This window comes from Ammospiza caudacuta, chromosome 4 (assembly GCF_027887145.1).
Source record: "Ammospiza caudacuta isolate bAmmCau1 chromosome 4, bAmmCau1.pri, whole genome shotgun sequence".
Classification (NCBI taxonomy): Eukaryota; Metazoa; Chordata; class Aves; order Passeriformes; family Passerellidae; genus Ammospiza; species Ammospiza caudacuta.
The window spans coordinates 9478762-9622940 of NC_080596.1; the positions used below are offsets into that span (position 1 = coordinate 9478762).

Below are 144179 nucleotides of genomic sequence, written 5' to 3' on the forward strand. Positions count from 1 at the left end.
CAAGTTAGCTAAATTCCACTTTCTATACTGTATTAACATTGGTCCTCCTCAGTTCATCTGACCCAAAATGACCTCATAAATTGAACTGAGCACATATTTAATGAAAGTGACAAAAGAAAGTGACAAAGACAACAAGCAGCTGCTTTTGTTCGCATTAGTTAACTGGGTGAAACATTGGTGAGGATCTAAAGCCACAGTTGTGTAATGGGAAGAACATATGTCCCTTGGGAAAACAACTGGGTCCCTGAACTGGGTTCTGATGGAGGTAATCAGATAGAAGTTAAAAGTATGTATCATTCAGATATGCAAAATACTATGAAGAGGACCCAATCATCTGATATATTAAATACTGACTAGAGCACAGGATATTAATCATAACATATGGAGGTGGGAAGAGAAGGGAGTGCATGCAGTGGACTGGTAAGAACCTGCTGCCACTGAACTCAAATGGCAAAATCCCATCCCTCTAGCTTCAGTGGCTGGCCAAGGTGTTATATAGCCAAGTGGCAGATGAGTGAATCACTCACAACCTGAATTAGCCCAAATTCTGGAGAACTGACTGGCAGTTCATTAGATTTATTACCAGACAGCTCACTCTTGGCTATAACAGCACTTGCTGGAGCAGTTTGCTTTGGGCTCTAAGCTGCATGAACTCCACATTGCTACAGTGCTACTCTAATGGCTCTCTGAATGGTTTCTACAAAAACAACCATTTCTATTTTGTCAGTACATGTCCTTACTGTTGTACAGTGTTATCCTGCTCAGCCACTAAACCTGGGCTGCTAAGTAGGACCAGCCTAGGCCACATTTTAGGAACAGAATGTTCTGGGTGAAGCAGCTCCAAGGCTCTGATGAGCTGGTCAGCTCACAACTTCTCACAGTGGTCTGGGTAGCCCCATTGAGAGCAGCAAGTTCACAAAGGATCTATAAACCACCACTTTTGGTGTAATTGAGAGGATTGGGGTGAAACACTCCTTACTATCTGCCAGAGTAAAAGAAAAGAAGGAAGAAGGCCTAGCAATACACAGACAAACTGAGGGAAGGCTAGGCTAACCATTCCAAAATTTATATACATCAAATTTCCTTCTCTGTTTGGTTCTTTCAATGTCTTTTAGGAAGTGATACCCTATACTGCATAACAGCTATAAGTAAATGTTGAGCAGTGTTCCTTTTCTTGTTTACTTTTAGCTCTCTCCAAAGGTTCCCTTTTCTCTGTTAATTATACCCATCAGCCCTGTCAACAGCTTCATGGTTCTCTTATTTAAGTCTACTAAGTTAACTCCCCTGCACCTGCCCCCCAACAGTTATTTGCTACTGAAAACTTCTGGTTCAGCTCTAGCAGTCTTACCCAAAACCCCAGAAATTTAGTCTTTCAGCAAAGTTACACACCTGAACCACAGTAGGGGTAACATGAGATCCCATGTCTGATTTGTGCCTCTGGAGAAAGCAAGCAAGGGGTGCATTTGAGATGTGGCCTGTGTAATTACAGGAGTCACCACACTGTTCAGAGCCTTGCAGGGTTGTTGCTGTTTCCATCTAAATCTGATGAAATATGTGATGAATTGAGGCCAGTTCATCATCCACAAAAAATGACTGAGATGATAGAAAGTACTTCTCATGAATGCTGCAACCTGGGGATTCAGCAGCGCCATTGAACTCTGCATGCTGCTAGCTGCAGTTCAAATGGTTGGCTTTGCACATATACTTCGGCTATTTAGAATGTTTTTTAAAAAATAGTTTCTATTGCCAACTTCATTAGGGCTTCATATACATTTTCAGAATGATGACACCATCTTAAAAATACAACTTTTTTTTTTTTTTAACATATTATCTTCCTGTGATAGTGGTGGATTCAAGCTATAGGAGACAATGGCAATGCCAACAGCAAATATTGGCTAAACACTGACAACCTCTAGGAGACTGGAGTGTGCTAAGATGATCATTGGCCACTACGTAAAGCAAATCAGTTTTTTATTTAGAACTTCTGGATTATCTGGATGAGAAAGAAATAATGGATTGACCAGAAATAGATTTGGCAATGAAGACGGGCAGTTGAAAGCTTTAAAAGGAAGTGTCTCTCAGTAGCTATTTTAGACTTTCCCTTATCTTTTCCTGCTTTAGCCTCAAACCTGCTACATCAAAGGGAATGAAAAGAGCCTATCCTGATTTCAATACATACGTCAGAAACAGAAGACAAATAATGTAAGAAACTTTCATGAATTTTTCCAATCCAGGCATATCAATTAAAGTAAAGATTGATTATTTTAAAAATCTCTGCTTGTCTTAGATGTTTATCTATCATTAGTTACAGGATTAAAAAATACTGAGGGCAAAGATTTCTGACTGTGGAAAGAGAACTGTATATCTGTATTTCCAGAGCAAACCTAGCAGAGAAGAGACTCAGCTTCTAAATTGCATCTGCATATCAGGAAACTTACATGCACCCCACCTGACTGAGGTGAAACAGCCTGGTTAAGTGTACAGCTGGAAAGCCTTTCCCTCAGAGCACCTGCCTAGCCACCAGAGACACAGCTACAACCATTTCACACAGCTCCCCTCAGCTCAAGAGCAGGCATTTGCTCCTTTGGGTTCAGGTGTGATCACCTGCTCTTCATCTCTGGGCTGGCATTGTCCAGGCACTGCAGTAATGTGATGGCAATAGTGGAAACCAGTGTTATTCAGGAAATAGGCAGCACTCCATCACTGCAAACCACTGAGCCTGTATTATCTGCCTGATTTCCTTGGTGGTTGGAATGGAATTTTTTGGCTCTTCAAGTGGAAATCCTGTGCTAAAAAGCAGTACATTTATCTAGAGTGTCCTGTGAAGATAATTTTACCAAAGTGTGGGCTTACAGCCTGGCACTACTGTGGGTGTCAGTAGAATTGACATTTAAGTTACAGTATTAGGCTCTAAAAAAGGCAAATTTATGCTTTAAACGTAATTGAGAAGAGGATTTTATTGTAAAACCTAGATCTTTGTGGAAGCTGCTTAAGATTTCACAGGGAAAGCTGAGCCTGAGTGCTTGAATACATGTCCTTTTAAAATAAATCCACCAGGTAAGTCTCCTTAAGTTTTGGAACTTATCCACCTCGTCAGATTTCCTGGTACTTGTTCATACAGGTTTTGCCCTATGAGCACACCTTTGATTAGCTATGACATGGCACCTTTCCTTTCAAATGAATCTTATTTTGAAACTTCTTTGTACTTAAAATCCATCTAGACTTCCTCCTTCAAGGGCTTTGGGACACAATTCTTGCCTCACTTGTCCTATTAATTCAGTGCCTTTTCTTCCATTAAAAAAATAATATTGGGTCTTAAATGTTCAGGAATATCCCCATAAAATAAGGAAAACACGTTTTACTAGGAAATGCTGAGTCATTCTCAACTCCCAGTTTATACCGGGAAGAGAATGGGGGAGTGCATTTTTAGAATTGCATCACAGAGCATGAGTGGCAATCCAAAAAAAGGAAATTACTCTCTCTTCATACATATTTATGTGTAACATGTAGGAAATGTCATTTCTCAAGAAAGCAGAGAAAATCCTGAGCTCTCTTTTGCACTCTCAGCACTCATTTTAAATAGTGTCTCTGTGCTCCAACCCAGAGATGTGGCACAAAATGTAACATCTGAACCTACTCCCTTCATGGTAAAAGGGAGTAGGGTCATTTCATTTCGTTCCAGTCAACAGGTGGCTTATGATTTTACTCTATTCCTTTTGAGCATATTTATGCTCTAGGTTACAATTCCTTGCTTCAACACAAAAAAACCAAAACAAAAAAAAGTAGCAACAGTCATATTCCTTCGTTCCTTTATATGGTTGGGGAGTTTTAAATCCTTCTTTTAAATTATGATTTTTCTTTGTCTCATTCATGAAGCCCCATGTCATGTGTCCTTAGCATAACAAAACTCCCCAGAGGTATGCAGCTGACTTTCTGTGCAAACACGCATTCGGTGAGCTATGCTGGATGCTCATCTGAGACACCCTTAGCAAACCAGACGTTTAGGATTCAGCATAAAGATATTTTAACTTGTTTTACATAGCATTTAAGTGTGGCACTAGCTGACTTATTCAGCCTTGGTTAAATGTGTCCGAGAGACTTGATTACTATGCTGCAAACCTGGATTCTGGTATTAAAAATCATATTATTGATGGCTGGCACTGTTCAACAGAAGTCAAGTTACCCGTGAGCCTGCTCTGTCAGAAACTGTAAATCTACACAAAAATGGTGCTGTGCATCCTGTACCCCCTGCCCAGTGACGTTGTCAGGCATCGGGCGGTAAGAATTGGTAAATTTCCTTTAATGAAGTGCCTGTGAAAGTGCCAGGCACTGCATCAGGTGGGTTAAATTCACTCTATGCAGAGTCTCTCCCTCCCCTTCCAAACTTTATTTTTAGAGGTCAAGCAAACTCTGGCAGCCACCGGGTCGGGCCCGTCTCCACAGAGGTGCAGCGAATGCCGCCGTGGGCCAAGGGACGTGGGCAAGGACGGGATTATCCCTGCGGCGGCGGTGCCTGCCCTGGGATGAAAGGACCCGCGTGTTTACGCGGTTTCCCCGGGCGGGAGGGCCTGTCCCAGGCTCAGGGATTCCGTGGCCAGCGGCTGGCTTGGCGGCAGGAGCTGCCCGGCTCCTTCTCCGCCGCGGCCGCGCCTCCTCCAGCCCCGGCTGCCGCCGCTGCCGCCCGGCCCCGCCCGCGCGGCCCTCGGCGCTGCCGGAGCGTCAGCGGGAATTTCCAGCCAGGAAGTGCGGCGGGCCGGGGGCAGGGGCGGAGGCTGCGCAGGCCGGTGGCGGGCGGGTGCCCTCGCCGGTGGGGCGGGCGGGAGGGAAGGAGGGGGAAAGTCCGCGCGGAGCCGGGAGGCGGGCGGCACGCTGTGTTACATGGCGCGGCGCTGAGGGACCGCCGGCGGCACAGCGCGACGAGGAGGAGGCGCCGCCAGCTCTGCCCCGGTGAGCCCCAGGCGGCCCCTGGCCCGCCGCTCGCTGCCTTCTTTCTCCCCTGTCTCCGCGTCCTCACCGCCTGGCTGCGCTCCCTCTGTCCCGCACAAGCGGGGCGGGAGCCGGCATTTCGCTGGGCTGGGCACCCCCGGAGCTCCGGTGTGCCGCGGGAGGCTGTGCCCGCTCCAGCCCCGCGCCTGTGCCCTCGGCGCCGGCAGGGATTGCCGCGGCTGTCGCCTGCAGCCAGCCCGGGGAGCGGGCGGGATGCCGGCTGTGCTGCTGCTGTGTTACCGGGGTCTTCCTGGCCAGGGAAAGGGTGTCCCTGACAGCAAAGTGAACGAAATTTGCAAGCCCAGCCTGTGGCGCTCGCACAGCGGGTGCTCGTAGGCAAAGGAGGTGCTGCTTTTGTCGCTTTTGGTTTCGAAGGTGACACACGTACGTGCTGAGCCCGGGACGCGGCCGGGGCCGGCAGTGCGGGTGGTCACCACGAAAACGCGGGCTGGTACCGGCAGCTCCGGGTGACCTGGCCTTGGCTGCGGCCCGAGAGTGCCGCAGAGTGTGTTAAAAGGTACGAAATAGTGAGGGTTTAAAGGTAATTTAGTTGCAGGTGGTGAAACCGAAAAGTTCTCGTCGCGACGGGGAGTATTATTGCACTGATTTCTCGGTTACATTTGACCTTGAAACCCAAGAATATCGAACTTCTCATCTTCACATTTTTTTTTTTCATATATTGGTGCTTTCTGCTTTGATGGTAACTTTGGTGAAGGAGCGCTATTGACTTATTTTCCGTGAATGTGAATCGGAGTATTGTTTCTGTGACATGAGGTATGTGCTCTTGGGCCATTATCATCATGTGTGTACTGCTGCGTATTTTCAAAATAAGTAAATCTCAGTGCCTGTGAGCATTTGGGGAACAAGACTTTGGATGCAAGGGATCATCTGCTGCATTTCAACTTCCTGTCTTAAAATGCACAAAATCTTTGCTTAAGAATAACGTTTTAAAGGAAATACAGATTATTGTTATAATGATTTTTTTAAAGGGTTTTAAAGTGCTGATTACATTTGGCATGCTTTGTGCTTCAGAAGTCCTCTTTTCACTTACTCTGTTCACAGAGAAAAGTGGATGAATTCTTTACTCTATCGCCTTGTGCCTTAAGTGCTGCAGGGTGCTGCCACCAGCGCTGTCAAGCTCACGGAACAGGGTTGAAAATAGAGCACTTCGATTTTATTGACCTCTGGAGTCTCTCTGCTATGTACTGTGCGGTATCAACTTTTGAAGTAGTATTTCAGTCAAAGCATTTCTGTTCTTTCATGAAAGAAAGTAGCTGCCCGTTCTAGGAAAGCGTTAACCAAGACGTCATTCTAAGACAGCATCCTGTCTGCAATGTTTTGTAATCTACAGAAATTACTACAGTTTATAAGAAAATGAAAGAGAAAAAAGTAGCCTGCAACTATCCAGAAACAGATGCTCTGTTCCGTAATTTTCCCTGGCCCGAGGATTTAGCTAACAGTTACGCTGAAATACTGTTGTCAGGATGTGCCACAGTGCGGAGATTTCAGGGAATCTCAGGGCTGAAATCTGTGCAAGATATGTTAAAGAACTTAATTTGAAATACGAAACAGAAGGGAAAAAGCTTTTTTTCATTCCATCCTTTGTCCCCTTTATAAAGAAAGAAATGTCAGTCAGTGGCAGAGTCATCAGTTTCTTGTGCAAGATATGAATACATTTTGAGTTAAGATTATAAAACAGAACAGCTTTATATCACTTTGCATTGTGTTGTATGCTTTTAAAAAGCAGTGTTGTAACAGATTAACTTCCTATCTGTATTCACTTTGTTCTGGCAACACCTTGGTAATGTTTTTGTAGTATTTATTTTTAAATCAGAAGAGTTTGCTGGATATAAGTGCTGGGACAGAGAAAAGGAGTAAGAGGGAGAGAGAGTGGTGTTTCATTTATGTGCACATTTGAAGATATCCTGCTTCATTTGTTGAAAAATAGCAGTTCTGGTTGTTTCTCTGTTACTGTGTATTTTACTTTTGAAAATTAATTTAAATAATAAATGTAAGTTTATTTAAAATTTTACTTCCAAAAATTCAATGATAAATTCAATTTACTTTTTCTTTGAGGTGGCATTATGTGACTTCAATAATAGATACTTACAAATAAATATTATTGACATAAATTTATTAATTAATAGATTTTTGAGTTTCCTTTTCATTGCTGCCTTTTCCAAAACCTTCCCATGCCACTTTCTCAATGAACACGTGCAAACTCCAGAAATATGTTCAGTTAGCAATTCATATTATTGTGCATATTTCTGACTCTGGAAGGGCAGGAACTAAGTTTGAAGGCCTGTGAGTCTTTACTATAGAAGGTGCTTGTAACGCAAAGTAGATGTTCATTTTTGAAGTTGCAAAGATACAGTGAAAGACAATATATCTTTTACTGACTTACAGTTGGCTTTTTGATATAGCTAGTGCTGAGAAAATTCACCTGAGAAAATTCAGAGATGTTGGTTAATTCTCCCGTGTTTTCATAGATTGCTTCAAACTGTGCTTGCTAAAATACTTTCACCTTTCAGTGTTGTGTGTGTTTGCCAACTCTAAGTTCAAAAGTGTCAGTCATAAAGAAAGTTGTTACTTGTTTATGTAAGCAACTAATGAAAACTCTACAGATAGTTAAAAATCCTTTCTTTCAACATACTGATAGCTTTCTTTTGGTTCTCTGACAAAATAACACAGCTATTATAAAACAAAGAGAAGATAATGTTTCAGGCAGGTAATGAAAACAGCAATTCCAGGGTTTGGTCACTTTTAGCTCTGACAGGTATTTTAGAAGTGGAAGTTGTAATTTGATGTCCTTTAAATAAGCTGTGAACCTTTTATGAAGTTCTGTGTTGATAAGATCGTAATTATGGTTGTCATTAACTGTGCCCTTAGGTCAGTCAGGCACTAAGTTTGCATCTAACTTTGAGCATAGAAATAATTCGGTGAATCTTCTTCAGTGCTTTCATTTGAACATGTATTTTGATGAAGCACCGTTGACAGTTTCAAAAGTAAGGCCTTAAAAGTTGTTTCAAGTTATTATGGTCTCAAGGTAAAATCCTTTGTTTAGCACTTAGGTGGAGCTGACAGATCATGTGCAGGGAGGAAGCTTCTGCTCCAAGCATTATTTCCCCCTTTCAACTCCTGTGTTCTTCTGAAAAGCAGGGGCAGGTAGATACACTTTTTTCCCCCTTCATTTAAAATACTCAACTGAAATACTCCCGTGTTTCATTGTGTCCTCCAAGCAAACTGTCAGCAGATCAAGAGCAAAGTAGGACTGAGTTGTGTGGTTTGGGTTTGTTTGGTTTTTTTTTTTTTTTTTTTTGCTTGGGTTTGGCTTTATTTTTTTGTTTCTTCTAGAGGTCGTGTTTCCATCCGCTTAGACTCGGGCAGATTTTAGCATGCAAATAAAGTATAAACAAAGGAAGCAGGTGGGTTTTTGGTCTTATTAGTTTAATCCAAGTGAGTTTTGTTGTGTCATTGGTTACTGTACAACACTGGGACTGCAGGAGTTTTGCAGTTTCTTTGGAAAAAGCAAAAAACTAAACATTAGTTACCCACTCTGCATCTGTAATTTGTAAGCCGGGTATGACTGTGATTGTGCTGGACTCAGCTCTACCTGTTTGGTTCCCCTTACTGGTGCTGTTTAAGCAGTTGATTCTGACACATTACGATTGCAGTGGCTGTTCAGAACCAAAAGGACACTGAGAATCCCTTAGTTCACCTTTGTGATTGCAGTGGAAACAGCCCTGGCTATTTTCTGCTTATTAAGCGAGGGACTGTGTCTTCAGTGGGAGCCCAGAGCCCGTGTGACTGTACCTGGTGAGACAGCAAACCTTGTGTGAGATGAACTTCTGCAGCTGGGGATTACGTGTGCTTGGCTTCTCAGAAACACTGTTCTTCCCGTGCCCCCTCTGCCCCTGCCAGAAGGGCAAAAAAAAATATAGGGACAGGTTTGCAGCCGAATATTAATGATTCATTACACTTCAGGCTTATTAAATGGGTGTGTATGGCTTCTTAAGTTAAAATTTGACTTTGATGAACAGCTTTTAGAGGAGCTAGAGGTATTTGCAAAGAACATTCAGTGATTGATTTTAATCTGGGGGAAAAAGTAACAGCATTTTAACATCATATTCAGGAGTTCAAGTAACATTAGCACCCCACATGGCTAAAGTACAATGTAGTTACTACAGCTGTTTTTCTGTGTTGAACCCTCAGCATTTTTACATCTACTTAGCATTATACATGTACCAGAATATGTTTGCCATATATATGAATACTGTTTATCCCTTTGGTTTAAGTTGCTTTGAATGTGTTTTAACAAAAACATTCTAACTTTATTCCAACAATATAATGGAAAAACAGTTTGTATGTTTATGGCATTTTAGTATTTCCTCTTGACATATTAATTCACTACTTTGATACTTGGGAAAGGAATAAAACAAAAATTCTGTTTGCAAACATAGCTAATAGAATATCTTTTAGGTAGTACAGTTACTCTTTGACAAGGAATTTTTCTTACACTGTGATTTTTTTTTTCTTCAGATTTAGTTGATACATGCTATAATAAATTTGGTTCTAGGTTTCATAAAATAATTATGCACCCAACAATTCTGATTTAGAGCACCACACTTGTGAAATCTCAAGTACTTGTGATTTATTTAATTTCCAAAATATTCTGTACTTTTTATACTGTTTTCAAGTAAGGCATCTGCTCATGACTGGAAATACTTGAAAATTTTAACTTCAGCAATTAAAAAAATTCTAAAATACATAAACCCAACTGCCAGGTCCCACCCAACAGGAAATAATAAGCAGGCTTAATTAGTCACAAGAGGAGGCAATTTGGGTTGTTATATTAGAAAAACAAACAGTGTCATTTAGGGTTATGTAGTGTTATTGCAGCTGCAACAGTGTGTGGATGACAAAAACTCTGCAGAGGAAATTAGAATCTTTGATCAAAATGTCTCTCTGAACAAACATTGCACTTGTATATGAGAAATTGCACTCAAATCTTTGTTGAGAGATTACACATCTTTGAAGTACCAGAAGGAATGTGAAAAATACAACTTCCTTGTGCCACTTTTGTGAAAATTGAGTGTTGTTTCCTTAAAACAGCTCCCTACACCCCCCAGGTATTGAAGTCCTAGCTGGGAGAAGAAATAGTAGTAAACATTTTGACATTTGAAGGCAAATTTCAAATCTATTTCATTACTGACTTTAATCCGTTCAAAATAACATAATAGATGTGGCTTTGTCAACATGAGCAAGTTAACAACAATTTCTTGTGTTTTTGAATGTATTTTTCTTTAATGTTTGTCCTGAAAACATCTATGCCAATATTGTGGGTGAAAGTATGCATGATGTTCCCTTAATATTTGGGTTCTGTTTGCTTTGTATAATACAGAATATATTAGCTCTTTCTCATCTCTTACTTTGACTTCAGAGTTTTGTGCTCTGGAGCTGAATAACTGGGTTCCAAGGGAAAGGAAGTGCTGGTTGAAGTGCAGAGGTGGCCAGAAGCGAGGTGAAAAGGCTGTGCAGGGAAAGGGGTGGCAGCATCCTGGCTTCGAGGGGACTGCAGTGGTGAAAGGTTGAAAGTGAACAGCGTGGATCCTGTCTCTGCTTTGTCAGAGCAGATCCTGCTCTGGCCTCCAGCCAAAATCATCTCAGCAGCTCTTGTCCTGCTGCCAGCCCTGACCCAGCAACCCAGAGAGTCTATTGCACAATACCCTTTCCCAGCATCTCTGTTTGGGAAATGCAAATCTCTGAAACAATTGTTCCTATACAGATACAGATTATGTTTTGCAAAGGATGGAAGACTGAGGCTCAAGGATGGATAGTTGCTGCCTAAAGATAAGGAAGCAACAGCAGGTTAAACTCATTGTCCTGTCTGTACAATACAGCACTTACTGTTTCTACCTCAGTACTTCACAGTTGGTACAGGAATTCTGAAAACTTGGTGCTGTTCCTAAAAATACAGTTCTCTATAATGAGATCATCCACCACACTTCATAGCCCTGATGTAGTAAAAATATACTTACAATATATGAAAGAGACACATCTTTGCTTCATTTTCATCCTTATTCCTCTCTATTTTTAGTAAGCAAAATAAACAGGCTAAGAGCATAACCACACTGAATTTAATTAATTTCATTCAGTGTCCTGTTAAAGAAGTTTATTTTTAACAGGTGAATTCCAGTGAAAGCCAGGCTAAAGAGAAAAAGCACACTGCTAGAAAACTTTCTGGAAAAATGGTTCTTTCAGTTTATCAAGCCGGTTGAGGTGTAGTAGTTGAGTTTCCTATTGTGAGGCTTGCATTCTGAATCCCAGCCTTGAAAGGTGAGGACAGGATGATGTAAAACATGTAATGAACTAAGAGATGGTTTAAATAAATTTCCTTGTGGAAGAACATCCATCACACTAATTTCAGTTCTCAAGTGCAATGAAGTGGGTGATAAAGATCATGTTTGTCTGTAGAAAGGGAGAAGTCACATTCCAAGTTTTTAGGGATTGGACTGGATGCTGGTGTCAAAAAGAAGAAGGGTTCACCTCATGCTTAAAATTCAGGCTGAAAGTTGAAGAGAAGTAAAGGGAAGGATCTGTACCCTTGAAAAATCAGGGGGGCTGAAAACAGTTGAATAGGGAAATTTGGTTTTTAAAAGGTAAACAGACACAGTGAATGTGGGAGAATAACAGGGAAGAGCTCTGAAATCAAATGATTGAGATAAGAGAAATGAGAATTCTTGTTCGTGGATTACAGCATTCCTACATTAATGATGTTGTTTTCATTCTAAATGGCTGCTCCTTTTGAAGCTTTAGAACAAATACTTAGAATACAATAAATCATGTTCTTCCAGCTGTGCCACTTGTACCTTGTATCATTTGGTTATTAAGGAGGAGCAGTGGTGCAAAGTACCTGCCATTAGGTTTGCTTGGTTGTTTGGTGCAACAGAGTCATCTCCTGTATGTGTATACATGACTTCCTAGGTTTTTTCTCTTTTTCTTTCTATTTAAACCGTTTTCACAATGGCAGTTGACCTGCTGTGAAGGGGAAGGAATATGTATGCACATGCACACACATTCCACACTTATTCTCAGAAGGTGTAATTGTGTGGGTTTGGGCAAGTTTAGCTGGATTTTATGTTTTCCTGTTGCACTAGGAGCTAAATGAAGTTTCTTCACTGACCTTTGAATTTTCACACTTATAAATACTGTGAATTGAAATGTCTAGCTTCCTGTGCCCCATTATCTGAAAAACTTTAGACAACCTCCAGGGTGGAGACTGCTGTGGTTAATTGTGGTCTGCAGGTGTTGGGGTATTTTTTATTGTAGATTCTAGTTTGCAGTACAATTTGTAGGAATTGGAGGAATATGCAGGAAGCAGGCATCTATAATAACATGAACTTCCACAAAGCAGCTTTGTTCCAGTCATCTTCAAATGAGAGAGGTGGCAATCTCTTACCCATAATACAGCTCATGTAATGAGAGAATGAGCAAAGCTGCTCGAGGTAGATGCTAATCTTACCACCTGATGCAAATGGGAAAGGTGCTTAGAAACCGGAGCAATAAGGGAAGAGGCCAATTAGAGGTCACACAGGTAGTGCTAGGATCTATTTTTCTGTGTCTTTTTGGGGTTTTGATCATGTGACTTTGTGGATTTGCATCAATTTTCATGTAAGAGGAAGTGTATGGATTTGTGAACTTAATAAGTCCTAAGGACACAAGTGGTTATTTGAAGGTAGAGCTCCCAGAACACTTTTGCTATCTGTTTGGCTTTGGAGAGGACAAAACATAGTGAAACTGTCATTTAGAATGTTTTCAGTGTTTCATAGTGTTTTCACTCATGTGGAAGGGTTATTTTAAACAGCTGGGTTAATCTTTGTCTAAGCCCTGATAAGGCAATTAAGCGTGAGTTTACATACACAAAGGTGTATGTTTGCACATCTAAATTATAATCTGTTCATAATAAACTGGCTTAACATTCAGGCCAGAGAAATGTCTGTAACCCCTCCCTCAATCAGTGGAGCTGATCTGAACGTGAAAGATCTCAAGTTAAGAGGCATCTGCACTTATGATGTGAGAGGGGTTGTGTTTAGTACCTGGTTAGGCATTCATTAGTACCTACCTACTACAGCTCACTGGGTGCTATGTCAGTAGTTACCTTGCTGCTTCCAAGGGTCATGTTCATGGAATAATGAAGTAGTTTGGGTTGGAAGGGACCTCAAAGATCATCTAGTCCCAACCCCCCCAAATTCCCTGGGTGGAGACACCTTCTGCTACCATAAATTTTCCAAATTGCTCCAAGCCCCATCCAACCTGACACTTCTGGGCATAGGGCAGCCACAGCTTGTCTGGGCCACCCTCACAGTGGAGGATTTCTTCCTTATATCCAATCTAATCCCACCCTCTGTCAGTTTAAAGTCATTCCCCCTCATCCTGTCCTTGTGAAAAGTCCCTCTCCAGCTTTCCTGGAGGCCCTCCTCAAGTACTGGAAGGTGCTTTAAGGTTTCCCTGAAGCCTTTTCTTCTCCAGGCTGAACAGCCCAGCTCTCCCAGCCTGTCTGCAGGAGAGGTGCTCCAGCACTCTGAGCATCTTCATGGCCTCCTCTGGACTTACTCCAGTAGGTCCCTGTGTTCCTGGTGCTGAATAGCCAAGAGCTGAACATAGCACTGCAGGGGGAACATCTTTAAAGGCTGTTGTTTTGGTGTCACTATGTTCACTGCATCAGCCAAAAAGCCAGAAATTACTGTTTTTAAAAGGTGAAACTGAAGGACTGATTCAGATGGATGTAGGGTTTTTTTTTCCTAAATGAGTTCTAATTTTTACATCAAAATACTCTAAGTGAAAAGTTTTCAGAAGTAATGCCTCTGCGCTGTTTTTCCACTTTTGGAAAGTCATGTATTGTAGAAGTGTAGGTGTGACCAGAAGTGTGGCAGGTGTGAGGACACTGCCCCCAGAGTTCTGCTGGAGGGAGAGAGGTGCAGCCTGAGGAGCTAGAATAGGGCAAAGAAAATAGAGCCTACTATTATATTTATCCTGTGGCTTGCAGAAGAAACTGTGAGATGCTTTGTTTGAAAGTTTGAAAGTTTGGCAAAGTATATAGTGAACAGGCAAGTGGGCAGATGCCATTCATGTTAGCTCCTCAGAATATTTTATTTTTCTGAACAAGCATGTTTACCATGTCATCTGGTAACTTCAAGATTTTGGAACACAATTTTGCATATATGACTGATGAAATTTTAAGTATTTAAATATGGGACATCACAAAACAAGATTTTTAGGACTAATTTTTATTCTATTTATGCCAAAGAAATTTGGCATTTGCACTCAGTTACCTAATCAGGGTGTAACAAGAGGGTGGGTATTTTCTGACACTTTGTAAGAAAAAGCTGGCTGTTGAGATCTTCAGAATGTTTTCTGTAATAGCTACACCTTTCAATAAGAAGTGTTTTACAAAATATCTTACAAGTTATTTCAGTGATTTAAGTAACTTGTCAGTTGGTGATAATGTTATTTATATTTTTCTATGGAACAGAAGGCAAATAAAAACATCTTAGTAAATTTCGTTGTATCCTGAAGGGTTTATCACACTTTGTATGTTGATTTTTTCCATAAAGTTGAATAATAACAATGGCGAAAGGTTGATGAAAATAATGCTTTGTGGAATGTGCCTATGAGCTAATGCGATTGACTGGTGTTTTTTTATCTTGCTGAAATCTTGTTGTATTAGGTGATGAAGTACAGCATGGGTGACATTGGCTGCTTGTTATATCTGTTATTAATTTTTGACTGAAATATTATGATCAGTTATTTGATATTTGAAGAAAAACTATGAATAAATATTGCCCTGTAAATATTTCTAAAATCGATTTACAGTCAGGTGGGTACTTTATTTTCTAGTCTGAAAAGCAGTTGTACCCACATAAACATCTTTTTCATTGAAGTCATCTGTGCATTAAGTGTCTCCTAGTTCTCCATTTTATTTTTATTTACATTTTCTACTTTGTGGGGTGACTTGTCTTTGGAGATTGTTAACAAGCAGAGTTGAGCCTCCGTCAAGGTGAAGTACCCAAGTATTCCAATTTTCCTTTTGACAATTGCCTTTCTAGTTCCTGTAGGTGGTACATGGTGACTCAGTTTTTCTTTGATGACTTACTGATCTCTTGCACCTCTCTTTGGTAGTGCAGTAGTTTTCACAGTTCTCTTTGCTGGAAAACATGGCTCGTGTTCACTGTGGTGGAATATGAGGGCCAGTGACCTGTTTCTGTCTTCTGTTAGTTATTAACCTTATTTAGTGCCTGTTGAATGCAGACATGACTCTCTTGAAATAGCCCTACTGTTATTTTCAGATACTCCCTTGGAGAGCCTTATTTAGTGAGCTCAGCATAGGTGAAATTGTAAATTCTTTTAGTAACATCTACATGAAAGGAAGTAACACTAATAGTAATATCCTCTAACAGACCTAATAAATTCCTCAGAAAATTCACAGGTCCTGCTACTGGCCCACTACTGGTCCCAGTAAAACAAACCAAGCTAAACTTTTCCAGTGTACAGAATTCACATGTAGACCTGTGAGAAAGTTGTGATGGATGCTGTGCATTGTCATTGTCAGCACAGAGTTATTGTGTGCGCTAAGCACTTGTGAAACCCTGGAAATAAAGGTGTCCAAAATTAGTCAATAATAGAATCCTGGTTTTATTTTTTTTTTTATACTATATGTTCTTTCTTGGGCATCTTTATTTGCATTTAGTAATACTTCATAAGAAAACTGTTAGAGTTCATTCATGAATGCTCATAATGTTAATTTTATTGTGTACAAATGAAGAGTTCTGCTATTTCTATGGTAATGATGTTGCCTAAAGTCTAATGGCAGAATAGTCAGAGCAAAGACAGAACCAGTTCCTGATATTAAGAAATTTTGACTTCTGGACTTTGACTGTAATTTTTAATTTCTTGGCAATAGGCATGGAATATCCTAGCTGTAGCCTATCTTGTCCTTACATTGCCTCTTCCAAATAATGAGGAATTTTAGAAGTATTTTAGAAATCATTAATTTTATGAGTAAAATAAAAAGTGTCAGAGATTGGACATTCAACTCTGAATGCTTTCCAGGCTTCTCTATTGCTCTACATTGGGAAAAAAAAATGGGAGTTCTAATCATGTTTTTTGTGTTTCAGGACTTAAAATGGCAGCAGAAGATTCCTATATTATGGGAGTAAATGATCCCCAAGTAAGTGAATTTTTGTGTTTTCAGTATCCCTGTATCCTCTCCTAGCTGTCTGTTTAGGCCTTCTCTCCTATTGTCTTGTCATTTCCTTGACTTTATGTGGACATGGAAAATCATTCTGCATTGGCAGAAATCAGGGCTTTTTTCCCTAAGGTGGTTTTTATGTGACCTGTAAAGTGCCTTCACTAGTTAAAATGGCTGAAATGCAAAGGAAATCTAGGCCTGCTGAATTGAGCAATTGAAAAAAAAAAACTTATTTTTATGCCCTGCATGCCTGTGACACTTGCTCTGGAATTTCTTCTGTGGTCGACATTGGAGTATTTCTGAAAATAAAATCCCTTATGTCCTAAAAGGCCCTTTTGTTTAAATTTTTGTGATGTTGGCATTGACAGTGATCACTAAAATGTTCCTTCACTCACACAGATCCACAGGCCTAGCTCTTCAGGAGCTCTTCCTGATCTTCTTAGATCATTCCATAAATTACTTGAACTGTGAGGAAGGTGTGTGGGTGAAAAGTTTAAGTGAAGAACAGGTCATTTCTATTCACCTTAATTTTCAAAAAGCAACTGTTTTCTCCTTTATGCTTGCTTCACTTTGGAAAAAGATAGATTTATACCTGACAACAATTACAGTAAGTTAAGACATATCAGAGTTAAAAAAAAACCAACAAAAACACACTTGCATTAGAGCTTGTCAATATATTTACATAATGACTGTAGTCTGGTGGGGTTTAATCAGAGAAATGGAAATGAAAACTCACAGGTTCTTAGCAAGGCCTTGGGCAAGATTTTCGGAATTTACTGCATAAGCTCTTTAGGATTTATAGTTGTTAGTGCAGGTAAGCAAAATGGGTGCTTAGAAACTGTGCTGAGGTTGGTGTGGTCTCGTGATTCTTGTGAAACTTGGGTCAGTGCTGTCAGCTCTGCTTGCAGTGCTGTTGCCAGCAAAAATAAAATTGCTATAAAATATTTGTGTAATTCAGCAAGGTGTTTGCAGTCTCAATATTTGCAAAGAACTTTAAAATGCTTTGCTGAAAGATGTTTTATGCAACTGTGTATATATGTAATAATGAAGAGTATTTTCTTTCAATATAGATGTTTGCAGTGGATCAGTTCATGGGAATGAATGCTTTATTTAACAGTACCAATTACATCACTGCAGACTTACCACTACGAACAGGTAGGAACCCTTAATATTTGATGGTGCCATTGTCGTGCTGATTCTCCCTGTTTGTTTTCTTTTGAGGAGTTCTTTTCAGAGCCTTTTTTGTTTACCAACTTGTGTGTCATACTAGTAGATTGCAAGTTGTCAATTAGTTTTTTTATAACGTCTTTTTGCATCTTTCTTCCCCTCGCGAAACTTTCAGCAGTGAGAGAAATCGGATTTTCTTATGGCTTGTACAGACACTGAAAGTTTCAGCAGTTTCCCAGGTGAAACCAGGACAGTGACCAAAAAGCTTTGAGTGACCCAATTTTATAAATTTATTTGTTGAGGCTTTTTTCTGAATTTGAACCTTCAACAAGTTGCATGTTGCTATTGCCAATTTGCAGACTGCACCATGTGCTTCTTTTCCTTTTGAATGCTGTTGCATTAGTTGTAGAAGTTCTTAAGGTGCTTGTTTTTCAATAATAAAATGCAGAGAATATTAACTTCCTGTACCATTCAAATGTGTTTTTCCCTCACAGTGACTTCTCTGTTTCCTGTGAAGTGGCAGTGTGGTATTAGAAGCACCTGACAATTTCCTGAACAATAACACTAGTTTGAAAGCTCAGACCAATTTTGCAAAAACCACTGAAAATAAGCAAATAGTATTCTGCAAAGGTCTGATAAAGCAGCTCTTACAGTATGCTTCCAGAACAGTAAGAACAATTGCAAGTTTTTTATAGCTCAGTTAGTATCAGCTGCTTGATCAGCCTTGGTCTGGTTTTGCTTATTAAAGTTCTTTATGAATATTACTTCTTGCATGAATTTGGAAAACTCTTTTCTCCTGCTTAGTCTATTAGAACAATTGATACAAAAGGAAGAAGGAAATAAATTTTAATTTAAAATTAGGAATTTTTTCTCAAAATACAGCTCTAGTATAGCCGTTCAAGTCTTTTACCATCATAACTTTCTCTTATCTGTTTGACTGTTGTATTAGGATGTAGCTGGTGCCTCATGTATTGCAAATTACTCTCTTTGGTTGAAAGTGCAAACCATTTCTGATTGCAGTGTTTGATACACTTCACAGCAGTGAAGGTGTTAAGGGGAGAATGATACAAGCATTTAACGTTTTCCTTCACAGATAAAATTCCATCCTAAAGTAACAATAAAGGCTGCTTATAGAATAAAAATTAAACCAGGCTAACTGTTTTAGTGTTTTCTTAAAAGAGTAGTAGAAAGAAAGGATCAAAAGATAATTTTGTTTCAAGAGAAAATGTTCTCATGAGCAAAGCTCGTGACAAATAGGGAAAAACATCCAGCAAATGAATGTTGCAATCATTTGTTTACAGTGTATTTTTATTAAGGCAGATAAGATTATTCAGTAAGGTTCATCTGTGTTGTATTAAAGGGCTTGTGCATTATAGACCAAGGGATTTTTTCTCCCAGCTTCTTTTGAACAAATAAGGTTGTTGAAATTTCCCTGTAATGAGCTCTTTTACCTGTACCTTTTGAGCTTACTCTGTATTCTTCATGGCAGACTCATTCCATACAAATTATCAGATATATAAAGCTAATTTTCAGATAACTATAATCTAAAGTAGAAAACAGCTGTTTTCAAAAACATGTCAGGGAGTCAAGGATTCACTGAGTTCTGCAGCCACAGAAAACTCTTACTGGGCTAAGTATGGCTTTGTCCTTAATTTGAAAAATTGCTTAAAAAAAGCTTTTTTATTTATAAGTTCAACTGCTCTTGTCTACTGCTGCAGTATAGGTGGCAAGTTCCTTGTGCACAAAATGGGATTCAGTAACAGATCATGGATTTCATGTTACCGCAAACAAAAAGTTAATGAAAAAAAATTCAGAAAGGGTTGATCATTTCAGCTGCTTCTCATGATGCTACAGTTGGTTTGTTTGTTTCTTGAACAGTATCCCAATAATGTTTATTTCCTCCCCTTCTTGAAAATATGCTGTATTGTTACTGTGGACTGGCCCTTCAGTTAAAAGATAATATAATAATTTTTATAGTCTACTTTAGTGGTTTTCAGGCAGGGACTAGTGATTTCTTTCTACTCAGCAAAGTCAGTTTAAAAAGTCATGTGGGGTTTTCCAGAAGTACTTCCAATTGAGATATGGAGAGAGTGAAATAAAAGGATTTTTCTCAAGGACAGATGGATGATTAAGGCAGGAAGAAGAAAAAGGCAGGAATTGTTCCTCATGATCTGGCTATGGTGCCTATATCTTTCAGTCTGTGCATCCATAAAGGCCAATGTCAGACCCATTACATGGGAGACAGGTTTAATGTGTAACCGTGGATTGCTGTGTCATGCCAGCGGGGCTGAATCAACAAGCAGCTGGGGAATTTGGGGACTTTCTGGTGATAGATGTTCTGCTGCCACATTAATGTTTACAGTAATAGTAGGAAACCTTTGAGATGGTGGGGCACTGATTTTCTCAACATCATTGTCAATGCTCGAGTGTCTTTGCTTCTTTTCCTCTCTCGTATGTCTGTTTTGAATAAAAATTAGGGTTTTTTGTTACTTTGGCTCTAAAGTTGCAGTAATTATGTGGATCAAGTTTTACCAGCAGAAAAGGCAGTACCTCGTGAAACCAACCTCTTCTTTGGCTTGCTGGGAGATATCCTGCCTTTGATTGGGTAGGTTAGGCACTGATCCTTAGTGGCATTGGGGATGGAGGGAGCATTAAGCACAGCATGTATTCACATAGACTAAAAGCAGATGCACAGCAGTGGCACGTCCACTGTGTAGTGGAGAAACAGAGATGCCTTTGGATAGGAAGGAGAGGAAATGGGCATTGAAGAGGAAATGGGCAGAGCTCATTTCTGAGCTAAGGGGTTTGTAATTTTGGATGTTCTGTACTCCCTCGTGATGATCCAAGGCCATCTACAGCCATGTAACATGCCCCAGTTAGAGGTGGGTTTGGGAATTGTGTAGTTGTTCTGGCTTTGAGAGGCTCTGGTCTAACTAGCTCTTGGCATTAAGGTGGTGTGTTTTTAAAACTTTGAAGTTGAAGCAGAGTCATTAGGAGCTGAGCAGTATTGCCTGGAGGCTGCTAAAATTAATTTTCTGCTGTTTCTTTAACCTCCTTTGTCCAACTCTCTGTGACACTTGCTGTGAAAAATGAGGTTTTAGAGGGAAAAAGAAGGCACTTATATTTTTCTTTCATATTTTTTTAAAGAGAGATAATGTTAGAGGTTCAAGGAAACTAGACCACCACCAAAAATGAGATGAGTGTTCATTTTCCCTGTTCCACAGTAGTGGCCGTAGTCCTCAGGAGCTTGGGCAGACTTCCATACAGTTTCTGGTGTTTTTCTAGAACCCCTGTGGTCGTGTTTGGAAGAGTGAACCAAGGGAAGATGTTAAACAAAGTTTCATGTGCCATTTGCTTTAAACATCATGCTTTGAACACTGAAGAGTTGGGATTCAAGAGAGTATACCTGTGCAAGGGAATCCCTCAGGGGTAGGACATGTAAATGCTACAAGAGGCCTTCAGGAAGGATAAGGCACTAGGTCTCCAGTCTGAGCTTTTAGCAGCAAGGTACCACTGCCAGGATGGACACAAGAGAGTTTATGTGGGACTTAACAATCCATACCTACAGGCTATGAGCATATCCATTCACATCCACAGAGAAAACAGCAATTACAAGGGTGAGATGCCTGTTCTGGTGGCCCACCAGCAGAGAGGATGTGAGGGATGATGCTTGTTCACAGGTTGTTGCAGGTTACATTGAATGGTTTTAGGTACTCAGAAAGCTGTTAGACACAGGATCCCACTAGTCTAAGAGAGTTGCCAGGCCTGCAGAGATATCCCACCAACCTCAGAGACCTCTTTTTCCTTGAGTTTGCTATGGTGGGAAGAAGGAATCAAGGGAGAGCCTAGGATGGGTGCTCCTTTGGAAGTGTGTGTGTAGGGTGAGGCCTGTCAAGAGGAAGAAAGAATGCAAGTGGTGGGAGTGTCAAGGGGCAGGAGGGCCTCTGACTCAGGCAGGAAGGAAAATGAAGAAACTTGGCAGTTGAGAAGACGTGGGGAAGTGGGACTGTGACTCAGAGTGGAGTGGGATGCGAATCGCTCTGTGGCAAGCGAGGCAAGAAGACAGAAAAAGCAGCCCTGAAGCCTGGCCAGGATGTGGCAAAACCCCTCCAGGCTGGAGGACTGCATGTTGTGGTTCTTGGCCTCCCAGCTGCAGCAGTGCCAGGCAAAGCACCAGGGACACTCCTGTCAAAACCTGGCTCTTGGCAGCCGTGAGAGCCCTGCCTGTGTTAGCGCCAGCTCCATGATCGTGTCCTTCAGCCTCTCTGTAGGGCAAAAGTAGAACACAAGCTGTGCATTAAGTAATGTTCCTTCTTGTGGCTGTTCAGCATTTAAAAGGGGGTTGCTCCTTAAACAAGAACTTAAAGCAAGCACGTTCCAGGCTGGAGCAAAGGATCACCACAAATCTCATCATTTTTAGTTCCCCTTACAAGGTGTTCATCCTCAGGTTCCTGCTCTTTATCTGCTGAGACAAAGACAGGTCTACTGATAGAAACAAAATATTAAAAACTGCTGTATGCAAAACACTAAATGTGTTTTCTTTTCCCCGTGGGAAAGGATGACAGAAGAAGGAATCACACATAGCCAATGTTAGGCTGTGTAATGTGCCTCTGGAAAGTATTCAGAGTTCAGTGAAAACAGCTATATGAGACCTTTCACTAATAAAATCCTTTTTATAATCAAAACAATATGCCATTTATGCATGGATCTTTTCTTGAACATTGCTGGTTTTTTTTTAAGTAGCATTTCAGATATTATGAGGTGCTTTGCATTAGAATGCCTTCTCTGTACTGTTATTTGTGTCTGGTTCAGATGCTATACCAGAGAATTACTTAGCCACTGTTAACAAAAAAAGGAAAATCTTTAGTCATGGAACCCAAAAGTTAAAATAAGACCTCACAGAACTGTTTTAAGTACATTGCTATGTTATTTGTATAATGTGGCTTAATGATAACAGACATCTAATTTGGCTTTGTACATTTACACTGCATCTTTTTTGCACTTTTCTAGTGCTGGTATATAAAACATGATTTTTTTATCAGCATATTTGTATGCTTTTTAAAACCATTTTTTCCAAGAGGTCAGAATAACCACAGTCCTAAGTTTTCAATTTTCCTGAGTTTTCACAAGGAAAACCATTTCAGTGGTATGAAGCATTTTTCTTTAGTTTTCCGATGTGCCAAGATAGTGTATATGCCTCTCTTAGGAGTTTAAATTTCCTTATTCTGAGGAAAAGCTGTCACTTGGGTGTGATGTGTCCTGGGGGACTTCTGCAGCCATTTAGCCATTGGATAAAGACACTTCTTTTCTGGCTAATGTTTGAGAGAAAGCAATAGTATTTTGTGCTAACCCAACAGGTATGTCTTGAAAATAAGTTCGTAAGAGGAGAAGAGCCAAAGAACAATTACTTGGCAGATCATGTCCTGGAGGCTTGGTTGAAAGTTGAACTACACACTGTTGTATTTTAGGTGCATTATTTCTGCCAATGCCCGGAAAATACATGGCTTTTGGATTGTTAAAATATAACTTTACGGATGCCTAAAGCATGAAGAGAGTTAGAGGGCTGTGAAAAGAGGTTTTAAATTTAAGTGCTGATACATTGCTTAAACCTAACTCAGCTCATCTTGACTCTATCTGTTACAGACAAAAATTGAAACACAAGGCCAAAGCTAAATATTACTCTGCATCTTTTAAAGTCCCTGAAGTCCAAACTGTTTTTCCTGCTTTGTAATGCAGGATTATGTGTATGTGGTCTTGAGGCAATTGTTTTTCATGACTTCAGGAAGCACCGTTTACTTTTTCAAAGAAAAGTACAATTGATGCACTTGAGAATGAATTTATCTTTAAATGTGCATTTGTTGTGACTGCTAATATTTGCAATATAACTTTGACATGAAGTTAGTTCAGTTGCTGAGTCAGCTAACTGCGGTAGCAGAATACTAATTTAATCTATTGTGTATTTTTTCAAACTTTCATGTTGAGAGAAGCTTGTTCAGTAAAGATCTGTGATTGACTCCTTGGCATTAATACCTTTAACAGAGTAGAACTGATAATACAGAAATCCAACAGGAATATGGCTGGAAAAATATTACTTAGTTATTCCCAGTGAAGCTGTCATTTGGGGTCTGCTTTGAAAACAGATATTTTAGCATTGAAATACAAATCATTTTGACTGCTTAGCAAGAGAGAGGAAAGTAATCATAGCTCTTGGAACTGTTGTTTTCAGACTCATCAGTGGCTTGCATTTTAAGAGGGGTTTCACAGCCATCCACGCAGAGAACTTTCCTTCTTGATGTAAATAATCTAAATTATCAGAGTTGATCATTGATCAGGTGATGAGTGCTTAACTCTGGTGGCACTGAATTCTCATTGGATTTAGGGCCTACTCAAAAGCTATATAAACTGGTGAATTTTGCATGAGGTTTATAGTATGAAGTTAACCTCTGTATGAGAATGAAAGTTGTTTAATGAAGCCTTCTTTAAAAGACATAAATAGAATTTTAGTAGGACAGTGTTTTTAGAGGCCCAGCAGAACACTCTATTTAAAAGTGTATCTGAAATTATTAAAAGAATGTAAATTGTTTAGTCTTCTCAATTCCAGGATTTTTTTTAAAGCAGTTCTGACTGTTTGGGGCATGTTGAGACAGCTTGAATTCCTCCTGTATTCCCATGCCTCAGAGCTTCCCATTGGCTGTCTCCTGACTTTCAAAAGCCCCTATTGTGTAGGAAGCCCTAGGGCCAAAAGCTGGTGAGTGTAGTCTCTAGAGCCCCAGGGGTTTAAATACAGAAGTTAACCTTAGCTCAAGAAGCCAGGCTGCTGTCAGTGGCAAGGGAACGATCCTGTTCTTATTCACCATTGCAAGTTTTAACTGAGTGATCAGTTGTCCATTTAGGCTCTCTGAGTAAAATTAACTTTTTTTACTTAATCTTCCTCTTCTTATACTACTGATCTTTAGTTGGGAGTAACAGACTGACACACAATTAAATAATTTATTGAAATTTAAGTTCTGAAGAGACTTAGACGTTTTCAAAATTTTTATCTCAAGTAATTCAAGGACAGTATCTTACCCCTACAACCTATATATTCATTATAGCAATGGAAATATAATTTCTATTAATACTTTTCTTTCTTTCTTTTATTTTAGCAGATGGACCGTATCTTCAAATCATAGAACAGCCAAAACAGGTAAGAACAAGACTACATTTTGAAAATGTCCAAGGTAGCTATATTACTACATTCAGCTTTGAATAAACTTATGACTTAAGTAAAAGAGAGCACAGAAAAGTCTGAGCTCTCAGAACAAATGTGGCACTTGAAATGAGGAGTTTTAACTCTTACTTTTGTAGTTAAAGCATTTCCTGTTTTGTTCTGTGTTCTTTATCTCTTTCTGGAAGTGTCATAATACAAAAAACCAATCCTAAGTGTTTTAAAAATATGCCTTGCTAAGTATAGATTCTTCATCTTAGAAGTGGCTGTTTCAGTACCCCACTATTTGGAAACATAAACTAGTGGATCAAACACAGAAGATTTTTAGGATTTGTTTCATAGTTTTTGAAATACAAGAAGTTAAAAATAAAAACATTTAATTCCCAAGTTACAGGAACTTCTGACTTGTGTTTTGTTGTTGTAAAGAAATGCAGTTGTCCTTTGAGATTATTTTTGTTATGGTTGTCTGTTTTGAATAATCAAAGAAAAATGAAGATAAGTACTCCAATGAAACTTTTTTTTCTGTTAGGTAGCAAACAGTGACCTGTGCTCCTCTAACTGCAGAGAAATCATTTCAATGGACTGGTTAGTTTTCATGCAACTGATGTGCAAATAATTGCTGGGTAAAGATTGCCCTGAAGTGTGCCTGGGTATAGTTCCCCTTTGGCTGGTGGCACCAGCAATTGCAAGGATTCCTCCTGAAGCTGTTATAGTATGGAGGTGCCTTTTCTGTCTGTCCCAGTGAATTCACCAAAATCCTCCCTTATAGAGCCGTTCAGTAAACAGGGGAATACAGTGGCTAAAAGCTGTCCCATCCTCCTCTTGGTCTTCTGCAGAAGCATATTGCAATCCATTCTTCCTGGCAGGAGGCAGTGGAGAACACTGGTTTCAATCACACACCAAAGACATTTTTGTGCTGGAGCATCCCTCCAGGATATAGGGCTCTTCATCACAGCACTGAGTGGAACAGCAGTGTACTGTGAACTCTTGGAAGAATATGCTGCATCTTCCTCATTGTTTTGAGTTCATCCCAAATCAGGCCATGCCTGCAGCGCACAGTCCATAAGGAGAAGCCTTTGTTCCCACGTGTGACTTGTCAGCAAGGGGCTCCTCTCGTGGGGCACCCATGTGGGAAGCTGGGCAGGGGCTTATAGCAGGGTGGTGAGGGTGATCCATCAGCAGAGTGATGGGTCCTGACTGCAGAGGGTGATCTGCCTTTCACAGAGGTTGCTTTGCCTTTTGATCAACTTCATCAACACACAGAACTCTGGGTCACTCAGTTCACCGTAGAAAGACAATTGGTTAGGTCTGAATAAAAGTCATAAAAGTTTACGTTTGCTTGGTAAACAAGTTCTTAGATTTAGTGAGATAGGTACTGAAGCTTCTGCTTATGGAGTAATTTTAAGGCATGTTGTTCACTTTCAGCTAATACAGACTTTGAATTCAGAGTGGTCTACTACTAGAAAGAAGCTGAATGGTTCTTGGAAAAGGCTACAACATTAACTGGTGCTATTTGGACACTGGGACCCCTATATAAGATGGAAATTTTGCCAGAACTTGTAGGCTTGGAGAGTAGATCTGAAAGCAAAATTGAGGACCACATGAAATATATTGTTAAGTAGAGTTAGTTACCAGACACCTTCACTTAAGAGTTGCATCTTTCATGGTTTATTGATTGCCATGTAAAATAAAGGGAATATTCAACAATGGAGTTGATGGAGAGCTGTGTTCTTGACTGGTTTTCAATATCCTGCAGTTCTCTAAAGTATATTCAGATATCTATTTATAGACATCTGTAGCTGAGATGAAAAACAGCCAGAGTCCCCTGAAGCTTTCGTGCTGTTTCTCGATTTCACTCAGAGATACGGCTTTCATATGTTTTTCCCAGAAGGAGGAAGTGTTTCTGTTTCATCCCTGTACTTTCATTTATGGTACTTGGGCTTCCTTATTATTTGTTTCGATTTTGTCTACTTAGCAGCAGTCTTGGGAGAGAGTATCTGCTCTTGCATTCTCTACATGTGAATTTTTATCCTATTTTAAGAGTATAAATAGTTCTCTGTTTCAAAATATCTTCACTTAACCAAAAGAAAAATATGAGTTTGCTGCTGAGCGTTAAAGTGAAAATAGAAGAGGTTCTCTAGGGCTGCAGTTCAGCGATGCTTTGTTAACCAGCATTTCATGAATTAACAATTGTAACTTTTCCATTTGGGCAAGCCTTGTTTGTGGGTGTGTTCATCTCTGTGTGTGCTGTTTCTCTTTTGGCTCTGTTTCTGTACAGCTTTCAAGTTTCTTTTCCTTCGTTCCACAGAGGGGATTTCGTTTCCGATACGTGTGTGAAGGGCCTTCGCACGGTGGACTTCCTGGTGCTTCTAGTGAAAAGAACAAAAAATCATACCCTCAGGTCAAAGTAAGGACATAAAACATTAATGCTGCAAAGTCAATGCCAGTGTCATCATATGTATGTGTATAGAGCCTTATTGCATAGCAACATACATTTGTATGAAGTTGCTCAAGACAGACTACATTTCAGTCCCGACGTTCACATTTGATTTTGAAAATAAAGTTGCCCTAAGATGTGTGGGTTTGTTTTGGCATTGTTTTTATCTGCCAGCAGTTGAACAGTAAGTTATCTGCACCTACTACCTCACTGCCATTGTGCAGACTAATGGAGCTCTTCCTTAAGGTACAGTTTTAGCAAGGCTTGAGCTGCTCCGTTGCTCCATTTCCATTGCAAAGCATGAGTCTGTTTAGTTATTCCATTTCACTCTAGGATGCTATATACCAAGTTTTCCTTTTTTTCCTGTTCATGTTACTCCTTATTCAATATCTCTAGAGTACTCCTTTCTTAGGAACTTAATTCCTTTAAAGTAACGTAGAACCTCTGATTTTAATAGGAACAATGTTATGTTCAGGTGTTCACTGAACTTTTTTGTGGGTTTGTTTTTTTCCCTCTGGAAAAGAAAAATTAAAATATGTTAATCAAAGAAATGTTCTATGGAGGCTTAGTATGAAGATTAGAAAAGTGATTAATCATTCTGGGACTGGAGGATTGTATTTGCCTATGTTTCTTGCAGGCAAATTTTTTTCCTGTGGAAGTGTGGAAAACCTACACTTGTGTCTTTTCAGTATTTTTAACTTAAAAGCAAGCCTTGGTCTTCTTAGTACATTACATATTTGAACTGATGCACTACAAATTCTCATGAGGAGCAGGGTTAATGTATTCTAATCCTGGTGTTATTTCTTAATATATTCTAATCCTGGTGCTCTCTTATGCCTTTATGGGGAAAGAAGGGGAGGGAAGAGTGGTAAGCAATAAACCTCTGCCTTGGTGTGTGCCACTCCTGGTTGTTCTCCTCAGTGTGTGTGTGTAGTTTGTCTGCAGTTCGTGGGAAAGGCTGGAGTTTGGAACAGTTGCATCTCCTAATGAACCAGTGTAAGCATAACATCATGGAAAATAATCAGCACTGGCTGAGGTAGCCTAGGCTGATAGTTTTGTGAATTGAGAAGAAGCTGGGAAAGCTGATTTCATATAGCCTTGCAAAACTCTTAGGAAAAATTACTAGCCCAGGCAAATGATCTACTTGCTTTTTTCTTTCCTATTTTGACAGTAATGATGAACCAATGAATGTAATTTCACTGGAATGTTCAGATATAAAATAATTTACTTCAGTTGAGCCAGATCTTTGGATTCTGATCCAATCTGCAATGATAATAATACAAGTGATACTTTATAAACGTCTGGTAGGTCACACAATAGCATGACAAGGAGTTAAATGGGAAATGGAATTTCTCCTTGAGTAAACTAGAAAGCAGAATGTTCTTTGGCTTTCCATCAAACCTTCTAATTTCATTGATCATCACTTTTTAATTTCATCTATAGCTTACACACACACACAGATCCCTTCCCTTCCTTCCCATCCCACTGTGTGCATCTGGGTTTTTTTCCCCAGTACAAATCCCCACATGGCAACACCTGCTGGGAGAGGCTGGCAAGGGAACACAAGTAAATTCCTCAAGGCCATGGCTTGTTAGTGCCTGTTCTTGATTCAAGTGGTGCCAGGAAAGACAGAAGTGTTTCACACCTTTTCCTGTAAGTCTTTTCTGTGTTTTGTCAGAATGTACTTACTTTGTCTTAAATGAGCAGAGCACAATTGAAAATTGCAATTTTTTTGTTGCATTTGGGTTTTTTTATTTTGGTTTGGTTTTATAAATTTTATTTTTATTTTTTGGTGGTTTTTTTTTACTCTCATGCCAATGTTTTCACTATAAAACCGACAGTAGTTGATCACAGTGCACTATAAAACCGACAGTAGTTGATCACAGTGCAGTGAAAGGACAGTAGCATGAGCTTTGGCTGTACTGTAAAAAAAGGAGGTTTTGTGACAGATCTTTAAACCTTGGCCTTGGTGTGGTCAGTGCAGATCACATTGGGATCTACTTTGTGAGAGTTTGGCCAACTCTCTCAAAATTACTAGTACCTACCATGGATGTCCTGAAAATAGACATCCTCTGTGGGCAAAAAACCATTGCAGTCTCCCTGCTCTGTTTTCATAGGATCATGGATTGGAGGCCAAAATGAAAACACATTTATGGGATGTGACCTCTTGCATAATGTGGACTGTTCAATTTCACCCTTTTTTTTTTCCTCCCTGCACTGTCACTAACTCGTAACTAAGCTGGAACACATCAAGACATATCTCTCACATAAAGGCTGGAGTTTTGAAGACTTTGCTATGTCTCTAAGCAAGGTGTTTTGGTATTTAATTGCATGTTTAACCTCTCCCTGTACAGTATATTAGTAGATGGTGTAGGTCAGGAGTTAATGTAGCAGTTCTGCAATGCCAGTCTTTACACTTGAAACAAATTTGCACTGGTCAGCAAGGTGGAATTGGAGTAAAACCTCTTGTTTAATGGAACAGTCCTGACTAATGGAGTCTAGATAACAGTAGATTCCATAATATCAAAATCTAGATCCCATAATATCAAAACTGGGATTCATTTATCTTAATGATTTGTGGACTTACGTTCCTTTGCTTAGCCCTGTCTTTGCTAAGAGTAATCCTAATATGTAGAAAACATCTTGCATATTCAGAGGATTCTATATAACTTTGTGTGTTATTATGGAGAGCAGACAAGTTGTAGATAATAAAGATGTTACAATGAAGTTATGTTTCATGATTGCAACTTAAAATTCTTCATTTAAATTTCATTTTCACTCACTTAGTGTAAGTAACACAGCACTGGAAAATTCTACTGTCTAGAACGGTTGAAACCAAAGCTTATTCATGAACTGCTTATTAATCATTACTATTTTATCCAGAGGAAAAAGCAATCAGTAGTATAAAAAGAAAGGATAAGGCAGCAAAGTCTAATATTATCACCAGCATACTTAACTATCTAAAGTATTTTTATTTATAATTTGCTTGGGTTTCATATATTTGAAAAAATGTCAGAAAACTCATGCAGAAAATTTCCACTGTCCTTCCACGTTCATCATGTGTGCCCTGATCTTGCATGCTGCTGTTAGTGTGGCCAGATCCATGATTTACACTGAAGTGCTTGTTCCACTTTTAGGTGTGACAAGAACTTGCTGAAAACAGCAGAGTGAGGGAAATGTCCTGAATTTTCATCTCCTCGGGGGCAAATCTACGTGGGTGGCTGCAGTCTGTAGTTCAGTGTTCTTTGTGAGCTGGATGTAAATGAGCTCCAGCCCGGAGTTCAGAGGTGTGCCTGAGCTAAAGAGCACCATCTCTCTGCACTAGTTTGGGCACAGAGCACTTTGGCTTGTGAACTGGAGCTGCACACCAGTTAGGCAGCCCTGGACCCAGGCACACCAACAGAACTGCCCAGCCAGTCTGTCCTGGGGCTATTCAAAATTATACCTCAGTCTGGAGATAAGAGTTCTTGAAATCTGGGATTTCAGCACATTTACTTCGAGTTCAGGAGGAGAATTTATGGAAAACTACTTTGCTGATGAGCCTTGGTGATAAAAGGAGCATATTTATTTGCTTTTGCCCCTGTCCCCAGTAGGAATTAAATGTAAAGTGATATATACTGCTGATTACAAGTCCAAAAAATCACCCAACAACTGAAATAAGGAAAAAACATGAGACGAGAATAAGCAGACTCTTTGGTATAAATCTTTACCCCTCTTAAAAAGCTACTGAATCAAATTCAGTGAGATTTGAGCTTTTTACTGGTAAGGCTGATTTAGCTAAATATGAGGCACTGAATCACTTTAGGAGCTCCGTATTTTTGCCATTAGAGTGACCTCAGAGTTAGAGGATCAGATCTTCAGCTCCCATTGGTTTAAATTACTCTACATGGCTTTTTCTTAAGCCTTTTAAATAAGTACTCAGCTGCCTACATGATTTGTACCACATCTGAATATTTTGTGTTTAATTAGCAACTGAAAAAAGAGAGATACTGCTCTGTAAAAACAAGCTGTTCATAAAGAGTGAGTGATTCCTCATCTTTGGAACACTTCTTGTACAAGGCTACGTGCCTAGGACAGCAGTAGTGACACTCTGAGGGACAGGCAGGGCTGGAGCTGCAGTTATTCAACAAAGGGATTGGAAGGAGAAATAGGTGCTTTTGTAATGCTGGTGTTGTAGGTTTAATGTGGCTTTTTCCATCATTTGCTCCTGTTGTTGACCAATTAGTTTCATTTCTTGCTTGTAAAAGTAACTGGAAAAAAACATCTTTGAAGTATGAAAATGTTCTTATAAAGTTGTAAAGTCTTGGAACCTATAAAAATTGGCTGGGATCTGGATTGACGGAGGACATGAAATAACTGAAAAAAACTTTCTACTCTTGTTTTGAAACTGACTCAATTTCAAGTTCACAGGATCCTTTTAATCTTTCAGACAAATCTCTCAAACAGAAAGAGCTGATAAATGTAAGCCTGCAGCCTTTTAACTTTATCAGATCAATTGAATGCTGCTTCAGATACAGGATGTAATCAAGTATTACAGCTATACTCTACCCAGGAACTCCTCCTTTTATTTTTTCCCCTCACCTTTAGTTTTAAGTTCAATAGCTGTTTTCTGGATCACAGCTCTGATTTTGAGCCATACAGCATCCACATGCTATCTCCCCCTCATGCTGAGTCTGTTTTTGTGTCAAAACCATAATCCCTCTTCAGCATTGTAACATACCTTCTACCTTTTCAGGCCTTTGACAGTGTTTCATAAGTGCAAACCTGGTAGTTACTTTTATACCTTAGTGCCAGAATTGATTTAAAATTATTCTGAAATTGTGGCATGATTCAAGGACATTGAAAAGTTATTTCAGACTTAATTTATGGTACATAAGGATATTTAACCACTCAGACTATTTTCCTGGGCACCAAGTTTACCCCAAGTGACTCAAAATCAAGCAGGAAAGTCTGTCTATAAGAAATAAAGTTAGGAGATGTTCAGAGACATTATGTCCCCTTTGCAGCATTGGACATCAGACTGGATGACAAAAATAGTCCTTTCTTGCCTTATGACCTACATAAGGTATTACGTTTTAGGAGCCCTTTTGTTTTTCCCCTGGGAGGGAGAGACTGCAAAGATCATGCTGAGCTGAGTAACAGGGCAGATTGCAATCTGGTTACCACTGCAGTTCTGTGCTGAGCTTTCAGGGGCTGGAAAGTCCTTGTGTGCAGCAGTCCTGCCTCCAGTTTCACTGTGGTTTCTACAGCTGATGGAGGATTGTCTTGAACTTTTCTGATGTGACACCAGAGCATCGATGTTATTCATAGTGAATATAGCACTGCAGATGTGCTGGGAGCTTTGTAGTAGGGAAAGACTTATTGAGTGAGAAGTAAAATGAAAAGAATTATTTTAAAGCTACCTTTTTGAACAGTTAATTGTAGCAGTGGTGGTGACATACTGTAACACTGAATGCCGTGGTTTTTATTTTCAGATGACTTTGTGAAAGGTACATAAATATTTTCTCCCTGCTGGTAAATGACAGAAATAGTCCAGCAGTGATTGTCCTGCATCTCTGTACTGTTTCAGTCCAGATTTCAGTGTGGAAACAGGAGGGAAGCATCAGCCCTCTGTCTTGTATTTTAGAAACTGCCACTTGTAAAATGCACATTACTGCAGCATTATACAGTTAACTAGCAGGAGTGGGTAATGAGAGGGCTTTTGCACACCTGCTCCTCCTGGAACTACTTTTTCATAGCTGGGATTTTTTTTTTTGCTTTCAGCAGTGAATAGGAAGGCAGGGAGGGCACGCACTGTACATATGCAAAGTGTTTCAGCTGTGATGGAATGGGTTCAAGAGAGGGGTTAACTGGAGTGAAGGAAGCTAGCAGGACTCAGTAATGTGGTGAAATCGAGGCAATCCCTCGCTAGCAGCATTTTATCAACAATATAACCTTAAATATTCAGTTCATCACTGATTCATCACTTTAATGTTTATCGTGATCCTTTAATGCCTTGGTTGATTAGATCTATATGCTGCTATAATACAAAGAACTTGGCCTAAGGCAAATTAGAAGAAAAATTAGAGGAGGAGGGGGAAAAGCCCAACATTGATAAAAGGGTTAATTAAGTGAATTGGAAGGGAAGGTAATGTTTGCTTTTTAAAAAGTGGGGTAATTTTATGTTCAGCATAATTTGAAAGTGGTGCATAACCCACAACAGCCTTGGAGTATTACTGCCTTGGAGTGAGGAAAGAAAATAAAGTTCTAAATAATATATGTAAAGCAAATAACTTACCAGTATGGTATGTTATTAGTAATTTTAGATGTGTTTTTGAGGCATTGTTTTTTATTAAAAGCTCTTTAAAATGTATGGTGATTAGAAACTGTGCAAAGGGGAAAAAAAAGCTTTGTAGGCTTTCAGAGTTGGGTATATGAAAGAAAGCACACAGTTTATCATAGTTCTAGTCCAGCAAAATCCTAGGTGGGAATTTATTGCATATCCTTGTGTACACTTAAGGGAGATATTTACTGGACTGAGTAATACGTCTTGATGAAGTACATGAGCTAACAAAATGCCTGTTAATATAGAATTTATTCAGTGTAAAATCTACCTGAGGAGTCCAATATTGTAATGCGGCCAAAATGTTTTCTAACAATCATAATGTTTAAAAGTAATTTTCAAAGTCTTTCTGAATTGGGCAAAACAGTGCAGGGTTTTTAGTTTAATTTTCTATATGCTTCTGAATGGGTAACAATATTTATTGTGAATTCAATGTACTGATTGAAACTTAAGGAGAGCAGTGTGGACTAAATGGCCAGAATGTAAAAGTGAGATTCATGTTTTAAGAAACAGATGAGTCTTTCCTTTAACTTTTTTGGTCAGTACTTCTGCCATTTGCATATCAAGTTCAATTGGAAAAGAAAGTGATGATCTGGTACAGTTAGTTTGCCATTTGTATTTCATGAGGAAATGCATACACATTTCTCCCATGTAAACTTGATTGTACTTAACTGACAGAAAATGCTCACCTGGAATCATCACTTGTTTCATTTAAAAAAAACAGTAAGCAAACCATCCCACTTTCTTCATATTTAATTACAGATCTGCAATTATGTTGGACCTGCAAAAGTAATTGTCCAGTTAGTAACTAACGGGAAATATGTCCACTTGCACGCTCACAGCCTGGTGGGTAAATTCTGTGAAGATGGAGTGTGCACGGTTCTCGCAGGACCCAAGGACATGGTTGTGGGGTAAGTCTGGGAGCTCCTCTGCAAACCTCAGCTCTGGGGGAGCATCAGGACTCTAAAAAGCATTACAGAAATACTCCTAAGAGGCAGCTCTGGGGAGCACTCGTCTCCATGCTCTGATCTCTGTTTTTTTTTATATCATAAAAAAGAAAATTCAATGGGGTTTTTGTTCACCTTTGTAGAATTTTCCCTAAGCAAGCTAAATTTATTTAAGTAAATAATTTTTTACTTAGAATTTTTATAGTTTTTATCTCTTAGTGTGCAGTCTAAATTTGTGTTGTATGTCCATTCTTTAAAATGCAAGGAAGTTTGATCAGAGAAGAGACTAAAATTAGTGTCATTTTGTCACCTCTTTGATCAATATTTTACTTCTATTGAAACCTGTCAATAGAAATGTGATGGAAAGCATTAAGAAAATAGGATTAGTAAATTTGAAATTAATGCAGGATGGGTATAAACATGAAAATACTGCATAAGTCAAAATTGTAAAGTTTAAAGCAGAAAGATTATAGTGAAATTGCAGTTGGCCTGTTCTTGTTTAATTTGAAAGAATAATTGTTTATATCAGTAAATGGAGCTGAAGCTCCCAACCGTGTTTTGAGGCTTAGATCAGGTTTCATGCTGGCTGTGAGTTTTAGTTCTGTGATCTCAAGAATGTCTTTGTTGGTGAAGATGATGAAGTTTAAAAAGCTGAGAAGGTTGGGAGAGAGAGATTCTTTTAAACTGTAACTTTTGATGTCCAAGCCCAGTGCACTGACTTTACCGTGCACAACAATTTAAATAGCTTTATTTCAAATGCTCCTTTTCATCTTGAAAAGTTTGGCTCATTTTCTAACCTGTCTTGTTTTTCATCAGATGTTTAGAACCAGCTTTCCTGTCCTCACTTGACCCCCATGAAAATTGAGTTATTGTCTTGTTTTCATACTTGCAAATCTAATTGATTTTTCAATATGCCAGCAGATTTTTACAAAAGCACACCTTGTATTTTGGATATTTTTATTCAAATAGATACCCAAACTATCTTGCAGAATGACCAGAGCCTTCCTTAAAACATTTTATTTGTAAAATACCGCACTGTTTTCAGCTTCTTAGCTTGCTCTCCAAACCATTTTCAACAGATGGAGCATACTCTGAGCAGTTGCTCTGCTTAACAGACACACAGAATGACATATTAATGTCATTGCCAAGACACAGCAAACAAAGTGTGACTACCAGATTTTCCAACATTTTGTAAGTTGCTTTCCCAGTGGAAGTCTGAAACCTGACAGATTACTGTTTATGCCATAGGAAAGTGCACCCCCATGATCGCTGTCATAGAATGGTGCGCATTTTACATGTTTTGTCATCTCGACTGAATTTTTCTGGATGGAAAATTCTCCCTCAAACACTAATAGGGTCTAAGTAAACCTGTAGAGTCCTTCTGTAGACTTGGGTTGTGTAATTGCCTCTGGTAAGAGAAAGGCTGCCTATAAGTCTGGCCTAAAGCATTCCCCAATCAAAATTTGGCAGGTTTGCAAATCTTGGAATACTTCATGTCACGAAGAAGAAAGTGTTTGAAACTCTGGAAACACGCATGATAGATGCTTGCAAGAAGGGATACAACCCAGGACTCCTGGTGCATCCAGAACTCAGCTATCTTCAGGCAGAAGGCTGTGAAGACAGGCAGCTAACTGGTATGTGACAATGATGGCCTGGTTTTAATTGGTGTTTTATTAAAAACAGGCTGAGCTTCTGAAAACACAGATTCCTAGCTGGAAAAAGACCTTGTGTAGGACAACAGCCAATGTCTATGTGCTTTTAAGAGGTGGTGCATTGTTGCTGTGTTTTAGGGAATCTGAAAGGAGTCTGCTGTCAATGCATGCATGAGAATGGAGAAACTTCCTTCCACAGCTGCCTGTATCAACCTCTGCACCTGTATTCCATTGCTATTCTGTTGAAGAAGCTCTTAAATAGAGTAATTTTGCATTATTGTAGCAAGACATGATATCCTTAATTAACTTAGGGACCTCCTTTTGAGAGCACTGTTTCATTCCGCTGCATTTCACCCATATTGCTGTAAAACCTGTGGTCTGCATTGCTTTCAGGCACTGCATAGAGGGGCCAGCTGTCTTTCCATCACTCTTAACACCAGGAATTCAGGTGTCCTTAGGGGTGGCCTCCTCCCTTTTCACAACCTTTATAAACTGAGAGCAGAAAGTAGTAATTTTCTGGCTTTTAATTATATAACTTAAGTAAGATCTGAAGCACAAACTGCCAGATGAACGCAGTACAATTTGAATAGCTGCTCCACGCTACTTAGAAAGGGAAAACCCAATGGATGCTAAACGTAAAGGAAGACATTTCCTCCCTATCCATGCCTTTGGAGGTTTGTTTCTTCTCTCTGTTTTGTTAAGGATGCCCTACCCTTTGTGTTAATTCCTCTGTCTGTGAATTCCAGAACGGGAGAGAGAAATCATCCGCCAGGCAGCCATCCAGCAGACCAAGGAGATGGATCTCAGCGTGGTGCGGCTCATGTTCACGGCCTTCCTTCCCGACAGCAACGGCAGCTTCACGCGCAAGCTGGATCCCGTCATATCCGATGCAATATATGACAGCAGTAAGTATATTTGGCTTTAATCACTTCTTTAATCAGGGGCAGGCTCTTGTACACACAGAAATGACAGGTAGATATTGCTGTACATAGACTCATCCAGCCCTGCCTGCCTGGTATTTGATGAAAAACAAGTAAGTAGCCCATGGATAATTAGCCCCATGTCTGTCGATGTACATACAGTGTCATGCTGGTTTTAATAGACAGTGATGCAAGCTATAGAGGAAGATTTTATTTTGCTGTTAGCATGTTTAATCCTGCCACTTTTATTATGAGGATTTTGTAAGTTCTTTTTATATCCATAAGAAGGGCTTGAATTTTACAGAGTTTTCAGTTGCTTTCTGTGACAAAGTGTTATTACACGAGATGTGAGGAAAAAAATCACTTTGCTTCTATCTTTGTTGAGAATTTGACACCTTTCAGTTTTGCAGACCATCTGCTTGTCCATATTTTAAAAGGTAGTGCAACCATTTCCTTTAGATCTGTCAGTATTTTTAGAGCATTCCTCTATTTGTCTTTTTTCTAAGAGAATTTTTTCACTTCATGTTTTCCCCTATGCTGTTAAATTATAGTGACTCATCTTACTTGAACCCTTTCTGCTGCCTGAATTTTCCTTCCTGAGGCTGTGGCATCCCATGTTCTTGATAGTAATTCTGTAATGACTCAGGAAAAGTACCTTTTTTTTCCTTTATGCATCAGTCATGTCTATATTATTGCTTTTTAAGGACAAAGTCTAGATCAAAATGTACTAAATGCAACTCTTCTGCTATAGTCTGTGCCTTGCTGTTAATCGGGCAATGTAGGTCAAAAATCTTGTCCTAAACTAAGGAGATAAACAAAGGTGACATTTTGTATGCATGTTTCTGCTGTTGTAAGTTGCCACACAGATGTCAGTTACTAGTTTCTGATCTCCCAAGGTGAATTCTTGATTGCTAATTTCAGAAGATCTTTCTTGGGTTTTGTTTGGGGTTTTTTTTGATACTTCATTGGCACCATTCAAGTCTTCACAGAACAGACATAACCTGTGGTAGCATAACTTGCCTGTCACAACTGCTTTCACTTATCAGATGACATTTCTGTCTTGAGGACCAATAGTTGTTTGTAGATGCCTCTACTAGGATCTGTGGAGGTGGGCTTTTTTATCACTGTCCAGTACACTGGCCAAAAACTGGCATGCTTTCGAGTAAGCCACAGTGTCAAGCAAAGCACTGTAGATAGCAAGAAGCAGCTCTCAGGAGTGTCACTCTGTCAGAAAGCAGGGAGGAAAAAGTTGCATTCTCTTGTACGGCCCTGCTGTCAGAAAATGAGTACTACTGCAGGGTGCTGGATGCAGGTCACTGCTGGGTTACCTTGCTAGTGCAGTAATTGTGCTGCAGTGGCTGGAACCTTATTTTGTAGTTCACAGTTCAGTCAAAGCTTAGGAGATACGAGATTGTCTTTCATATGGAAAGCCCTTGATTTATTCATATTTAAAAAAACACAGACAAATTCAGGTAGGTTGTATTGGAAGCTTGTCTTTCTATTGCATTTCTGTGTGTTGTGCTTGGTTGTGTTTTTTGAAGTCTAAATCTGTTACAAAAGTAAGCAGGTTTTTTTCATCTTCCCTTTCAATAGAAGCTCCCAATGCCTCCAACCTAAAAATTGTAAGAATGGACAGAACAGCAGGGTGTGTGACAGGAGGGGAAGAGATTTACCTGCTCTGTGACAAAGTTCAGAAAGGTAAGAGTCATGAGTATTGTGAGGCACACCAGGGTGCGCATCTGGAGCACAAGCCTCCTGTGCTCTCTTCAGTGTTGTCCCACTCCAATAGTGCAGCGGGATTTGTAAGCACTCAGCCTTTCTGGAAGTCAACGCAGCAGTCCAGAGATTTAATAAATCAAAAAAGTCTATTGCAAAGCAAATTCAGTTTTTCTTGATGATCATCTCTGTTCTTCTCAAGTTTCTGCCCTTGCATGTGTTCTGGAATTTTGAGGGGTGGTGGGTGCTGGGTGATGTTCAACTCCATTAACTCACACCTGCTCTGAATTATTCTAAAGGTCCTGATTTATTATTAAGTTCCTGATTGTGAAGAGTGAGTATTCTCATGGATGGGAACTGTATGTGTTCAGTACTGCTACTAATAACTTCATTTTTATGTACACACTTATGGTAGAGGTTACTCAGTGTAAACAGATACTTCTGACAGGTTCATTTTCAGTCTCTGCTCATGTGAGACTGTGAGAATTCAGCAGTATGGATTAGGACACTTTGGTTTTTATTGGAAGATAATGGTTAAACGTGGTTTGTTATATTTGGGCTAAGTAAAAAAGAAAAAAATATGGGAGTGAGGGAGATCCTTTGTATTTTTCAGCTAGAAGTAGTACTTGGGACACCCTGGTGTAGATTACATGGTAGAGTGGGTGCCTTCTTCTCATCTACTTGGAAACAGTCCCTGCTCATGTTGTTAAAACCACTTTGACATTTTGCATTGGTGCAAGCTGTCGTTTTCCATCTCTCTTTCTTCTAAATGCCCTTCTAACCATTTAGGGAAGAGGGAAAGCTTTGGGGGCTTTTAGGGACTTTGAAAGAACTCTTTTCCTTTAATAGTGCATCTACCCTCTGCCATCGGGAGGACTGAGATAAAACGCAACTCTTACGCACAAAATAAATAAATAAATGTCTGACTCAGTGGAAGCCCTGAGGTGGGGTTTCCCCTCAGCCAGACTGGGGTTTCCCCTGACCTCACTGCCTTCAGAAACCTCCTGCCTGAAGGAACTTGAGCATGCAGGACAGCGGGACTGGAAGTGGTGGTTCACAGACTTGAGACTAGCAGGTGGGGCACCTGCAGGGGAAGCAGTCTGTCTGCTGCAGAAGCCTGTCCTGCATCAGTCACCCTAAGAGACAATAGGCTTTTTCTAGCTTTTTCTCATGGGAGTGCTGTGGAAGGAATTTACTGGTGAGATGCTTTTCCTAAAAACATAAATAAATAAATAGAAAGAGAATGAAAGAAGAGTTGTTCAGAGGAGCAGAAGCCAAATGCCGTGTTTCTGGCCTGTGCTGTTGGAGGGTGAAGGATCCCTGCTGCCCCGCTGCTGGCTCACACCTCCCCAGTCTCTGAGCTGCAGCTCCACCGTGGCACTCTGCCAGCAGCAAGCGGAACTTGAACTGTGGCACTTCAGGTTTTGCTACAGTTTTTTGAACTGAAACTGTTGGAGGAGAGAGGGTGGTTTCTACATTTCATGCTTCAAGTTCTCCCCTCCTTGCATGTTTGTTCCAAATAAGGCTCCTCTGGAATGTTTTATAACCCTAGAATAGGAAGATGATGTGAACCTAGTTCTCTTTTTACAGCTCAGTAAATAGCAACTAGAGTGAAGTCATTAGGATTAGGCTGATGTAAATTTGATGTTAAAAATGTGTTTTTTCTGCTGTTTTCATAAAACAGATAAAGATAATTGATGTATTGTGTAGTATTTTCATCCAAGAAGTAAGCATTTTGATACTTATCTGAAATAACCATAGCCAAAGGTTAAACAAATGCACAAACATCCCAGAGTGTTACTTTCATTCTTTGCAGATGATATTCAGATACGTTTCTATGAAGAGGATGAGAATGGTGGTATGTGGGAAGGCTTTGGAGATTTCTCTCCTACAGATGTACATAGACAGGTAAGTAACAGAGCATTTGTCCTTTGTTAATGATTCTCCTACCTCTGTAAGCTAGGATTATATTATAGTTTGTAAATTATGTAAAAGCATCTGTATCCCATACTGACCTCCTCTTTGAGTCATTGCTTTCTAACAAAAAGACATCTGTTAGATGACTGAGACTACAGTGCAAGGATATTAGGAGAAAGGCCCATTGCTTTAACATGCACCCCCTGTAAAATGGGATAAGACATATAAACAGCTCTGAGAACTCCTGTGAACACGCTGAGAAAGCCACAGAAGAGATGCTAAAGGATGAGGGGACAAACAGTGTAGTACTGACATACGGGATGTGGCAGCACTTAGCATGGCAGTTCTGTCTTTCCCAAAAGGCTTTAGGAGTCAATCTCAGAAGTGAAACTGAAACCTAAAATGGAATTTTATTGTTGTAACAGCCCTTTGCTCTGAGCTTTTGCCTCCTGAGCCCTAAACCAACGCCTTCAAAATAGTGCAAATGCAAAAGCCAAGTTGTCAAAAGCCATGCTGTGTGACAGATATGCTTGTCTTTGTTTCCTTCACAGTTTGCTATTGTGTTCAAAACACCCAAATACCGAGATGTCAATATCACAAAGCCAGCATCTGTATTTGTACAACTGCGTAGGAAATCTGATCTAGAAACAAGCGAACCAAAGCCTTTTCTCTACTATCCAGAAATCAAAGGTAACTCATTAAACCCGTTCTACAGATTGGGAATGGAAACTGTAGGGTCCCTAGGAATGCTTTTAATAAGATGGAACTGGTTGGGTGAGGAATTTTTGGTTTTAGCTGTTATTTTTAGAAAATGTATTTGCCTCCTTGTTTTGGACAGAGTCAATATGCAGTGTGGTAGGTTTATAATGTGTTTTGTAGGTGGTGGTGTAGGACTGGTAGGCAGTAAATCCGTGCATATTTTCCGAGTGAGGCTTGTTCCTTGCAGATTCCCTGTATGCACTCATGCCTGTCCATACAGTAGATGGCACTCTTCCTCTGAGTTTCTGCCAAATAATACCTGAAGAGATTTTACTGTCAGTACTCTCAGATGAAACCTGAAACCACAACCTGTTTGGTGTCTGGTGGAAAAGGCACATATTTTGTAGTTCTCACCCTTTGCCATCATGCCAATGTCACTGATGTTTCTGTATTGTCCAGTTGCCTGTACTAGTTTAGTAAGCCCTAGACATTTCTTGTGCAAGCAGGGAAAATGCTATTTCAATCTCTTGTTTAAAATTTTAGTTGCTTAGAAGAAGTAGAAGAATTGGTATTGGATCTGCTTCCTAAATTAGTAGTTAAAAGAAGTTTAATCAGTAGATCTGTGCTCTTTGAAGTCTGTATTTCAAGTGTTTGATGGGAATGACAATGGCAGTCAAGCTTTTAAATACCAATAATGTTGATTATATGGAAATGCCTTGAGGCCCAAGTCATAATTGGTGTTTCATTGTATTAAGATTATCTTCCTGCTTAGGAATTTACCTGCCTGCAGGTTACACTACTGAATTCTAACCTTGAATGTTTTCTGTGCCTAAAGTAGAGCTGTGTTGAAATAAATTCCCTGTCAGAGTGTCTAAAATAAATGTGCATTAGTGGTGAGAGACTCAGGACAGCTGAAGCAGGCATGGTGGTGATCCAAGTGAGTCTACTTCACAACTCACAGAATAAAGTAGCACAAAGCATGAATTCACAAAAGCTTCCAGAGTTGCCAGAGGATTTCTTCTTGGTAATGATTTCAGGAACCTCTTGCACAAGTGTTAAGGGAAGTGAAGTGTTCAGCTGCAGAGCAAAATTGCCAGACTTGAAGCAAACCTCTTTTATGTGCCTCTTAATTGAGTAAAATTAATTCAACATTGTGTGCATTTTCAGATCCCCTATACAGCCTCATCAAGAAATTACCATTTAGGAACCATTTATATAACCCTTGTTGCAAATGTTCCCACAAACTTAGACCCATGTATGTTGATTTTTTTGTGTTTCTCTGACTAGATTGCTCTCTAGGGTTTTCTCTTCCCGTCAGTGTGAGTATGCCTGATGTGTGCATGCATACATACTTACACATCATGTGTACCTGGAAACAATGCACGTGGCTTTGTCAGTGTACTGGCTCGTGTTCAGCTGTCTCATCTGATGCACTGACTGGTGTCATGCATTTCATGCCATAACTGTGCATGAAATTTCTTTTTGTCATATGGCTGTTGAAAACTACTAGATGGTTTAATGAGCAAATGATATTTTGTTCTTTTCTCAACATTTCTACTGGATTTTAACCCATGTAATGTTTGCATCCCTATTTTTATAGCTCTTGTCATGACATTTTCACTTTCCCCAGTCACTGGGATAGTCCTTTTAAACTTTGTGGTTTGTTTTCCAGAGGTACTAAGTCTTATTTTGTATTTACACTATAAAATAAGTTTAGGCTTTTCTTTTCTCCTGCTGCTCAGCATGGTTTGACAGTAATATGTCCCTGCCTGAAAATAAGTTGTCTTTGTCTTTGTTACGGTATTTTAAGTAAATTATTTCAAGCAAGCAGAGTTTTCACCATTTCTTGCCATCCCTTAAACAAAAGTTGAAAAGGCACTGCAGGTACTCTGCACTGTTGAAACTCAAAAGTGCCTTGTGATCCTCTGATAAGGCTCCATTTCTGAAGCAGATTTGCTTGGAAGAAGAGCCTGTGCTTATATTCCCCAAAGGCAAATTTTCTTCAACAAATTTGGTGTTTGGAGCACTTGCTGATTCATGACTTGGCTTAGACACTGAAGAATTTTGGGGCCACTGATCTCCAGGGCTCTCAGTACATGAGACACTTTTGAAGGAAGCTCTGAGCCTCTCAAGACATCCCCATATGTGTCCCCCGAGTCTGAGCACAAGGCAGTGACGTGGCTGAAGAGACCAAGCCAGGCCCAAGCTGTGCTGCTGGTCTGACTGTGGACTTGGCACTGGCTTGTTCTCAGAAGAATTCTCTCTGCTCCAGTATGTACAAAGATTTTGTGCTGTTTGGAGCTTGAGGAAGGTTGACTCTTCTACCACACTCTGCATTGTCCTTAGTCCTAGTAACTGTAGTGATGCTTTCTGTATGCACACCCTGTCTGTGCTGTGCCTGCCACCAGCAGGACTGACTCCCTGTTCTCTCTGTTCCTTCCATCCCAGATAAAGAAGAAGTGCAAAGGAAACGGCAGAAGCTCATGCCCAACTTCTCCGATGGCTATGGTGGGGGCAGTGGCACTGGAGGTGGTGGCATGTATGGAGGGGCAGGTGGTGGTGCTGGCTCTGGTAAGGCAGCAGTTTTGGGCAAAGAGGGAAAAGGGCTCTCCTTTGAGAGCAGGACAGATGTTTATGCTGATTTTTAAGATGTAAAGAGGATTTTGTCTCCTAGGCGTATTAGACCTGACTCTGTTGCGTTTATTGTCTTCACTGTTACTCAGTTCAGTCAAGCATCTCCTTATTCCAAACACTTCATCATCCTGTTTGCCTTCCCACTTTGGGAGCTTTGTGGCGTCCTAGGGCCTTGGAGGTGCTGAAATTCATGAGACAGCTCAGTTCACTATCATTGTGGGTGTCTAAACTTAAACAGGTTTTGAACTGTTTCTTGGACCTCAATTGGAATTCGGCAAATTAATTCAGTGCAAAGAACTGTTAAAAAATTGGAGATGCTCTTTAGTAAATTTTCTACTGTGCTTTATCTGTTGAAGTCAGAGTATATCTCATATGCAGGATTGTGAGAGCATTGCTTTAGTTCTTGCAGCTGAGCATTAAAAATTTATAGGTCAGCAAATGTCACCTGAACCACAACCCTTTTTTTAGAGCAGGGAATAGAGCAGCATTTTTCAAATTGCTACATGTGTTGCTGGCAGCACATGTGTAGCATAACACCAGAATACAAATATGTTGTAATCACAAAGATTCAAAAGCACAGAGGCAGCTTGTGATGTCTCCGTTGCGTTTCAGAGGAAAGACATAGCAATACTACATTTGTGTGGTGTTGTAGATGTTGGGGTAGACAGTGACACTAGCAAACCACCTAGAATTTCTTTAGATTTTTGAAGGGGTAGGGGAAAGCTCATCTTTAGCCTGGAAAATTAAAATTTGCATGGAATAAAGCAGAAAGTACAAAGAAAACAAAAATTCAGTTCTTTAGGTTCATTGTTCTTTTTGATGGATGTAATCATTTTTAGGATGTAATTCTATTGATTCTTAATCTTTCTACATTCTCTAGGGTTCAGTTTTCCTTCATATGGATACTCTGCTTTTGGAGGGATGCATTTCCCTGGCGCAACAAAGTCCAATGCTGGCATGAAACATGGTAACAGCATAAATGCCTTTTTTCCAACAGTTGAATTGAGTTTGACCTGTATTTTTTTCTACAGTATGATCCAAAGTGTCAGGCAGGTCTAGCAAAGTGTGCTGGAGAGGGCCTCTTCTCAAACCTCTGACAGCAGAGGGGTTTGTGTAGCTCATACTGCCCTGCTTCTCTTTTTTCCTCTCCAAGTGTAGTTTCTTTTTACTGTGCAGTTCTGAGAAGCAGTGACCAAAACCCCTCCACGTGCTTCTGTATTCGGTGTATTGTTTCAAGCAGCAGCCCTCTTGCTTGCTTGAATGTGCTAATTACAAATGACCCAAGGACTAGACCACAGAAAATGTATCTTCCTGTGTTGCCACAGTCTGGTATTACTGTGTATCCCAGAGAAATAGATAGAAAAGATTAAGTTAATAATAAGGATACTCTTGGCTTCCTAAAATAGGAAGGTAATTTCAGATGTATATGTTGATTACTCTGTAGATACTTCCAGAGTCTCGGGTATGAATTTGCTGTTAGAAAAAAAAATATGTCTGAATAATTCCACTGGATTTTGTGTGAGTACTTCAGTACTCACAGTCTTGTACCATGAAAAGAGAGGTAAATCTGTTGTAATATATAAAAGTTTATTTCTAAAGTAGAGGCTGTCAAAGACTTAACATCACTTTAGAGCAGTCACATCACTGTGTCTGTCCATGTGTATTGGCATCTGGAATATCATTATTCATGAGTTTAGTGGTAAGTTTTAGATTGAAGTAAAGATTGAAGTAAAGTGAAGATTGAAGTAAATTTTTGTATTCATTTTTAAGGGTTTGGTTTTGTCTAGTTGAGTTTTACCATTTTTATTAAAAAAAGCAATGGTACTGAACATTAATTATTCTACTTTTTGTTAGAAGGTCTATCAAATTGCACAGCTGAACAAGACAGAAAGAGCTGTGATAAACAAAATGACCAATGGGGCATGAAATGTGATGTGAAGATGGAAGCTGTGGAGAGCACTGAGTGCAGAACATCTGCTGTTCATGAGAAAAAGGAGGATTCTGGTTTTTCCTGTAAGACTGAAGTGAGCGAAGCAGATTGCAGGTGGCAGGGTAAGTGAGCAAATAAATCTGTTTAGGGTAAATCAAACTGAAGTACTGCAAAGCAAGCATTAAAGGTTTGGAAACTCCAAAAATGTCTGTTCTCAGAACATGAAAATTCCCCAAGATCTAAGGTCCATCCCTATACCTAGTTCTGTAGATAACCTTCCACCTTTCTATTGCCACTGGACACTTAAGCTTCTGCTGGTCATGCAAGGAGATGAGACAGCTTTGCCTGCTGGACATGTTAACACTGCCTTTGAATAAACTTGTGTGAGGAAGGAAGCTGCAAGCAGTGAAGGCACAGGGAACATAACTCAGCAGTTGATATTTGGCTTTTGATATTTGAGAGACTTTAGTGGATGAGTTAATGGATGTTAGCGACTTGCAGTAGGTCTTCCCTGCAACACTGTTGAACTGTGTGCAAAGTAGCATTATTGGTTTGAATTTAAAATGTAAAAGTACCTGTTTACATTTGGCAAGTACACAGTGAAATAACTGCAGTAGCAAAGTGTTATACATCAAACTAATGCCTAAAAATTTTTGCTTTTTATGTATTTTTCATATATTTTTAGCTTTGTAGACCATTAATATGTGGTTTTACAGTTCCTGGTGTTTTTCCTACCCTTTCTCTTAGATTTTAGAGGAATAAGCTAACCTTCTAACACACTTCTGAAATACTGATTAGTCTTATTTTCAAGTAGAGGGCCTACAGAAAGAACATTTTGTTTTCCAATCAGAATCTTAGAAGACATAAAAGAAGTGGGGTAAAGAAGCCCTGGACCAACTCCACTGGTGCAGTACCTGGGGGAAAAACTTCCTAAGCAACTGCTCTCCTAATTGGACAATGTTTGTTAGATAGGATAATTTGTTAAACTTACAAAAACTGTAGAAATCTGTTCCTGGGTGTGCCCATAGCCCATAACTATGCACACACCTGGAAGCTTCTAATAAAGAACTGCTTTTTTATCTTACCATTTTAATATTGTTGTAAGGGGGTTTGTCTTTTTATTTCAGGCAACAAAATGAAAGGAGGAGGAAGGGAAGGGTAGTCATCAGAACTGGTTTAGCTGCAGAGTTCTAAAATATATAAAGACTGCAAATCACCCTTTCCCAGACAGCAAGATGTGCATTTCCTGGATTGTTTTGTTGTTTTTTTTTTTTTTTTTGGAACAGTTGATGGACATTTTTGAAGGATTTGAGTAATCATGCTTAGCATTAAAAAAAAATAGTAGTTGGACTAGAGAGACATGGTATTGGTAAGAATTCAGCACAAAGGAATTTCTTGGTTCTGGTTTTTACCAAGTGCAATATGATCTAGACCACTTTTGTTATTCCCTGGATCAGGGAGGGAGCACATTACCTTGTGTGTGTCAGCCCTGACTGACACTTGCTATTAACAGCACTAGAAACTTGTGCCTTGAGAATCCAAAGTGGCACAGGAGATGGGCTGTAGTTGTAAACACCTCCAAGGTGGAGCTTCTTGTGGTCTGAGAACAGATGGTGCTGAAGCAACCTGCTGTTTGTAGTTTTGGTTGTGATAAGTCCCGTGATTGGTTCAGAGAACAAAATCTTGTGCTGATAAGAAGTAGCAGCAATGTACATTTAGCTGTCATGAGGGAGGGATCTGAATTGTTTACTTGTTTTCCAAACAATTGAGATTGTAGGCAGGAAGCTGACCTTTTTTTAAATCCATTGTAATGGAATGAAAGGAGGTAATTTCTAGCTCCAGATTATACAAAGAATTGGTGCAGAAGAACAGGCTCCATAAAATAGCTACTGCAGGCTAGATTATTTGGTTATTAGACTAAAAGATACATATAATATTTTGAAGGCTATCTTTCCTGTGTGTTTAATATGGAAAACCAGGGAATTTGAACATGCAGTTCTTTGATCTTTGAAAATACGTATAACGAGAAAAGACTGAACTGCTTAACGCCCTTTAACCTGAATATGTATCCTGAATATAATACATTTAGTGTTAAGAAGTAAATAGCAAATATAAATCCATCAGCCCAGGCAAATAGTGCAGGAGCCACAGGGATGTACTGGCCAGAAAAATAAGCACCATGGACAGCTGAGTAAGTCTTTCCCTTACAGCAGTGATGTGTTCCTGTTTATCAGGGACACGCTTCTGACCTGGTTAAATGCCTGGTTTTGTGTAGCTGGAAATCCTGGCTATTGTCTCCCCATGTGTGCTTTAAATGACACACAGTCTGTTGTACTTGTTTGCATTTTGTAATTCCCAGCCTTATAAGGTTTTATGGAAAAATGAAACTGTTTAAAATATCGGCTGGTTTCAGATGATACTGTCTCTCAGAATGACGCTGTAGTTTCAGAGCTCATCTGTTTCATTTTCACTAGTTTCTTGCTGATACAGAACCACAGAAGTATTGACAGAGCAGCTAGAGTTGCTTTTATCCGCAAATTAGTTTCTTTTCTCCCATTTCTCCCTTTTGCCTCCCCACCATGACAACTTCTCTTTTTGAAATCTCAGTGGGGGCTGTCCATTTTATAATTCTAAAATCAAAAAACAAGTACTAACCATTGCAAAAAGTGAAATGTCTTAAACAGAAGAACACACTCTCTGTGTTACTGCTGTGCAGGCTAGACTGCATGATTTGAGTTGGAGAAGGAGTGCAAAGCCCTGCATTTATTCCATAGCTTTTCTCTGAGCTTCTCTGCATTGTTTGATGGGTCACTTAGGCTTCCCGTGCCTCAGCTTCCTCAAGGAAAAATGACTCAGACCTGCAAGTTCCAGATCCAATTTCTGCTCCTTTTGTCTCATTTCACATAACTGTATATTGGTGCTGTTAATTCAGTGCCAGTCAAACCAGAGGGAGCTTCCAGATTTGACTGTTCTCAGGGTTCCTGCTGCCTGAAAGTTCAGCATGCACCTAGTTTTGCTTCCCAGGCATTTGTTCTCTCTGTCCTTACCTCTCAGAAGTAATTAGCAACCATCTCGGTGAAGCAGTGAATAATGCTTGGTGCTGTATTTCTGTGACAGCACAAGTGCCTGTCAAAAGTAGGTGGTGTTCCAAGGAAAAGAAGTGAGCTGATGAAGAGGAAACTTTGTGTTGCAGATGCCCTGTTCCTGGAGAAGGCCCTGCAGCTTGCCAGGCGCCACTGCAACGCTCTCTTCGATTACGCCGTAACCGGAGACGTGAAGATGCTGCTGGCGGCTCAGCGCCATCTCACCGCTGTCCAGGATGACAACGGGGACAAGTGAGTTGACCCCACTGCACTTGCTGGGTTGAAACCAATGGGTTTGGGGGCAGAATGGTGCAGTCAATTTGTTCTGTCCCTCATGGGTGCCCATCACTGATGACGCCACTTCTCCTTTCTGCTCTTTGGGAGAGGTACAGCTGTGATTTAGACGCTTTTGTTTCATTTGCAAAGAAGTCATGTACACCATAAATGTCATTGATCAGTACCTATCAGAAAATAATCTGGTCATTGAGGGTATGTTGAGCATGCTGTGAGTTTGAGTTTCTTTGCCCTTTTTTACTTAAAATCTTGACTGAGCATGAATTGCTGTGCTTGCAGTGTATGGGGATCCTCAGCTTGGTGCTGAAGGAGAGGGCCCTGCTTTTTATTCCACGCAAGTCCCTAAGTCTTCATAGGATGCTTCAAGTAAGAGATGCACCAGGAGAAACAATAGCTGGAGGGTCCATGCTGCATTTCTCCTACTGACATCAAGTTCTTTCCAGAGGACATTATTTTGCTCTTGCTTATGTCTGTACTGTACTGTTGTCTTCCAAGGGATTGCACAGATGCTTGTGGCAGACTCAGCTGCTAATATTTGCAGATAAGTCTTTTAATAATGTGAACTGGACTGGAAATTCGCTTTGTTACTTAACAGCCGTGAAGGTTCTGTGGAACTCAGAGTGAAGCACTGTGAGGAACTAATGATCGGTAGTTATTTAAAATGAAATTCAGCAAAAGGGCTCTGAACAAATGCAAAGATAATCTCTTGCATAAGCAAGTGACACTATCACATCCTTACTTTTCAGCTGGCAGGCCCTGTGCAATCACCTACATGTCCTTAAATTGTAGTGTTTTGAACAGTAGAAGCCAGATAAGGCTCAAGGTGTCTAGCTAGAAGGAAAATTTCAAGTGACTGAGACCTGTATCCCACTGTTCAATTACTCTGAGAAAGGCTACCACTTTCACTCCATTTTCAGTGAAAATAGGCTTCAGATTACAGAGAGAGGACTGCACAATCAGAGAGGGCTACTTTACAAGCTTTGCTTTCCAACTGGAAACCTAATGTCTGCTTTGAGATAAGCAGGAATATGAAGGAGGTGGGACCTAGCAACAAAATCTACAAGTGCTATGGACAGTACAGCTTCTGTGTTTAAGAAAAAAAAGGGGGGACTTAGAGGAGTATTGAGCAAGTAGGCCCTGCATTTAAATACCAAAAAGGTGCTCCTCCAATTTGGACTTGCAGGGCATTTTAACTAAGTTAAAATACTTTTTAGAATTATAATAAATAGTTGTTTTCTTGCTGAATCAAGAAATACCTGCAAGTATGTGAGGCTCAAGTTCACATTGCCTTTCTCCTGAGATGGATTTATTCTGTGAGCATAATACATATCTGTATTACTTCACAACTTTTTGATAAAGCAAAGCTTTGGTGATTGTCTTCCAGCTCTCTTGGGGGAGAAGAAAAAGGTCAAAATTAATTAATAAATTGCCCTGGTTTGCACTTTAATAATTAAAATTATATGGCAACTAGAAAGTTTTTGATTAAGCCTTTCAGAAAACTTGGCTGTCAACAATTTATGGCCTTGAGACAGAACCCAGAAATCTGTGATTAGTGTATATTTACAGTGGACACTCAGTAACACTGGCTGTGACTGCATTTATACCAGTACCATTGCTCTGTAGATATCTGATGGCTCTGCAGTGGTGCTCAAATGCATCTTTTCATGCAGGAATATTTAAGAAATGGAACTGACCTTTTATGGTCTAGTCAGCAGCATCACATATAATGGTAGGGTAAAATTAAAATATTTGCTGCTGAAATGAGAACAAAAGTAGAAGAACAAATGTGTTTGGAGATTTGGAAATAAAATATCAGCATGATACAGAGCAGGATGAAAAGCATCTGTCAGAGCAGAGGAACAGCACTTTTCCAGTAATGGTGAGACTGTTTGTAGATCACAGGGGAGCTGAAGGAGGGAAGGTGCCATGATACTTCCAGCAGCAGTATATAGAATCAGCAAAAAATGCCCTTTAAGGATGAGTTTGGTTTGTAAATTTCTTTTCCTGTTTTAAAGGAAAAATTTAAATTTCTTTTCCTATTTTAAAAAATATCTTCTGGTTTTCACTGCTCTCTGTCTCAATTTCTGGATGACTCCTTGCCCTGAATGGCATGGAACTTCTTTTTTATTTTTCTGACAAAAGTGTAAATCTGAGACTGTTCAGGTGTTTCTGCAGTGGCATAACAGACACACCACATGTCCTGTGCTGATATTTTGTGTCAGCAGCAACTTGCTCAAAGATGAGTCTAGAAGGTGTGCCAGTGAAGGGCTTGGCAGGGTATGTTCCAAAACAAAGGGCATGATTTTCAAATGAAGTCCTAAGGTAGCAAGGCAAATGGCCAGGAGTCATGGATTCATAACCTGCTTTTTCCTGGTGCCATGTAGCTTGTCCAGCCCTCACTGGTTGTGAGGGACCTGCCTTTGGAGAAGAGCACAGGAAGGGCCATTGCATTAACCCAGTAGAAGTAAAGTGACTTGCTGTGCAGTCACTCATGTCTCAAAACAGGTGCTTATTTGGCATGATGCCTCTGGCCACTGTTGCAAATCCTGTGGTTGTTAGTCACTGGGCCTGAGTCCTTAGTCATTTTTCTGTTTGAAAACGAAATAAAGAAAAACCCACAGATCTGGGGAAATCCGTAAGGGAAAATCTGCTTTGGTAGCAGAAAGGCTTGTGGAAATTCTGCAGGAAGGTTTTCACAGTAAAAAGTGTTTATCTGCTGCATAATTCAAAATATGAAAAAAACAGTAAACCAGCAGAGAATCTGAGGATTTCTGAAATAATTCTTTTGTGCCACACATTTTGTATATTAGCCTAGTAGTTAAGAAATGCTGAGGGCCAGCAAAAGCCATCCTGAGTTTGCTTTGGTGATCGAGGGGTAAAACAGTTACCTCCTGACCTTTTTGTTTGTGTTGGGATTCATTTTAGGTCTTGATACGTAGTGTTGGAATCATTATCTCTAATAGTCAAGTGTTTATATCAGAATGCATTCAGATCTACAGCAAAGCCTTGAAACTTTTGTAATAAGTTTGAAAACAGTGTAAATTTGTTAATCTGTTTTTTGTTTTTGTTTCAGTGTCCTTCATTTAGCAATTATCCACCTTCACACTGAGCTGGTGAAAAACCTCTTGGAAGTGATGCCCCGTTTGAATTACAATGACATCATTAACATGAGAAATGACCTCTATCAGGTGAGCAGTTGTGGGGGTATAAGTGTTGCTGATTGTTTAGCCAGTAAAAAAGAAACTGCACAACTTGCTGTCGGTGGGAAGAGATCAGACTGATGCAAACAAGTTTAGAAAGAAGAATATACTGGAAGGTTGAGGAGGAAAGAGAGCATGTTGTCACTGGTTGAGTCCATAATTCTCTTGATGGTAACAGAAATGTCTCCATGGGCTAACTGTGGAACAGGCCAAAAAGAGTAAATTCTTCAGTTCATGGCTTTACTATCTGGCTTCTCTGTCACTAAACCAGAGGCGTGGATTACAGTGTGCCAGCTCTGGACTCCTCTGACCTTTCTGACACTGCTTAATTTGGGATCATGAGTCAGTTCCTGCATCATCAGTTATCTGTAGGCACATGTGGAAGCCATAATAACCTCTGCCATTCCTACAGCCCAGATTGTATTTGTGCCCATCACATGAGCACCAAGATTTCCCTTTCATTACTGCAGTAACTGAGAAAAGCCCATCCTCTTGTCTTTAACCTAGGAGGAAAAGAACTGGCAGGCACAGTTCTGTCTCCTCAGCTATAGTCTGGCCCGTTTGCATTGTAATTCAAGTTCTGAAAAGAGCTGTGGGAACTTGCCTGGAAAAGAATCTCTTATAAAGAGATTGTGCATGCCATTGAGCAGCACTCTGACACTTGTGTCATTTGCTTCGCTGTGAACAGTAAAGGCAGGTTTTAATTCCGTATAGGTAGTCCCAGGAGGTTTATTTTGACTTGGTTTCCTTCACATTTTTATGTTCTTACAAAGTAAGTTTGAAATGTGGAGGCTGCTGAAAGTAAGCAGAAGATTCTGAATTGAATTCTGTGTCCTGTGCTTAACAGAAACAGGAAGCAAAGCTGGGCTCTACACCATAAATAAATCCCTGACCTGATCCCTGATAAATACAGAACCTCTGCAGCTCTCCCTTCCTTCAACTCAAACTCAAACTCAAGCCATTGACAGAAGAGAATGTAGGCTTGGGCTAGAATTTCCCTTCTCTGCAGATATTCTGAAAGTGACATATACCTTACAGATGCAGTAATTAATTGCAAATGTGTTGACAGATGTATTGACAAACACAAGCTTATTGTGCAGAGCTGGAATTAGTCTTTATTTTTGAAGTCCTCTGTCAAGGTAATCTAGATATGGAATCTTACTCAATTTTTAAATTATTTTAATATTGGAATTACCATTTTCCAGACCTCATTAGAATGCTTACTGTTTAAATACATGCATATGTATGTTCAGTGTGATGCTGCTCAGAACTGACAAGAATGCAGTATGCAACCAACCTCTGGAAGGTCCCAAAACCTCTCAGCCTGAGCACTGCTCAGTGCTGCAGGTGCACAGAAATGGGGAATGTGCAAATGGGATCAGCTAGTTCAACACACATGGCATAAATGCACAATTGTTCTGCAGTTTGACAAGTGCACAGAACCTGCAGGATGTTCTTCTATTCTGTGCAGCCATAAGGAACTCCTATGCCCATGGCTGCAAATCTCTGATTCAGGAGCAAAATGAAAGCATGGTTCATTACTAAAGGATTTGAGTAGGGCCTGGAAAGCACGTGTGCTCCCACTGTGGCATGAACTTGGTGATGGGGCAGCCATAGAAGCAGGCTTGCAGTGTGTGGGGGGGCACAGGGATGATCTCATTTCCCAGGTGCCTTGCACTGCAATGCTCAAATAGCCAGGTCAGTGCCCTGGCTTATAGAGCAGGCAGCATCTTTGTTCCTCCCGAAGTCCAGCGGCTGGCATTGGCATGGCAGCTTTTATTTCCAGTACGTAGAAACCCTATTTGTAGTATTCAGTAGAAAAGAAGCTACACCACTCCAAAGCCAACTAAAATCTTGCATATGTGTACAATCTTCTCACACTGGGAGCTTTTATGGGTTTCAGAGATTTCTGTACAAGTGATATAGCTTTGTTTATCTTCTTATGGCTTCCTTCTGTCACTTGCAGACCCCCCTGCACCTGGCAGTAATCACAAAGCAGGCAAAGGTGGTGGAAGACTTGCTGAAGGCTGGAGCAGATGTCAGCCTTCTGGATCGCCATGGCAATTCTGTCTTACATTTAGCTGCTACTGAAGGAGATGACAAGATTTTGAGTCTGCTCCTCAGGCACGAGAAGGTATCTCCCATGGTCAATCTCCCCAATGCTGAAGGTATGGAAAGATAACGGCTTATGTTATACCCTTCCCTACTAGACAAACACACCACAATTCCTGCCAACACTGTGCTGCTACATAGGTAGATACAGACCCTGAAAATAACATCTTTCCCCATTTTGCATATGCTGCCCTTGGGTTTAATATGCCTGCAGGCACAGATGAGAGAACACAGGCGAGTCAGTTTTCTGGTTATACAGAACAGGAAGATTGGTAATGGTCACATGACACAGCATGGATTTGATTTTTGTCCCTGTACATTCTCTTCAATATCACAGAACCTCAAGCACTTGTGTTCCATCTTGTTCCTTATGCCACCCTTGGTTTTTTTAAAAAATCCCCCCGGAAAAAAATGTTTCCTCCTGCCCAGTGAATGAAATCCCCTTAGAAATAGTTTCTGCACTAGTATTGAGTTTCATATCTGGAACTTTGTGACCATCCAGAATTAGAGCCTGTAAAATAACCACAAAGAGACAGTTCTCCCATTTTTCAGTGTGCAGGGGACTTCAATCCAGTACTCCTGATCTAATAGATTGTAAAATGTCTGACCTAAAATTGTTGTCATGAATTCAAAAAACTGTGTTCAGTTCTTCAGGAAGAGAGGTTTTTTTGGTTGGGTGTTGGTTGGGTTTTTAAAAAAAGGCTTTATTATTATCTTTCTGGTGCAGGTATTCTTGAGGTGTCAGGTCACTGTGACCTTACAGGAGGATGATACTAAAATATACCAGTTACTCTCCAAACCATTTTCTAGAAGAGATGTTCAGTGGCAGACGGGGCCAATGTGGGGTACCTACTTGTTTGACACCAAGATGCAGATTTTCTTTTTAAGGCTATTCTCTTGAGGCAAAAAGATGCTCTAGGTGAGCTCTGTAGTTCCTGCCTTCTGTTCCACCTTGTAATCTGATTTTTTTTTCCTTCCATGGTTTTGACTCTCCAAGTTCCAATTTATGCACAAAGAACGTATTTATTAACACCATCAACTTCATCCTGAGCCTCCACCTGGAGTACTTCCTTAGGGTCTGGGGTCCCCAACATAAATAAGGACATGGGCTTGTTGGAGCAGGGCCAGAGGAGGGCATGAAGATGTTCACAGGTCTGTAACACCTCTCCTCTGCAGACAGGCTGGGAGAGCTGAGAATGGAGAAGAAAGGCTCCAAGGAGACCTTACAGCACCTTCCAGTACCTAAAAGCTGGAGAGAGGTGTTTTATGAGGATGCGTAGGGATGGCACAAGGGAAAGTGGCCGTAAGATGACAGAGGGTGGGTTTAGATTAGATCTAAGACAGAAATGCCTCACTGTGAGGATGGAACTGTGAGGATGGTGAGACACTAGAACAGGTTGCCCAGAGAAGTTGTGGATGCCTCATGCCTGAAAGTAGGTTCAAGGCCGGGATGGGTCTTTGAGCAGCTTGGTCTGGTGGAGGGTGTCCCTGCCCACAGCAGGAGTGGGGTGGAACTACATGATCTTTGAAGTCCTTTCCAACCCTAAAAATTCTATGATTCGGTCATCTTTTAGTGTATAAGCAGGCAAAATATGTTACTTCTGCTCAGATAAGTACAGTAAGTCATTTTACAGTTTTCTCACTTTGAAACTCATTACTCTGACATTTCTGAATTTTGCAATATTAATGCAGATGAGGGATGGGTTTTGTTTTGTGTAGGTCTCAGTGCAATTCACATGGTGGTGATGGCAAATAGCATGTCCTGCCTCAAACAGCTGATTGCTGCTGGAGTTAACGTCAATGCTCAGGAACAAAAATCTGGACGAACTGCATTGCATTTGGCTGTTGAACAAGAGAACATCCCCTTGGCAGGCTGCCTTTTGCTTGAGGTAAAGGCAGAATTTCTTTCTTCCAGGTCTTTTCAATTATATGTTTAAAAGCTGTTGACAATCCCAGAATGCTTCAGAATGACAGAAGTAAGGGGGGAGGGTCCTGTTTATTGACCAGATTACTTGAACTGCTATAGTGGCAAAGTTACTGATAATGTTACTGTTTTGTTCAGCACTGCTGGTGAAGCTTTTGCCCAAGCTGAGGAATTTAGAGTTTGTGATGCTAACCTGACTGCATATGCCATGTATAATTTGCACTGAGTAAGGCTGGCAGGCACTGAAGTTACCATGAACAAGTTCATCCCTTCTTCTGTCTGAAGTAGAACAGGTATAGAGTTGTGCAGAGAGATGTAGTTGTGTAATCTGTGAATATTTATCTTATCATAACACCTTGATCCTGGTATCTTGATTCTACACACCCCCCCCAGCTGGCTGTGTAGCTTTCCTCTGTGCTCAGGCATGGATGTGCCACCAGCCTGGCTGTTCTGATGAGCAGCAGGAGGGCAGGATTCTCTGCACACCACTCCCACCCCAAAGGCCATGGGCAAGCAGAAGGCAGAAGTTTTACAGGGGATGCAAAGTGGCTTTTATCTACCTGACCTATTTGGAGATATACCCTGTGCCTCCTGCTCTAACACTGGAGCACACTACCACTCTATGCATGTAGACAGTTGTGGTTCCTTTCTAACTCCTTCTTTTCAGGCAACAGTTAAGAGTTTTTATGCTACCACACACAGAATGGTGCTTACTTGCACAGTAGCAGTGTTAATGCTGACATGAGCCTCTGCAGCTGTATTGTACAGATTTTTTCTCTTTTTTGCCATTCAACAAAATCTTAGGGTGATGCAGATGTGGACAGCACTACATATGATGGGACAACTCCACTTCACATCGCAGCTGGAAGGGGCTCCACAAAATTGGCAGCAGTTCTCAAAGCAGCAGGTATGGAAATAGATCTTTGCTGGAGACTTCTCTTTCACAGTGACAATTCAAGTTAAAAGGCTGCAAAGCAGAATGAATTTGTTTAAATGTGTGGAGGAAGTCAGGTGTTAAAGCAAGAAGGTCTGAATTTCCTCAGAAAGTCCTGCTCTGAGGTGCTGTACTAATCACTCTTCAGCACCATCTAATGGCTGGAAAGGCAAACTATGTTGGTCCAAAAAATTCTCGAGAGGACTTCGGGAAGTTTCTTGAGTATCTTTTGTAGCTTTTATAGCTGAAGAAGCAGAGAAGAGATCTTTTTATGTATCTGGGATAAGTGTTGGACTGCTTTAGAAAGAAAAAGCCAAAAAAAATTACCATCACTGAAGCATGAGCTTGTAGTGTCTCCTATTGCTGTCACTTGGGAAGAATTAGGTTGGAGTATTTACTGGAACATTTTGTCAATTGTACTTAAACCTAGTTTTTCTCCTTTGAAACAGAAACCCAAGCCTCCCATTGCTGAGACTGCCTGCTTGGTCTTTTAAAAAACACCCTCACTTTCTCTGACACTAAAAAGCAGCACCACACCATCCCTTCATCACATACATGCTGTGCTGTGTGAGGCAACGTGGGACTGGGAGTCAGCTGATACAACCAGAGCTCTTTCTCTGGGCCCTAAGGCTCAGCTTATCAGTTTTTTTCCCTCTTTATAATGGAGAGTAGCATTGTACAGAGATGTGACAGCATTTAAATGTAACTGAAAAAAAGAGCCACTTGCTAGCTTAATATAAAGTATCATTCACCTGGAGTAAATTAGCTGATTTGCCATTCAGTACATAGAAAACGTATTTTAAATATTATTGAGAAGCAACTTGAACCCCTTTTCCCACACCCCCTCCTTGTTTTTCAGGTGCCAATCCTCACATTGAGAACTTTGAGCCATTGTTTGATCTAGACTCTGTGAAAGATGATGATGATGATGATGAAGGGATTGTGCCTGGAACAACACCACTGGATATGGCAGCCACGTCTGAGGTATGTGGTCTGTTTTCTCTTTTAGCTTTTTGTTGTTTTTTTTCTAATTATAAAGGATAGTTCAGCTCTCTCAGCCAGCTCCTTTCATTGCATCCAAAATTATTGCAATTAATTCGATGAATTTGCCATCAAAAATTAGGCTAATTCAGCCATAAAACTCCCCTGATGAAACAGCATTGGAAGAAAGCTCCACTGAACTAAGGCTGCTGAACAGAAATGACCAGGCAGTTCTTGAAGCAGTTGCTCTAGAGTCTTCAGTGTGGGAAAGTATTTACCTGGGTGGGCAGCTTGTGATTGAAGGCCCATTTCCAAGGGGTTTCTTTGCTGAGTGTTCTTCAGAACTGCAGCCTGTGTGAGGTGGGAAAATGCACTTCTGTGTTCTACCCCAACAGTGACTGAGCTGATTATTGTGCATGTGGCTTGGTGTGAATGTAAAGGATAAGCAGTCAGCATCTCTGCTCATCTGGAGCTGGGGAGCGGTACCAAGCTTAGGTGAAAATCTAACCCAGGCTGTTTTAAATGACTGGTTGCAGCAGCAGGCAGCTGCTCCTTGCCTAGTCTCTGCTACTGCCATTTATTTACTGCCAAGACTTCCTCTGTGTCTTGAAAATAGTTGCCAGATGACCCAGCTTAAAATAAAGGGAGATTAACTTCTCAAGATTTCTCCCTAAAGTTTAGCACAGGTTTTTGTACAGTATCCTTAGTCATAGTGAGCCTGGGAGAGAAAAAGAATGCTCATTTACAGATGGAATTTTATAGAAGACTGCTGAGACTTAATGGACACTAACCAGATTTCTGCTAAATACTGACTTTATTGTATTCTGTTAGGTGTATGACATATTAAATGGCAAACCCTACGAGTCAGCAGAGGTTTTGGAGGACTTACTCACACAAGGTAACACCTATAAAGACTTGACAATATCCCTCTAGTAATTGAGTACTGAAAGAGTAGTGGCAGAAGACATTGCCCTGCTTGTAACTGGGCTGCTGAGAGAGATGATGTGCCCTCCCACCCCCTCACTCATACAATGAGCATGATCCCCTTAAGATGTGTCAAGGACAAGGAGTACATTTGCAGTATTGCAGCAATACATTTGTAAATGCTGAGATTGAACTCTCAGTTTGGCTTTGTTTCTGCTTAAAAATGAACTGGTGCATGTTTTGTATAAATAATAAACTAACGTATTTCTCTGTTCCCCAGGACATTTGAGAGAGCTGAATGAGAATTCCAAGATGCAGCTTTACAAACTATTGGAATTGCCTGATCCAACCAAAAACTGGTCCACCCTAGCACAAAAACTGGGTCTTGGCATACTTAATAATGCCTTCAGGTTGAGCCCTTCCCCATCGAAGACCCTGCTGGATAACTATGAGGTAATGTGCTGTAACAGGTTATAAAGAACATTGATACACGTAGAGAGCCTTGTTCTCCTGCACAGTGAGACAGTGCAGCCCTGCAGTTTTAGCCAGCCTGGATCATGCTGAGTGTCCGATGTCTGCTCTTTCAGGTGTCTGGTGGTACAGTTCAAGAGCTGATCGCTGCTTTGAGACAGATGGATCACACAGAAGCCATAGAAATAATTCAGGAAGCACTGTCCATCTCACACAGACCGCCTCCCCTGGAGGACAGCACAGCAAAATCTCTTCCATTATCATCACCACTCACCTTTGCAAATGGAGAGACAGGTAAAACTGACAGCAAAAATATGAGCAGCTTTATTTAAGATTTTTTTCAGTTTTCCCTCTCCACTCTATCCAGGACTGTTAGGATTGCACACCTTCTTGCACACACTGCTTCACCTGCTTACTGGTTCCAGAAATATTTTACTGCAGTGTGACTCCTGTCATCATAGATATCTGCTAGACATAGAAAAGAGAGGAAAAATTAATCACTTGAATCAGCATGCCTGCATGACAGCATTCATTCTACTGCTGCCCTTTGCTAAAACCAGACACCTGCCATTTGCTAATGGTAATGCCTTGGATGCACTGGGAATATAGGCAATTATCTCTGCTTTTGACTTCCCCCCACCACCCACCCCACAGCTGGATAAACAAAAAAGTTTTGGGCTCCTAAACTTTTTGGCAAGACTTCAGTATTAAATTTCTCCTTCCACAATGTGTAGCACTCCAAAATGGCCCAGTGTTCTGTAGGCAAAGAAACTGGGGATGGCTTAGGTTACACAGGACCTCAAGGAGTCCTGCTGGCCAACTATCTGCTCAGAGCAGGGCCAGTGGAACATGACAAGAGGTTGCCCATGGTATGTCCAGTTGAGTTCTGAGCACCTTCAATGACAGAGGTTCTACAGTGGTTTTGGGAAGGGAACTCTTCTAAGAGAGATTGTGAGAAGTTTGCTATCAGGGCTGTTCAGTCATTGCCTGGCCAGGTTTAGTAACAAAACTGTTTGTTTTTTCCTGTTCAAACACTGCTAGTGCTGCCTGTAGCCAAATGCGGAAACTTACAACCTGTGTAAAAACATTGTAGGTATTTCTAGTAAGAAAAAAGAAACACCACAGTCACTCCATTCCAATCTAACATTGCCAATTTATTCTCTATGGAAAACCGTTTGGTCAGTCATGGAATAAACCTTCACACCCACCCAAAAATGTGCTTGTACACATACTGCCCCTTTAGATTCATCTTGAAGGGTAAGAGGGGTTCTGCTCCCTCTGCAACATAGAGGGCATCTCACAGTTTAAGATGTTTGCTTAGAAGAACAAGACTGAACTCTTAAGGTACCAGCACTGTTTTAGCCACACTGATCCCACATCGTACCTTCAGTTCCAGCTTACAGTCAGGCACTCCTTCTGTGGATCCTGCCCAGGTGATGAATGCTACTGACTTGTTCCTATTTTGGGGTCACTTACTAGATGAAAGCTCTCAAAAAGAAATCTGTAAGTTGAAATAACATGAATTAGAAGTTTTAGGAGCCTCATCCTGGAGTTGCACACTTGCACAGAGTGTGACTCTGAGAACCAGAGAACCTTTTGCCCTGTCATCACCACAGTTGGGCAGAGTGCTGACCCAACTGCAGTGACAGCATTAATGTCAGTAGAGCACCAGGCTTCTCATCCCATCCAACCTCCAACTGCAAGCTGATCTCTGCCAGTAGTACATCAGATCACATGCTTTAGTGGCCTGGAAACAGTCAGTACAGCTTTTCCTATTACAATACCTTATGTTAGACCTATTTTCCTATTGAAGAGCTTGACCCTGTTGCTTTATATGCCTTTATATGCCTCAAAGCAACCTTGCTCAAGCCACACAAATGATGTTTCCCTTTTCTCTGTCCGTCAGGTGAGCTCTACAATAGCAGATTCCAAGACCCTGAAAGTGTGTGTGACAGTGGTGTGGAGACCTCCTTCCGCAAGCTGAGCTTCACCTACTCAGACTCTCTGAGCAGCAAGTCCTCACTAACACTTGGCAAAATGGCCCTGGGCTGTGGACATCAAAGCTCAGGGCAAAGCAATTACATAGCTGACTAGTAATCTTCAGTTGGCAAGATGCAGTTACAGGAAGAAATGGGACATTTCAAATTACATCAGTGTCATCCTGGCCAGAGGGAAGGGAACTCACAACCAAAAGTACACTGGAAGAATCTCACCTGAACAAATGGCAACTGCAGCATGTGACTCCTAGCCACTGCTTCCTTCCTCAAGTACATTTAATTGTGTTCATTTACAAGCCATTTACAACAACCAGGGCTCCACTGCTGCATTAATACACAGGTCTGGATGTCGTCAAAGACTTACTGAACTTCCCTGGTCTGTGAGGATTTTCTTTTACAGATGAAAAAGAAGTTGTTAATGCATAATACAAATTTACTAAAGAGGTTAAGCACAGGAGCAATCAGAGGATACAGTTTCTAGCTGCTCTCTTCATAATTTTTGCAGCACAGTTGCATGCAAACAGCTTATAAAATAGCTGGCAAAGAAAAATCATTAATCACAACAGAGACAACTTAGCGAAAAAAGAGAATCCTAAAAGAATCTTGTATATTTCAAATAATGTATTTAAACTTAACTTTGGTGCCTCTTATTCAAAAATTTTTCAAGTTTGGCATTTTCCTACTTGTAAATAGTTTTTTTTATATCTGTTCCTTTTTGGAAAAGCATGCTTTTTAAATGCTTATTTTTATTTTACTTTTATAATAAAACCCCAAAATTAATGCTCCTGTCTGTGCCTGCTGTGATTCTTACATTACTTTTCAAGTAGAGGTATTGAAGATATAGCATCTCTATTTTAGGCATCGATACAAGATCATGCTGATTTCCAAGCACTAAAATGAAAGGTTGCAAGCCACCTGTCTTAAGCCTGAAGTGTCTTTCATGGAGGGAGAGCAGGACCATCAGCTACTGCTGAGCATCTGTACTTTGAGATTAAGGCCTCTTCTTTTAGTTCTTATTATGGCAGCAGAGAATCATTTACACTGAAACCAACTATTTAGTGTTTCAGCAAATTTCTGATGAGACAGCTCTCCTTTGGGCTATCTAGAATCTCCTGTAGTAACTGTGCTCATGAGCAGTGTTTCTTCTTGTCTGACATCAATTCTGAGATGGTGAGTGTCCTGTACCACTGTCACTTACCTCTAGCCAACTTTTTTGGCACAAAGAAGGAGCATTGACAGGGTGGTTCTTGGCTCAGCTCAGTATTCAGTAACCTGGGTGTCACTCCTGAGAAAATGAATCAAAATAAACCTTGAAAATGGTTATGTTTAGAGTGGTAGCTGCTGTAATCAATTAAATGATGCGTAACGAAAAAAACTTGTGTATTTATTTTATAATCCGGCTGAATTACTGAGAATGTTAATTACTTCCAGAGAAGAAGATTAAAAGTGCCATTCATTCGTTCTTTCAGTTCTTGTATGTATAATCATCCAGGCAGTGTCTAAGGCATATAGATTTTTGTTCAATTAATGTACTTCTCCAGTGTTCTCTTTGTATTCCAGCTCTAATAGAAACAGGCAAAAGTTCTTCTATTTCCAGGAGTGGAGGGGCTTTTTGGGCCCCAGGAGAGCTGCTGTTCAAGTAAAACACACCTTCTGCTTCCAAAGAATTTCCAGCACAGCTCAGGGGGCTGGCAGAGATTTTTACTGAGGTTTCTACAATGCTGCAGGTCACTAGGGCACCCTGGCTGTTATGCACAACTTTTAGCTTTAGTTCTGACCAGCTCAGCTTTTAAACCACCAGGAGACACCTGGATCTGTATTTCCTTAAAGCACTTTGTGACCAGATGTTGCATAATAGCTGTTTATCAGGTTAGCGATCATGCACAGCAGGTCCCCTAGGCCCTATGTATGGAAGTGCTTTAAATGGCAGCCTGGCAGCTTCTCAGTTTCATTGTATTTAATAAAAAAGACTTTAATCTTTTTTGGTTTTTCCCCCTTTTTTTAGAGATAGAAAATTGTTGCTGAGCACATCTGTTTACACCTGGCTTAAAGAGAGAAACCTCCAAACTTAATCTGTATGTGCAGTGGAATAGAGCTTGCTCTGTTATTCTGCTACTCTGCTGCAGTAATAAACAGAAAATTGTTGAAAGCAGCAAAAGTTGTAACAAGAGATCTCTTCAGATGTTCTCTGCATTTGATATGAAATGAATGATTCAGAAAGTTCAACTGCCCTTGATTTTAGATTAGCTGCTACAGTTGTATGTTTCCTGGCATCATCTTGGCATGTATGTACAAACTTGGAAATCACTGGAAGACCTAGGCAGCACTCTGAGATTCTATGGACTGCAGGAGGATAAGAATCTTACCTACATGTAGTGGTGTATGAACTGTCTTTTCTCCCTTGCCTGGAAAGTAAAACGCTTTTTTCACACATTTAAGAAAAAAGAGCCACTCTTCTTGCTTCCCCCAAGTAAAGTGACAGGAATGCTGGTGCCCATTTGCTAGTTTATGGTCAATACTCACTCACCATCCACAGCTTCTGGTGTTTCTGGGTGATCATGCCTTGAAATAAGGCAGTTCTAGAGGCCAATGGTCAGTCCAAACTTTTGCTGGCTCCAAAAGACTCCTACAGGAAAAGACAACACAAGTTAATTACCAAGGAGTTGATTTCCTCCTTTCAGCATTATGAAGCAGCCTGATATCCCACTTAGACCCAGGCTGGAGTATGTTTTTCCATGGCCTCATTTAAATCAAACTACTATAGAATTTTTTAGCCATCCAATCACCCTTGCCATAGGCACAATGCAGAAGAGCACTAGTTCAGGTATTACAGGTCTCTGCTGACTGACTACTTCTTACAGAGATGGCCTTTTTTCATTTAAGTTTTGGTTTTCCACACTAATTGAATTAATTTGGGGGTTTTGTTTTGCTACCTTGTAATATCTGACTGGAAAGCAAGGTTATGTAAACACAACTCTTGGACTGAAACCTGTCCTAAAAACTTCAAACCATGAATTCCTGGTATCCTAAGTGGGTAAGAAAGAAAACAATGATTCTGACAATAAAAAGACTGGCTTGTAAGCTTCAAACCCCAGCTCTCCTGTACTGAAAATAAGAAACTCACTGGCCCATCTCTCTGCTCCTGACACTGGTTCAAGTTAATGAAAAGGTCTCTGCTACACATCTCCAAAACCAAAAGGGAACTAACTAACAGAAGTAAAAAGTACTGAGAAAGATGTGCTTCAAGGCAGAATATTTGTCCAGATCACAAGGTATGCAAACAGCAGGTAACAAGAAAGACTAACTATGAACACTTACTTAGAGAGCAATTTTTAGATACATTTGCATGCTTCTTTTCCCGGAGAAAATGCAGAACTTGAAAAAGCTTCCAAGGACACGCTCCAGTAAACTGGAGCAAAATAAGTCTTCCTTGTGTGGCAGGAAGTACAAACAGCTGCCCTCCAAAGCTCAAAACGGCCTCTGTGAGCCCAGCATGTGTTCACAGCTAAATCCCAGCCAGAGAATGCTTTTAGGACAACAGATTAGCCAAAACCATACAGTGTTCTTCCTAAACCTGCTCTCAAGTTCTGTTCTGGAAGGGCATTTGTCATGGCTGTGGGGCACTCTGGCTGCTGCTTTTGCCATCAGTGGAGAACAGCCCAGAGGGGCCCAGGAGCAAACAAAGGCCATGAGCACAAGAGAATTCCCTGGTCCTTAACAAGACATTGCAAGGAAGTACCCTGAAGGAACACTGACAGGGCCAGTCCCCTCTGCTGCTGCCACCAATAATGTAATGACACTGAGGACAAGCATCACAGCTACCAAATGCTGTCCTAAGGCTCCGGCTGCCAAACCCCCATCAGACAGAACTGGCAATACAGGTTACAGCGGCTGCAGCTGTAACAACACCCAGCTGGCAAGATGGATGTGTTGACAGGAGTACAGGCTACCAGTGCTGCCTTCCTATCTCTGCCCAGATCTGAGACAAAGGCAGAACAATGTAACCAATACAGCACAGGATGGCACTGCCAAAGGAACAATGGTTAACCAAAGTACACCTTACAGCCTCTGCTGCACGGTGAGAGAACAGCTTCTATAAACACACACCTACTACAACACCAGGAAACCAAAAGAACATATTAAGGATATTAAAACAATAATGGAAGTCAACCTTCCCCTTTAAATTCTGTTTTGAGTTCAAGCATTTGGCTTAAGCAATTGCTAATCTTTCACAATGGCACCTAGTGCTGAATTAAAGATTTTCATTGAGAAAGAATGGACCTACTACTTAGGGAGCTCCTGACCTTCAAAAACAGCAGTAATTTTTAAAATATCCCAAACCTTGCTATGTCAATCTGGTAACTGCAGAAAGCAACAGGGAAAAAATAATAGAATGCTGTTATGTTTAACTATGCTGGTAGACTTTATTTGCATAGCCACTTCATCACTTATTGATCATGTACCACATCATTTCCTTTCAAGATTTTGCCTAAAAATTGTGACAGGCTAGATGAGGTCACAGTTATCCAAATTAATAATTAATGAATGGGTTTTGCTTCTAGCAATCCAAAAGTTTTTCTACATATCTTAAACTTCACTCATTTGCTGAGATGAACAAATATCACTGACCTCCAGATAGGCCTCTTGATTGTCTCTAAACAAGTGATTCCTCCAAAGTTTTATTTATTTAACACTGTTAAGTGCCATTTTGAAATTCTATCTAGATGTTGCTGGAAGAGACATTTCTCCATCAATGTAAAAGAAAGACATCAACAGACTTGCCCTCTTCCTAATACACTGCAGCAGTATATATGAATCATATTTTCTCTACATTTGTTCTTTCTTATCTTATGTTGACTTTACTGCTGCTTTGATTCCACCTTGATTCCAGGACACCAAAAAAACTGAAGGATTTTTCTGGTATTGTTGGCCCATGATGCCTCTCAGAACAGCTTTTCATTTCCTTTGTCAACGCCCGCATTTGTTAAGTTTTACTCATGACTGTCATTTTCCCTATCTATTTTACAAAATCTATTAACATTGGCACATACACATCCATATTTTGATTGTTTTCATGTTTTCTTTTAACTAGGACTTGTTTTGAAGCAGATGCAACTGCAGTTAGTTGTTTTGGTGACCCAATAAAGCATCTGTAAGAAACTCTCATTAATCATTTCCCTTTCATCTCTAAGTTTTTCCTCTCGCTCAGGAGTATGTCAGCTTTGGTTAACACCAAAGTATCAACATGCTCATTAAAACTGTGATCACAACTCAAACTGAGTCTGAGTTCTCCAGTGGAACACACAGCTGCTGCCCCCACACGTGCCCCAGAACCCCCCACCACCAGTGAGCAATGCCCACGTGCTGCTTTTACAACAGCGATGGACATCAGTGGCAGAGCTCCTTCAAACTCCACCTACTGCCATGCTGATTCTGCTTTGCAAGAAAATTAATATTTGCTTGGGTGGACAGAGGATCCTTGTGGAACACCAGCAAGACCCCAGCTGCATTCCAAACCAAGGCTGACAGACAAGCCAAATGTTTAGCAACCTGCCCATGGAGTGGCTGGAGGCAGTCCCAGCTTCACTCCCTATCCTTCTCCCTTGCTCTCAGCATACACCTTACTGGTATCCTAAACTGAATTTCCACTTACAGCATAGTGAAACTAGAAAAAAATATGGATGTGTTTTCAATACACCACATACATTATATGTAAGCTTGGCTGTTGGTATCTTTACAATGAACCAGCAGTTACAATTCACAAGATAAGAAGACACAGTATATTCTTTAGCCAGTTCAAAGTGCATGTCACTTCAGAGAAATGAAATTTCAATGAAATTCTTCTAATTTTTATTTCTCCTCCTGTTTCACTCTTTATCTAGAATGAAATTAAGTATTCTCAGACAACATCCAGTAGAGAGGTCAAGATTAGTGAACTTTTTAGCTCTTCAACACTAGTAGGTTCCCAAGGATAAAAGACAACTGTTTTCTTCTTTTCAGTCATAAGGAAACCATTATCACTAAATCTGCCTTTTATACTCCCTACATCCAAAGTAACAAAAGGAGCAATTGCAGTGGTCTGAAGAACAAATATATAAATGCCATCTTGTTGGGACACAGAGGCCTGAAAGAGAAATAAAAAATATGTATTATTAAAAAAATACATGTCAAAGAAGACTCCAGTTACACCCAAACTGGGAAAGACCTGCATACCAGTAGGCTGAACAATCACATCTCATCAAAAGTAGTATTCTTCATATCTAAGAATCATGTAAAAACTGCAAATGTTAGTAGAGCCTTCCTACAGAATACTACAGACTGGAAAAATGCCAAGAAGTATTATCACTTCGCCATCTTCTTATGAGAATAACTGAGTAAATGGTAATCTGATTTCTACATAGTACTGGTATCCTGTACTTACTGCAGTGAAAGAGATTTGTCCTTTCACCAACACTTCACTCAACTTACCAGTTCACATCTGCTGAAAGAGCTTGCCTTTCAATTATAAACAGAATAGAAATACACAAAAGACAAAGATGGTAAAAATCCCAGTAAGACAGAAAGACATCTCATCTTAATGCATCATGGCAGTAAAGCCCTCATAGTTAATTTAGTTATATATTACAAAAAAAATGTAAAATGTAAGGTCAAGGTATAATGTTTTGTATTAAGTTCCATCAGCACTTAAATCTCAGAGAGACCTTAAATCCCAGCCAGGATGCATTCTCATGCAGCACTCCCCATTCACCACAATGAAAGATTATGCTACATAGCTTTCAAATACCAGTTAACCATCTATAAAAAGAAGACAAATTACAGTCAGTACAAGCATCATGTTCTGCTTACAAGAAAAGCAATGCTATTCATTTTTAAGAAAAAGCACACATCCTCTACACATTTTGTTTCTTGAAGTAATACTAATGCTTTTGATGCTTTTTAAAAGCAATGCTAGGAACTGTAGCTCTTGGATTAGCAATGTACTTGAAAGCCTAGTTAGTTAATTAGTAACTAAGTATAGACATACCAGCTTCTCCCAACACAGTCATTTTTTTAATCACAGCTGCATTTCTTAAAATGACCACTTTGCATTTATCCTTGCTAGCTATCCTTATTAGTTAGTATTGCAAAGACAACACCGTTACAAGATAAAGGAATGAAATTTTCCAAAAATGCTCCAGTTGCAGAACTTTTCTTATTGATATCATCCATAAACCAAAAACCCAAACCAAAATAAACAAAAAACCTCCCCACAGCATGACTCAGACTGTAGACTGTACCACCAGATAAAAAAAAAAATTAAAACAGGCTGATTTCTTTTCTTTGTACACTCAGGAGGCAGGCTGTGCTGTTGTGAAAGAGATAAGAAGAGAAAATCTGGCCCATTTTCTTTTTGTAAAGCAATTATGCTGGTCCAGATTCAAAGAGATTAGACCTCTATTCCCTCCTTGTTCAGTTTAGCACTAAAGAGCAAAGCTGCAGTTTGAAAGCCAAATGTGAGAACACAAAGGTCCCCATCCCGCACATCTGATGATTAGGAATTTTCCAATAAGCTGTATATGCTAAGAAGTGAGGTTTAATAAAACATGTGTGCACACACACACACAGGGCATGCAAGCTCTCTATATATACAGCAAGCTTGCTAGGAGCAGAAGAAATCTAGGAAAAAGGAGCAAATTGACTAAATGACAATGTTATACAACACTAATGGGTTTTTTGCCTATTTAGGAGACTGACACACTTGCCAGCTATTAAGAATAATCACTATTATGCAAATCAGAACCCTTACTGGAGGGTAGGGATTTGAAAGAGGAGGAAAGGAGCATGCAATACTGCAATTTTGTGTGTTAGCAATGTTCCACTGATGTGAAAGTGTGAGCACCTCCAGAGGAAATACTGCTGACAATAATGCACTCCATACTCAACAGAACTAGGATCACCTCATCCTGACATACAGTGCTGTCTGCAAACCAGAATACTTGTCATGATGCTAATTGCTGTCTAGGGACAAAAAGAAAGAAAGGAGCAATGCTGCAAGGGGGAGGACAATCTAAACAAATGAAAGGGAGATTTCATTCTTTAAAACAGAACAAAGCTCAGACAAAAAAATCATGAACAAACAAACAACCCCCCCAGCAGTCTTATTCAGATACACATATAGTGACACCAGAAAAAAATCTGGTTTTGAACTCAACCTGGAAGCCAGAATAGCAACAACCAAGGAGAAAGAACATTCAGTGGAATCAGACACTGCACAGCCAACAAACAACCCAAACCAGTAGGATTAGCAAAACCAAATACAGTAATTTAGCATGATTGATGCTTACACTAAGCTGGGTCTTCTCTAATCCCACAGCATCCTTGAGTGATGAAAGGAAGTAATGGTTCCTAGGACTCTGGAGCCCATCTTCTCCCACCAGACAGAAAGTAATCACACAGCTTTCCCTGGTACAATTTCTGCATCTTCCCAGAAGGTCACAGATGGGCTCCTTGTAGATGGGGACAGCACTCTGTGCTTTAACAGTCACACCTTCTTTGGCAAGGGTGCACACGGGCTCCAAAGAGCTCCAGGCGTGCACTGTGACCTATCAAGCACATTGAGAGAGCACAAAGCTTAGAAGAAAGGCTACATTTCTGAAAACAATGCAGCATCCTAGATTTCAGATTGCTCATTACAATAGATGTTTTTCTGACAGCACCAGCTGATTTCCACCTAGCAAGAAACCACACAATAAATATAGCATATAAATAAGATCATTCTAAAATCCTAACAAGAAGTCCATTTCAAACAGTCTGGAGCTGCTCTTGATCTGCAAGACTTTTTTCTTTTCTCCAGGCTCCTTGAGAGGAAGAGATTGCCAATTCCTACCAAGGAAGTGCTGGAAATGGAATTATTGAGTGACTAATTTGTTGACTCTTTTTCCTCCCTTCCTGAATTAAAAAAAAACTCAGAGGATTTTTATGAGATTACTCAGCATTATATGATGTAACCCAACTGGGTATACTAGAATTTCTGCTTAATCACTCTTAAACAGAAGCAAGCTCCATCATCTTAAAAGGGATCATGAAGGGTATATTAATATAGCAAAATACATTCCCAAACATCTTCCATGCATTATGAATATACCCTTTTTAAAAGGGCATAATTTGGAAATTAAGTACTTAATGAGAATTAAAACATTCTGTTTCATAAATTTTTGGTTAGTTTTAGCCTTAACAGGAGTGTGCAGTCAGGAATAGATCTTAACTCCTTTCAAGAGTTCCACATCTTCTTGAAGTGCAATACACAGTATTCATCAGAACTATTCTACTGCCAACACTTCTCTGGTGCTATCAGAAAATCTGAATTTATGTCTGTTAGAATAACTCAGACCAGAAATGAACAATTACACTAAGTGCAGTCCTACTCCAAGAACTGACTATCCAGAAACTACAACCATATTCTGTAGCATAATTTACTCCATACAAGCAACCTTATAAATCTGAAAATTCATGGAAGCCCACCAGACAGAGCAATGATCTAGGAGCTGACACACTCATACTGCTAGTGAGTCATTCCAGGTCTCAAGGTCTGTTTTTCCATCCTTCACACTGTTTTCACATGGGATATATTTTATGTCAGGAGCTGTATCTCATAGTGGAAAATGGTCCCTAAATTCATCTGGGGTCTGGCTGCCATATGATTAATAGCAACAAAATGTAACAAGCTGAAAAGGAAGACTGCTGTCTACAAGAAAACACAGCAGTCCAAATAGTGACTTAAAAGTCCTATCAGTTTCTATAGCATTATCAGAGAACAGTTAAGGCATCAATTGCAAAGTGGTGCCATGCATAGGTGACCTTCCAATTAAAGATGTGCTGTTCATATTTCAGAAGATAATCCAGTCCTTTTTCCCAAAGCTGTATAGTTTGAGTACTGGTAAGCAATGGTACAATCCCTTTATTCCCCTCTACTTGATCAGGTTATCCAGTTCTAACACCAGGGAAGAGTTTTGTTAAGTAGTGAGGTACCATTTTTCACACTTTGTTCTATTTAACCATCAATCCCTTTAAGATTTCAACAGAATAGTTCATTTCAGCCTCATACCTATAGGCTATAAGCAAAGCAATTCCTTCTTCTGTGAAGCACTACACACTACTTTAATGAAGAATAGTGTTGCCCCTAAGATTAAAGACTAGAGTTGCATCTCACAGTGTTTGAGCATGGCCTTTCTGAAGCTTGTCTGTACAAGGACCTGCTTGTTTCAGCTTCTCACATTTCTGCAGGAGGCACACAAGAGTGGTGAGGTAGGTGCCACTTACCCTCAAAGTCACCTTGTGATCCTCATGAAGATCTGAGACACCATAAATGTGCAACATCCCTTTGTCTTCATAGGCCACAGGCAGCAGTGGTGCAAAGAAGTTCTGGGCAAAATAATGGAGCAATTTCCACTTACCACCATACTCTAAAAATGGTTAAAAAGAATAAAGATTGAAACTGAATCCAAGATTGCCTTGTCACACACTCCCTGTATGTGCTTTCTGGTCCTGCTATTGGCAATGCAATATCCCCCTCCATCCTTATTCATCTCTATCAAGTGCAAAGAATGACTGAAGGTACTCTTGCTTCCTTCCAGGCAAGGCTCTGCCCTGGAAAAGATCTGATGCTCTTTCAAGCTTTGAGCCTTCCCAAAAGTTTACATTTTTCTCTGTCTCTGTCCTATCACTGCTACACTGTCATTCACTTAAAGGAAGCCTTGAACACGAGTGACAAGGCTGACACAGCATATCCCACATAAACCAAGCAGCTGGAGCATCTGTGCTGTTGAGAATCCAGACAAACACACTGGCATTGCCACAGACTATCACTACTATAAAAAGAGACAAGGTACTTATACAAAGTGTTCTCTTCCCTTTTTTCAGTCCTCCTTTCAGTTCTTCCTTAGAGGACATCAGTAACAATAAAGACAAAAATAAATTCCCAAACCAAAGACAACTGTGAGCTTGGCAAAACAAATTTGCCAGGATCTAGAGACACCACCTCCTCCATGGAAGTTAGTATTCATGACAGGCACATGACAAACAGTTCACACTGCTTCTTTTATGGAAAGCTGTATCTCATTACTTTTAATACTTTGAAAATCTGTCATTAAACTGGAAAAACCATCAAACTCTGCATCCTCTCCAAAAAAAGCACTTTTGTTTTCTTGCTTTGTAACACTGTCATGTAACCATTTTGAAAGAGAAGTTGCATCCATTTCTTCCTCTATTAACATTCCATCTAGTACCCACTATCTGCATTTTAAGTTTGTCCTTGCTCAACCATTATCCAGTCACTGAAATGGCATGAAAAAGAAGCAGCAAGTCAGCTGCACCATCTCACAAGGAAAGAAAAGTTAGATACAGGTTTCATTCTTGTTTCTGGGTGTTTATACAACAAGTTTAAAGCTGATGTATGCTTTATGATGTATGAAGAATATTTTCAGTGAGATGTGTTTGTTGTAAATCTTAGTAATCACTCTCTTAGTTTTGGTTCTTGTGCAAAGCTCTTAGTCCATTCAAACATCTCCTAATTAAAGACTTATCTAGCATAGTCTTAAAAGGGTTGCTGTGGCTTTCCCAGGGGGACTTGAACAGGCTTTGTCTGCACTCCACATAAACATGAATGAACTTTGTGAAGAATAAGTGCATTAGCTCCAGTTTAGCACCTTACACATCACCTTGTTCTCAGCAAGTTCACAGCCAGCTAGCTTGGAAAACAACAAGAGAAGCTCATATCTGCCTGGAAAACCCACACAAGATTGAACTATGCTATGAGATCAGTCTGTTGCCAGCAAAGACACCACTGGCATTCAAGTTAATTGCACGAAGCAAACCGGAGAGATAAGCTGGAGGAAAACTTCAGGAGAAGCAGCTGCATTTCTTCAAAGCAGACAGTCAATAAACTGAACATACTCAGTATATTGGTGCTTCTCAGTATAGAACTATAGAACTATTTATGATGGAAATGATCTCTAGGATCAAATTCAACTGTTCACCTGCCAAGTGCACCACTGAACCACGTCCCTAAGTTCCCATGCCATACCTGTATATCTTGTAAAATACCTCTAGGGATGGTGATTCCACCACTTCCCTGGGCAGCCTGCTCCAATGTTTGACAACACCTTCAGTGAAGAATTTTTTCCTACGATCGAATTTAAACCTGCACTGGCACAGCTTGATGCCATTTCCTCTTATCCTGTCATTTGTTAATGAAGAAAAGGGGCTGACCCCCACCTTGCTATGACCTCAATTCAGGTAGCTGGAGAAATCAATAAGGGCTGTGTGGGGGTGTGTGTGTGTGTCCCAGCCTCCTTTCCTCCAGGCTAAACACCCCCAGCTCTCTCAGCTACTTTCCACAAGCCTTCTGCTCCAGACCCTTCCCCTGCTCCATTGCCCTTCTCTGGAAGGTCCAGCACCTCAATGCCATTCTTGTAGTGAGGGGCTCAGGGCTGAACACAGAATTTGAGGCGCAGCCTCAACAGTGCTGAGTACAGGGGGACAAATCCCTTCCCTACTCTTCCTGGCAGCAGACACAGGCCAGGATGTCCTTGGCCTTCCTGGCCCCCTGGGCACACCCTGGCCCATGTTCAGCTGCTGTCACCAGCACTCCCAGGTCCTTTCCCACTGGGCAGCTCCCCAGGCACTCTGTCCCTGCCTGTGGCACTGCCTGGGGCTGCTGTGACCCAAGTGCAGGACTTGGCACCTAGCCTTGTTGAACCTCATTCAACTGGCCTCAGCCCACTGATCCACCCTGTCCAGATCTTCCTGCAGAGCCTTACTGCCACTCCCACCCAACTAGGTGTTGATTGCAAACTGGCTGAGGGAACACTTGAACCCTTTGGTCAGATCCTTGATAAAGACATTAAGCAGAGCTGGCCCCAGTACTGAGCCCTGGGAAATCCCAGTAGCGACCTGCAGTCATCTGGGTGTGAATCCACTCACCACCGCACCTGCCCTGGCCTTCCAGCCAGTTTGTTTTCATGGTGAACAGTGCAGCCATCCATATCATGAGCAGCCAGTTTCTCCAGGAGAATGTTGTGGGAAATGGCATTCGGGCTTTACTAAAGTCTAGGCAGACAACACCACAGCCTCTCCTCATCCACCAACTGCATCAGCTTGCCATAGAAGGAGATCAGGTTGGTCAAACAGGACCTGCCTTTCAAAAACCTGCGCTGGCTGGGTCTGATCCCCTGGTGATATGAACAAAGGCATGTTCTGGCACTCCAAGGACACTTCCTGACAGAAAACACTGGTGGTTTAAAGAATAAAAGTACCAAAATTGGGGGTGCTAACAAATTACTCTTCAGTCATTAAACTTGAGAAGATGGGAGATTCAGACTGGGGATGGATTATCTGAAACAGAGTAAACAAGGGGGCAGTATCTGATCCAACAAACAAAAGCTATGGGCCTTGTATGAGAAATGGGCAGGGAGAGTCTGGGAGGGGTTGAAATCTCTAAAGCCCTCAGCACTGCTACAAGACTTACTGGAATTTCAATTGTCAATTAATTAAATTGCCAGTGCAACAGATGTTGCTAACTGCAGAATCCAGGCAAAGCCCACCACAAGCTTAGACAAGTTACCCAGCATGGTCTGAGGTTTCAGTGCCTGTTGACTTGAATTTTTTCCTGAGCTTAATTCACATATTGAAAATCTAGGCTTCAGCTGTCTTATATATGGAAATGGAAAATGCAATTAATGTAGACCAGTTTCTGCTACTTAGTGTAATAGAAAATCCTGTTTCTTTTTGAATGGGTCCTTCTCAACCTCTGCTGTGCCTTGATTTCCAGCTGGATTACACAGCCACACTGCAGAGGGAAAGAGAGGAGGTTTGCTACCAAGGCAGCAGAGATCCTCAAAAACCTTTACAGTGAAGACAACACACTCAGAGTCAACATGGCATCAGACTTCCACAGGAAAACCCAAGCAAACAAAATCCCCAGCCAAGAAACAAAATCAAACAAACCACACACTTTAAAGTTTGCACCATTTCAAAACCCACTCTACCACTTCAACACCCATTGTTTTGGAATGTTTGAAAACATCATTAGTCTTCTTAATTCAAATCAGCTTTGAATATTGGTACTTCCCTTTCCAAAAAAACTAGAGCCATTTTAAAAAACCAAAACTCAACTGCTGCAGCAGTTTCACACAGGAAGTGTTTTCCAAAGACAACTTTTCCAGCAACAGGATCTTAATATTACATTTGTCAAAGTAACTTCAGACAGCAAGGAAAACTGAAGCTAATTTAAAAGCCTGTATTTTTCAGTTCTTCTGTTGTCTTGATTTCCATAGAACCAGAACTACATTCCTTTCTTTAAAAACAGGCAAGTTGCATATCAAATACACCATGAACACACACCCAAAAATGGATGTAAAAAAGTCTGGAGGTCAGGAAGTTATCATGAGAAACCTCTGGGTTTAAACTTTCCTATTACAGACATGCATGCCCAAAGGCAACAGTCAAAAGTTCTTTAAAATAGCCCTGGGGTGGTTTTCTCCTCCTCCCACATTTAAAGAAATTCTTACAGAAATCCAAGTTCCTCAATTTTTCTTGACAATAACAAGGGAATTGCACTCTGTGGTATTAAACTTCAGACAGGAATTCAGAATCAGGTTTGTCATGAGACCCCAATACCCTTTTTTCTGAATCTTCCCTGAAGCCTTCTAAACTGATGGCAGGAGTGCAAATAAACAGATCTCCCTGAAATGATTTTAAATTAATCACTTCACACCATTAAATGCATCCTGAGAAACATGCTGCTAGTTCTTTCCTCACCTCAGCCTCATGAATTCAGATCAATTATTCTTCAGAACAGTCTGTACCAGGGCTCACCAGGGGCTCTAAATATTGAACCTGCAATAAAAGCCAGTTACCTGCTCAAGGGAATCTCAAGACTACTGAGTTGGGTACCTCACGGTGACGCTTGTCTGGGAGTGTCACAGCACTCCACCAAAACACACTGCAGAGATGCTGAAGCACCCAACATGGCACAGCCAGCTTCGCAGCTAGGTGCTAACAGTCAGAACCCCGTTGTGATCAAAGCTTTTTACTTCTGAGCTGAAGCCAGAAGCACTGTGACACAAGCGCTGTGCTGTGTTTTCATTCAACCCAAGCAAACATCTTACAGGTAAAAGTTAAAAGGAGAAACATTTGCTACCTTCTTCCTTCCCCACCACGTGCAAACATTTCTGCTTTGTACCGGAAATTATGTAAACCCCACCATGACTTTCTGCAAAGCAACAGATTTAAATAAAAGTATTCATTGGTGATACTACTGTGCCACCTAACAAGATGCAGAAACGTGTTTCTGAAGTGCAAATAAAACTAATTTCTCCCAAGTCTTGCATAATTTCAGCCATTAGCATTTCAAAATCCCTCTACCACACTGCCTAATTAAATGAATATTAAACCTTTCCCCATCTCACTGAGGGAATACAACAAAACAAAAGGACAGCTGTATCTCTGCTGAGCTTCTTTCTTCTAAACTTCAACAACATATGAATAATTCAAGTATTTGATAAATATTCTACAGTGATGTCATTTCTGTACTCAAAAAGACATTTATGGTCTCCACAACCATTACATCTATCAATACACCTGTCTTGACAAAGGGACACTTTTCCAAGCATCTTTTTCTCTTGAGGCACTTAAAACCTATGAGCATCACTTATTGCTAGAATCATAAAAGTGAACATTGTGATATTCCATTTCCTAATACAAGTCTAGAAAGTCCAGAAAGATGAGCATCATAGCTGGACCGCTGCCTTATCATTTAAATAAATTAGCCTCTTTCTTCTACTGGTTTTTGCTTTGTTGTTGCAGCTATTTTATTTGGACTAATCAAAAAAAGAAAAAATTAAAAAGAACAGAAAGGGAGAGGGACAAACATCTCCCAGAAAAAGAGAGGGAGGATGGTGTGGGCTAATTTTTTCCCAAAACCAGGTCAAATGGCATTTTATTCCAAGGGCACATCAAGACTGTCCATAGACAGTCTTATATTTTTCTTATCTTTTTCTAGTTTGTTCGTATTTTTTTACACATGAAATGCTTAAATAAAAATTTTCAAAACCAAAATATGTGAGAAATAACTAAAGTTGAAAGAGAATCCATCCAAATCCTATACAGCTACCACAGGACAGGTTCTCCATTTCAAAACAACTCCTAGACAAAATGTTTGGAACATAAAACACAGCCACTTCCCTCATGCCACACTTGCCTCATTCCTCCCCTACTTCTTACTGTCTAAGTGATTTATATCTTTTTATGTCTGATTAGTTTTGTGTTCTAAGAGGAAAAAAAATATGTGTGAACAGCATATTAACAGAATAATTTAGTCATGAGGAGTGATTCACCTCACCTGACACTAAGTTAGACATCAAATCTCAGCCAGGGATCTCCTATAAAAAGCTCCTCAGAAGCTACGCTAGGTGAGCAATATCTTATGAAGTTCTATGAAAATCAAATTCATCATGGAGAAGATAATTCACCCCAGTTCTGAGACAGTTAAGGACAATGAATCACATTTGGAGATATCCATCTCTCCCCCAGCTGACTAGAGAAGAAATCTAGATGTTCCATTTTTACATCATAAATCCCATCTGTAATACATTTCTAAAGGATGGACAAAAATATGTTCAAAGTGCCCAAGAGACAGAGCAGAGCTGTATTTCCTATTCTGATATTTCCAGATGAGGAAAACACAACTGGTAGCTGGTGCTTTTCACCAGACTGTCACAAAACTTACCCAAGGAAGCCCACGAAGGTGCCTGCCAAATGTCATTGAGTTGCCAGTACAGAGCTCCCATGGTGTGTCCTTCTCCATTGATTATTTCACTTTGACTAAAACGATAGAATTCAGTTTCTGTCTTTATACACTGAGCCTGCATCACCTTGGTCAACAAAGAGATAAAAATTATTTTTGGCATATTGGATTTTACTTTTTTTTTCAAAACATGTGTGAATATATTGATACACAACAGAGACTTCACAGCAACAGCACATAACTTTAAACTTGAGCCCTGAGGATATCCACCTGCACTGCAGGAACTCTGCTGAAAAGAGATCTATTCCTAGCAGCTCCCAACAGCTTTGCAAGCAGTTACCTTCAAGAATCTCATGTGGGATACTTCCATGCAGTGAGAATGGTCTTTGAAAGGCAAATCAAAGACAAGGAAAATAAAATGAAATTTAAAATAAGTATTTTTTTAAACATTAATTTAAATAGCCCCCTCCTGAGTTGCAAAATGATGTTAAGCTGCATTTCCTTCAGTATACATTACCTTTGTGTCTAAATCCCTACATTCTCAACTCACATTCTCACTATACAGTCAAAACTGTGCATCAGAAAAGCAACCTTTTTACAGTTGCACTCCCACTCCTTTTCTCCTTCTTCATGACATCTAAAAACCACTTTTCAGAATTTTTCATTGGCCAAGTTCTCAATGGGTGCTAAACAGATTGATATGTTCTTCACACAGTTTATTATTAGGCTGGGGAAATATAAAGAAATTATTAAAATAAAGTTAAAGCCTTAAAGGTAAAGATATTACTTCTAGTTAACCGCTAGAGCAAGTTTGCTTTCTTTATCCTTTTTGCTATCCTTATTTTGGTATTAAATTGTTTCACCTGTTAATAAGGCCTTGACAGACTTAGCCTTACAGAAACTCTCCCAGCTTTTTTGAGTCCGGATCTCATGGTGAAAGCTTTACCCCTGGTTTCAATTTCACAGCATCATCTATCCTTTTTCCCTTGTCAAGAGTGCCAGAAATGCTCAAGCAATTTTGCTTTTATATAAAACCTGCTGACAGCAGCTCTCAAACATTAGAAACTTAGTGAGTGTGCAGTTACTTCTATCACGAGTGTTTCTAAAATTCTGGAAACACACCAAAAATTAACAGCACTTTCAATTTGCATAACAGCATTAGAAAGTTACTTAGCATCTTTTAAAAATTGCACAGAATAAAGAAGCAAGCATGATGTTGAATTACTATGAATGAAAAGCAAAATACATGCTTCTGATTTGAAAAAAACTCAAAATACATTTACTAAAATATCAATATTTGAGTCCATAACAAAATAAAATTCTCTGGTTAATAGAGAACTACGTTCTTTGGAAAAAATACTGCTTCCAAAGCTTATGTTTTCCATGTGGGAAGAATCAAAGCAGTGAGCCTACAAGGGCCACATGAAGAGCAAAACATCCCCACCCTGGAACAGGGAGTAACATGCAGCACTGGGAATAATCTTGTACCATGGAAGCCCAGCACATCCCTGCATCCTCCCCAGCTATGTGAGCCCAGCTGGGGAGAAGGACCAAGGCAGCACATACATTCAGACAGACTTTCTCCCAGTTTCTGGGTAACTCCCTGATTATTTCAGCCCTTCTATCATGGGAACTGGAGTCTCTCTACAATTAAAGAGAGACAAGCTAGCTCCAAACCAAACTGGACTCTCCAGTTCTTCAGAATGGAAACTTTCTGTATGATGGAACACTCCTGAAGGGACCAGGCCCAGCTCGAACAGCTGACAGAATTTAATGGAACAAGTACTGACAGCTACTTCTACAGAAAAATCACTATTACCTGAGTGAGGTAAATCATATCCTTGAACTGCTTTACAGGATCTGGGCACTGGGGAAGTTTGAAATGACGCCCAATCTCTTGAAGCATCTGAATATTGCCACCTTCATGGTGCTGCCGATGAAGAGAAAAATTGCTTGTGTAGGACCAGTCCTCAGGGGAGGAAACCTTTAAAAAACACAAAAATAAGGTATCTGTATGAAAAGGTAGACTATACATTTAATGACAGCCAGGATATTGAGGAAAGGATATCCATTACAGCCCACTGATATCATCCAAAACCTTATCACTGGTAGTATATTTCTACAGTGCCTCATGCAGTCATGCAAAGATTTTTAATCACTAACACCCTTTGCTTACACTCCTTGTACAAATAAATGAAATCACACATTGCCATTCAACTCAGAAGAGCAACTTTTGGCTCAGTGGCATTTAACTTAACTGTCCTAAGGTTTGGGTTGGCCAAGGGACCTCAGAGTTTTGCTTGCATTCATAGTAAATCAGAAACACCCTACATTAATATGGAAGAATGTAATCTAGTCAAACACATTGAGGTATAAAAGTTATGTAAGTCAGTAGGGGTATAAATTCTAATAATACGTCTATACATTTTCAAAACTTGCCTCTGATAACAAATTATCATAAACCAGCTTTTTTCAACTACAGACAACAACAAGCATAACTCATTAAGTTATTATTGCCAAGTTTTCATTGTAATTACTCTCTCTAAACAATCTTATCTAAATTTGTTTCTTTTTAGGCTGGATTGAATAATTTTTATTGTTATTCATATAGATGAATGTTCTGATAATGCTTCAGTTAATAGGCTTTGCCCAGCAAATTGAAAGAAACATTATGAACTCCTTTTGCTTGCATGCATGAATATCAACATCTCTCCCTGGACAAATGGACAAACATCATGGTATGTCTCTGCTCCACTTTGATAAATAAGACAGAACATACAATATCTAAATTTAATGGAGACAAAACCAAATCCTCTTACATGCAATACATTAAGAAACAGATTATTTAAGAAACTGGTAAATACATAGAAATCAAAACATTTTAAAATCCAGCACAATTCACCTTTTGTCATATCTCTCCTCTCCTCTATACATTAAATAGAATTACTACCAGAAATAACAGTTTCATAGTAGTCTCTCATCCAAACCAAGTCCCTCTTGCAACATCAAGGTAAGTATATTGAACACCGAGGAGGGAAACAGAATGGCTCCATCCCCATCCTCCCCAGGCACACACCTCTATCCCACTTATGCCATACTAACAACACATTACTGTGGTTTGGATGCAGAAGTTTTTTGGGAGAAGACTCATATCTCTCACTAAATGAGAGCAAAGGGGACAGCAAGGTGTGGAAGCCCAGCCTTACCTTTTCAATGGTACTGAAGGAAGGCCAGGACTGAAATCCATACTCTGAAGCAAAACGAGTTTTAGGATACATGGTCCAGTTCCAGCAGTCATGGCTGTAGTCATAGAAGTGTGTGTCACCATAATGGGTGTCGTAAGGATTCCGGGAGAGCCAGCCTTCTTTGACTGACTCCAAGCCATTGGTGGGACTGGATGTCACAAAAGGACGACTCTTATCTTCCTGGGATATAAAAAAAACAAAACAAAACAAACATACAACCCCTTTACAAAGTGATTGACGTTTACCATCTGAATACATAGACTATTTTTTGAAAAGAGAGGCTTGGGGGCAGAGAGACCATATTTTTTTCCAAATTTCTGAGTCACCACCTAGGGAACTTTCCCTTTTTATGTCCTAACATTCATCATCTTTACTTACTTAATTAGCTTCTTTCTTATGTTCTTGGAGGACAGCTGGGCATGATTCTGCTTGCTCTGCTCTTCTGAGGGATTCTCTCCTCACATCAAGAGATTTTCTATCTTTATATGCCTCTAAATTCTTAATGAAGGCTATTTAAAGTGTGCCTTGTGAAATATATACTCAAGGAACATTAATATTAGAATACTATGACTTCTTTATGGAAAATTATTACTTTTGCATTGTTTTTACAGGAACAAGGCTATGATTTTCCCCTTTCTTATTAAACAGTCACCTTAATTTAGTCCTAACAAATCCAAGGTGTTCTGCTTTTAATGCTTGCATGGTATCATTACAGGTTATTGTCATTTTAGCTGGCTCTGCATGCTAAGATAGATGAGATTACAAGAAGGGTTACATTTCAAATTGTTCAGAGCTGCCTTTATTTATAGTCTCAGAAGACTTAGAATATTAAATCTTTTAACAATAGTCTGCAAAGTACTGAAGGAATCCTTTTGCAGGTATAATTCATTCAACACCCTACTTCTAGTAAGATAGAGGCCCAAGTGTAGTTACCAGTAACAAGTTACTGCAATTGACTGGAACACAGCAATGCACTCAGACATCTGCCCCATTTTAAGAAACAATCCTGTTTCCCACATCATCTTTCTTTTTTTCTTGGCGTGAGTAATTAATAATTAACTGAAACAATTTACTGTAGGAAATCCTGGATTCCCTAAAGTCTTTAGCCCAAAGGTAGAAGTCTTTTCAAGTTACCAAGTCCACCACTACTGGTAGTTACAGGTTTCCTCAGCTGGCTTGTATTATGCAGGACCTGAAGTTATCTCCCTCTATGGGTCCTTTTTGCACTCAGAAAGCTATTCTATAGATTTAAAATAAAAATGGGTCCATCTTGAATGGCAATGCTGCACAAGTACCAAGCCAGAACACCTCACTTTGTTGCGCACACACTGTCCACCCAACTCATGTAGCTAATCACAAAAACACCACAGCACACCTTTACACACAGCTCAGTACAGAAATCTAGAATCTCCTATTCTAAGAGGATACATAAAACTTTAAAAACTTGTGCAAAATCACACTAGACTTCCTTAAGGATGCCAGGTGTTTGTGGACTGCATACTTGCAATTTAAATTTTATATCAAAATATTTTACTTTGCCTTCATATACTGTAGAATACCAATATTTTGTTTACAAAATCAATACAATGACTACACAGCATGAGTTCAATGCTTAGCATCACTTTTGCTTTACCTGCTTAGAACAAAAAATACTCAGTCACATACTGAAGAAAGAACATCTTTACAGATTTTTTTTCAACTGCTATTAAAAGATCTGAGGGCTGTTGAATGCTTTTCACAGTATTCTTAAACAAAATTAGATAAAGAAAACCTGATCATTGAGATTAATTAATTAATGGGCAAGCTGAATTTTGTCCACTAGAAGTGAAGGCATTCATGACATACGAAAAGTAGAAAGGAAAAAAGAAGTAAGATCTACTACACTTTCAGGTCTTACTTTACACATCATAAAATGTTAAAGACAAGTAATTTTTTAAATATTTTTTTATTTGGAGAATAACTCTTGAGTTTAGAGAGTTAATTAGAAGAGCTTGGAATGAGCAATTTCTCAAAATGCTCTTCCTCATCTCTTAAAAGGATTAAAAGAAAAAAGGGAAATCCCAGCTTGCTCAAACATTAAAACCTTTTTCCAAACCATATCCTCCTGGAGTTTCTTGAGATTACTTACACAAAGAACTATTTCACGTATGTTCTTCACATAAAGGGTCACATAGTCTTTGATATAGACTCCTATGTCAGGATAAGGTATGGAGAACCAGTTGCTTGCAATTGCTGCTTCATTTTCATTGTTACCACTCCACAGAATAATTGATGGATGAGATTTTAAACGTCGCACCTGAAATACAACTTACAGTTTCAGAAGTCAAGTAAAACTATTTATCTTAACAATTAACTTTTTTAAAATAATCACTTTACTACTAGTTGAATTACAAGTCCACATGTATATTTTATCACACACACTAAGCCTACAATTCCCTTTTTTTGCCACATGGTTCACTATTCCCTCCGTTTGCCACCAGCCTCAAAGTTTTGTAATATACACTTTCAGAAGGGAAAATTTCTAATATGCTGGCATACATCTGTCTTATGCACGTATGTACCATGGGCCTCTACTCAGCCATGTGTGCAGGATAAATTCTGTGCAGTCTTCTTGACTGACAACTCATGCAAGCAGTCAGAGGAGTTCAATAAGATTTAGCAATGTTACATTTTGTGTCTGCTGCATAAAGGTACACTAACAAAAACATCAAACCAACCATTTTTGGAAAGCTAACTTACACAGTCAATGAAAAATAGATAATGTGAAATAGAGCTTTGACACATGGATAAAATACCTGATGAGTAACTTCTGCTCTTACGGATTCTAAAAAATTCTGGTTGGTTGGATATAGTGCACACGCGAACATGAAATCCTGCCAAATCTACAAGGGAAAGGAAAGATTAAAAAAAACTGTCAGCAAGTTACTTTACATACTTGCAAAATATATGGCTATTGGGATGCACTGTCCTTTGTTCAGACAGAAAACAAATCACATTGACCATGGGGCTCAACTATGTGCATACTCCACTGTGGTTATCCTCAATATCAGGGTTACAAAATATTTACCATTAGGAATCAGCTCCTGACAGCCTACATTGAGGAGAGGAATATTGCTCAGTAGATGAAATTCTGTGAGTTTCAACAGAATAATCAGATATTGAACATGTAGCAATTTGCAGCTGAACAGAACAATTTCATATTTATTTACTATTCTCGCAGGTGTAACACCAAATCCCCACTACTTAATGAGAAGAGACAATAATTCTTCTGATGTGGCACTGAGCACACTTAACAGACCTTAATGCGTACTTGTTAAGAAAACATCTCCATAAAAAATTATCTAAAAACCAGCAAATCTTACCCAGTAAGAGGGGCAGAAACAAGCTAGATGCTCTAAAAACACAGTGATTTTTCTCTTCAAAGAAAGATCAAGTAGATACTACTAGAGAACAGCAAGCCTTTCAATTCAAGAAGAATAAACTCCATTTGTACCTTGCAGCAGAATTACAAAAATGGGAATGGAAGCCCAATGAGATGGATAAGATTTCTTGTTTACTGTTTTGTTTTTTAAATTACCTTTTTAATAACCTTGAGGCTCCTTCTAGTCTGTCTAAAATGTTAAGGAAAAGAGCTCTAGGAAGGAGCACCTTAACCCAAAGGGGTCTGTAGGAGACTCCACTTTTCTAACACTGTGTTACATATTGAGAGACAGAGACCAGCTCCTCATAGAATTTCATTTTCATTGCAGTGAGAATATGCTTTTCCAAGGCTCTTTTCAGCACACATTCCCTAAGGAAACTGAAGATAAAGAATAGGACAGTGGGGGATAATGGAACCATTAATAATTGTTACAATCCTAACACTGTACAGAAAAAGCAAAGCTATTGCTGCAGAATCACTCATAATCCTTTAGTGACTGTTGATGTCAAAACTCTCTATTGAAAGAAACTTTCTCACTATTTCTCTCAGTGAGCTATCACTGGTTTTCCTTAAGCACAGTTTGACTCCAATGCACTTTTAAGCCTTTACAAGATCATCAGAAGAAACAAAACCAAAAGCATCCCCCACTGCCCCTCCTGAAAAAGAGTCTGATTTTCTGCATTTACTTGCTATTTTGGCTGTTAAATAGGATCTAAATCTTGCACTGAGCACTGTACAGACACAGATCTATGTGGCCTACTTAAGGAGCATAGTGTTAAAAATTGAAGAACTGTAAGTGCTCAGAAGCCTTGAAAATCAGGACACTCATTCAGATCACTAAAATAGATGTAACTTTTTTTTTTTTTGCAAGCACACCCATCTGAAAGCAGCAAGGTATGAATTCTGTTTCCCTGCTTCTTATGGTGTAGACTAAGATCAAACACACTTGTCAGGATTTTTAATACCAGATGCAACTTGGCCTTCATTCATCTAGTCACTACTTCATCAAAACTTATTAATACAGGCTTATATAATCAAAGCTCATATAATCAAAGGTACTCATCCAGGATTAGTGATTGCAGCAGGTGTTCACCTTACAGCTACATTTATATTCAATTATAGTTTGTTCAAAATGGCCCCTTGGATAATGCCTTCCATGTTTGTCTTTGGACCAAATGAGAAGTTTGAACCAAAACTGCCCAACCGTTTTCAGCTATTGCTAAAAAGAAGAAAATGCTTTTAAAAGAAATAAAATCCTTTTCCAAAACTGAGATGAGCATAGCCACCTTCTTCCTAATGGTGACCTTCTACAATAAAGTCTCCAAAATATCACTTCCAGATTCAGTCTCTGTAATCAGAAACCATTAAAATTACAAAGAACTTAAAGAAGCCCAATGAATCAACCAAAAAATCAGGTTAATCTGACCTCATGTTGATACTCTACAGTGTCCTTTGGAAAGATGGTTAGAACTTACGTATTAATTCTCTTTTTTTAAATTTGAAGTGGATTTTCATTTCCAAGTTCTTGTCAGTTTTTAAATAATTATTCTGTGTTTATTGTTTTTACCATTATTCCTATTTCATCACAAATATCGTAAAATTCATCTTGTTCATATACTCCTCCTCCCCAAACCCGAAGGGCATTCATGTTAGCATCTGCTGCAGACTTCAAGAGTAGCCTTAGTCTGTCAAATACAAAAAGGAGATATACAAGTTTTGTGAAGTTCTATTAGTTAAGAATTTCTAAGGTTATTCAAAAAACGAAGAAATGAATGCCCCTATCAAAAAAACCACCCAAATCTAAATCATTAGCAGGCAATCTATGACTTATAACTCTAACAGAAAATACCAAAATACTCTGGTTTCTAAACTTGCATGTCTGGACAGAGCTCTCAAAAAGCAATTTTTTGCATAGAAAAATCGCTTGATCGTATTAACACTTAGAAAATAGATGGAGTGACACATGTGTAAGTGCTTTTACAGAAGTTTTGGCAGGACCAAATTTAGAAATACTATGTTTTATTAATCATGTTAGTCTTTTCTCCTCTGATATTACTTGCTTTGTATGTCAATTACTTGAATTCAAATTCTCTTTAAACACAATCAGGAATGTATATCCTCTTCCTGAGTTCCATAATGCATAGAGAGAATAGGGGAGTGAGAGGGTGAGGAGAAATATTGAGACTGGGAATCTCATTTTAAGGGTTTTAGGCTTCATTTTTCCTTATATCATACTGGTAGCCTCTAAACTGCATGTGAATGCATGCAGCAGCATGCCCTGTTGAGCTGGCTCCCCAATATCCCAGAGTAAAGCTTAGACCAAGTACAGGACAGCCCCATCCCACCTGAATCTGTGTGGTGCCGAGCACTGAAATCCAAGTAGCCTAGATGAGGATCAGGAGAAGGGGAGAGGCTGCCATGCACCTACATAACCCTGCATGACATGGGTTAGAACATGAAGTGCACATCCTCTGACTACCAATGGATGTGTCCAGACAGGGTCAAACAGCCTGAGGATCATCCCTAAAAATACCCAAAAGGCCAGTAACTATGAACTGCAAGCAAACACATTCCCACCAGCAATTGCACCTACATGCCTTTAACATCACTCAAATCTGTTCATGTTAATTAACCCTAATTCTGTAGCCTCCCCCACCCACCCACAACAATTAGTGTTCTACCTTGAAAGTTTTACCCACTAAAGCCAACCTTTGATAAAGGGTGTAGAGAGAATCAGGAGGAGGAAAACATTATCCTTTATCCTTAGAGAACATCACATGTGGCTTACGTGTCAGAGGTCACTCTGTCCTGGAAAGAATCTGCTGGAATCCAGTTTGAGCCCTTAATAAAAATGGGTCGGCCATTGATTCTGAAGTAGAAACTCAGACCTGGTGAGCCAGGAATAGGCTCCTGAATAAGTTCTACTGTCCGAAAATAGACCTGTGAAGACATGAAACTTAGATTTAAAGCTGACAAAAAAGGAATTAAAACTACATAAAGAAAATCATTACAAAAGGGATGTACAACTGAACAGTAACAGCTCAGAATTTGTCAAGGAGTCAAAAGACACGGACTTATCTCTAAATTCCTGCTTGCTGAAAACACCCTGTAACAGTACTAGAAAGCATTCTTTCAATAAGCCTGTTCACTTTTTAAAGTTGCTATCATATTAAGAGAGAGAAAGAGAAAGCATGAGCAAACAACAGTACATGTGCAGACATGTATGTAAGAGACAGGTGAAGTTTGGTTTTTTTAGAGTTCAGTCAAAAGTCCAGCAAGAGGAATGCAGGGGTTCCACCAGATCAGAAGCACCATGTGATCTGCAATTTTCTCTACCAGGAGACTGCAGCAGCTCAGTTTTAAGTCTTGTCCCTGAATAGCTAGAATGAGATCCACATAGTACAAGCAAGATCTTCTTTTACTTCTCTGAAATGACACTTTTTAAATAGATGTAACACTTACAGAGAAAAAAACACCCATGCAAACACAAATGCCACTTTGCAAGTGAAAGGCCCTCTGGCCATCACAGCTGTGTAGGAACAGCATGATCAGCAATAACGACTCAGAGTGACCAGTTCAGCTAAATAAACACTTACTGTGAGTAAAGTATTAAAGATAAAGCACATCTCAAGTAGAAGCAGAGGCCAAACTTTTACAGCTGCTCTTTCAGCCTAATACATGGCATTGTGACTCAAGAAAACCTTCCTTTCTCCTGATGCAGGTGGAATTAAAGCTCCCAGGAAATAGTTCCAGATGATTTCTAGGACTTCACTACAAGCAACAATACTGCTCTGAGGGGTATCCTGACTGCACTGACACAAACAGCCATGAGGGAGCAGTTAATGCACTGCAACAGCACTGACCCCTTATTTGTACAGCGCTTTCCCCACCCGCCATATCAGCTCCTGCACACCTCCAAACTCTTCCAGAAAACAGCTCTTTCAGGGACACTTTAAACATCTTCTCCTGTACCCCTGTTCCAGTTCAATTTCCTTAAATCAGGAAGAAAACACATTTTCTTTATTGCACCTGTTGCTCATTATCATAGGGAGAAAACTGGAAAATTAAATAAAGGGAAGGAAAGCTCACAGTAAATTTTAGCCAAAACAGGCTAGAGTCAGAAGGGCAGGAAACAAATTTTTTCTAAACTACTCCTAAGATAGCAACCACTCCTCTCTCAGATGACTATTTGCTTTACCTTTTCAAAAGGTCAGTTTGTAGAGTACAGCCTGTTCTCCCTCAGCTTCAGCTGAGGCAAGTATATGTCACTAAACCAGGCTAAAATTAACCTAGTTAAGTGCAAATGATACACCTGTCTTTAATACAAAATGCAACTCTCTATTTCACACACCAGACATGGTTGTTATTCAAAAGGGAAATTATTAATCCCACTACGGGACTGCATTTTCTGAACATTCAGCTTTTCAAAAATCACACATATAGACAGAAAACTATTTCTAGCAGTAGGGAGGAAAAAGGAAATCACCACTTTTTGATTCCCTTTTGGTGCCTCTAAGTTAACTGGACAATTATTAATCAAACACCTGGACAGAGACAATGCATGTGACAAACCAGATGCATTAGCAGAGGTGACAGATCACTAAGCTCAACCTAAACAGCTCTGCATCATAGCAGCAACCATTCCTAGATTTTTGCAGACCTAGTTTAACAGGAGAAGTTGAATTTAAACAATAACCAAAGTTTCATGCAATTTTCACAGTTACTCTAACTCCTGAAGGCTACAGGAGAGAAACTACAGTATGTAAAAAAGTTCTGACCTTCCTACACTGAATTCAACTACTTGGAGAAAAACTCCTCAGTCTCCATTGTGGCTCTATTTTTACAGCACGAAGTGGAATGGGACTTGCAGTTGGAGCTGCCAAAGTATTTGGGATGTCATCTTAAGGGATGTCATCAGGCAGGTAGGGACTGTCTCAGAGTGCATTTGTAATGGAGCATTTATATTACTAACAGAAGTAATGACAGACATTGCTTTATGCCTGCTCAAGTGAACTGATGCAAGTGGCCAAAGCAACCTGACAGGCTGAAACACTCAGCCAGGACCACCCAGACAGCAGGAGCAAGAGAAAAAGCTCCTTAGCCTCAGCTCACATTCCCAGGCCCCCAAGATTCAGCACAACTCCACTGCTCCCCCGGGGCCCAGCTGGTAACAGCACATCTTCCTGTTCCTAATACAGCTTCCTTCTGCCTTGGGGAGTTGAAAGAAGGGCAGTGGGAGACAACCAGCATCTGGCAAGCTTGGTTACGTGCCCTCCTGGCTACCAAGACCTTGGCCACCCTTAAATCTGTCTGATAGAGCTTGCTGCCTGAGGGCTGAGCATTTCTCTCAGCCTTGGGGCACACACAAGGAGCTCTCGAGCCACCACAGACCAATCAGCTGGTTCTGAGCATAATTATGAAACAGATACCTACCTTTTTAAAGCACATACAAAGGCTTTGTACACAGTTAAGTGACCTGTGGATCGCATTTGGCATTCCCATATTTAGCAGTAGGGAAAGTAATAAGGATGAAGATGCCTAGAGCTGAACTAAGATCACAGAACAACCCAGCAACCTAACAAATTAGAACACAGCATGAAAGTGGTGTGAAAACTACAAAGCCAGAAAGAAAAGACTTCTGGAAGTCATGCTAAAATGCCTGAGGGGAAAAGAGTGTGTAAAGGGATGGAGGGAAAGACTGTCGGAAGCCAAGATTTTAAAAGTACAAAAATAGCCTTAAAAACCAAAAACCTCCGAGTACAATGCTGGAGAAATGAGCACACAGAAAGATGGGGAAATAGAACTGAAAAGCAAAAAAATGCTTCATGGGGCAATGAAAGAGGTAATAATTGTGGGGATGGCAAGAAATAAGCAACCTATCAATAGCAAACAGGACCCTCCATCAAGAAAACCAATGTCACTGTGAGATATTACTTTGTTTCACATTATCCTGAGAAACAAACTCTAGAACAAAATATTCAAATGGAAAACCAAGCCAAAACCAAACCACATCCTATCCCAGATGCTGGCTCTTATTCTGGTGCTCTGAACAGGAATGAGTAAGCACTTCTCTGAGCCAAAGAGATTCCCAGCACTGCGGGCTAGAGCTCTATAGAGCTCCTTCAAGTACATACTGGAAGGCCACCCAGAAACATTCCCAAAGGATTGGTTAAAGTTTTGAAGACTACTCTAGCATGTCAGAATCCAGAAAGTAGTTCAAGTTTGGAGTAGCCAAATCTGACATAAGATCAAGCTGTGCTTTCTCACATGTACAGTTCTCATGCTTCAGTTTTTTCCTGTCCAAAGTAAAGTAGATACTCATAGGGACACAAACCACTTGTGAAATGCCTCACCTCTGCTTTTTTTCTGGGGGGGGGGGGATATGCAAGTAGGAAATTTAATCTTCCTGAATACAGTCAGTACAACATGGACAACAGAACTGACAACAAAACAACTTTCAGGAACATTAATCCCTGATTGTATCTCCCGAACTACTCAAAGTTCTTATTAAGCTATATGAATGATGCTGTTCAGTCCTGCTGACATGAGAGAAAATTATGCTACAACATGAAAAAACTGCATACAGAGCCTTTTTCCACTCATACAGCTCTGACTGGGGGTGATGGTGTGTGTATACACGTGTGTCTGTCAGAAACCAAGACAGAGATTCACAAAACATGGGAAGGATGACCAGACTTCACGCTGTAAGCTGTAAAGGCTTCATATGCTGGTTAATTCACTATGCCCCCTATGTGGTGCATTTGGGGATTTTTCCCCCCTCTTTCCCCTTAAGGGAAAAAAAAAAAAGGCTTCTGTTGTAGACCGCGAAGTCCCCATGATCTCATGCCACAGAGCTCTATGAAATATTCTGACACAAGCACCCAAATGGAAATTATTAGCTTTCCTATCACATGTAATTTTCACATAGTAACAGAATTTTCCTTTTTAGAGGGTTTATAGTTGTATTTCCTACCACCAGTTTTTCCAAGCAACACATGCTGTGTTCACTTGGTGTGGGTTTTTTAATTGTTTCAAAATTAGAACACTAATCATAGCAAATTATTATTATTATAATAATAATACTTCATAATCAAACTAGGGGCTAGTCCTATAAAGATACAACACCAGAAGCTACTAGTTTTCCTAAGTTTTTTTCACACTAACAAATGTTACAGCAAATAGCAGTTCAGATGCCTGGTGACCAGATTAGTTTTTAATAAAGCAGTACACACCAGAAACATCTAATAAAGGCATACATTTATGTGGTTGTTAACACATGTTCATGACATAAGGAGGCCAGTCTAATCTCTAAGATTTTTATTTCTAATGGACAATTGGAAATTACCTCCTCTAGGCTCCTTAGTAAAACCAAACAGATAATTAAACAGCCAGTGTGTTAGGGGAACCCTTATGCAAAAACACCCAAATATTACTTTTATGGTCGTATTTAAGACCTTATCTTTTCTTAAGCCTGAAGCACATCTAGCACATTCTAATAAATAATCGCATGTTAGGTTTTTAGGAATGTGTCCATCCCATAAATTTTTACAAACTGAAATTAGCAAAAAAAATCTCAGTAATAAACCTTTGCATAATGTTACAGAAATCTAAAAGGGTTTTTCAGTGCATGATACAAAACCAAGAGCATGGTATATGAAGTTTAGAAGTGCTGTTTTCTTTTCATAAGCTAGAAAACTTAAGAAGTAAACACGTTTTCTCTTCTGAGGTTTCTGGTTAACTGTAAACCATCTTGCAGCCTCAAGTAAATGCATCCACACAAAGTGAGAGTACCAGAAAAGAGGTAGCCACACATTGTGACATTAAAAAAACTTCATTTCTTATTAGCATTTTCACATGCATATTACGACTGAGCATAACTTTTTGTTATGCAGAGCAGATGTCCTAACACCAACAGTGCAATGCCAGATGCAATTAAACTTTAGGGCTCACCTTTGAAAACTTCTCAATCTGGCATCCTGCCTCCATCATGAAAGTTGTTGTCATGTTGTATCCAGTTTGCTTTCCATGTCCATTTGGCCACCAAGCCTCCACTGCAGCACTCTTGAACACACAAGGGAAAAAGCCTGAGCAATAGGTATAACAAGAGGTATCAAATGCACCTGGGTTCAGGTATCTTTGAGTGAATTACCACAAGCCTAACGAGGTTTTGTGCTTCAGCTGAGACATGCTAACATTCTCTCCAGCTGCAGTTCTGAGGTAAAAATCATGTAAAGAGAAAAGTGTGATTGTGTGATTTCTTCTGCTCAAGTCCAGGCTATCACTTCATTTTGTGTTCACAACAGGCCATGAGCACACCTGGACATGCAGGCACACATCTAGCACTCCTCAGCTGAGGTACACTGACACACTATTCCTCCAAACCCCAAATATCTGTGTCAGCAGCAGCCATTGTTCACTGAGCTCTGTATCATACACCTCCTCTCATTGATCCTTTTACCTATCCCATGCAATATTCAATATACAACAGTAACACTTTTCAACTGTGATTCTGGTATTATATGACCATAATGACTGCTTCACTTATGTCAAGCTTTTAAGTCAAATTCTTTCATTAATTCAGTAATTTTCTGATTTGTCTCTATATGTTTCCTAATCACATCATTAGTACTCCATAATTTTTACAAACATGAAATACAATCTCCAAGATGACAGAATATTTATCTTCACTCTAGCAGCCTTCTTCTGCTACTCATTCCTATTGTCAGCATTTGCCAGTTAAGTGCATAACACAAAAATTGTGGAAAGAAAGCAATAATGCATGCAACCAAACAATGGAGGGATCAGCACTGAATTTAGTCATGAAAGGAGTATCTCAATCTTTTCAAATAAATTGAGGCCAGAAAACAGCCCAGCAATATGTTTTGCTGTGGCTATACTTGGACACAACCACGAATATATCATGAATATATCTTTCAGCTTCTCTGATAGAGAATTCTCACAAGCGCTGGTGAGGAAGTTCTGATCTCTGTGCTGCATGGATACAAACGGAAGCACAGACTCAGAGAGAGCCTCGACAACAAGGGAGTGTTCGCAGCTGCCTGGAACGACTGGATGTCTCATTGGCCACTGATGATGTCACCCCTCTGCTCGCCACTAGCTGATAAGCAAAATGCTGTCACGTTGGCAGCACAGCACTCTGCGTGGCAACCGCAGGAAGGCTGATACACATCTCTGCGATATGCACCACTCGAACACCTACTGACTCCACAACGTAATCTGCAATAAGCTCTTCAGTAAAAATACATTTCTGGTGAGGTCTCAGTATCTAACATGCACCACACAAGTCTGTGTACAGAGTAAGTGCTCTGTTAGCCTCATCAATACATTTCAGGGCTTTTCATAAAATCAGCTGATGTGAATTCATGCAGCAAAGCCTTTTGTGCACAAAGAATAATGAAACACTGCTGCCTCTGCTCTGAAGGAAGTGCTTCCTTCCAGACTTGCAGTTGCACTATACTAACAAATTTCTTCTGAGGCTGGGACAACTAAATAGGCAAAAATAATTTTTGAAGTTTCACTTTGCAGTGCCTGTTTAATGTAATCCATTAAAAAGACTAAGCAGAGACTCATGGTTGCTTTAAATGAAACTGGGTATTGGTAATTGCTCATGTAACTTGCATATCAGATGACAACAGTAAAAAAACTGTATGTTTCTGTACTTCTGTGTCAAAATAAAACAAAGCACATAAGCACACAAGTCACAGAGTGTGCACACTGAAACATAAATACCCTGCTTGCTCTCTCTCCATGCAAACAGCTGACAAGTGAACTCAAGAACACACACAGACAATGCAGTCCAACAGGCAAAACAGATGCAGCATTACACAGCAGTGCAGAAAAACAGCAGAGCCAGTAAAATATAGAAGAGCTTGAGGGCAGACCCTTTAGTGCTACTAACTGCCAGTATGGTCAAAAGCCCCAAATTCCTGCTCACAGCACATCACCCACCCACAAATGTGTGTCCTGCAGCACTGAAGCTCCCGTGGAGAACTTCATCAGGTGTGGCTCCTGCTGCACCTGCCAAGGCTCCCACTCTGCCCACTGGCTGGAGCCTGATTTTTAAATTGAGCTTGCTCCTCATTAGAGCACCTTCTACCAGTCAAAAATTCCTCCTGAGATTTGCCTATCGAAAGGACTATAAGCAAATGTAAGGGGTATTACTCCACAAAAATTTCTTTTGTTTTTATTTACCTGAAAGTAAATAAATATCTACTAAGAGGCTTGAGGAATGCTTCCTCTCTCTCCTGGGAGAATCCTATATATTGTAGTATATTCTGGTCCCAATCAGTCCAGTAAACAGTAGCATGTGAGATACTTGCTGTCAGTTGAAGTGAAGTGACACAGGGTACCCAAAGGTTATTTACCTAAATAACTCAACAAAGGTCATTTAACAGTGGCCAGTGATTATGTGACCTTTTTCTAAGGCATCATCACCTTTTGGCAGTGAGCTACATAGCTTCACAGACATCAGATTTTAGAAAGGAAAAGAACTCTTCTCCTACCCTGTAAGGGATACAGAACTGTTGTTAAAAGTCAGGAAGACACTAAGGAATGGGAAGGAGGCCTAAAACTGGCATGGAGGCAGAAAGTCACTGGAAACCAGGGGGAACATTCTGCAGCTGAACTAGCTCTCCACACACACCCCTCTTTACCTTGTTGATGTTTACATGCAGCACAATGCTGCCTTCTCCAGGTTGAAGCTTCACACTGAACGATTGCTGCGTTTGTAACTTGGGAATGTTCACAGTCACAAGACCTGCGATTGGCTTGGAGCTGACTACATCAAAAATAGACTCGACTTCAAGACACCACTGCTGAGCACTCTTTACTAAGAGAAGAGGGAGAAAAAAATGGGAATTTAAGAATTATGTTTATATGCCTATTAGTTAACATGATCTTTCATTAAAGAAAAAATTCAAAAACTAAGATTAAATTTAACAATTTTCAGGCTGTGTCTGAACCAGCTTACATGGTTAATCTGCTTATTTAGTGTATTTGACATCCGAGTCCAATGGAACAGAACAATGCAATATGATTTATATTTTTTAACTCTTCTTTTAATTCAAAAGCCATCCAGGCTTTTTTCAGAGCTCTGTACAAAAGTCAGAGACCTTGACACCAGTCACTTCATTAGGAAGGAATTTTTTCCCACCAATTCCCATAGACATTGTATTTGCTTTTAGTCAGCACTCATATGAACATGGCACTCTTTGGGAAAGATTGTAATCACAAGCCAGTACAATCACTTTTGTCAATGAAACAAAAACAGTATTAACAGAAAACGAGCTGAATTCATCCCAGACTCACGGGACAAAATGAATGGAGCTACACTGGGGATGAATTGGGCCCACTGTGTCTAGACTTGACAGGCTATATCTTTACGTCCGTTCTCCCACCCATGTGTTGTGAAAGAAACAAGTTAATGACTTCCCTGAGATCTCTCTGAAGTTACCACAGAGCATCCTCTCTTTTACAGACCTTACTGAATAAGGAGAGGCAGGGTCAAGGGTACTCAAGATCTATGTGTAAATTTCCCAGTAACTTCAACAGTTGAATTGCCTAGCTACTAACATAGCCTGGCTAATCCTATACTTCAAATATTGCAGATTAACATAAAAGCAAAAGCAAACAAAACAGAAAACAAGGAGAACTAGAACTAAGACACATTTTGTATACTCAAATTACTAATAACTTGCTTTCTCTTTTCATTTATATAGTCTAGCTCTCCTTGCTTCACAAGAGAAAGAGAGCTCACTCCAAAAAACAAAGAATTGCATTCAGCCCTGGTGTGATTTTCACTGTTTTTCACAGAATGAAGAGCAATGATTGAGTTCCCAAGTTTATATTACACCCAGCATTACTCAGTGAAGACCAATTCTCTGAAATGTGGAAAAGGTTTAAAAGTACCCACCCCACAAAGGTCAGACATTACAGCGCATTCTTCCTCCCTTACAAAAGCATATAGAAATTCCAACCCACTCCTAACTGCCTGAACTGCGGGGTCTAGACAGAGAAACCAAGAACAATGAATCTTTCACAGACTCAGTGGTCCAAAGGCTATGACACTAAATCTGATGAACAATAAAAGTACGTATGCAGCTTAAATTCAGGTTGTTCATTTACTCTTTCTTTTTCAAACGTTATTATGTTTGAATACTAATAAGCTCTTGCTCTGGTTCCAAGCCACTCTCTGCTGAAGGAAAGAGGTTTGCTCTCTTCACTTACCCAGAGAGCAAGACTTTACCTACCAGAAGGGGGAGTTGTCGGAATGTGGGAGGGACCAGAAAAGATTTTTACTGTAATTAAATTTCAGAAAACACACAGTCTGTGCTGGGGCTTTCCATGGAAATTCCAATCACGTCAACTCTATTTAGGACCTGCAGCTATTTCAGGATGCTTTAAAAACAGCCATGGAGTGATGTCTTCCTCTTTTATTCATACACAACAAATCTATTCCCAAGAGCCAAAATTCAACCCACTGCAGAGGACCCACGGGCTAGCCTATACTCCACTGGGTCAACAGGCAGTGAAAAAAGCATGTGGGTGGTCTCAACCAGGCATATCACCATTTGCAGAAAGTTTCAAGGGAAAATTAACTACTTCCGCACAGCTGCAATGATCTTCAGGACAAAGGAGAGGAAAATCAGAGACCACTGCAAGAGAGGAAACCGGTTTGGTAAGTTAGGTACAAGAATGCAGGAGGTTATCCTCTCCAATTGCAGCTTTAACAATTATCCTTGCCTAGCACAACTTGCTTTTTTCTCTCAGACTTCATGTTGTGTCCTGAAAACTCGGCACTCTTCGAACTCTGCTCACTGTGCATTTGTCCTTCCAACACAAAACCAAATTCCCATAGCAGCTCTGCCTTTGTTTGAAATGAAAGTGAGATGAAATAAATAAAATGACACGTATTTACAGGGAGTCTTGGTGAAAACACATGCCATTAGAAAGGAAATTTTTCAAAATCAAAGAAGAGGTGCTAATCTCAATTATACTACATTTATTTCTGCAGTTATTCAGGATTTTAAGCAAAAAAAGATTCTGAATTCTAACATTTTTAACAGTTATTGTTTGTACTGAAGTACTGTTTCAATACCTAATAAAGGTGTGTTCTGGAAAGAACTACACACAAAGTCATAAAAACCCATAGAACATTTCCTTCCTGACAGTTCATTTGGCTTACCAATAAAATGGTTTGTATTCTAAAGGTGAAACCAATAACAAGACAAAATAAGAGACTTACCAAAGAGAGGAGTTATAGAAAAATAAATCAGGTGATAATGGTTATAGGCCTCAATCCTAACATCTTTCCAGATTCCTTGAGTGGGAAAAGAAGGGCCCCAATCCCAACTAAATGAGCATTGCTCCTGGAAAACAGAATGATTATGTTACACATGCCTGTTGTTCACATAGACATTGATGCCCTGCCAGAAATAGACATTTGCTATCTGGGAATAAAATATTGACATGCACTGAAAGAATTTTTCCAGTTTCCATAAATCCAGAAGATCCTACAGTATTTTTTCTTACTTCATAACCAGAACTTTGCTGCTACTACCTGTATTATACAAAAAATTAAATTTTGTATTAAATGTCCAAGTATGGAGAAATTTTGTATTACCGAAAGAGCAAAACAACACTTAGTGCATGGCTAAAAAAACACCAACAAAACCCCAAACAGTAAAGATCAAAAAAAAATCCAGGAGATTATTCTCAATTCCGTTGTGAATTATCTTTGTTTGTAATGTCAGTATTTAATTGTATACCTAAAAGCAGAAAACTGACAATTAGAAATGTTACAGTATTCTAGAAGAAAAGTATCAAATTAAAAACCATACATGAAATAGTTTATCTCCTATTTTTAGTTTTAACACCACAGAGTAACACAAGGAAAGAAATGGATATGTCTGGAGTATTTGTGTAGTTCAGTCATGTTCACTGTTTCTCCCCTTTTTATAGTTCTCTTATACAAAAACAAAGGGAACAAAAACACGGTTGAGAAGTAGCTTAGTTCTGGTACTAACATCAGAATAACTGTCAGAATTATAAAATGCTGCTCAGGCAGAGAAGTACGTACACTAATTTCCATTTAGCTGTTTTCAAACCTGGTCAGACCTCTACTTAACAAATCCCTTGACAACATCTATTCAGCTGCCCTCCAAGTTTCACACAGCCCCAGCCCCCAAAGCAAATACAATAGATCTCCTAAAGTCTTGTACAGTGACACACAGTTCTAAATTTAGAGACTAATAACTTACAGCCAAGGCATACTAATTTGGGCAAACCACATTGCACAAGCCTGGCCTATCCCTTGCACTGCCAGTCAGCCTCCCTGTCTATCAAACTGCAAAACAGCCTTCCAGGAAGCAAACACTCCACCTACTTCAAACAGAAAACCAGGGATAACATATTCTTAGAAAATATGTCCAATTGGAAATAATTTTCTCATTTTAAAAAATAAACAAATTAATCACTCACAGGTTTCACTAAAAACACTGCAGAGACTGCTATCAAAAACAGTATGTCACAAGAACAATATGCCTGTATCACTGGGGTACATTAGCAGTGACAGGTTTGTGTTCTGCCACAAATTCCTACTCAGATTTAGATAAGTTTACTGCACTTAATACTGCAGCTGAAATGTGTAAATAGCTCTCCATTACTTTCAGATGGGAAGCAACCAGCTTATAGCAATGTCCTGGTATGTTTGTTTAGTTTTAGATGTGACATAGCTGCTGTTGTTGCCAATACTTGGAAACTGCTCCAGAAATTTCCAGAAACATTTTGAATTCCAAGTACAATCAAAAAATTCATTTGAGGAAAAAGCACTAGGGTACTTTCTAGCAAATTTAAAGGTATAGTTCAGTGAGGCATAAAATCATTCCAGGTCTCTTTTGCTCTATAAATAAGACTACAGTTATGTAAGTGCACTATTCCTTCCAACGCTCTCCTTGCACTGATTTCGGAGAAACACAGTGGACTCAGAAGAACTATTAAATTTTCTAAAATGTAAAGAAAATTAAAGTAGCAGCAAGCAGAAATAAATACAGCATCTTAATCCTAAAGGATCTTTCCAGGACAACATGGAGTCCATGTTTACATTAATAAATTTTAAAGGAAATTATATCCAAGTTTAAATACCAGATTTACAGAATTCTAGTCATTTTTGAGGACACTCTAGAAGGACTTTATTAGAAAGTTTGAAAATAATTATCAAGAAAGGTATTTAAGAGAAAACAAATACGCAAAAACACCCAAAAAGAGAAATTAGAAAATAAGATCATCTAGACGTTGCCTCTATCTGCTGCAAAGTTATCAGAAATACATGAGATGCTACTCAAATGATAGTTTGCCCTGAGTTGTTTTAACACAAAGAAGCCATATCTTAAATCAAAGTTTCTAAGTCTCATTCATTTATATTACACTGTTGTTTCCATTGAATATGTACATATAAGTCACACTTGACAACACTAATAAGATGAGAACAGATTCCCTGTTAGGTAACACTTCTTGGGACATGCCAGAGCTGCCCAGGATAAATAGCACAGCACATGAGCAACAGCAAACATTCAAAAAGCTACTTGGATGAGATTTTTACAGCCTTGGCTATAACACACTGGTATTTGCAACAGTGAATTCTACTGTCAGCATACATTGCTAAACCCACCCAGTGGATCAAAATGGAATGACTACACATTTCCCAATGCTATCCCGCCCTCTTAGCAGCAAGTCTCCTTGCTGACTCTTTGATGAAAACAGCCTTTTAAACATTCTTATGACTTAGATATGAAGCCTGGCCTTCTCACACCTCCTGTATTGCCAACATACAAAAGCACAGGTTTCTAGGGGGGATGGGAGAAGGAAGCTGCAATGAAAAATATGCCCTGCTTATAAAACAACATTGCAAGGTTTCAGAATACAACTGTAAGGACAGCTTGTGGTGCATTCCTCTTTCCCAGCCTGAAGCCAGAGACAGACAATTCTGCCCATACCTTTCTGATGAAATTAACGTGGCACTCTCCTTTCTGCACAGGTGGAGGGCACGCCGGGGGGATGCTGTGTCCTTTGTGACATCTGCTCTGCTCCGCTGCGTACGAAACAGCTGACAAGAAACGGACCTCAACGCAATTGACCTCCTGGATCACACTGCTAATATCAAAGCTCTAGGACAAAACACAGAACAAAGCCATTACAGTGCTGACATTTATCTATGAGATTTATAATCACTATTACATGGGGATTTTAATACCATACATATATTATTCAAAAGCTTTTGAAATACAGTCGCAGCGTGCTCTGGTTTTGAAAGAAAAGATGTTTCTGGGCAAACTGCTTTCTTCACATCAAGCTCTCATTGCAAGCTGCAGCACTTTGCTTGCACAGAGAAGTACTTGAAGGACAAGGACAGCAAGAGAATCTTTACCCTCATTCCTCATCCAGAACCCATCTGCATCTTTGGAAAGACACCTTATTCCAACTCAGAGAGCTGCTCCATACAGGAGTGCTTCCAGCTCACACTGTGCTGCCAGCTCAACCACCACAAGGCACTGACCTGCCTAGTCCATGAATGCTGCAAAGCTGTAGCTCATTCCCCAAAATGGAAAGAGTTGCATTCTAATCCCCCAAATGTAAGACACACATTCTACATCAGCACCAAATGAAGCATTTGGGGGCTTCCTCGCCAGGTCACAAAATCCCCTTCAGTGTGGCTGGAGAACAGAAGAAATGTTCCATTTCAGAATTATCCTCTGCTCTCACGACAATGTGGTTCCAATGGCTAATACCCATTTATTCCTCAGAGTGCACATTTGTGAAAAGCCAAGTCTTGGCTATTTTTCTTTAATTTGGGAGCAACCCAGCTAGAATCACTTATTCCTGTAGCATACAGCAGGACATTAGAAAGCAAATAGCATTCCCCAGTCCAGAGCCTTCAGAGAGTCCTTCCTGAAGATGTTGTTGCCATGTGGAACAGGTGAACAAGGCACAAGCCTGGGTCACAGTAACCCCGGACTCAATTTAATGCAGTATATGCTGGTTTTACAGTGAAGGCCATTCCATGAATTGTTACAATCTGGTACAAAATGAAGTTGCAGAAATATGGACAAAATAATACCACTTTTCTGACTTTCAGAGCCTGCTACTGACAAGCCTTTAGATACTCTCCAAACAGTAAATAATTACAATTTCATAAAAACTGTATGAAATTTTTGATTTCACTGATGGTAAAAGTAAGACAAAGAGAAACTAAGTGGTTTGTCCTAGGTTACATAGACCCAGGTGGCAGAATGCCTTATGTCTCAGTTCAGTGCTTCTGCAATAAAACTTGCCAGAATGGTAAATGCTGAGATATGGAGACACCAGATTTCATTTGTAATTCAGTTATTCCACTATCAATCTTCCTTTAACTCTTCAGATTTTTTGATTAAGATAAAAGCAAGAAATGTTCCTTTTGTTATTACCAGAATAATTTTGTATTTTAAAGCTATAAAATTAGTTTGAATGTTTTTGCCACTCTCAAGATCATTCCATACTGAATACTCTCATGCTGACATAAGCAAAGCTCAAAAACGCAAGACAAGGTTACCCAAAGTACCATATTCAAAATAAACCACCCTCTTTAAAAGCCAAAAGCATGAAACATATACACAGGCTTTACAGCACATGCATTTTCATTGCAGTATTGACATGTAAACCATTCTAATACCAATTAGTAAGCAGATTTACAGCTAATAAAACAGATTTAAGATTATGTTTTCTTGAAGCTGGGACAGACCCCAAGAAGCAAGACATACTATATTATTAGCTGAATTGATCCTCTTGCATTGGTCCTCTCATTTAGGACAAGGCACATTCACCTCTAGATATGACCCAGTTGCTAGTGAAAAGGTAAGTACACTTCCCATCCTAACATTTACCTGATTACACATGCAGTCCTCAAGTCAACAGTTTCTGCATCCAAGCACCTACTTTTATGGGTAGGTGAATGCACTGGAAGTGCTCAGAACAAAAGGGCTTTGAAGAAAGCAGAGAAACAGAAATAAACAGAAACAAACACATTACTTACGTATCTGGTGAACATGTTGTCTGTTCTCCCGAGAGTGACATTGTTGAGCAGGATCTGTGCTACTGTATCTACTCCCTCAAAAACCAAATTCACTTTCTGCCACTTTCTACAAAAGAAAACATACATGTGAAAAACTGTCAGAGTACCTAGACTTAAAAACAAACAGGGCACAGACAATGTAAAAATGTGTATCACTATTATACCAGCAGTTGCTTCAGCTACTTTTGACTCAGTGTAGCTACACTGTACCTTTAAATAGTCAAACGAAGATGATAGCTGAAGTAGCTCAAGTCAGCATGTTCAAGAACACATCAGGTTCACACACCCACCAGATATGAGATGGGATAGCTTTCAATTAGCCTAAGTACTATATTTTTTTCAGTTGACAATTGATAAGTAAATTTTAACAATCAATTAAAAAAAAAAAGAAAAAAGCAACAATTGAAATGTTCTGTAGCAACAGCTTTGCAGCTGCACATGATTGCATAATTTATCAGATACAAAAGTATTAAGCAGATTTTGAGTGGATGGATTAACTTGCAATTCTGCATGAAAGATGGCACAGAACTATTTTAGACATATCTTTACTGCATACCTGATGTCAAAAGGAGTTTTGAACGTCCTGCTGTAAGTCCAGTTATCTAGTGAGATCCATCTGTACATCACATCATTAAATCTGTAGTATGGATCCTAATAGCAGACCAACAAAAAGAAAATTACATTATTTATATAGTTATAGTGTTACTACATTAAAAGCATCACAATATCCATTAGATGAACACTTATTTCAGTCAGTCTGCAAATGCAAAATCAGGACCTCAATTAGTCCTGATATTCCTTTTCACCCTTAAAATTTACTGTGAAAGCAAAGCTTTAGTAATATTTGACTTTATTTATATAGCTCAAAACCCTGTCTGCTATAATCACTCAAACTACAAGTAGCAGGATTTGTTTTTACAGAAGAAATTACTGGTATGGAAATTAACCAATAAATCCAGAGAGCCCGTGACTTAATGAGAGGAGAAGAAATATGATCACCCTCATAATTATGGAGAAAGTAAGACTAATAGGATTTTAAAAGGCAGAGAAACAGCATTTTAGGCCTCTAGGGACAGCAGTGAACAAATCTCTAGTTTAAAGTTATTGCAAATAATGCAGTTGTTCCTTGTCAGCTGGACTTGCTGTGGTAAGGATAAATTAAATTGTTGTGTGTAGAGGGGTGGAGAAAGAGAAGGAGAAGAAGCAACACCATTCTGATTTTGGTAAAAAAACTAAATTAGTACTTTTGAGAATAGTATTGCATTTACACCAAAGGTGTCCTCCTCCCTTTAACCACACTACCTAGTAACAACAGAAGCAGAGTTGGTCTGAGCTACGTCCTCAGCCTTTCTGGTTTCATGCTGTATTTATTACCTTACAGTGGGTCACCATGTCCCTCACCCAGCTTAAAGGACCTGACACCCCACAGCCTCACACCTCACACAAAGGCAGCAAAAACGTCCCATCCCCTGTCACAGAGCACACAGGCAGTGTCCCATCCCCTGTCAGAGCACACAGGCAGTGTCCCATCCCCTGTCAGAGCACACAGGCAGTGTCCCATCCCTGTCACAGAGCACACAGACAGTGTCCCATCCCTGTCACAGAGCACACAGGCAATGTCCCATCCCTGTCACAGAGCACACAGACAGTGTCCCATCCCCTGTCAGAGCACACAGGCAGTGTCCCATCCCCTGTCACAGAGCACACAGACAGTGTCCCATCCCCTGTCACAGAGCACACAGGCAATGTCCCATCCCCTGTCAGAGCACACAGGCAGTGTCCCATCCCTGTCACAGAGCACACAGGCAGTGTCCCATCCCTGTCACAGAGCACACAGGCAATGTCCCATCCCTGTCAGAGCACACAGGCAATGTCCCATCCCCTGTCAGAGCACACAGGCAGTGTCCCATCCCTGTCACAGAGCACACAGGCAGTGTCCCATCCCTGTCACAGAGCACACAGGCAATGTCCCATGCTGTGTCACAGAGCACACAGGCAGTGTCCCATCCCTGTCACAGAGCACACAGGCAGTGTCCCATCCCTGTCACAGAGCACACAGACAGTGTCCCATGCTGTGTCACAGAGCACACAGGCAGTGTCCCATGCTGTGTCACAGAGCACACAGGCAGTGTCCCATCCCTGTCACAGAGCACACAGGCAGTGTCCCATGCTGTGTCACAGAGCACACAGGCAATGTCCCATGCTGTGTCACAGAGCACACAGGCAGTGTCCCATCCCTGTCACAGAGCACACAGACAGTGTCCCATCCCCTGTCAGAGCACACAGGCAGTGTCCCATGCTGTGTCACAGAGCACACAGGCAGTGTCCCATCCCCTGTCAGAGCACACAGGCAGTGTCCCATCCCTGTCACAGAGCACACAGGCAGTGTCCCATCCCCTGTCAGAGCACACAGGCAGTGTCCCATCCCCTGTCACAGAGCACGCAGGCAGTGTCCCATCCCTGTCACAGTGCCAGTACCCGGTCCCAGCCCCTGCAGGGCTGAGCTGCTGCCCCAAACAAAGGCCAATCTCTTCTGGCCTGCATGACTCAACCCAGCTCAGAGAGAGGGGAGCTGTGTTAGGGTTTGCTTTGACAGGAGTGTTCTAACAGCACCAACACACTTAACTACCCACCCTGGATATTCTCAGTCACACTGAAGAAAATCTGCCCCGCTTTTTTTTTCTTTCCTACTTGCTGGAACTTAATTTTTCTCCCGATTTCAGGAGTCGGTATGCATAGTTACAACATTTGGAATTTGAAGTCTTCTGAAAAAAAATGGTCTTGTACCTCATATTTGTTTTACAACTAACAGGGTCAGGCTCCATAATAAACACATGAACCTATTTTCATAGCAGAACAAAATCATAACATCTAAGTGACTCTCCTCAGCAGCACAGACCCTTCTGGAGTCCTACAGGAATACAAACATCATTCCTTGAGTTTATACAGAGAGAAAGGTGTCACCCTGCTTCTACATGCCATGCTCTACCAAATTTCTTACTACAAGGGAAGGGTCAAAAAGGAAAAGCCTTGTCACCTGAGTAAAACTGTGGCTTCTGTATTGATAATACAGTGTATTCTCTAAAAGTTGAGTCATCATGAGGTTACAGGACTATCACTGAATTTTAAGACATTTATTCCATTACTTTTGGTGAATATATCTCAGACTTTCATTGAGATGCAAAAGTTAAAGCCAAGAAATGCATATTAATATGCAAAATTTAGGCTCACAAAAGAAACTTCACTGAGATCATGGTACTGAGATAATGAGAGGCTAGCATAGAATGTCAGAGACCATGAAACCCCACAATATGTACTTTAAAAAGCACATTTTTTAACAACGGTCTTGCTTTAACATTATATACAATCTTATATATATTTACATATGCATACATATTCGTATTTAACATTATATACTATTTTATTTCACATTATGCTTGGAAAAATGTGCATGTGAAATTTCAATATTTGCCACTTGTATGTGTGAAATATTTAACAAAAGCGAGAGGAAAGTTGCAAATGCACTACCAAGAGCAGACTGTAAAACCATTTGATTAATGGTCAAACAATCAACATCAGCACCTCGGCAAAGATGCACAAAAGAAACCTGCACCATTTCTCCCACAAAAGCACAGATACCAAGATGCTAACGAACAAAGTCCTGACTTCTGGAAAATACAAAACTGGCTGTCCAGCAGGAGAAATGCAGGAATATTTTATCAGAGGCAGAAATCATTACCAAATGGGCTCCTACAGGAGCTTACAGAGTGACATGATTAAATCTCAGAATATACTACAGATCCTTTTTCCTGAAGGAGCTTTCTTCTTTACTAGTCTACAGCCTTCAAACTTCAAGAAATGCACTGACTGCTAAAATAGGTGTCATAGAACTGCAAATTAGCCCTTCTGACTCACAGGCCCTTTTAGATGGAAAGCTCACAGTTCCGTGTACCTTCATGAACAAGTTAACAGTTTACTGATATCATTGCTACCTAACCAGTAGGACAGCTCATATATCACATAAAAGCTGTTAAATGCTAATAGCTGGTCAGCCATTTTAACCATGACAGATGTTGAGTGTTGTAAAATCAGTTGTGGCAACGTTCAAGCAATGCTTTTAAGACAATTCTCAAGGTTCAGGAGAAATGCATGATCAAAACAAAGTCCTCTAAGAAAGCAGAATTACTTTGCCAATACACTTGTGAGGTTATTGACTTTTCCATTATTAAATACAACTGTTCTGAGTGCTGGAAGATGTAATCATGTAAGTCAAATTATTTGGATTTCTCTGAAACAGAATTTCATCCCACATTAAATCATTTCACATCAAAATGAAAGGCTTAGTTCAGAAAAGTGCATGCAAAAAAAAAAAAAAAAAAACAACCAAATTTAAACCACTTAAAGGCACAGGAAGAAATTGAAAGATGGTAGGAAATAGGCTGCACATCTATTAAATACACTTCACATTCAATAGCTCACCAACTCAGTATGTTCCTGGAAGCAATTCATAGAGGGGTGGAGTCAACTATAGCTATTTTTAGATCCCACCAAACATAACAGCCTTGCATTTTCCCGCTCCCTGCAATTTGGGGGAAAAATCTGAAGTACTCAAGCTGCCTGCCTGTTTGTTCCCTGCTCCCAGACTCAAGGCTGCAAGCAAGCAGGAAATCACCTCCTAAGAGGAGGTTAAAAGCTCTGCTACAGATCATCAAAAGGAAGCAATTTCCAGGTCGGCTAGCAGGACATCAGCAGGACTTCAAAGGCACTGGCAGCACTACAGTGAAGGACCTGCCAGTGCCCAGATGGAAGCTTCTCCTTGCAATGATTTTCAGGGGATATTAAAAAGCCACGGCGATATAAGCCAAGAGCTTCTCCTGTTAAGCAGGAAATGGATGAGATATGAAAATATGAGAAGTGAGGCTCCAAGCCCAAGGGAGCGAGCGAGTGGGCATACCCTGGCTCAAAGAAAGGACATCTCCTGGTCACCCAGGACCCAGGAGTTCTGAGGGGCATGGCACAAACACCTGAATGACACCAGAGTCAGCTGTACCCAGGTGGAAGATCTGCATGAAGTAAAACCAAATTTAATAAAGAGGAAAAAAACCAGATTCCTTTGCCTTACCCTGCTTTTGTTATGGTCTAATTTGAAGTCACCTTACATGCTCTTCTCTCATAAATCAACTCTGGTGGTATTTTATCAAGTACACCATAAGAAAATTCTGATGGTGTAACTACCAGAATAAAATTTCTAAGTGATGTTTCATGATTTTCAGTTTAATGATTCTGCTCTGGGCAACTTCAGATGAAAGCTAAGTAGTTAATATTTACTTATCTATACCCATGTGCTCCTTGACATCACAAGTGACAGCAGTCAGGACATTTATATAATTTTCACAGCTTGAAGTCAGGCTGAACTAACAGCAGTGATGAATGGATCGTACTCTCGGAGCGTGAGTTTGGAAGTTCCTCCTAAAGTAACTACATTTCAGCAGCTGCTCTCAGAAAGCAATAAACTGAATGTCACTGCCAATGTTCAAGATGTGTCACAGCAGACCACTAGGCCAAATATGACTAAAGAGTTAATACAGTAATACCCACTGCTTAATATTACTTGAATACTTGGATGTATTTAACAGACCACTATAAATCTTACCTCTTAAAATCACAAGCTTTTGAAAGAAAAAATAAAATGTTCTTTAATATTTATGCTAAGTTTTACTAAGGGTTTTGAATGTTTGCACACATGTTCTCACAGTTCAGCAGAGCACCTGTATTTCACTGAAAAATAATATAATCATCAACTATGCCAACAATGAATGCCACCTAACCTGAACAGAACCAAGGGATACCAAATGGAATTGTTACCTGGCTTGTTCCAAAAAAAAAAACCTAAGTTGTGATGAAGTGTCAGAAAATACACAACAGCGTATTTTCTACAAATGCAGAAACCACACCACTTTCCAGAAATGTAGAGCTACCAGCTATTAGTACATAAACTTCTGTCTCTTCTAGTAAGTTTTGATATCCAAGTATGAACAAGAACACTGTTAGCTTCTCTATCAAGTGTATGCCCTTGTCTAACAGGCCAGAACATGCAGTGTTACCCAGCCCCTATATCAGTATCACACTTGCAGACTTCTCATACTCCATACAAGTCTTAGTGACAACTAATAAGACAGAACAGCCTTATGTATAAATGCAAATGGCTGTCATATGAGAAAATCCAGCAACAACAGCCATGTTCCTCAGAACTGGAAATCTACAGGAGTCACCTGCCAGCAAGAAATGGCATCGTGCAGAACCTGGACAGTATGTGGTAGAGGAGGCTTATTTCCAGCACACAGACTCAATAAGCAATTTACCTGTGGGTACATATGGCTCACCAGAACAGTGCCTGAAAGAAAATACTACACTGATGGTGGTCGAAAGCAAAACTTCCAGACAAAATGGTTTTGGCAAATCTTTTCCTGGAGCTGCAGGGTTAGTAAAAGATTCACTGCAAGTTTGTAAAATGTCTGCATTCAAAACAAAGCCTTGCTCTAACTTTATGCAAGTGACTATTCTCATGTGCATTTCTCATGTGTTTTTTAATTTTACATGTAAATAGTAGTAAGAGCTACAGCGTCTTAATAAAATGCTATTAAAACAATCCAGCCAAACACATACTCTGATGCAATCTCCTGGCCCTGGAGCTTTTATCATAGTTAATCCAGCATTTGAACTACACTGATTGAATATGAAAGAAAATAATACTTTGGTAAGAAACTCAAGAGTCTTCCCCAAGAGCATTTTTTGAGCCACGTGCATTTGGTGCATTCAGAAAGACGTGTTTGTCCAATGTATATTTTATGAGCCAGAATAAAGATATCTCTAGAACAAATGCTAAGGGGATCCAGAGAGATGAGTAATGAACCCTCAGCATCAGAGAGATGTTTTTCAATTCAAGTGTATGGCTTGCACAGCAGATTAAAGTAAGGCTAAAGACATGCAATCAGCTAGAGCATCCCTGTGCAAAAACAGTTTGTGTGTCGACCTAAATTTGAAATGAACCACACAGTGATAAATAAATTGCTTGCAGCCTAGTCTTGCAATCTAAGCCACGTTCTGAAGGCTTAATATTCATCAGCTTACCCCTGCTGCCCTCCTTCCCCTCGTTGTGAGGGGCCCACTAAGCTACATTGCTGGAGTAGGCCCTTCCAAATTCTGCTTTGAATTTCTGTTCCGGGTGCTAACCCATTGAAAATCTCACAGGTACAAAAGCAAAGGATGCAGTGAGATTTGCCACTTGCAAGTGACACAGAAAAACAGCATGTAGATTTCACCAGGTCGCTGAACATAGGGGTCCTGCTATCTAGAATGATTTTGTTCTCCTATTTCCTGGTACAGCTTTTCAGATGAATCTCCACTTTTGATTACAAGCTGGGTTACTGATCTAGTGACATCTTCTGTAAGATGAATAAATATCCTATATTCCATTGCAAAGAGCAAAAAGAGCAAATGAAAAAAAAATACCTAAGACCAAAACTTGTATTTAGGCATCTATAATAAATCTCCTGCTTCTATACTTGACACAACACCAAAAAGGGCTGATTTCCAGAGATAATGAACTCTGAAAAAGTGAAACAAATAGTGCTCTATGCCTCTACAATTAGGGCAGCGTGCATGCTTTTATATAAATAGGAATATAGGAACATGATTTTAGGCAGCTGCACTTGAAAACCTTGGGTCACGTTCACTACAGTGAAGAAACCCCAGGACAAACAGCTGAGTCCCCCTCTGGAGCATGAAGCCTCACACTGCAATAATAAATGATGTCACTGACTCCCTCCAAGAGTCAAACAACCCAGGCTTGCTGCTTTGTAGAATGCAAAGCATTTAACACCACCTGAAATAGATTTCAAATCTGCTAAGGTTGCTCTGCTGTTTTGGGAAGCATTGATCTGCATTCTATCTTTTAAACAAAAATGAGATTTTTAAAACAATTTAGTTATCCAAGTGCAAATTTGCATGAATGCTTCTTTCTGTAAAATGAGCTTTGCTAAAATAAGAATGGGTTTAAGCTGGCCTTGAGTTACCTGTACACACCTATACATAGAAACAGGCTACCTCATTATTCTGAGCTTGGAACTAGCCAGACACCAGCTGGGTCCAGTCCAGAGATCAAGCAACCACATTAGTGAACCATTTTGATTAACTCAGCACTTCAACAGCAGCATCACCAACTTGGCAACAGCTTCCAGTCCACCAGCTGTACCAGCACGTGTTTGGAGCAAGTTCTTACTTGTATTCAAGTAAACCACAACCTAAGTTGTGATTCTAAGTGACCACGACCAACCACCATGGATTTAATTAGCCAAGCACCCACTGCTGCCCAGCTGGCTGACTAAGCTCTCATGCCTCTGTGCAGGCTTGGATTCTGCCCAGGCACATGAGAGTTCATGATCCTCATTTCCAAATATACTGCTAAATTACAGGTCAGTTTGCAGCAATGCATTTAAATTAGCAATCACATCTTCTCACTTTGTAAGTGTACTTAGTATGAGTAATTAAATGTGAGTCTTTCATTACATCACTGTCTTGTGTGCCTGAGTCAGTGCATTGGTCACAGTTTCTCCTGATGATTATTCACACTTCTTGCAGGAACACCTCCCAGCACAGCCAAACATGACATCCCAAATGTCCAGTTCACCTCGAGCACTTCTGCATCAGAGAAACCAGCACAGTTCCCTTCATGGATCCTCCACATAAAGTCGCCCTGCCCCCTGCACATTTGACAACTATAAAAGAGCCCTTCTGAAACCTTAATTCTCAAGGTCCAAGATGTCACATCACTTAGCACACAGATGTTAAAACAACAAATCATCATAGCTCTGCCTATCCCTTCATAGCACAGTTCTTTTTCCAATGTTGATGCTCTGTATCTGGCAGTGACACTCTTTGGAATCTATTATTAGTGCTGGGATTCCCAACCTATGCCAACACAGAAAATGCTAAAATTATCCTGCCCAAATGGTGTCACTTTCTCCTTTTACCTCGCTAACTTTAATCAAAGTATAATAAACTGAAGGATAAAACCCAAGAAATAAAAAATACAAAATGCATACATCCAGAATGTGGTTTTTAAATAAATGATGCACAAGAACTGCACAATCAGGCCCACAATAAAGGAGGGGCAATATGATATACTCACACCATACAACAGTACATTTTCCAGCATAGAACTGTATTTATCATCCTTATAGATGACTTTGTTAACTTCACTGTGTTTTATTTCTTTGTTCCAGGTACATGTTTCATTTTCCTTGTTTCCTTTTAAAAAGGCATCTTATTTCAACAATGATGCAGTTAGTGCCACGTTTCTTGTTAGGTCTGACTCACAGGCACCTTATGCTAGTATCAGATTACTTCGCCACCTTATCTGCAACTATAGTTTTGAAAATTTTCCCAAGGAAGTGGTTGCTGTGTTTCTATAAATTAAAAAATCTAATAGAGACAAGTATAAACAGAAGCAGAAAAGCTTCTTCAAAGTGTTAAAACAGGAGCTAGTCCTTTAAATTTAACTTGTTTCAGACTATACTTTCCTTAGGCAGAATGGGTGTATATGACCTCAACTGTTCTGATAGTCCCTACAAGTTTTACAAGGGCTTTTTAATGGCCTGAATTCCCTAAACTTACTGCATCAACTGCATTACCTTTCCATTTTTTTCAGGTACCACTATAGGTACGCATGACTTACACGCTGTGAGGGTATTGCGGGTATCTGGTGTCAGCCCCTTGGCTGCGTGTCAAAACCACAATCTCACATGCTGCAAAGCTTCCATCTGTATCCTCGGCCTTATGCGGGACTGAGCACACTGCGGCCACCAAAGGAAGCCGGGCTGCTGCCCCGGCGATGCCAAGCAAGCCTGCAGTGGCCGGGCAGCAGCCGGGAGAGGGCTGTGTTCCGGAGGGCTGGGTTCTCCCCTCCGAGGCGGGCTGCCCTCGGCGGGAAGGGCTGCTCCAGGGCCCGGCTCTCGGGGTACCGTACCTGGATGAGGCCCTGGCAGAGCAGCGCGGTGTGAACGCAGCCCGGCACCTCCGCTGGGAGCGACACCGAGCCGTTCCCGCTGCGGAGCTGCCAGCTCCCCCGCAGGCTGTGCACCTCCGGGCCGCCCGTGGCCACTGCCAGCGGCAGCAGCAGCACCACCAGCGCGGCAGCACCCATGATTACAGCCGCCAGGAGCGGCGAGTGGGGGCGGTGCTCCCAAGGAAGGAAGGGAGCGAAGGGAAGGGAAGGCAGGACGGCGGCGCTGCTGAGGGCGGTGCAGCGCGGCTGCGCGCGGGGCCTGCGGGCGGCCGGGGCGGCGCTGCCCCGGGGCTGAGCCCCGAGCGCGAGGGACAACGGCCGGGCCGCGGTCCCGCCCCGGCTGCGGCGGCCCCAACGCACAGCCCTGCCCCGGCACGGCGGCCAAGAGGCCGGTTGGTTTTCTTTTTTCCTCCAAGGGATAACAAACGATAACAGGAGCTCTAGTACGGTTCCGAATCGCTCAGATGCAGCAAATGCACTGGGAGCTCTAGAAAACGGCAGGGAGGCAGGGAAGGGGTGAGGAAGAGCTGTGGCAACACCGCAGTGGATTCTCTCAATATTGGTTCGCTCGAGTCGTGAGGCTTTTATATGGCCTCAGACTTCCACATCCTTTTTTCCATAAAATTACAGAGGCATATAAAACTGTAACAAACGTCATGGACATCTCCAAGTACTGTGGTTTCCTCATAAAGCAGGGCTGTGGATTTAGTGTATAAAAATACAGTAAATTCCTCTGCAAAAGGACAGAAGCATCAGCTCCTAAGAAAGAACATACAAGAAGTATCGTTTTCAAATCACACCGTAGCTTTCCTGTGTGCTCTTGCTAGGTTAATTCCCTTCATTCACAGCCTAAAAGCAGGAATTAACAAGTTTTTAAATAGCTCCGTAGAAGGCCTTAGCTACTCTCCCGGTGTAGCATCCATGGTGCTTCATGCTCTGTTCCCACTGCACCAGGGCGTGCAGGAGCTTCTAGCTCACCTCCATGAACTGGGAATGTTTCACACCAGCCCCCCCCAGACTGACAGGAACACCCGAGTTTTGTTTTAGCTCCTGGCTTTCACACACCTATTTCAGCATCTGTAGGAATCCACCCTAAAATTTTTCTTTAAGGCATGACTGAACATGGTCAACATGCCTATATATTTTTGATGCAAATCCTTTCAAGCTGACAACCCTTTGTTTCAATGCAATATAAAAATGTCAGTCCTTCCATTCACCTTCAATAAAAAGTACACAATCCAGCCACAGGTAATTTTTTTTCACCTGTGGAAGCACAAGAGGGGGTGCAATTCTGAGAAATACTGACTAAAAGAGAAAGACAGTAACTGATTTTTTTTTTCTTAAAAAATATCTGCTGCCAACTTCAAAAAGGGATAGCTGGGACCCACACTTTTAGGCAGCAGAAGGCCATGCGGAAACTTAGCTGATAGAAGAGTTTCCATGTGTGTAATTTTCAGACAGAGTAAGCCACATTCAATTTACTGACTAACTGAAATGCTGGTCCCATTTCAGTTCAACTCCCAGCTGTCTTTTAGTGAGATTGCCAAAATAGGCTATCATCCTAGATTGAGTTACCCCAACTGGCATTGCATGCTGTAGAATTCAATCAAAATTAGCATCTTCTCACCTTTAAGAGTCCAAACTATAAAATAATTATACATTAATAGTATAAAGCCTTACTCTGTTTCTGTCCTCATCTGTCAATGAGTAATGTTTTCAGGGCAATCAAACATTTCTGTGTTCTTTCCTTAAATTCACTGATACAGCACTAAAACCATTTAAGCCTTATAGTGCTGCTTGAGAGATCTTACAGGATATAATTTCTCAAGAAGCAGATTTACAGCTGTCAAAAAAGAAACTACCTTTTTTTTTTTTTTTAGTAAATCTTTTCCAGCAAGTCACATGATAGGTTCCCAGTAAGAAGGAAACTGCATTTCAAGATGTTTACTGTACTTCCGTGCTTTGCCTTTTATTCTTTCTGCTTAAGACTGACTGGAGCAACACACACACCAAAAAATCTCAACCTAAAAACAATGCTGTAATTAAGTATTCTGAGAACATGCTGTTTCCTTGTTCAAGGTTTATAATTAAGTTAAATCATGTCTCATTTTCATGTTCCAGTTTTAGGGGTGGTTTTTTTTGTTTGTTTGAGGGTGTTTTTAAACAAATTACATTTTTGCTGTTTCAAGATATGAATTTTAAAGCCTGTGGTTTAATCTTTTTAAATCTTAAGACACAAAACAAGATAAACCCAAGTACTTTCTTTTACTGTGTACTATATTAACCCTCTTTCTGAAATACCACAAATTTAGGAGGTTATTACAATTCTTATTTTGTGATACTGCAAGCAGATATTCTTTATCAACTAAGACAAAAAGCTGAAGGCAAAACCATGCCTTTGGCTTTATTAGCATAAATTCAGAGCCAATTCCACTGTAGCTGCCCAAATTCTGCCATGTTAAACCAGAAGTCCTTTGTTTCCAAATGCTATGCAATCTCTATCATTACAACAGGCTGCTGCTATTTTCTCTTTCAAATTCATGTTCAATGAGCTCATGTAAAGGTTTTAAACAAAAAGGTTCTCACAGATTTGGATGCAGTGCTTCAAGATATTACTGCCCCCACCTGTCCACCCTGTACCATTCTTCTAGTGAAGGTAGACACCTCTGAAGCCAAACAGGACTTGTGCTCACAGCAGTCTGTGGCAGGGCATGCTCTCTTTTTTGGTAACTGTGTGCTGCTGAGGATACCACCACCACCACCACAGACCATTTGTCAAAGATGCAAAGGAACTAAAGGATCATCTACCTCAGGGAATTTCCTACAGATGCAGCAATATCACTGTATGAATGTTTGTATGAGTGTAAATACCTTCAGGCAGTACAGAATATTCATAATAAAGCCCCACAGTTCCTCAACATAACACCAGACCTCTCTTTTCTGACTGCATCTGCAGAACACAACTACTGTGCAGAACAGTTACCCTCTGCCCTGGAGTAAAGACATTATGATGCAGGGAGTTCTCCAGCCATGGATTTCTAAAGGACATTATTCTGTACTTATGTTGCACTCCATCCAAAAGGATGTTAAAAATAAAATGAGGAAATAAGATTGCTTTTAGATGAGGATATTATTAATACATCACTAGAAGAGAATGTTGTAGTAGGTTATTATGAGCAAAATACAAAGTGACAATATAAATGGTAGGCCTGGAGTTTCTTTCATAATTACAGCAAAGTCTGTAGGCCACTGCAAGGGGATTTCCTTAGTAAACAAAATTACCCAACACTAACAAGCACAAGTAATTAAAAATAAGTATGTAGAAGGGAAGCTACTGCTCCAGGCAAATGCTGTAATGGAAGGGGAAAAGCGAAAAATATGTAATAACTTTAAAATTTCAGAAGCAGAAAGACAGGTGATGCCTTCAGTACAATCGTCAACTTCATCAGGCATGCTGGGGCAAAAGCCTGTATTTGTATCTCTATATAAAACATCTTGCTTTGAGATGCACTTAAACCAAAGATTTAGGTGACAGGTCACCACCTTCCATAGAACAGGCACAAAAAAGCCTGAGGATCTTCAAAGCCAGCATGGCCAGATTTCTAAAGTCATGTTATTTAGAAGGTGGCATTCCCACAGCTTTTATTCTCTTCATTTTATAAACAATTTTGAATCAATCCTAGCCTATGTGTAAATTATGTAACACTGATCATTGCTATTTACCCTTTGTTTCATAAGCAGCAAAATCATTGTCTTGCACAGTGCTGTCCAAGCTCCCCTTCAATTCTCATTAAAACGTACTTAAAGCAAACAGATTCTCTGGCACTTACAGAAAAGAAGTACCACAAATGCAGACATTATGGAACAGGTTGCTTAGCCTTTCTTAGAGGCTTAAAACTAGAGTCATCTGTAACCACAGTACAATGTACAACTTGTCCCTGAATGCCTAAAATGAAATCACTCAACACATGGGGATCTGTAGGTAGCAAACTTTCCCCCATGATGGAAGTTTGAGAGGCTTCACTGAGCCCATGTGTGTGGCACTTGACCAGCTGAGAGCAGGGCATACCAGATAGATCACACTACATATGAAGCACACATGCAGCCTACTGTTTTAATGAATGTTTTCTGTGCAGGTGAGTATGAAGAGAATATCAACAAAGGTTTCTAGCTGATAAATTGGATGAGTAAATGTAAATGGATTTGGAGTGGCTGAAACAGCTGGGAGCTTCATTTCTTTTTCTAACTTAAGTGCCTCCAACCAACCACTGGGGCAGGTCAGGACCTCTGTTTCTTAGGCCTTCAGTGTGGCTAATGCTCCTGGCTTCAGCCCTAGGACAAATCCTATCCCTTTATTTCTACCAAAATTACTCTAATGCAAACACCAGAGAATATTCAAAATAACTTTACTGAATACTGTGGGTACTTGAGAGACACTATTTTTCCCTCTTGAAATATTAATGATTATTTCATCACCTGTAATTTTTCGAATTCTTAATCAACAAAGTTCTCACTGAATCAATTCAAGCCCTGTTTAGACAACAGCATAAGCCAAGAGCATGGCTACACAGGCAAAAATATCCACTTGTCTGAATTATTCCAGTGAAAACCCTTGTATGTAATGCTGCATGCCGTGTCACTTGCTGCACTGGTACAAATGTCTCAGAAGTAACATTTACAGAAACTGACTCTTGCACATTCATGAAACAGGCCTACTTTAATATGGGCTCTATTTTTTTTTCCAAATGACTTCATGCACAAACAGCACTACAAATACTACTTTACATATACACCCATCTGTTAAAAAAAAGCATTATGTGCTTGATTCTCATGGCAACAAAAAGGAAAAGACTACTGCAGTATACAAAGAGTACTGGAAGGATCAGAGAATATCTCAAATTGGAAAGGACTCATAAGGATCATCAAAAGTCCAACTCCCATCTCCTTGGAGGACTGAATAAAACTAAACCATATGACTAAGAGCAACATCTACATGTTTTTTGAACTCTGTTAGGTTTGATGCTGTGACCCTTTCCCAGGGGAGCCTGTTCCAGTGCCCAACCACCCTCTCAGTAAAGAATCTTTCCCTAATGTCCAACTGGAACTTCTCTGACACACCTTCATTCTATTTCTTTGTGTCCTCTCACAGTGTCTGACTAGATCTCTTGTTTTGGTAATAGTCAGAATTTTAACATTCTGATATTTGCACTGGAAGAAGGGAAGGGAGGCAGTAGTTTTATGTCTAGAAACATTAAAAAAGAGCCTTAGAGATATGAAAAGAACCTTGTCTCTTCAGCTAAGTCCTTGGTGAGAGAAGGACCCTTTCAAGGAGTGGCCATGCTAAAATACTACTCACACATTTTGTTTACTGCAAAATTCTCAGCTCAGTGGATCCAAATAATCTTGTGCTCAAATTAGTCCCTATACTTTTGATTGCTGCTACAAATGTCACTGTTCCATTGAAGAACTCTTCTCACCACAAGGACTATAGATAAGCACAAAGGTAATAACAGCCCATAGAGAGGTTCTAAAAACCACAGGAGATCACTGCCTGGAACCAATCTCCTCCCAGATTGTTTCAGCAAGAGCAAAGATCTTCAACTAGTCTGAACTAGTATAGATCTAATGAAAGGTCAAAAGATGCAATATAACTTCAATTAAATCTTGTATTAAACACTCAGCATACATTTGGATGTTAACAGAACATTTCACAGAAGTGCCACAATATTCTGAAGGTATTTAAAGTTTTAATTAGTGTGTTGAAGAGTGAACAGCCACCTAAGCTTTTGACACTTTTTACCTATTAGCATAATAAACAGCATTCAGCAAACAAACATTTCCAAAGCTATGGCTTTCTCAGGAAAGGGTTTCTTCATCACAGGAAGCTATCATGACTCCAGAATGTTATTAAGCACTTAGAAGGTTCAAGATGCAAAATTATCTTGAGTACTTATCTGTCAATAAAGGTTCCATTATGTTGATTCTCTCAGCATATTTTCAGTACAGTTTATCAACAGTGGTCATACTGAGAAATAGTTTTAAAGGCCTGGAAATGCCCTGAGGAATTTCAATCACATCAAAAAGATACTTAAAACTATTTTAAACACATATTTCAGGAAATCCAGTTTAATGAAGTATTTCACTATGCCTAGCAAGTTGACAAGTAACAATTTTTCCACAATAATCCCTTTGGAGTCCTCCATACCTGGTCAGACACATGAAGATTTACTTGGAGGACAGAAGGGTGCAGCTAAGCTTCTCCTGCCACCTCCAGCTCTCAGTTAGCAGTGGACAGTTTAATGCTGACATAAGAAAGTCACTCATTGTTTAGTGAACATCTTGGTGGTAGCTTCAACTTGGAGGTTTTTCAAGACCTCTTTTGTTGTGTTCTCTCATTACCAAACATGCTGATCCACTGTTTATCCTTGCAGCTTCCCGTCAATGACCCATAATCTTGTAACCACCAGCTATTACTGCTACTTCCGCCTAGCAGAACTCCGAGAACAGCTTATCAGTGTGCTGCAGCTGGCTCACCAAGTACAGCTGGCTGCCCTCTCCTCTGTCCACACCCTAAATTATTAATGATGTGTGTGTCAGCATATGCTTCATGGGAACTTCTTTTTAAAACCTCATTGAGGCTCACAACACTGAGATTTCACCCTTCACTCTGTCTCTGTACATTTGCACTCTAGACTCCTAATCTTAATACATACATGGTCCTTGTTTTACCTGGATTCACAGTACTTAAAAACCTAAGGAAGTTTCTTAGTCTAGGAGGGCTTATTGGTCAACTATAACCTATTTCTGAATCTGGTCTCTGCACTGGGAACTAGAGATGTAGCTTCAGTTGAACAGCAAAGTGCAACTTCTCACCTCCCTTTTCTCCTCCCCTCCCACCCCTCATAAAGCACAGCATAATGCATGTTTAAGATATTAAGATGTCACACCAGTCACGTTAAACAAAAAAGGGGAAAGAAAAAAGCTGTTTCAAGTGAAATTTTGCATCCAAAAATTTCAAGGTAACTGCTCAATGCTTCTCCACAAACCTGTCTTTTCATGTTTCCACTCTGAAAATTTTGAATGTTTTTGTACATCAGTTTTACTAGTATTGGAAAGAATATTATGTGTGAAGATATGATTCAGGGTTACCTGCATTTTTTCAAAGCTTTTCTTATATCATTTATAGTTAAGCCAAAAAGAATGTTTTTTTACTTCTTTCTCAGTTTAAAAAAAATAGTTAAGGCTATGAAAATTCACATCCTTTGCACCAAATGGTAACTTTGAGTGTGAAGTGCAGCACATACGAAATAGGAGAGGACAAAAAGAGCTAATTTAAGTAGCAACCATCTACCTACCTCCTCTAATTCAGTTGCTTGTGATTGTGGGATGATACCTTAAAGTGCTGCTTTCAGTGAATTTTGAATGGATTCTCAGGAAACATAAATCATGCTGTAAACAAGAACTTAAGAGATATCCTTATGAAATACAATTCAAACTGTAAAAACAGCAGTTAGTACAACCGACCAATAAAACCAGGGGATCACGATTCGTTTACAAAAGAAAGTTCTACCTCTTAATGCTGGTTAGACTCATCATCTGCACTTGTGCTCTGGCAGCTTGTTACTGAGCTTAGACCAGACAGACATGCTTGAGAGGTGCAGTACTTTAGCCAACACAGAGACTGAACACCACCAGTCCCAAATACTTTATTCAATTCTTCAGCCAGCACTAATCCCTTCTAGAAAAATGTCACTGCCATGTTCCACTAGGTTTGTTACCTGAGAACTCCTACAGTCACTAACAGTGATCCTCTCCTCAATGTTGTTTTGAGTAGACAAAATCTAGAACCTTATGAAGAGATCTGGACCTCTTACTCCAACAAAAGCATTCCAAACCTTTCAACAGGAAAAAGAATTTAAAAATTGTTATATTGAATAGATCCTTCAATTACTGGGGTATCTGTGAATTAATTTTCAACATTCACTGTCAGAGCAGGATTAACACTATGGCAAGTAATGTGCAAAGCCTGTTTTAGCAAGAGTATCCTTCCCCAAAGAATTAACAGCTTCACACTGAACAGTGATCTTTGCCAGAGCTATGACAGATCTTCACTATTTACCTTCATAAATTTGCCAGGAAGAAGGGACTACAGACTCACATTAAGTTCTCTATGTAAGGTTCCAAACTGCAGTTCCTCCTTTAGATCTTAAGAAGATTAGAGCTGCACATTTAGTACAAAGTTCTGTTCTAGAACATTCTCTGGAAAACCCCACAAAGTAAAGCAAAACCAAAACAAATTAAACCAAACCATCCCCCCCACCTTCCCTGCATGACTCATGACTGAACAGTTTCATTTTTGACTTGAATCAAAGACCGTAAGATAAGAAGTGCTGAGGCTTACCTGGCCAGAGGGGGAAAAAAAACTTATACACAAGCACAGCTTCTCCTCAGCATACGTGAAACTGCCATACTCAGTGTCTGCAAATGCTTTCTAAGAGAACATCACCTCTTAGGCAGCTCTTCAAAACACAAGTAACAGCTTAATTTTTGCATTCCCTCTAATGAAACATGAGATCATATCTGAGACTAAACTTGAGTCAGATTTCCATCCCTGATAAAACTAGAGGCATTTTGAAATTCTGTCTCCATAACCCTGGTCTGCCAAAGCAGCTGAAGCAAAGCCAGCTGCCCAGCTCTACAGCTAGCATTCCTCCCATGAGGATAACCTTGTATCACCATCTTCTAAGCAACTGTTCTTACTTTCCAGGTTAAGTCTGTGATGGGACAATGCACAGTTAATGTGAAGATTAATGAAGCTTAGGCAAAAGCCAAAATTACCTGATCTGCCAAACCTAGGACTCCTAAGTATTCAGAGCTTGAGTATTTCTGCTTGAAGTTCCTGAAGGGGAACCCATCTCAGCAGAAACCATCTAAAGAGAGGAGCCTGCTCTTCCAGAGCACAGGAACAACCCCAGAAACCAAAGATCAGTATTAAAAGCTGTTGAAAACCAAAATATTCTGTTCAACTGTGTGTCCTGATAAAGCTTTGTCCCATCATGAATTAAAATCCTTCACTGTTTAAAGGAGATACTGAAGTCTCACCAATACTTCTAATGCATAGGCAAAAATACCCCAAACAAAAAATATTTTGGGCAAACAGGGATGTTTACCAGAGAAATTTTCAAGTATAACTTTACACAGGGCTGTCTTATCAAATTCACTGTCTCACTTCTGACACCTATCACTGTGAAGATTATGCCTGTCACCTCTTCTAACCTACTCAAGGCACACAGATGCTCTAGAAATAGTTACATCCCTTACTCCTGCTTATCTGGAAGCTACTGAACTCTTCCCCCACAACTGGTTGACATTAAACCAACCCCTGCAGTACAGAAAAAAAGACACTGACAACTTTGAACTATCCCTGCAGAAGACTGAGTGCTAAATGCACTGCAGACCAAAGTTACTGCAGAATTTACTGCTGCATTAACCAAGAATGCCAAGTCAGTTTACAGGCATCAGCTAACCTTCACAAACATCAGTTTAGGAACTGTTCTACGCTACACACACCTCTAAGAACTGTCTGCACTCTGAACTGGTTTTCCAGGTAAAGGTTATCCTGAATTACTATTCTCTGTTAGACAAAGATGGACACTTAAAATTGTAATTTATCAACTGTCATATTCCAGATTATTTTGAAACCAGCTGCTTTTATACTAGAATGCATGAATTGAGAGCAGACCCTTTTCACTTCACAGTAATACAAGCAGCTCTTACTTTACCTTCTGTATCTTCCCTTGACATCATGTATTTATGCATTTTCCCTGTGTTCCCATGCTTTCTCTGCATTAGTCCTTCCTGCACTGTTGCCAAAATACAAGCCCTCAGCCTTCCGCATGAAGTATTTTAGCCACAATTCAATCTGCCTTTTAAAATATACAGTTGCTGATGTTGATCTGATTCAAATTTATACCTACTTAATATTTATATTGAAGGTGCTGGGGAAAAATACCATCCATTCAATGACACCAAAAACCAGAAAGCAGCTAAATCCAATCAGTACCTTATTTTTTTTTCACATTTGAAGAAATTAGTATAGTCTGTGTTCTAGTAAAATAACCTTCATACCTTAAGATCTTTTACTGATCATTTATTATCTCATTCCATTCTTCCAGTGCTAATTAGTTTAATTTAACTAAAGAGTTCTGTATTAGTCTCATTTTCATGTATGAAACTACAAACAAATCAGAGTAAAACAACTACCTTAATGTTTTTTTGGACAGCTATAAACACAGCAAGAAATCTTCAGCTAAATTCCAATTATGCTCTGAGTTTTACCAAGGATATGCAGAGTAAAGACTTCTGAATCGTCAGCCACATCTGATGGACCCAAGGTATCTGCTTCAGATGATAATGCCTGTTATAACACTATTTTTTAAAGCAATGAAGAGTTTGAAATAAAATTACTAGAGAGAAAAATTGAAGGAGAGGGCATAAAAAAAATTATAAAGGAGTTGTTTAGAACATTTCTGGCTGTATTTAAACCCTCATGTTATCTGCTGATTAATGCAAACTTCTGCATAAACAACTATCCAATCTAACAGGACTGGTACTGTACATCTGCATATCCATGGTTGTCTTTTAATCATTTGCTAGACTTTAGTTCTATGCCTCCACAGCAACAAAAGCTTATTGCTGTGGTCTGCTTAAAGCCAGGTTTTTCAGAAAAAATTATAATCTGCTATCTTCATATAAAACTATGGCACAGTGCAACTGAGTAGAATGTTTTTACTCAAGCATGCAAAAACATGTGTATATTCATTTAGTAACAAATACAGATGCTGTGTGCATCAGAAGACACAAAAACCACAAAAATCCCTAGCCAATGCCACAGATCAAGTTTTTCCTGCATCCTGAAAAGACTTCTTTGTGCTTAAAACCACTCAAGGTTTTTCCAAGGGAAACGTAAAAAAGAGATTAAAATCATGTTGTTAAATTCAAACCCCAATTAAACATAGCAGGCAATCTTAAAAAAATACTGCAGAAAGAACACTGTAGTTTCTTTCCCTGTTATATGTCCTGGCTTGACTTTTTGTTCTCTGTACTCGATCTCAAATAAGTCTTTGAAATAATTTTGTTTAATCCAAATTTTCTAGCATGAAGTTGACCCCACTGAAGCTATTACAGCATTTATCGTGAGAAAATAATATTTTACCACAGCAGAACAGGAAAACTCACATTTCCAAACCCTTCACTTTTTAGATGAAGTTCAAATGGAAAATTTTGCACCCTCCCTATGTTTCAAAGGAACCAAGATCCATGATGTAGTTTTTAGACTACCAGTGGTTTTGGTAGGTACTCACTGAGGTAATCACCAATTAAGCTTTTTTTCCCCCCATATTAGCTCCTGTCTACCAGCTCCTCCCCATGCCCCCTGCTTGAAGAGGAAGCCCAAATGCAATTTGAGTACAAGAAGCCTGTACCTGAGAGGACTGAGTCTGCTTCAAGGACAAAACACCTCCCATTTCCCACCTTGGACCTTCAGCATGCTTCTAGAACCTCTACAATCCATCCCCATTCTTTCATCAAAGTTTACACTTGCTAATTACAAAAAATTATTACCTTGGGAACATGACAGATACAAAAAAGAAACAGGTACTGGTCCAAGACTTCCGTCTTCCATAAAATATTTTACTATTTTTTCCTCTTCCCTGACCCTTCATCATGCACACTTCCTTGTGTTCTCTAACACCCGCGGTCTTACACCTCACAAAACATCTTCCTAGTTGATCATATAAGTAATTTCAGTGGCTGTGACTCCCAGGACACAGTAATAAGCATCAAATTAACACAAGTATAAAAAACAATTGAGACCAGCACATTTTTAAGCCTAAAAAATCAACTTTTACCTCAGTTGTAATGCTACTGGCAGCTGTATTCCAATTTTCCAGCAAAACAGTGTAAGCTGGTTAGCAAAGCAGAAACTAACGGCAACTTCACCAACAGGTTTCAGAAAGTAATCATTGAAGCATGTATTGCTAAAGAGAATCCAGGTTTCTAAATTCCAGGTCAATTGAACTTGAACATTTCAAGTTCACTCTCATAATTTAGAACCAGAACAAACCATGTCCAAACTACATGTTCAAATTTTTATAAAAATTAAGGTTTAACATTTATTTTACATCTAGCTTTCCACATCCATGTGGGGACAAGGAATCAGAATGTACATAACTATAAGCAGTGCAAAAGTGGTGCCAGTGAGAAGTCACAGATGCACAATAAAGTGATAGTACAAGACCAGAGAAAATGAAGCCATGGATGTTAAGAATGGAGACCAAAAAGATTAAACAAGGAAAAATATGAAGGAAGAGGGGAGGAAAGAGTCGGATGTTTAATAATGCCCTTGTTGCTGAAAGATAAACCAATGGCACAAGACAATGTTTCTTGTAGAACAAAAATCCAATAGCAATGAGTCTTTATTCACGTTTAGTCACCTGACATGAAGAAAGTGTCTGTTGCATTAAAATAGTCATCAATGTAAATGGCAGCATGGCTGAACAAGTCCTTTTCAATGGCAACAAACATCCCACATAGTAAAGTCACTTCAACACAGCCTCATGACAATTCCCACATCAAAACAGTACTTTATTTTATAATTTTTTGCCTCATCATTACCCCCACATTAAGATCTTTCAGTTGTCAAGTGTACAAGGTGAAGAAAAAGGTTCTCAGTCAGCAAACACAGGTGCATCAGGAAGTATCTCCACAACACACCGCTTCAGATCTGCTGGGTCCCAAGTCCATCCGTGAACGCTGGGCTCCCAGCACCAAGTGCAGCCCCCTACTACGGCTACACGACTATGTTAGCTTATTAATTCTGCATCCACCAGGCCGAGCAATGTGCCAACCTGCAACAGACTGAGCATTAGAACTGAAAATGGCAGAAGAGTCACTCTATTGAACTTTACATCATTATTTGATGTTAAACAACGAGGCAAATGCCAACAGTATATACAAAAACCAGCTTTGCTTTTACAAAAGATTTTGTTTCCCATATTGATTAATCCAGGCAGCTAACTCATTGGTTTATGCAACTTTATTGAAGAAAATAAATCAATTACTAGTAGAGCTATTAGTTGATCACTCATCCATTGACAACTTGCATCATTTATTCAGTGCTATATTAAACAGTGTTTTGGAAGACAGATTAACTAATAGCTCCAAGCCTCCTAACAAAATTTAAATGAATTACAAAAATGTTCTTAAACCCTATTCTGGAATACAAGGGATGTTTGACTTCCAATTTCCATTCTCTGTAAAACAAGAACTGGTCATTCCTTTATTGACATGCATAAGATACATCACATTTTCTGTTCTGCTGATGCTATAGAGTCAGTACCAATTCTCCAGACACATCAGTTATGAGCAAAAGCATATAATAAAACCTCAGTTCTCTAACACTGGAAGGTTTGGAACAAGATGGATGTTGCTACAGCAATATTACTTCTCTGATGGGAGAAAACTGAACATCCATCTCCCCTCCCCCCTTCAGGTGGTATCTTCAGTATCTGTTAGAGCAGTGAGGAATGTTTGTTTGTTTTTAATCTCATAACCAAGTTAGAATGAAGACATTGGCCACATAATACACATGCTCCATTAAAAAAAATTCTGAATCTTGGGCAATTGTTCTTGTGTAACTACTTTACAGATTCTAAAAGCAGTTATTGTCCAAAGCTGGAAGAACTAAAGTCTTCTCAGATGAGCATGTGCATGAATGGAAGGAGGTAAACAAAAAAATAAAAAAGATGAGGTCTGATAGGGGAGCAGCCGGATAAGAAAATCAAAAAAGGAACAGTAATTTAAAGTTTATTCCAGCTATAATGCAGGTTATTCTGACTTTAAGGTAGCATCACATGGCATACTTCTGAGTCCATTCCCGAGATATTCTGTTGTACCTGCAGACAAAACCAGGAACTAATTAACATCAGCATGAAAATGACAATTTCCTAAGCAGTTTATGATTAAATATGATTTTAATCCCATCTCTCTGTTCTCTTTACACTGTGAGAAGTCTCTTTCTGTACCGAGACATACCTGAACTCAAAAAATTGAACAATTTCCTCCCTACTCCAATTAGGATAGATATTCTCTAGTTTTTAGGAAAGCCTTAAAGTCAAGACAAGCAAATTTGCAAGAAGTCTGTTATGAAAAAAATTACTGAAAGAGAAGAAACAGAGACTATCTAGGATGGAATAAAGGCAAATACTTCATTTGCATATTGTTCTTAGGTTAAGATTACAGTATCTATCCCATGCCATAAGAAACAATTATTTGGTTAATAACGCAGTGGATACAAAATGTCAAATTTCCAATTTTAAAGAAAAACAACACTAAGCATTTCACTGCACTGAATATTCTTTTCTTACAAATATACTGCTCAAAATTTTAAGACTATTTAAAGTACACTCCTTTCACAGGAACTGAGCTGACAATTAGTTAACACTTAACTCCATGCTTGTCAGTAAGTTAATTATTAACTATACAAGCAGAATATAATTCCCATATATTTCCAAGTTTATATGTGGAAGACAGACACTGCTGATTAAAGATAATTGAAATCGGGATTGTCTGAATTCACTCATGTCTATATATGAGGTCTCACTACAGGGCATCATTTTGAACCAAATTCTGACAAAATCTGGGTAAAATACTTACCAGAACAAATTGACAACGTAGCTCAGAAGTCAGTAATTACTTCATACTAACTTTTTTTTTGACCATGCAAGAGTAGTATCTGTGAGAAATAGTGACTAGCCAATACATTACACACTAACCACAGATCAAGCTGTTAAATTTCCACGTTCAGTAACATGGTGCATCCATTATCTGTTAGTTAATCCAGTGCCTTAGAGCATGCAGCACCCAAGTGCTGACAGATTTCCATTTTGTTAAATGCACCATAATTTGCAAATATTCTTACCCTACAGCATAGCGTATTTCTCTGTCCACTCTCTTGCTAACCTATTGTACCTAATAGGACAAATATATTTAGCATTAATATATATAAAACCCCCCAAATCTACTTCATACAATTCTATCTGTGCAAAATAAGGAAACCTAAGGAAAATAAAGTTGTTGCAACACAGATGGGGAAAAAAAAATCTGCTGCCCATTTTCAAGGGAAGAACCAAAATTTAAGGCCAAGCTGCTGCCAAATGAAGGCATCAAAACAACAAAAAGCTGGTCAAAAAGCATTATGAAGATCTAACTAGATTTATGCATGGTAAGCAAAAAAAAAGTCAATATATATACTGTAAAAAATACTTCCATGCACATGAGAAAAAGATACGTCTCTTTCACCCATAAACTTCGAAGATGCCAAGCTCCTTTGTTTTTAAATTATGCACTACTCACTTTGACACACAAGTTTTCTCCATCACAGATCTTCACAAAAGGTTCACTGAACACAACTGCTGTCTGACAATGAACTCTTACAGTCTGTAAAAATACCAGTCTTGCACAATTCTGTACTTACTTGTCTCTGTCTGTTTTATAGATACGTGCAATCTCTGGCACTAGTGGGTCATCTGGATTTGGATCACATAACAGTGAACAAATGGATAAGAGAACTGAAAAAAAAAAAAAAAGCAATCTCAATAGTGAAAGAGGAATGGCAATCTCAGAAACAATGGAGCACAGATCTTTACATCAGCACAACGTTGTCACAGGACAGAACCTAGAAGTATTTTCCTGAAAAACAGCCAATATGAATTCATAACTCTTAAGTAAAAAGCCCAGACTAACTTAAAGGTTTGTAAGAACTATTTGCTTCCTATATCCCCATACTTACAGTTGTCAGCACATACACGAGAACAGCACTGTTGTGCCCTGCACTATGATGTAACATAGCAGCCAACACAAAAGCACATTATGTACTCTGATGAACAGCATATCCATGGTTCTTATCACTAAAAGTAGAAAATCCTCAGATTTAAGTTTATCGTTTTTAAATCAGACTGAATTTTTTATTTGTTGCACTTCAGGCAAGAATATTCTGGTCTGGACTGACAAAAACTACACACATGTTGTAAAAATCTCAGTAACACTGTTGCAGGCAACTATGAGGACTTCATCTTCTACTCTCACAGATACTTTAGAAGAAAACAGTGAAGCATTAAAATGTAGGGAATCCACATTCAAAAAACAAACTGACTGTTTGGACAGACAGAAATTACAAGTTCTATAGACAAAAGGGCACTTTGAGGGATCTTTTGAAGCCACAGTGACCAGTGGCTTTGAGGCAAAAGAATTAGACCATCATGCAAATATTTATTATCTGTTATTTACTGTAGTAAAATGAGGAAAGCCACAAATCTTCTCTTGCAACACAACATCAATTTATCATGAAGTATGATCAGTAAACTTAGTTCATTAAGTAATGCAATGCAATGCCAGTGCACTGTGGTAGAAAGCAGTATGTATCAATAACAGATTTATTCATCTAGCACAGATATGCCAATAGAACTATGCATGTAACTCTAGACAGGATGAAAAAATTACGCAAATTTCAGTATTAAAAACTGACTTGAAATTAATCTTTCATTTAATATGCGTATGTACATGGGCAGCTCCAAACAAGCAGTTTCTTAGCCTTGGCTTGAACACCCCAACAGAGGCTTAGTTCAATCCAAATACCAGCAAATTCCTTTGGGTCCAAGCTGGCAAACTCTGCTAGAAATACTGAAGCAAGTAAATGGCCAGACAAGGCCTTACACAGCCACATATGAGAAAGTGTTAGAAAAAAAAAATCCATTAAAAATGCAGTATCATCAAACTGGCAAAACACAGGCTTGAATGAGGAAGGTAAGTTAAGGGAAAATCAAAGAGATGGGTAAGAACTTAACACAATCAAAGCTAAAAGCACAGTATTCAGCACAAGATGGAAAAAATTCTCCTTCACAGAAGTTACCTTTAGAAATAGTTAAAGCAGGAGACCACTGTGATCTTAGAATATCAAGACAAATGCTGCCATTACTGTTAATATTTGGATGATAGATTCTTGTTGTAAATGCAACCTGCAACAAAAAACAAAGAAACGAAGAATGTGTTTGGGTCTATGACAGTAACTGCACCTGTTTTGCTCAGTCAAGCCCTCAGTCAATTCCATTTACTCTAAAAGAAAAGGATTAAGCAGTTAAACTGCATGAAATTCAGGGAAACGCACCCAAACCACAAGCTCTGAGTCTCCCACTACCAGACATTGTTTCCAACAGAGAGAGGGCAAGGATGAGTTTTAATCCCAGCTGCCTCTGATGAAGACACCCAAGAGCAGTGCCTAAACCACAGAAACACTTCTGTCACAGAGCTAAGGATCTTCCAACACTGCAGTGACCCCAAGGGGGTCATATTGACTGAAAATTGGAAGACAAAGCTAGTGGCTGATAAAGCAACCAAAAAAGAGCACATTTTGCAATTACTGCCAAACTCTTAGCAAATAACCCCTTCTCTCAATTTTAGGCACTCAGCAAGTAAATCCCTACCCACGGTGTCACATTCCTACAGACCAATCCAAACAGCCACAATAATACTTGACAGTCTCCTTGGCAAGAATTCTATTATAGTAACACAAAGCTGATGAAGTTTTCCTATCAACTCAGAAAACCAGAAATGAACCCAAATATTTTAAGACATTTGGAATTCACACACATGGATTTGCTCAAAAAGAATATGCTAACACACCCAGTTCTGTGGTAATCAGAATGGGATGCACACATCTAATAGATGGTAAGAATGCCTGAAAAGAAGTGAGAACTTGACAATACTACAATACAGAGGCTGGTAATTTCTTTCCTCTACTCAGTTCTTTAAAAAGCACTAATTTCACAAATGACATGGCAATACTTACCTTAGGTGGTTTGAATGGGTAGTCTGTGGGAAAGTGAATTGTCAAGAAGAATACACCACCCTGATATGGACTGTCGTTCTGTCAAAGCAAACAAATAATTCTCCTATTATCATCTTTAGGACTAAATATCACTAAAGATCTTGTTTTTAAATAAATGGAGAGCCAATTTGTTTAAACCAAAATGTTTAACCCACCAATACAAGTGAGACATAATTAAAACTCAATTCCTACTTCCTAAGCTAAGTGATACAGAACACACACACATAATTTACCATGTGGACCTCTCCAAGCTAACGCATCATAAAACCCAGCAGCTCTGACAATCCACTCAGGACCAGAGGGCAGAAGCATTCAAATGCTTCTAAGATAGCTCCAAGAAGTAATGTTAACAGAGTAGGGGTCCCATCAGATTAAAAAACCTCCAGTTCTTTGTTTGGAGCTTATTTGTTGTGACCACCCAAGTTCAGAGTGGCTGCAGACTCCCATTCTCTCCTAAATTCTGTCCTTAGCTTCAGCCCTGCAGAAAACCTGTGAGTACACAGCTAGGCCCCTGTTCCTTGAAAAAAAAAACAAAACAGAAAGACCCCAACAAAAAATCTCACCCATTCCACCAGCACAACCAAACAGACAAAAGAATAATCATAATTCAAGTGAATTTTTCCTCTCTTTCTGTATTAGAAATTAACTGTAATCTAATATGAGAGAGTATTTCACATTTCCCTGCTTCAAGGGAAGAATTACTGGGATAATTCATTCAGGTGTCAAACTATAAGCAGTAAAGCAACATGTGGAAGTAAAAAAGATGATAGTAAGAAGAAGAACAAACTGGAGTGACTAAATAGGGATTAAGTTAGCAGTTACAAGAAGAAAGAAGCAAAAGGCTTTTAACTCAAAATTACAACTAAATTTCTGAAATAGAGCTAACAAATATCATTGTTGAACCTGAAGAATACTTTGCTGTTAATTCTGGACTCAGGGCTAGGGAAAATGAATTTAAGGCATACACAGTACACTTCTACATTATTTGTTAATATAATTCTCATCTTAATTGCAAAAACAGTTCATCAATGTAAGGAAGTAACTACGTATTACTTAAATACCAAAGAATGAAAATCTGCACCACAAGACAGGGGACTCAGACCCTCAACATGCAGATTATACCCTCTGCTATCTCTGATGAAATCTAGTGATCAAGATAGAACCTCTTGTATTTGGTCAACAGATACCATATGAGGCCTTAAGGAGCCAAAAAATACAAGCCCTTTCACTGGACATATTGTGGGGATACATTTTATCAATTACAGAAACTCCTCTCTAAAATGTGTTAAACCAAACTCTCATACACCCAGGAAGATCAAAATATCCTATTGCAGAGGTGAAGATCAGATGATTGGTTCCACAATCCCTGTCTGTTATTAAAGGCAGCAGCACTAGAACTACTAACACCACACTGACACACTTCTGTCAGGGTACTGCCCAATCTGGAAACAGGAACGCAGACCTTCTGACACCACGAAAACCACATGGGGGGAAAAAGGAGCTGTACATTATTACACCACCAGGGAAAACTAAAAATAATAATCCAAAATTAAATTCAACCAGTGCTTAATACCTCATGACCATGCACACACCAGCCACGTAGAATCATCATATCCAGTGGAGTGCACAACACTCCTTGCTACTTAAGCACAAATATAGCTATTGAACAATTCTATCTTCTTGAGGTAATGATGAGCAGGTACTTTGGGATGAAGAAACATCTTTCAATCCAGTGAACCTCTAATAGCCACCTCCTAATAACACACTTGTAGCTATATATAAAGCCACAGTAATTCAGCATCACTGATGATTAATGCCTACTCTGTAGCCTCACCAAAGGCTTGTCCTCACAGGTTACAGGTTTTGTCTTTTAAATACAGGTAACCAGAAAACTCCAGATGTGAACTGCTTCCAGGTTGTTTTCAACAAAAGCAAACATTTGGCTTCCTTAATGAGGAAAAAGTCCCATTCAGGTTTCAGATGCTTACTGAATATTCAACACTGACATTCTTCTCCAGTCATAACTAAAATCTCACATTTCAGTGATTATTCCCTCTTCTATTCTTTCCAATATTCAAGATCTCAGTATTACACCAGACCAAATATGGATTCCCTTTTAAGATCCACACAAAAAGACCCTAACTAATTCCTGACAGTAGAACCAGGTCCTGGTACAAAGTTCATGCTAGATTAAAACTTTAGAAAAAGTTAAATGCAAACAAAATTTCCAGATATTTAGTAATAATACATAACATTGCTCTAGAGATTATTTCAGCTGAAATACATGTCCTTGTAAAAACACCACAACAACAAAATAACTGGTGGGTTTTTTCCCCTCCCTCATTTTCCTTTATTGTAATGAAGATCTCTAGAACTTGGATAAGAGGAGCTAACAAAAGTAAACCAAAACCCCCAGAGTTTTCTCCTCAGTAGAAACTACTCATTTAATATTACATCACAAGAATCAGAATACTTACAGGTCCCATAATTGTGGCTTGCCAATGAAACACTACAAAAGAAAAACTCCGCATTATTATCTAGGCATGATATGCTTTGAGTCAGCAAACAAAACATTAAATTTAAAGTCACTTACTGTCATCTCCAACAGGACCTGCTGAACACTGTGCTGGAGGATCACGGGCTAAGTCACTAAGTTCCTTTAGGAAAACAAAAACAAACGAAAATACTTAATTCTCACTTCATGTCTAGCAAAACCCTTTAACAGTTTTTCCATATACAAACACAGAAAAAAGTGCAATTAACAACTCTAAGAACCACTAGATCAGTATCAAAAATGTTTATAACAGACAAAGAAGCACCAAAACCACCTGTAACTACAGTGACTATGCCTTTCCAAATACATGTATATCACTACTGTGGAAACACTCCTGCTGAAAAAAAAAGCAGGACACAAAGCCTTAAACTGGCAAAATCTAATCACTTTTTGATGAGAGTTACAAAGATTCAAGTCTAGAGAAGCCTGAAGTGGAACCAGAGAAATCAGCTGATAAGTCTTCATGAAACAGGAAAAACTCTATATGTAACATCTGACATTAGAACTAAGAAAAGAAGAAAAAACCCCACAGAAACTTGGTTTCACTTCACCCACTACCTGCATTAGGGATGTACCTCACAGAGATTGAAACAGGAAAATTCAAGAGGCTCACAAGTGCTGTAATCAGGTAAAATATATGTATTTTTTATTTTAAACTTTGCATTTCAGACAATTATGCCTTTAAAATTAAAAATTACTGAACTGCAGGAATAGTTTTCTCCCTCCCCCACTACAGAGGAATGGAAACAGACAGTTCAGATGGAGGATTCCTTGGGCAGTAACAATACTGTTGTGAGGAAACAAAGAAGCTCTCCATTAAATTGTTTTAATGGCACATAACTCATTTGTTTGGACAGTGTCTTAAAATTAAATTTACACTTTCAGTTAAAGCATATAACAACCACCTTCTTTCTCCCCTGCTCTCCCTTGACTCTAAAAAGGGCTTCAAGAGCTTTTACAGATTAATCTGCACTTGTCAACATATCTAGAATCTTAAGAAAAGGCAAACTATTCGGCCCCTCTTTCATACATTAACAGTTTCACACAAGTTGGTTTTTTTCCCCTGGAAGTCCATACATGCCATTCAACCAAGAACTTTGTCAGACATTTAAGAAAGCCAGGCATATCTACTATGCTGGAAACATATGCATATTTGGACCAGACAGCTAACTCTTGCCTGGGGAGATCCTAATGGACATCCTTAAAGTTTCACAAATTCTGCAATCCATAAAAATTTACTAAGTATAAGCCAACAGAAAATGAGGAAAGAACCCCAATTTATGTTTCTTGTAACATAAAACACATTGTTCTTTGGTAAGATGATAGCTCCTGCAAACACAGAAAGAATAACACCACTTCAACATGTGCAAGCCCATACACTAAAAAAAACCCCCAATCACAACCAACCAACCATTCCACACCAAACAACAAAATCGCATCACCCAAAGCCCAAAACAATCCCCTTCCTTCCAAACACCAAGAAAATTTAGTCCCAGGTTTCCTCTCCCTACACACGTTAATTCTGATGAATTTTCCAGTTAATAATATTTCCATTTTGCACTGGCATCACACTGTTTTACAAAATGAAACCGTATCAGTTTGGATAAGCAATGGCACAATAAAGTTAATAATAGTGCAGCTCATTTCACTGCGGCTGTTTGTAGAAGGCAAACAGCTCTTTCCAGATCATCATAGTACACGCATTTAGAATGCATTTTGCTTCACTCTCCAAATATTACTGGGAGGCCTGATCACAGACTTCTTTCTGCCATTTAATATCACTTCTTAGTTCCATATGTTGTTCATTATCCTCCAGAAAAATTTGCTAACTTAGATTTATGTTATTCAGGTAAAGGCAAACAATAAATGTAAAAGAAGTTTCTGATAGAAAGGTTTCATTTTCAGGGCATTTTTTTGCTGTTTAACAAATACAGCAGGTTTTGTTAATCAGATTTATTTCTCATCAAAATGTATTTTCCAATTCTAAGAGTGATCAATCATTTCCAAAAATCTGAGAGGAAAAAAGATATCATGTCCCTTGAAGTAAGCTGTAGCAAAAAAATAAGCAGAAAGACACAAATATTATTTTAATGCAGTTGTACAGTTATTACTGGATTTAATAGTAGAAGTACATTTAGATCCTCAAGGTTTTTTTTTAAACTCTCACAGGGACTAAGAACTATGAAGACTCTTCACGCCATATATGAAAATTACAAAATTAAGTAGCATGAAGACAAGGATGAGACAAGATTAGCATAAAGTGGACTGTCAGAGATATGTGCATTAGACTAGAGAGGTCTTCAAAAGGTACTACTATCTTCAGAGAAACAAGAATTCAGTATACTCAAGATAAAAATAGGTACTTTACCACAGCAGGAAAATTAGTAATTCAACATGAATAATTCAACCAGGAAAAGTAATTGCAGATGTAAGACATAAATTAAATTTAGTAAGTTCCAGTGATACATTTGTGAAAAAAACCCTTTGGAAATACAAAAAAAAATTTAAAAGCTCAAACAAATGAGTTTCAATATTCCAGGCTCCAATCATTTCAAAACTTACATCTGTACTCCTTTTAACTACTTGAACTGCTCAAGATAACAAGGTATCAGTGACCTTCATTAACAAAAGGACTGAAGTTTTGTCTGGTCTAGAACAGCTCAGTAAAAAAAAAAAAAAAACACCCTAACTGTGCTAATCAAAGCAGTTCAATATACAGACAATTCTGGGAACAAATGATATACCAGTTGGCATTTCACCCACAAAGCAAGTAATTCACCCACTAAATTTGGAGGGGAAGAAGCTGAGGTGTCACACACTCTTGTATTTGCTTCTCTGGGGTACTATGCTCAGAGCAGTCTGTAGTAAAGCTGTTTGCTTCAGCAGAGCGCAAAGGGCTGTGGAGAACTTGGGCAAACATGAAGCAAACCCTGGTTCACAGTAACACCAGACCTACTTCATCTCTCTCTTGAGTGACACTTCACATCTACATAAAAAGGGGAGACTTTTTACACAAGGGAGTGGAGAGTTCTGAGTAACTTTAAAAAGCACCTCCTTCTGAAAGCTACAACTCTACCGAACACAACAAGCAAACTGGAATAACTGGAAACTGAACAAGCAGAGACACGTGGGCTGTGAGATTTGGAGTGCAGGTGAAGGATTTTATTCAAGGAAAGGAAGGGGCTTTTTTAAAAAAAAGCTTCCCACTCAGCAATATAAATACAAATCTACTTTCTCAGCTTAGCAACCAAAAGTAACAATTCTGTAACAAAAAAAATATTGAATCTAGTATTTTTACATATAAGAGCTTTCTGCTTCTCCTATTCCTTCTATAGTACCTACTTCTCCAACTTTGCTTCTTTTTTTAACATGGTTTCAGTAATGCTTTCCCTTTCTCAAGGGCTATTAAGCTACATCCCAAATTTTCTTAAAAATCCTTAAAACAGAACCCACATTTTCCTGGAATCGGTTGTTACACCTTTTCACTGTAGAGGTACTTTAAAGAAAAACCAAACCAAAACTCCCAAGCAGCAAATGTGAAAGACTACAGAAACAATAACCCAAATTTGGTGAGGAGTGTCACACCATGCACCTATCGGGACAGATTAGTCTTGAATTAAAACCGTGACCAGCAGTCTCTGTCACTGCCAGAGGTTTCCGGTGCAGCTCCAGCATGTCACCCTTTCTGTGTCCCAGTTTCCAAATATAAAGTGTGATAGTTCCTACTTCTCCTCAAGGATGATTAGTCACTCAGCATTTTACAGCTAGAACACTGTTAAAAGAGTAAGCACCAATGCTTCTGTTAGAGGACAACAGCAAAGTACCACAGACAAGGAGCAATATGTGTACAACTCTGCAAGAGTTTTGGAAAACAGGGATCAATAGAAATAAAACAGCAGCACCCATCACTGCAACAGACAGATCTGTTTTAACACAAATTCAGCACGTTGTTCTCTGCCAGTTTCACATTAGGCTGCTAGCAAGATTCAGTTTCACTGGCGAAACAGCCCCGTTTTTTATCTCCTCCCTTCTCTTTCACTATACATTTATCAGAAAGCTAACAAAAAACCCACAAACCAGTACTTTCAAGAAAAAATGCTCATAAAAAAGCTAACTAACCTGCTTGTGTTGCAGCAATATAATCACAACTAACATAGAAAATATGGCTTAAGCTTCAAGTAAGGATTCAAAACTTTGACACTTGAGAGCAAATGCAGGACTATGATCCTATATAATAAAACCAGAAGTACCTTTCTTTTTTTGACAGAAAAGCTGCTAAAAAAATCCCTCAAACAACTCCCCTCTACCAGCTATTTAAAAGATTACAGAAGCCATTTAAAGAATGAAGAAACTTTAAAGATTAACAAAGGCTATCTCAACCAAATATACATGAACAAGAAAACAGAAGTTTCCAGGTCCCAGAAAATTCTGTAAGAGATGACAGCCTAGTGCCCAGCAAGCTGCCTTTTTGCAAGGTACCAAATAATGCAGCATCTGCACCAGTTTCTTCCCATTTGTCAGACTCCATACTCCCTGTGGCACTACATTGTTTTAGTTTAAGCTGGAAATAGCCAGCCATTCCTTTTAATGATAGTAACAGCTGACTTAAGCACAGTGACAGAAGATCACTCCAACCAGAATGACTGAAGACTGTCCTCCACAGGCCTTAATTCACAGTTACATTTAATATTGGTTCATAACACAGGTATTTGTTAACATTACATACTGCAGTTTTCTGGTTTGCACTCAAGAAAGCATAGAGGGGCTATTTTAGAAGGGTTTGCCTTAAATTTCCAGAAAATAACTTGGAGGACATCAAAGTTGATGCAGTTAAATCAGAAGTTAAGAAAAAATAAATCAACAAACCACAACACAAAAAACCCAAACAACCCACTATGCTCACACACCCAAAAAACCCCACCCCCCAACCCAAAGAAACCCAATCCAACCAAAAAAGGACAAAGAGAAAAATGAACACTTAGGCCAATCAAAAAATCAGCATTCATTAACTTGACTGCTTGTCTAATGATGTGTCAAACAGGATATTTCAAACTCTAGGCAACCAAAAATTCATCACTGCACTAGTCTTACTCATTAGCTCACAGCTGAAAACAGCTTTAAAAAAGAAGGAAGGATTGGAAGCAGCTATAAAGGGAGGGGAAGAACATTTAAGCCTGTTTGAAGATTAAGAAGTGTCAAGCAGCAAAGAACTACTGCCTCATCCCACACACCTGCATTTGAAACACTCGTTTCGGCATGGAAATTAATTACACCTGGAAGCAGAAAATAACAGTTTGTAAGGACACTGAATGTGGATTTCTAAGCTGAGTAAGAAAGCAATGGCATAATAGACATCACAAAACAAATGTAACCAGCAGAAAATTATCTGTTTCAAACAAGCTGGCCTTCTGGTGAAAAATAAATAGATAAAAGCAACGTGTAATGGCAGTGCAAGATACAGAAAGACATAGGTTCCTCTTGATTAAAAAAGGACAACCATGCAGAGAAAACACATGAAAAACAAGCACAAAAAACAGCAAAGACAATGAGCACAGAAATGTTTTTAAGAAATCAAAAAAAAAAAACCTACCAATGTAACAGTTGTAATTCTCCCTATTTTGGTTATTCTGCTTCTATTCATGGTTCTCCCTTCAGTCCTTGGTACCGGATTTTTCAGCCTACACCTCACATACTGTTTGTACAGTGTCTAGCAGTAATACCATCATGGTATAAGAAAAGACAAACATTGAAATATTCATGTTTTAAGCCTCACACTCAAGGAAGGAAATGCCAGAGTGCTGTGCCACTGTAATTAAAGCACTTGGTGTACTTGGACTGTGATATAAACTACTCAGGTGACTCCCTACTATCGCTTCAAAGAACCTAAGAACCTACCTTTCAGTACACAAGGCCTTTGTGAATGAGAGTATTGTCTACAGCTGTTCTCATCTGTTCTGGAATCTGGAAGGTGTACAATGCAGGCAATGGTTTTTGGGAAATTTCAGAGTTACTGCAACTAAGATGGCTCTCTATTCCAATGTTTTGCAGAGTAGCTGGAAAGATCCAAATGGAAAAGGAATGCAGTTACAGACTTTGCTTTCCTGGTCATTCCCTAAAGGCTTTCAGAACAAACTTTAAAAAAGGTGGCAACTACACACCTGTAGCTGTGCTTTGAACCCAAAAGTACAGTTTGTTTCCCCTAAAGTAACCAAAACCACAGAAGCTGCCTTACTCAAGATGAAGAAAATCTGACTGCTTAACACACAAATTCTGAGTTATTGTAACAATTACCATACCCTGAAAACAGCAGAGCTTATGAAAACGCTCCTGGGCTCAGTGAAGAATGAGGACTGTACACATTGGCTCAAGTACATTGAAGGGGCAAGGCTGAAGTGAAGCACTGGTTAACTACTGAGTCATTCGGTGACAGTTGAGTATTTTAATTCTGCCATCTTCAAGCTTTTGAATATCAGACACCGAAACTTAGCATGGCTCTTCCCTTGGGAGTTTTTTCTGCAAGAACCACAGTAATCTTTGGTTCTGTAACCCAGGACTACAATGCAGCCCTCAAAGAAGAGGGTAACTGGTATAAACAAAGGCCACACAAGAAACACCAAGATGCGCCTTGCTAAATGAAACAGAATGGCTGGGAAACAAAGGGAAGGCTGAAATTCAGTACCGACAAATGTAAACTGATGCAGGTGCAAAGAAGTTTATACTCGAAGTAAGGCACTCTTTCCTGATGGCTACCTCTCAGAAATGCAATTTGGGCATCATGCTAGACATTTTCAGACCAACGCTGGCTCATTATTCCTTAGATACTGGAGTTTGGCAGCATTGAGCAAGAGGTTCCCTACATGCTGTCCTTCAGCTTGTTGAGGGCACAGTAACTCAGAGCAGTGTTTGACACATAACCAGAAGTGGCACCTGTACACCCTGCACTCCATGGGACAGAAGAGTCCCAGAGTTTGCCAAAACTACACAAACAAGTTTGGAGACTGGCAGTGTGCAGGACAAGTTTTTGTAGAAATGACAAGCGGCCTCAATGGGGCACAACATCAGTCAGTCTGCGCTTTCTGAAAAGCTACAACAATTATCCATATTCTAAAAAAAATGAGGACGCTGTAACAGAGTTATCAAATTAGTATTCTAACAATACCATGTCTGCAATCAGCATGGTGAATTCACTGTTTAGCAATAGCTTGAGATGTTATTCTGAAATTTATTAATTAACCTAATAAACTCTGAAAATCAGCTCTCCTTTTAAAAAACTGGCTTAACTTTCACTGGTCCATATTTTTTATGAATACAAAGATACATGTGAAAGTTATTACAATATACCACAGGGGTGCAGCCTATGGACACAACTATGTGGGACTGACTATACTGCCTTAGTTACACTGTCCATTACCCATCATATATCATATTATGCTATTTCTGACACTACCCTTCATAATCATTCTAAAGGCCTGTCTATAGGATTAGGTACAGTTACACACAAAATCAACTCACAGCAACACAACTAACCAACCACTACCAAAACAAAACACAAAACTATCTGGAGTACAACTGCTCTTACAGTTGAGTTCCACCTCAGCTATCCAGAGAACAGTAATGTACAGAAAGATCTTAAAAAATAAATGAGGGAAGTTTTAAGTTTCAAAGCATCTTTATGAGCAGACTGCATCCTGAAGTAAAGGAGTAGAAGTGGGGGCTTGCTCATGTGGCAAACAGTAATTTAGGAGATCTTCCTATCTATATTATTCAAGGCAAGAAAAAATTATAAGTAAGGCTAAAAGGAAAAACATTTTTTTCATTTTATCTGATTTAAGAGATTTTTTTTTTGGCATTACTACTCAAATAGGCCAACAAAGGTTGAGAAGTACTGCCTGTGAGCAGTGCACTTATTTATTAGACACTCAGAAGAGCTCAAAGAGGTGATGAACACCTGGCCAACCTAACTCCAGGTTACAGAGAAAGCTGCTCACTATAAAGGTAACTGAACATTTAATACAATCTTCTTACCTTCCCCATCAGAAAGACCTAAAGCACTTCAGTATCTGCACTCAGTTCAACTGGCAACTCTGGTGTCCAGATGCTTGTGGAAAGGTTTAAATGTTGGTCACCTTTGTCTACTGGGCTGTGACTTGTGCAAAGCAGTCTACAATCCTCTCATCTTGCTTTCTTAAGACCATAATAAAAACCTATCACAATTACAGTGGAAAAAACTGCAGATCTTGAAGACGTCTAGTATATCACACGTCTCAAAGGGCTGAGTTCAGAACAAAGGCTTCCTTTACACAAAAATTTAATACTGAAGTTTACTGTTGGTAACAATCCCCCTATCTATTTAGCTTTCAGTCCTGAATCTTGCAATGCTCTATTTTCCAGTATTAAATCTTGTTCTACATTCAAGTGTTTTACAAAGAGCTGCTAAAGGTATAAACACCAGTTTAAACTTGTGAATGTAATTTTAACTTTTTTTTTTTTGCAAAGCTTCCCCAACACAAATTTATTCAGATCTGTGTCCCATAGAAAACCAGTGAAGAGAAACTGGTTTTGTTGTGGGTTTTTTTAAATCTTCTGCATTTTTAATTTGGAGTTTAAGACATTAAATTTATATTCCGAAGTTTACAGAACTTTGTCAAGCATGTGCAACTCTACACAATTTAAGATTTTAAGACCAACTTGGCAAAAAGCAACCACATTTAAAAACGCACTACTGACTGCAGTTATATATACACACATTCACAGCGCTGCTTTCATTTCTTAATTTTTTTTCTGCATATTCTACCAGCAGGTTACTACATCAAATCAATCACAGCAAAGAATGCTTGTAACTCAGCCCTTCCAACATAAGCTATGGCATCTCAGCCTAAAAGCATCAACAGAAGTCAGTTTATTCTGAGAGATCAGACCTAAGGCTGAAGTGCAAACCACAAGTTCCCATCTGCCAGCTCTGATGCAAAGGGGAGGGACCTACACAAGAGCACAGAGCAGACAGTTAAAGTGGCAAAACCTTCATATTTACAACAGAAAGACTTCTAAGGGATGGTGTATCAATGTCCTAATACAAATGACACAAAAGCTCAACCGTTTCCCACTCCACCTTTACCAGCTGTCACTTGATATCTCAGAGAAGGTTAAGACCTCAATCGTCTCCAGTGGATGCAGAGAACACATCCACGGCTAGGGAGGGTGTAACACCAGGCTGGAACTGGGCTCCACAAGGAACAGAGAGATGCCTTTGGTAAGAGGCAGTTCACTGCTCAGTACCCAACAGCTGCTGCTTACAGCTGTTTCCATCCTTCTCCACTCCCTTATCCACTATTTGTGAGCTCACAGAAAAGCCTCAGAACTGGTTACAGACTGGGCAGGACGTCGAAGGGAGTTCGTTCTGTAGAGTTCCACATCAGGCCTTCTGTAGAAGAAACCCACACTAGGAATAACAGCAAAAGCACACTTATTTTCTAAACTAGATCTCTAAAAGCTGGAATGATCATAAAGATCATAAGAGCTGGCCACCCTTTTTACTCTGTATACATTATCCCACCTAAATGCTTGATATACTGGAGGACTCTTTTTAAAGTATGCAAGAAGTACCCATCTAATGGCATATTGATCTCTGAAGTTCTGTAAATCACTTAAGTGAGATAATCCCCATTCTCTTCCCACTCCAATGCACACATTTAAAGTTCTATGCTGACTGGGAACTTGTTTCACAAGCATTGGGTTCATTAACAAGAGCAATCTTTAAGTTATCACAGTCCAAACTTTCCAGCTAAGGAAGCATAGGTTTTCCTCTCCCATTAAAAAATGGCCAGTTCTTAAAACACACCCAATACCTTATTAATAAATGCTGGCCTTCAATACCAAACCTACCCAATTAAGAAACATTATTTCCATTTTAATGATATTAATTTCATAGTAGAACTGTCACTTTTTGTTTAAGCTAAATCTTAAAGAGAATTTAAGTGATGACAGCTTTCATCTAATGCTAAGTATTTTATTCTGACTTTAAAAATAATTTAAGTTCTTCAATACTAGGGCCTCCCAAACTCCATTACTGCAGTATCATGATTTAAAAACCAACCACTGCCTTCTGGCTCAATGTGACCCTCTTACCACCGAGTGCAACAGTTATGCTGAATTACACACTCAAGGCAGGGCCTTGGTCTAGCCCTGGACATTCACAATAGTTAAGTGAAATTACAGTAAAAAAGGTAATTCAATACATAGAGAGAGCATTTACAAAGGTTTAAAGCATTTCAACTAAGCTTCCATCAACTGAACTTCATTAGCTAGCTAATCTTAACTTCCTGAGCCCCTAAACACACAAA

At 39.7% G+C, this 144179-nt stretch overlaps 3 protein-coding genes across 16 annotated transcripts in view; 1 reads left to right on the forward strand and 2 right to left on the reverse strand.

Annotated features, from left to right (window-relative positions):
* Nucleotides 1-4822: 4822 nt before the first annotated feature.
* On the forward strand, nucleotides 4823-62592 carry NFKB1 (nuclear factor kappa B subunit 1). Of its 3 annotated transcripts, none has more exons than XM_058803940.1 (24): nucleotides 4823-4947; nucleotides 16161-16213; nucleotides 17305-17389; nucleotides 24547-24587; nucleotides 26917-27015; nucleotides 34130-34278; nucleotides 35785-35948; nucleotides 36713-36871; nucleotides 38480-38584; nucleotides 40419-40510; nucleotides 41071-41209; nucleotides 43667-43726; nucleotides 44733-44819; nucleotides 45707-45904; nucleotides 48976-49117; nucleotides 52233-52347; nucleotides 54326-54527; nucleotides 56191-56360; nucleotides 57200-57302; nucleotides 58189-58313; nucleotides 59142-59208; nucleotides 59515-59687; nucleotides 59822-59999; nucleotides 61612-62592. In XM_058803940.1, the coding sequence occupies exons 2-24, from the start codon at nucleotides 16169-16171 to the stop codon at nucleotides 61797-61799; spliced, it is 2886 nt and encodes a 961-aa protein (XP_058659923.1). In that variant the 5' UTR covers nucleotides 4823-4947; nucleotides 16161-16168; the 3' UTR covers nucleotides 61800-62592. The 3 variants fall into 3 exon arrangements, with proteins under 3 accessions (XP_058659923.1, XP_058659922.1, XP_058659921.1); XM_058803939.1 differs by having other exon boundaries at nucleotides 4824-4947; nucleotides 43667-43789; nucleotides 45710-45904; XM_058803938.1 differs by having other exon boundaries at nucleotides 4824-4947; nucleotides 43667-43789; nucleotides 61612-62591.
* On the reverse strand, nucleotides 57126-121645 carry MANBA (mannosidase beta). Of its 10 annotated transcripts, none has more exons than XM_058803946.1 (23): nucleotides 113303-113479; nucleotides 103832-103926; nucleotides 103237-103342; nucleotides 101165-101335; nucleotides 98416-98539; nucleotides 95825-96000; nucleotides 93102-93212; nucleotides 87940-88091; nucleotides 86719-86836; nucleotides 84526-84612; nucleotides 83859-84026; nucleotides 81692-81910; nucleotides 80305-80469; nucleotides 78468-78612; nucleotides 72002-72144; nucleotides 70027-70284; nucleotides 67408-67826; nucleotides 64230-64328; nucleotides 62901-62987; nucleotides 61919-62093; nucleotides 61090-61206; nucleotides 59980-60170; nucleotides 57126-57362 (listed from the first exon to the last, which is right to left on the reverse strand). In XM_058803946.1, exons 1-17 carry the CDS (start codon nucleotides 113477-113479, stop codon nucleotides 67602-67604), a joined length of 2640 nt encoding a protein of 879 aa, XP_058659929.1. In that variant the 3' UTR covers nucleotides 57126-57362; nucleotides 59980-60170; nucleotides 61090-61206; nucleotides 61919-62093; nucleotides 62901-62987; nucleotides 64230-64328; nucleotides 67408-67601. The 10 variants fall into 10 exon arrangements, with proteins under 10 accessions (XP_058659929.1, XP_058659926.1, XP_058659933.1 ...); XM_058803943.1 differs by adding an exon at nucleotides 64069-64107 and having other exon boundaries at nucleotides 64230-67826; XM_058803950.1 differs by lacking the exons at nucleotides 67408-67826; nucleotides 113303-113479 and adding an exon at nucleotides 121461-121645.
* A 4136-nt stretch (nucleotides 121646-125781) lies between these two features.
* The window catches only part of UBE2D3 (ubiquitin conjugating enzyme E2 D3), a 21709-nt gene continuing 3311 nt past the window's right edge, over nucleotides 125782-144179 (reverse strand). Inside the window, exons 2-8 of one of the 3 annotated variants that reach the window (XM_058804299.1) lie at nucleotides 133879-133942; nucleotides 133763-133794; nucleotides 131247-131324; nucleotides 130311-130416; nucleotides 128877-128970; nucleotides 128322-128371; nucleotides 125782-127296 (exon numbers count right to left, since the gene is read on the reverse strand). In XM_058804299.1, the coding sequence (XP_058660282.1) occupies nucleotides 128323-128371; nucleotides 128877-128970; nucleotides 130311-130416; nucleotides 131247-131324; nucleotides 133763-133794; nucleotide 133879 (360 nt within the window). In that variant the 5' untranslated portion in view covers nucleotides 133880-133942 and the 3' untranslated portion in view covers nucleotides 125782-127296; nucleotide 128322. Of the gene's footprint in view, nucleotides 127297-128321; nucleotides 128372-128876; nucleotides 128971-130310; nucleotides 130417-131246; nucleotides 131325-133762; nucleotides 133832-133878; nucleotides 133943-139070; nucleotides 139113-144179 lie in introns of those variants that run through there. The other 2 variants (XM_058804297.1, XM_058804298.1) reach the window with 2 other exon arrangements.

What these genes read in the sequence shown, in the direction of transcription:
- NFKB1 (XM_058803938.1), top strand. Translation starts at nt 16,169, where the DNA reads ATGGCAGCAGAAGATTCCTATATTATGGGAGTAAATGATCCCCAA. An exon ending in TCATAGAACAGCCAAAACAG is followed by an intron (nt 24,588 to 26,916) that starts GTAAGAACAAGA and finishes TTCGTTCCACAG; the next exon opens with AGGGGATTTCGTTTCCGATA. An exon ending in AGGTGGTGGTGCTGGCTCTG is followed by an intron (nt 43,790 to 44,732) that starts GTAAGGCAGCAG and finishes TACATTCTCTAG; the next exon opens with GGTTCAGTTTTCCTTCATAT.
- MANBA (XM_058803946.1), bottom strand. Translation starts at nt 113,479, where the DNA reads ATGGGTGCTGCCGCGCTGGTGGTGCTGCTGCTGCCGCTGGCAGTGGCC. An exon ending in TCTGCCAGGGCCTCATCCAG is followed by an intron (nt 103,927 to 113,302) that starts GTACGGTACCCC and finishes GTCTGCTATTAG; the next exon opens with GATCCATACTACAGATTTAA. An exon ending in ACCTTCGTGGGCTTCCTTGG is followed by an intron (nt 72,145 to 78,467) that starts GTAAGTTTTGTG and finishes AACCATTTTTAG; the next exon opens with AGTATGGTGGTAAGTGGAAA.